The sequence below is a fragment of the Adiantum capillus-veneris genome, chromosome 5 (assembly GCF_014529385.1).
Source record: "Adiantum capillus-veneris isolate H3 chromosome 5, ASM1452938v2, whole genome shotgun sequence".
Lineage (NCBI taxonomy): Eukaryota > Viridiplantae > Streptophyta > Polypodiopsida > Polypodiales > Pteridaceae > Adiantum > Adiantum capillus-veneris.
Genome location: NC_140935.1, coordinates 166,545,573 through 166,666,881, shown reverse-complemented (window position 1 = coordinate 166,666,881; position 121,309 = coordinate 166,545,573). Strand labels below are relative to the sequence as shown.

At 43.4% G+C, this 121,309-nt stretch overlaps 2 protein-coding genes across 3 annotated transcripts; both read left to right on the top strand.

Moving 5' to 3' along the window:
* Nucleotides 1-1,628: 1,628 nt before the first annotated feature.
* Nucleotides 1,629-4,406, top strand: LOC147458508 (uncharacterized). The gene has a single exon (XM_086513435.1). The coding sequence runs from the start codon at nt 1,629-1,631 to the stop codon at nt 4,404-4,406; it is 2,778 nt and encodes a 925-aa protein (XP_086369561.1).
* A 2,550-nt stretch (nt 4,407-6,956) lies between these two features.
* Nucleotides 6,957-61,203, top strand: LOC147458507 (protein TIC 100-like). Of its 2 annotated transcripts, none has more exons than XM_086513157.1 (11): nt 6,957-7,670; nt 9,052-9,123; nt 9,215-9,304; nt 9,386-9,556; nt 10,750-10,840; nt 10,962-11,024; nt 11,118-11,184; nt 11,276-11,379; nt 11,469-11,595; nt 11,693-12,519; nt 60,294-60,519. In XM_086513157.1, exons 1-11 carry the CDS (start codon nt 7,081-7,083, stop codon nt 60,387-60,389), a joined length of 2,298 nt encoding a protein of 765 aa, XP_086369283.1. In that variant the 5' UTR covers nt 6,957-7,080; the 3' UTR covers nt 60,390-60,519. The 2 variants fall into 2 exon arrangements, with proteins under 2 accessions (XP_086369283.1, XP_086369282.1); XM_086513156.1 differs by lacking the exon at nt 60,294-60,519 and adding an exon at nt 60,604-61,203 and having other exon boundaries at nt 6,959-7,670.
* The last annotated feature ends 60,106 nt before the right edge of the window (nt 61,204-121,309 follow it).

The window sequence follows — 121,309 nt, the reverse complement described above, 5'->3', positions numbered from 1 at the left end:
GGGTTTATATTGATAAAGTACATATTTTGTACTCGAGTGACAATAAGTCTCAAAAACTTTGAGAGAAGCACTGGAGAGTGGATTGCTGAATCATATTTTAGGTGCAACATCTAATAGAGGTAGGCTTTAACAACTTTGGGCCCGTGTGTTGGCCATGGTAGCCATATCAAGAGCATTACTGGTGCTACCGGGCTTTGATTAGAATGTGATGGCAAAGATTATCATTAAATTTTGGCTTGCAATTGGTCTCTCTGTCTCTCTGTCTCTCTCCCCCAATACGTTATAATAGCTAATTCTATAGAGAGCAATAAAGTAAAATTTCAAGGCCCAAATAAATAAATAAATAATGCTCTCTACATCCCTTCATTGTTGCTCTGAGTGAAATATTAGAAAAAAGGAGGTACTCTTTAGAAGAGAACTCTCTCTCTCTCTCTCTCTCTCAGCACTAGTCACCTAGGTAATTGCTTCTTGCCCATTTGATTGCACCATTACCTGAGATTCTTATGAGGACGTTTGTGGCATGCGATTCATGAGAAACCATGCAAAAGGTGACACGTAAGATGGAAAATTGCAACTTGGTAGCTTGCGGTTGATGAAGACACTTAGAAAAATCACTTGATGCTCATATTTATATATATATATATATAGATAGAGAGAGAGAGAGAGAGAGAGAGAGAGCCCTTGCATGATTCTTTGGTGGTCTACTTCATTGTTGGCATTGTTGAGGAGCAACTATGCAATATCACTACACCCATTGGACCTTGTGGTTCAAGCTATGCAATATCACTACACCCATTGGACCTTGTGGTTCCCAAGGTGGCTACGAGGGTGGCCCTCATCGTTGGCAGGTCTCGTCATTTGTTCATTGTAATGCATGCCCGCCCATCACCAAAAGCGACGGGCTATAAGGGAAGTATGTGCCACTTCCCCCAACTTTCCAGCCCCGTTTTCAAGTGATTACTTGCGTCCCTTGTATTCGGCACTTTCTTATGAAATTGATCATGCGTTCGCGTCCCTCATTCTCGTGTCCCTCTTGCGTTCAGTTTTCAAGTTGAGTTCTTGTACGTGCGTTTGCTTGCCTGCAGGTCCCGTTTGCATCGCAAGTGAGCCGGCGCGGCCCCGTTTCCGCGACGCCCCGAACGAGGGCGTCACACTTGGTATCAGAGCTTCGGCTCGAGTCCCCGCCGACCCGACGTCGGCCCGCGGCCCGTGGTTGTCACCACGTTTTCGGCCCGTTTGCCTCGTTTTGTTCACGTTTCCTCCGCGTTTTCGGCCCGTTTTGCCCCGTTTTACCACGTTCCTTGCGTAATTGCCCCGTTTTGCCCCTTTCCGTGCGTTTTCTCCACGTTCCTCAAAGTTTTTCACTGTTTTGCCTCGTTTGACCCGCGTTTTGCCCCGTTTTGACGCGTTTCTCCACGTTTTTCAGCGTTTTACCTCGTTTTGCCCCGTCTTACACCGTTTGGGACCGGTTTTTCACCGTTTTGAGCATTGTTTCGCAGTTTCGTCGTTTTGGACCCGTTTTCCTCACTGTTTCATAGTTTTCAAAGTTTTTCAAGTTGTTTCTCGCAGTTTCCCAATTTTTCGGTATTTTCTGATTTTCTCCTCGGCTTCGGCCACAAGAACACCCAATGGCGGGAAATCAAGAAGATGAAGAAGGATACAGGACGGAACCGGAGCTTCATAGAGCCCCGAAGAAGAACAAAGAGAAAAAGTCGCGACAAGACCACCAAGAGTCAATGGAAGAAAGACTAGAGGCACGCATCATGGCCTCTGTAGAACACCAAATAAACATGATGTCTGCCAACCTGAGCGACCTACTGCAAACGCAGCTAGGCCAGCGACATGAAGACCGCCCGGGGCCAAGCAATGTCAACACGCGGCGAAACACGCAAAGACGACCGCGGCCCGGGAGATTAGAGACAGTGGACGAAGATGAAGACGAACCGGATGACCGAAGTGAAGGGCGCTACTACAGCCCCGAGAGAAATCTAGAAGACGAAAACAGACTGGGAAAATTCAAACCCCTGCCCCCAGAGAAATACCGAGGCCACCGCACCTCACTGGCACTCAACAAGTGGTTCAGTGAGGTCGAAGACTACATGCAGTGGAACAACATAGGCAAACGCCGATGGGTGCAAGTGGCCAAAACCTTCCTGGCTGACGACGCCTATGTGTGGTTCTTCAATGAACAACCTTCAAAGCACTGGGAGGACTGGGAGGACTTACAAAGAGACATGCTTAACTATTTTGTGCTAGAGAATGAAGGAAACAAAGTCAGAGATTCGTGGCGCGATCTGCGCCAAGACGGCCCTATATCAGAGTACGTGGTCAAGTACCGCCGCCTGATGCTGCAACTCCCACTCATGCACACAACAGACAGGCTACATGGATTGCTGTACGGCCTTAAGCCTTGGGCCCGTCGCGAGGTAGAGAAGCAGAATCCCAACACCTGGGAAGTAGCCGCCAACATGGCCGAGAAGCTACGGGATACAAACTCAACCCAGGGTATCATTCCACACAACCCTCGCCCCAACAATTTTGCCCCCAATAATGGGCCTAACCCACCTGCCGGGCGAGGCCGCGAGTTTCGACCCAGTTACAGAAGCAATGGACCCCGCTCACCACCACGGAGCTTTTTGGCAAGCAATTCTCACAGCCCCACATCGAGCAGCTTCTCCTCCAATACTTACAAAAGCAACAACAACTACCCGCGCACCGATCGTGTCTGGTGCCGTGACTGCAAGCTTGAGCATGGTCCCTACTTCCCGTGTGTACGCCAACGCAACCAAGCAGCATCCTCATCTAGCAGGGTCAACACCCTCCAGATAGAAGAACCACCTTCCCCCCCCCGAATAAGCGTCGAAGAACTGGCTAGTCCTGGGGCTAACCAGCAACCCCGAATTGGAGCAGTGTCCCTCCGCCCGAAGTGTATGGCCGCAGCAATAACAGACATTCAGAACTTGTATGTTCAAGCAACAATCGGATCCCAGAAGCAATGGATCATGGTAGACTCGGGCGCCACACACAACTTTCTGTCGCCACAATGTGCCGAGCGTCTGGGCCTACGCCTCACCACCGTCAACGAAACGACAGTAAAGTTTGCCCAAGGAAAGGATAACAATGTCAAGGCAGCTCGTCAGGTCAGGATCGAGTTGGGTGAATTCACATGTCGGCTGGATTTCATAGTGGTTCCAATGGACGATTTTGAGGCAATCATTGGTCTCTCCTTCAACGACAAGTACCTCATTGCTCTACTAGGCATGAAGGTGGACCAATTACTGCTAAATAATCAGGGCAAAGCAGTGACAGTACAAGGCGCCAGACTCACAACAAGTCAAGCTTTCACCCGCCAGGCGCGTATGCAAACCAACTCGCCTCCCATCAACCGACAAGACCCGGCACAGTTAGCAGCGATGAAAGGCAAACAAAAAGTTCCGGAACACTCCTCACCAAGACTCAATCTCATGAGTGCAAAGCAAGCAGAGCGGGCCCTCAAGAAAGGAGCTCAAGTTCACCTCTGCATCATGCAGGCAAAGGAACAGCCCACAGCTAGGCTCAACACCATCAGCATCGAGCAGGCCAAAGTGGGTGACCCCTCTCTGACCCCCATCCTTCAAAAATACAAGGATGTCATGCCTCCAGAACTCCCCCCCGGCTTACCCCCTCCCCGTCAAATTCAACATGAAATTGACCTCATCCCAGGTAGCACTCCCCCGGCAAAGGCCCCCTACCGCATGAACGACACCGAGCTCAAAGAGCTCAAGAAGCAACTACAGGAATTGGAGGATCAAGGTTTCATCCGGCCCAGCAGCTCTCCCTTTGGGGCCCCAGTGTTGTTCGTCAAGAAGAAAGATGGCTCGATGCGGCTCTGTGTGGATTATCGGGCCTTAAACAAAATAACCATCAAAAACAAGTACCCAGTTCCGCTGATGGAAGACCTCCTAGACAGATTACAGGGCGCCAAGTACTTCACGCGCATCGATCTACGCTCAGGCTATCACCAAGTCCGCATCGCACTCAAAGACATTGCGAAGACCGCCTTCCGCACACGCTACGGCTCGTGGGAATGGCTTGTCCTGGGTTTTGGTCTCACTGGCGGCCCTGGCACATTCTGCAGAATCATACATGACAGTTTCAGGGACATGATAGATGATTTCCTCATCACATACATTGATGACCTTCTGATTTACAGCAAGACCCTGGAAGAGCACCAGAAGCATGTGGCCGCAGTACTCCAACGTCTCCGCGAACACCAACTATATGCCAAGCTGGAGAAGTGTGAGTTTGCTGTGCAGCAAATCGAGTTCTTGGGCTTCATCGTCACATCCGAAGGCATTATGGTGGACCCTAAGAAAGTTGACGCTGTCATCAAGTGGGCCCCACCAACATCCATCAAAGAAGTCTGAGAATTTGTGGGTTTCTGCCAGTACACCCGCCGATTCATCCGCGACTTCAGCAAGATTGCGGCCCCACTTACAGAAATCACAAAAGGCCACAAACCTTTCCAATGGACAACCAGAGAAGAAGAAGCTTTTGAGAACCTGAAGATTGCCATGTGCAGTACACCTGTCCTCCGACTGCCCGACTTCACAAAATCCTTTGAAGTCCACACAGATGCATCAGATGGTGCCATTGGCGGCGTCCTCATGCAGGAACAGCAACCCATCGCCTATGAATCTCACAAGTTCACCGATGTAGAGACAAGATGGACTACACATGAGAAGGAAATGCTCGCTGTCGTCCACTGCCTCCGAAAGTGGCGACACTATGTCCAAGACAAGCACACAAAGGTCTACACAGACAACATCTCACTCAAGTACTTCCAGACCCAACCGAAACTCACCCCCAAGCAAGCCAGGTGGCAAGATACACTGGCCGAATATGACATCGAGATCATCCATAAACCGGGCTCCACAAATGTCATGCCCGATGCACTCAGCAGAATGCCTACTCTCAATGCTATCTCATCAGCAACCAGCACGCTACGCCAGCGCATCCTCGACGCTCAGAAAGCGGACCCGGCTGTTCTCCGCATGCTCCACGACCACGTTTCTGGTAAAGCAGCAGTGGGTCTCTTTGAAGTCAGAGACAACCTATTCTATGCGCATGGAAAAATCTACATTCCCAATGACCCAGAGCTCAAGAAAGATCTCATGTGGGAGGCTCATGACTGCAAATTAGCTGGACATGGGGGCCAGAAAAGATCTTATGACAAACTCCACCAACATTACATGTGGCCCAAAATGAAGGACGACGTAATCGACTACGTGCGTACCTGCCCAACCTGTCAACTGGTCAAAGCTCAACGAGTAAAGCCTGCTGGCCTCCTCCATCCCATGCCCACACCCTCCCGGCCTTGGGACATGGTAAGTATGGACTTCATCGTCGACCTCCCACCCTCCCACGGCCACACTACCATCATGGTGGTCGTCGACTACTTCACCAAGCAGGCTCACTTCATCCCGGCAAAGCCTCCTGTCACAGCATACCAAGTAGCCAAACACTTCTTCGCCAAAGTCTTCAAATACCACGGCCTCCCCTTAGCCATAGTTTCTGATCGCGACACCCGCTTCCTCAGCGACCTCTGGCGCGAGCTGTTCAAGCTGCTAGGAACCCAGCTCCGCTTCTCCTCCGCCTACCACCCAGAAACCGATGGCCAAACAGAACGAGTCAACCAAGGCATTGAAGACTACATCCGCAGCTATGTCAAAGCAGATCAGAAAGACTGGTCCGAATACATGGATGTCCTGGAATTCCACTACAACAACTCCATCCACAGCAGCACGGGCTACACCCCCTTCGAGCACTCCACAGGTAAAGAAGTAATCACACCCCTGGCACTGGCAACCGGCGACGTGCATGCCCAGGATCTGGAATGTGAAGAATTTCTGCAACAATGGCAAACCCGCATGCAAAAGGCCAAGCAAAGTCGCGAGCAAAGCAAGGTACGCATCGCCAAATACGCCAACCAAAAGCGTCGGCCTGCCGAACTCCTCCAAGAAGGTGACTTAGTCCTCGTCAGCTCACAGAATATCACCCTCCCTCCAGGCCTCTCCCCCAAATTCAACCACCGCTACTATGGGCCATACAAAGTGCTGAAGTCATACAACGACATCACCTACAAGCTGGACCTCCCATCACACATCAACATCCACAACGCCTTCCATGTAAGTCTACTCAAAAGGTTCGTGCCGGATCACACCTATGGAAGAAGCCTCCCCGAATATGTAAAGGATGGCCCGCCAAATGAGCCGGAGGCCATCCTAAAGTCGCGCTTCGGGCGCCGGGGACAATTGTTCTATGTCAAATGGCGAAATCGCCCGATGACGGAATGCACTTGGGTACCTGAAGAAATCATGCTCCGACTTGGGAGACCCCTTGTGCTGCGCTTCTACAACATGCCAACTGAAGAGGAGGACAACCCACTAATGACAACCACATAGAGTAGTCCTCCCTCCCACTTTGTAACTAGCATTACCCTAGGTAGCTAGACAATTTGGTGGCAACAGCTCACTCCCCTCCTTGTAAATATCCGCCCCAAAACCTCGGCATCAATCTTTGTATCAGCACTCCTCAAAACCCCGGCTTGACGTGGGCGTCAAGCTCTCTCAACCCGGGGGTGTATATAAGGGAAGTATGTGCCACTTCCCCCAACTTTCCAGCCCCGTTTTCAAGTGATTACTTGTGTCCCTTGTATTCGGCACTTTCTTATGAAATTGATCATGCGTTCGCGTCCCTCATTCTCGTGTCCCTCTTGCGTTCAGTTTTCAAGTTGAGTTCTTGTACGTGCGTTTGCTTGCCTGCAGGTCCCGTTTGCATCGCAGGTGAGCCGGCGCGGCCCCGTTTCCGCGATGCCCCGAACGAGGGCGTCACACGGGCCGGCGCACAGGCAGTGTGCATCCAGCCTCATTCTCTCTCTCTTCCCCCCCCCCCCTCCCCCGAAGCACACGAGTTTAATTAACGATTTTGACGATAGACCAAGGCTAAGCAGAGGGTTAAGGGGACGAAGGGAATGAGGATAAGGGGCTCGACGAGCTGCATGTCTCGTGCAGCATAGTGCTCTTTGCATCTTCTCGAAACATGGGTATGGAGGACGGAGAGAAGGCTCCGGAAGTAGAAGAGCTTAAGTCCGGCAGTGACGCCATGGAGAATCCAGGCCAAGAAGAAGAAGAAGACTCCAGCAGCGAGGACGATTACTCCTCTTACACAGATTCAGAAGATGATGACTTGGACGAGAAAGTAGATGCAGAGAAGCAAGGAGAGGAAGAAGCAGAAGAGAATTTCGAAGAAGAATTCAAGAGAAAACTCGAGAAGAGAACCGAAGAAGAGAAAGCAGAGGAGGAGGAAATATGGAACTTTCCACCTGACAAGGAGCACTGGACAGAAGAAGATCTTGGGGAACACTGGGAAGACTATTGGGGTGATACTCGTGCTGTGGGTTGGGACCCCAATTTTGTATCTGAAAGCTCCTGGGAAAGGTATGAGAAGCTCTGGGAGGAGGGCAAGCCTGGCCCCCCTGGCACTCCGTACTATGTTCCCTACCGCAAATTCTACCCTCCCATTCCAGACAACCATTTTGATATCCAGACCCCTGAAGATGTGGTTGAAGAGCTGGAGCGCACAGAGGAGTTCCTTCTCTGGTATAGCTATCTCTTCAAGGATGGCTCCAGGTATCTTCTTATCCCCCTGTTCAATGTGCATTATACCTACCGAGAACCTCACGGACGGTGCAAGAGCGGTTGCTGCTTTTAAGAGTTAATGGGCTGTGCAACTTTGGCTCATGGTAGGGTGACACCGACTATTTGTGCGCGTTAGAATCCCAGGATCGAGTCTAACAATCAATCTTCATTCTTGGGAAACCATCTAGTTTTGCAATGATTCTCATATGACTGTGTTGGAGGTTGAACATCTATGCCATGTACTTTGATGATATTGGAGCTCTTTCAAGGTCTATGAACCATTTGAAAATCTATGCAACCAATTGTGTCCACCTATTTTTGACTAAGAAAAGGTGGTGGGTAATCGACAAAAAGTACCTATCTGAAGCATTTGGCATTTAGGCTCATGGTCCAATCTATTCTGCTATGGAAGTTCAATCTTAGAGTGGGTTTGAGCAAAGTTAATTTATTCTCCACTTTTCATGCATACACACACACTTTGCTTGATGTGGTTTCATACATACACGCACAGCCAGCACAATGTGGTTTCCAAAGATTGGCTTAATCTTATTCAGAAGCTGCAAACAAGAAAACTATTAGAAAATTAAGCGCTTGTGCCCACTTTGGCCTGAGAAGAACTCCGTGAATGTCTACAACCTGCTGTTTCCATTCTTTTTATTGTTCTAGTGTCATGTTTCGGCTGGACAGCTGTCTGCCAGCTGAGTGGTTGTTTTGATGACGTGGACTTCTTTGAGGCTCTCAAGGGCCCTGCTCTTAGAGGAGAGCCGCTCTGCTCGTGGCTATTTTACTCCATATGCTACTGCATTTGGACTCGTAAATTCTCAAGCATATTGTGGTGCAAAGTTTCTATACCTGACTGTGTCTCATTTGTGCCTTTTTACTTGTAACATGTGGTTCAGTAGCTCTAGTATCCTCCATTCCATATGAAGTTACTTTTGTCTCTCGGTTTTCTTCAGCAGATACTTTTCCTCATCTAGGCTCCATCTCTGTCACACAAATCTCAAGATAATGGATGGTTAATTTGTGTGTAACTGTTCGTGACTATACTTGCTTTTGAAAAGCTATCATGTGTGTAACTGTTCGTGACTATACTTGCTTTTGAAAAGCTATCATGTAAAACACAATCTGATGTCATTTCAACAGTAAGCAGTTTGCACAAAAGCATCATCTTGAACCTTCTAGCACTGCTTGGGCTATTGGTCCTGTTACCGTTGAAGTGATGGAATGTGGAATTACTGCTTTCGTTGCTCCAGCTTTAGGAAATGCCGGAGTGAAGTTTGTTTCAATGCTTATATTGTCCCTTTCGGGATCAGGAACATTGTTGATGCAGGAGTCCTAACAGGGTGCCAAACTCATTTGCTTCTTGATGCAGTTATGAAGGGACTGTGTGGGATGACCTTGCACATGGAAAGGGAGTTTACACAACAGCACTTGATCTGATTAAGTGAGCTATCTTTATCTCGGAATATGCACTTTTTTTGGTGTGAAATGCGACTATGTTTGCTGAGTTTGTGTGTCCTCATGTTATCTTTTAGATATGAAGGCGATTGGTTCCAAAACATGATGCAAGGGCATGGAGTAATTGAAGCTGATATTCCAGTGGATGAGCCTATACCAGATACTGAGTATGATGTCATTATATTCATGAGAAAAAGTTCATTAGCCAATTGTATTTTAAAATATATTGCATTTATTTATTTGCCCAGAGAAGCAGCACAGGCCAAGGCCGAGGGTCAGCTTTTGAGGTCAGATTACATGGATCCTTTTGACCGGGAATGGCTGAAAATGGATGCCGAAGAGCAGTTTGAGGAACATGGTAGAGTTTTTACGCCTTGGGAAGAAAAAGAAGGGTGGATTGAGGAGTTTGGTGAGCTCCCGTAAGTACTGTTACTCTGAACATGTCATTATATTTCTCTGAACTGCCCATGTTTCCTGGGTACCCACATATTCTGGCACAGGTCTAGACACACATCCAGATATGCATGCACATTCATTTGCTCTTGTTGAGGTATAGTAGGACTTTGAAACAGTTGTTTCTCCCATTAGATATATTCTTGTCTCTTCAAATTATTTTACCTCCTGGTTTGTGTAGCTTTATTGACTGCTGTAAGTTGTGGGGAGTTTTTGTAAAATTTTAAGTTGTGCATGGATGAAATGGAGTATTCAGCAGGCAAGGGTGCATAATTTATACCGAAAATTAAAACTACAGCAAAATAAGTTATACATTCTGTTATCAACACTGATTAAGTGGTAACGTACATAAGGTAGGGTACGTTTTCTGTACGACCTAAACGTAGTACCGAGTGGATAGAGTTGTTAGGTACGTAAAATTCATAGTTGAAAAAAAAAAAGCCAAAAACCTACAATACGGTCTGTACTTGATAAAAAATTCATAAGTATCACTCCAAGGATGTTAGTTCACTATTCTACAAACTAAGGCAAAGCTTTCATACAAGTTCCTGAACGTGCTTGCCCTTCTATATTCACCACTGCAATGACATTCGTGTGTGCTCTACAGATGCAAGTTGTGTCGAAATGTCTACAAAATTAGGCGTTGGGATAAGGCTAAAGAAAGGCAAACCAAAAATTGCCGACACAATAGGGTTTTTTTTGCACACATTACCCACAACACCGCTCAAAAAAAAAAAGAAGAAAAAAAGGAAAAAAACCTCGTACAGTACGAATCTGTACGGTATGTACCGTATGGACGTACGGTACCGTACAGATCCGTACGTATGTACGGATCTTGCACTGAAGTTTAAAGATAGGTAGGTTGTTACACTACCCCTAGAGACTTTTCTATTTTGTTAGCTTTTAGCAGAGCAAAGAAAGGTTATTCTAACCTTAGATACAATTTCAAGCGTTTGAGACTTAAAGAAAACACTTTCTCTTGGTATAGTTTTGTATATAAGCTTGAATTAGGAAGGGGGGGGGGGGAGATTCTTTGTTTACTGGGTTTGTTTGCTTGGTCACTTTATGACAAGTTAATGTTGTTGGATCTTGTCGCAAGTGTTCTTGTCTAATAATAGTCGAGCTTTATATTTGATAATAATTTACTGCTTTTGTGTAGGGAAAAGGGGCACTATAAATACGCTGGGCAATGGAAGCATAGTCGCTTCCATGGCTGTGGAGTGTATGAAGTAAATGGCCGTGCTATCTGGGTATTAACACTCCTATTTAGCAACCTAACTCTCATTTTTGTCAGCAAGGGGTTTTATTATTAGAAGATTGTTTTTTGTAACCCCTGTGAGAATTAATGAGGATTCTTTTGTCTCATTGAAGGGTAAATTTTACTTTGGAGAGTTGCTACCTGATCCTGATGAGTGCACTATTGATTACACTGCTGTAGGTCCCTTTTCAATGTAATTGACATTGAAGATGTACTGGGTATTTCAGTTTCTTATTTTAATCATTCTAATAATTATTCTTTCAAGGCAGTTACATGCTGGTCTTGCAGAAGTGGCAGCTGCAAAAGCCAGAATGTTTGCAAACAAGCCAGATGGAAGTATGCGATGTCTTTCTTAGATTTCTGTTGATCGATATCTAATGATAAATCAGCTCATTTTTTTGATCCTGTTTCTGTTCTCTACCTGCAGTGGTGCGGCAAGTTAAAGGTCCATTTACGGACCCCTCACATCCCTACATGTATGAAGAGGAGGACTTGTGGATGGCCCCTGGTTTTATAAACGCTTATTACGAGGTTGCTGTTTTGACTGGAAATTGATTCAGTCGTGGTTGCTTTTTTAAAATGGCTTCTTTGCTTGAAGCTTTTAGTGTCGTATGGGACAGGTGCCTGAAGATTGGAAAGTGTATGTGGAGGAACTAGATGGTGAAAGAGAAATGTGGTTGAATTCCTTCTACAAGGCACCCTTTGTTGTTCCAATGCCACCAGAGTTGGAATATTTATGGTCACAAGGTAATGATGGGTTTATTCATGCTTCACACGATCATAACTCGCCAAGCAGTTGAGGACTTCTTCTGACTATCTCATGCCTTCTATAAAATCAATGCAGAGGATGAATATGTTGTCTTAGGAAACACTCCTTCAGCAATGGGTGATCTAAACCCAGAGAATGTGGAAAGGGCATCAGAAGACCTTCAAGGAGAAGTTCTTCTTCATGTTCCCACAGGGAGGATCATAAATTGGTACACAGATAAGGAAGGGCAGCTTCGTTTTTTTTATCAACCTATAACTGAAAATGGGGAGGTTATTCCAGAAGCTATCATACCAATACCAACGGGTTTTGATGAAGCTTTAAAAGATGAAGAAAACGTGAGTGAAGAGGAGAAGAATACAAAGAAAAACTTTTTTCAGAGGCTGAAAGAAGGATGGATGAAAACAAGCGAAGATTATCAAAAGGATCGCAAGAGGAGAATTGAGGAGCTAAAAAAGAAGTGGAAACAAGAGGATGAGGCTGCGGAATACCAACGGAAGCTGAAAAAGGCAGAATGGCGTCTAGCCTTTCAAATAGAATTAGAGAAGCGCCGTGCAAAAAAGATGAGCAAATCTTCTCTTGAAGGGGAGCTGATTGAGGCAGGTGACTCATTGCAAGGGCAGCCAGAACCAGTTGAGGAGGCGAAGAGTCTAGAGGCAGATGTCAATGGAAGCAACGCAGAAGAAGAGAGCAAGGAAAGTGAGGAGAATGATTCTCAGGGTAACCAAGAGGAGGACATGCAGGAGGATAATGAGGATGACAAGAAGCCGAAAAGTTTTGGGAAAGTTGCAATGTTTGCTATCGAACATGAGCGAGCTGGGTGTAGAGATGTAAAGCATGAGCAGCAAGAACGAGGCTTTATTTCTCCAACAGCCTTCGCATCCCTGACCTTAGTGGCATCAAAGGTGCACTTTCTAATTCTCTACATGTCTAAGAAATTTCCTTGAGCATGCACTCACAAAGGCACACCCAGTTGCAATGTTAATGGAATATAGCAGTGAGTCTCTTTTCTATTCACAGAATTATGCATCTCAATGGTCGTAGTCAGGTTGTACTGGTGTGACGTGACGTTTCTACGGTGGTAGGGTGGTTTGTGCTTTTAAGCTGCGTGCTTGCTGCATCATTCTACGATCAGGAGGATCGTGCATTTGTATCATCTGAGAGAGAGAGAGAGAGAGAGAGAGAGAGAGAGAGAGAGAGAGAGAGCTCTACTGCTTCCCAGCCTGCTTCGCGCGAACTCTACTGCTTCATCAGCGTGTCGCGAATTCTGACGCAAAGCCCATGTGTTATGGTGTGTTGTGACCTGTTATGCTAGGGTTTTCTGGTGCTGACGTTGCCTCCTTCAAGCCTGCACGCGTCGCGTTCTGCCTCTGCAAACCCTAATTGGCGGCCTGCAACCATCTGCAAGCGCACAGAGCTGCTGATCAGTGATCACCTCCACCTGTTTTGCGCATCATAGCTGCCCGCCTGTGCACTGCTGTCCTGCCAGTCTGCGAGCTGCTGCCCTGTCCGTCTGTGCCAAGCTGTCTTGCTGACTGCAGGGAAGTACTCAGGTGTTTGAGCGCTGTCCCTGTTGATGTAGCTGAATGTGATTTTCTGTGTGACGGGGGTGTTGGAGTCCGAATCTCTGCTTGAGCTACTTGATGAACTACCAACATCCTTGACCGGCCCAGGCTTCGAGGTAAGTACTTGTAGGACCAACTCTTGCATGCGTTGGTCTCTCTGCACCTGACGCTCTAACTCCAAGGCCGCTCGTCTGTCTTCGAGCTCGTGATCCAATTCTGCCTTTCTTTCTGCGGCCGCCAAGCGCACTTGCTCGCACTGATGCTCTAAGCCTGCCGTTCTTTCTTTGGCTGACAAGCGTGCTTGCTCACACTCACGCTCCAAGGCTGCTGTTCTTTCTTCGCGCTCGCGATCCAAAGCGGCGCGTTGCGACTCTTGTCGTAGCATCATGTCTATAACCGGCCTATACAACGTAGAGGGCGGTACTATTTCAATTACCTGTTAACTTTACACAGAGCACCGAGAAGGGAAGAGAACACAGTTGCGTCCAGCGACTAGAATGTCACTGCGCACACGAGACCGACACCCTGTAGGCCCCATAGACTGGCGCCCCTTTCAGTATTTCTTTATTCAAATTAAGGTAGACGATCCGACCACTTAGCACAAGCTTTCACAAAGCTGTCCAAACCTGGCGAGGGCTGAAAACGCAGGTTTTCGACTGGATTTCGACAGCATAACGGCGCAAAAACCCCTGTAGGTCAAAAACACCTGTCTAGGACGGATTCCCTCGATATCTGGAAGCTTTCTGGTGAGCTGTCACAGAAATTCAGTGGGCTGTAATTTTCTGTTTTTCACTGCCGATGTTCCCTTGTAGTTTAGGTGCGAAACCCTAAACCTGCAGAAAAACACAGCAGGCTGTAATTCCCTATTTCGGATCGTTTTTAGCGGAGCGAACACGTCTACGCGTGTCCCAAGGGCTCCTGCACGCAATGGGACAGTTCCCCTGTGAATTGGACGAGTTTTCACGCGAGAAAACTCTCCAAACTCGCAATCTTTCGTGATGGAACTGTGCGTACCTGTGGGGGATTAGCAATTAGCTAATCCGGTTCCTATTTAGAAGGCTCTTGCCTTGGCAAACGCGCATAAATCCCCCGAGCTGTACATAGGTCAAATGAGAAGCTCACTAGTGGGGCATAACATACTGTACGTAGGGGAGAAAGAGAGTAGTATGTAGCGTGCGGTGCATCACTCCCGTCACCATACTGTGCATAGAGGGCAAGGTAAGCATTCCATAGCTTCAGTACCTGCTACAATCCACCTGAGGCTGAAAATGGCGCCCCGTTTGTTGATATGCAGCTCGTTTTTGCCTCCCAGAGTGGCAGAATCGCTCACAAGTTGACACGTCGCCCAGTTTCCGAGTTTGGGCTTTCCCTGCTAAAAATATCTCAATTGGTGTGTCAGTTGACTTGGCAGCAGAGCAATAAAATGTTCCCCTTGTCATTCCAGAGCTAATGACGCGAACACATTTTCCGGTCAAAAATAGCAGTTCCCTAAATTTTAGGAGATGCTTCCATGGTGTCCCTATCGGTCTCCTGACCATCATTGAAGACTACCATTTGACCACCATCTACAATGTGGGTTAATTTACTGGCCCTTTTCAACTTATAAAGTTGCAGTGACTTGACGAGTGGCCCAAATTCCAGTTTGGCGCACACGAGCTTCCATACTCATCAGAATTCAGTGCTATTTGGCCCGGGCAGTCCCTGTCTGACCGACCTAGATCCCCGATGTGAGAAACCCATTTGGCTGCAGCCGTTTCACACTGGCTATGCAATGTCCACTTGCACCTTTTCAAGGGTTTTGGGACAAACAAGTAAAAATAAAATAAATATATCTAATACTTATTTACGGAAGGCAACAAGAAAAATACACCTCCTGGTGACACACCCCACCCTTGAAATACTGCAAGCGACCTCGCTTGCATGCCAATAATACATGCGGATATCTCCTGATATCATATATATTCTATGATGGGAATCCAAGATATACATGCTTCCGGAAATGTAGCGTTGGACGATTAAACAATCCCACCAACCTGGCTACGACACATATATCAAGCATAGAAGTCTTCTAGTGTACTCTTGAGCACAAACTTCTCTAGCTAAATTCTGTATAGAAAGAGTAGATACAATTGCTTAACTACTCTCTTGAGCATCATGAACCATGCTCTTGCCTTGCTCCAAAAAGGTTGCATCAAGTCATTGTGGGTTCCATTTAAAAGGCTTCAAGATACAATTGCAATAGCTGAGGTGAATCAAGCAATTGAGACTCTTCCATCCATTTGGCATCTAATGATGGATAGTTCTTGAACTTCACCAAATAGCGTCTTGCAACTTTTCCTCTAACCTTTCTTTCTTTATGTGCCAATATCTGTTCAGGAACAAGGATTTCATCCAATTCTTCCACTTCGGGTTGTTCCTCATCAAGCATATTCTCTGGCACATCACCAACAAAGGGCCTTAGAAGGCTGACATGAAAAGCATTATGTATTTTCCAGCCTTCTGGTAGCTTTAACCTGTAATCTACATCGCTGATCTTTTCTGAAATCTGAAAAGGACCATAATATCGCATACTGAGCTTAGGAAACAAGCGTTCCTTGCCTTTCCTTTTCCTTAACCTGGCCTTTTCAAAGCGCAAAAGTACCCAATCACCAAGGGAAAATACAAGTTCACGACGGTGACGATCAACAGCTTTCTTTTGCTTAGCTTGAGTCTTCTCAAGAGCAATCTTTATCTTCCTGTATGTTTCATCCATATCTTGCACATACTTGTCTGCCTCAAATATCTTGTCCTTAGTCTGCAAAATGGGCGGGACTTTCTTTCCTACTTCCATTATCTCAAATGGTGCCTTACCTGTTGACGTATGCACAGTGTTATTGTAAGCATATTCAACCAATGGGAGATGGTGTTCCCAAGTTGCCTTGTGCTCTGAGACATAACATTTGAGCAGGTCCAAGACAGTAGAATTTGCCTCCTTTGACTGTCCATCAGTTTGCGGATGAAACGAAGAAGAGAACTTGAGTGTAGTGCCCATGTTCTCAAACAATGCCTTCCAGAAAAGACTCGTCATACGTGGATCCCTGTCACTGACAATTGACTGAGGCATCCCATGATATTTAAAGATATTGCTCATGAATATCTTGACCATGTGTTGTGGCTTTATCTTCTTCCTAACAGGAATGAAATGGGCTTGCTTACTGAACCTACAAATGATAGTCCAAATCCCATCATTTCCTGTTTGCGTCCTTGGAAGATCAAAGATAAAGTCCATTGCTATACTTTCCCATGGCCTATCAGGGATCGGCAATGGCTGCAATTATCCCAGTTGCTTTTGTCTGTCAAATTTGACTTTTTGACATACTAAGCATGATCTTACAAATGTGTCAACATCTTGACGCAAAGCTGGCAAATAGAAGAATGCCTCAACCCCTTTCACTGTCGCATCAATTCCACGATGCCCAGCATAAGGTGGAGCATGACTTTCCATCAAAATCTTTGGCCGTAACTGTTTAGTAACGCATAACTTTCCATGCATCATGAGAAAGTCATTCTTAAGCATATAGTGTTCATGATGTTGCCCATCAACAAGCTGGTCATAGATCCTTGCAAAATCTGAATCTTCAGCATATTGTGTCTTTATTTCGTCTAGTTCACAATGGTACGGAATTGACACTGCTGAAATTTAGGGCTTGACCTTGGTTCAACAATGTGGTCCACCATTGAAGCGCATTCCGTTTCAAGAAAGTGGCAGCCTTGCGTATCTTTGAAGATTCCGTGAAGTTGCCTCCAGCATAAGCTGCATCGAACTGCTGTATAAAGGTCAAAGCCTTTAATTGGTCCTCAGTTCCTTTGAAAGTTTCAAACTTCACTCCCTGCCCACCTTCCTTGTAATCCTGAGGCTGACTCAAAGGAGCCACATTATCATAAACAGGTGCCTGTAACAGTGTTGCTCCATGAGTGTTCATTCAAGCACTCGCATCAACTGTTTTCCCTGTCATATCTGCATTTTGTACGTATGGTTGCGAAAAACCAGCCATACCAAATTGTGTTCCAGGCACTTGAAACTGGCCATAGGCACCCTGAAAACCTGGTTGGACACCCATGTTCGCGCACATAGGGTTACCCATGCCTGTTTGCATTGTCCCGAACACATTCCCTGGCATATAACCTGTGGAAGGTCCAACCATAGCTTGAAACACTGAACCACCTCCAAAATAACCAGGATAAGTATTAGGTAATGGAAGGATCTGACGCATAGCCTGTTCATCGCTCCCTTGACCATTCACAAACGGTTCCTGTCTAGCTAAAGCAAGTTGCTTTGGATCATTGGACACCGCTAGTTGCTCAACCACATGGGCTTTCCCTCGAGCATCATGAGTCCTCTGCGCATTGGAAATCTCCTTTTCCTGCAACGGCTCAGTCATGCCCTGTGTAGGAGGCTGAAAACCCTGTGTCGGAGCTTGTAAGAATTCCTGCATCCTTGGGTTGTTAGCCAACTGCCGAAACATGTCCATGCAACAACGCAGTTGAGTTCTAAACAACCTGTCCTCTTCTTGAAGAGTTGAAGGAATTTTCTCTGTGCCATGTGAGGAAGATCCCTCTTCAGGTACTTGGTCTCTCTTCTCTGCCATATCGACAAGCTCTGTGTTGCTTTCACCCACAACAATCCACGCTGCACTTTTTGAAGAAAAAGTGACTATCCCGTCGATGGAACCATATAACCGGCCTATACAACGTAGAGGGCGATACTATTTCAATTACCTATTAACTTTACACAGAGCACTGAGAAGGGAAGAGAACACTTTGCGTCCAGCGACTAGAATGTCACTGCGCACACGAGACCGACACCCTGTAGGCCCCAAAGACTGGCGCCCCTTTTGGTATTTCTTTATTCAAATTAAGGTAGACGATCCGACCACTTAGCACAAGCTTTCACAAAGCTGTCCAAACTTGGCGAGGGCTGAAAACGCAGGTTTTCGACTGGATTTCGACAGCATAACGGCGCAAAAACCCCTGTAGGTCAAAAACACCTGTCTAGGACGGATTCCCTCGATATCTGGAAGCTTTCTGGTGAGCTGTCACTGAAATTCAGCGGGCTGTAATTCTCTGTTTTTCACTGCCGGGAACCCAAAAGCCTGTACACGCATCCCAAGGCTCTCACGAGGCTCCCCCGATGTTCCCTTGCAGTTTAGGTGCGAAACCCTAAACCTGCAGAAAAACACAGCAGGCTGTAATTCCCTGTTTCGGATCGTTTTTAGCGGAGCGAACACGCCTACGCGTGTCCCAAGGGCTCCCGCACGCAATGGGACAGTTCCCCTGTGAATTGGACGAGTTTTCACGCGAGAAAACTCTCCAAACTCGCAATCTTTCGTGATGGAACTGTGCGTACCTGTGGGGGATTAGCAATTAGCTAATCCGGTTCCTGTTCAGAAGGCTCTTGCCTTGGCAAACGCGCATAAACCCCCGAGCTGTACATAGGTCAAATGAGAAGCCCACTAGTGGGGCATAACATACTGTACGTAGGGGAGAAAGAGAGAAATATGTAGCGTGCGGGGCATCACTCCCGTCACCATACTGTGCATAGAGGGCAAGGTAAGCATTCCATAGCTTCAGTACCTGCTACAATCCACCTGAGGCTGAAAATGGCGCCCCCTTTGTTGATATGTAGCTCGTTTTTTGCCTCCCAGAGTGGCAGAATCGCTCACAGGATGACACGTCGCCCAGTTTCCGAGTTTTGGCTTTCCCTGCTAAAAATATCTCAACTGGTGCGTCAGTTGACTTGGCAGCAGAGTAATAAAATGTTCCCCTTGTCATTCCAGAGCTAATGACGCGAACACATTTTCCGGTCAAAAATAGCAGTTCCCTAAATTTTAGGAGATGCTTCCATGGTGTCCCTATCGGTCTCCTGACCATCATTGAAGACTACCATTTGACCACCATCTACAATGTGGGTTAATTTACTGGCCCCTTTCAACTTATAAAGTTGCAGTGACTTGACGAGTGGCCCAAATTCCAGTTTGGCGCACACAAGCTTCTATACTCATCAGAATTCAGTGCTAACTGGCCCGGGCAATCCCTGTCTGACCGACCTAGATCCCCGATGTGAGAAACCCATTTGGCTGCAGCCATTTCACACTGGCCATGCAATGTCCACTTGCACCTTTTCAAGGGTTTTGGGACAAACAAGTAAAAATAAAATAAATATATCTAATACTTATTTACGAAAGGCAACAGAAAAAATACACCTCCTGGTGACAATGTCCATGATCGACTTGACCAAAGCCTCCATTGGATTTGGTGCAAACCGTGGCATAGATGAGGAAGGGGGAGGGTCGGAAAAACCTTTTGGTGGGGAAAATTCTTCTTTACCACCTCCATGCTCATCACCTTCACGTGAAGTATCCTTTTTGCTTCGGGTGATGACCATACACTGAGATCTTGGGTACTTAAGTTCACGAGGAACTTGGGTTCTTGTGGTTCTTGGGTTCTTGAGTCCTTGAGTTCTTGAGGTCTTTCTTTAGCTTGCAATGTGTGTTAGAGAAGTATCTTCTCTTACGCGAGCTCTACTCTTCCCTGCAAGCGCACCCTTTGGCAGCCTTGCGTTCACACCAGTGACCAAGGTTGCTTTTTCCCACCTCACGTCGATTGGCCGGCAGCTAAGTGCACGGTCCGCTCTTGATGAGTGAAAAAAGGCACAAGGGGAGGCCGAACAAGCCCTTCTTTCTTGGGTTACCCGTCACTCTTCAAAAACACGATTAGGAATCGACACGCCCAAGTGGACTTGGGTTACGTGCGACCGCAACAAGCAAAAAAAATTCTTGTGGTTTTTTCCTTGAGTGATATAAAAACATTGCCAAAGTTGTGATACCAATGTAAGGTGTAGTGGAAGTGAATGTTGAACTTTGCTCAAGATGAGTGCTCTGAACTGTGCTCATGGGTTCCTTTTACTTACGGAATTATGGGAGGGAGAGCCTTCCGTTCCTTTAGTGATAGAGTGCAAGCGATCACAAACAAAGTGAATGACACTGTGAATGAAGGTACTATGACTGAGAGATAGAGAGAGAGGAGAACAGGATACCAGAATGTTGTCAAACCCTCCCCCAAGGGCCCACTCTCTATGACGAGAGAGGTCTATGCTATTGATTGCACAAATTTGGTATAATGGTGTAGATGCAATGGACTTGCCGACGATGTCGACGACATTGATGACGACGACGAGACGGGCTGAAATCTGAAAATCTGTTGTTATGGCTAGTTTTGTCGCCAGGAATGTGCAAAACACTGATGTTGATCTGCAATTGCAAAAACGCAAGGCTTGTTCCTGTGATCTGCTAATGCCATGGCTGATCTGCAATCTGCAAAACGCGAGGGCTGATCTGCTACTACTGAAAACGCTAGGCTAAAAACTGAGCCAAAACGCTGGTCTTGATCCGCTGTTGGCTGGAAACGCTAGGCCTCTTGCCGGTCTTGCTGAGAAGGTGCACTGTGAGTTGGACTCTTGTTGCCTCTTCTGCTAGAAAGTGCTAGCGCTAGGTTTCTTCTATAGAGCTTAGCAAATTTGCCATGCTCACTTTCCCAACAAAGTCAATTATTAATAATAAGTGAAAAATGGCTAAAATAGGGAAAATGGGTTCTGTGCACTGTAAAATGCTCATGATGGCTACTGATTGTAATGCTGATGATCACGCTGTATGCAACCAGAGGATATGCACTACTCTTAAGTGCCTGGACATGCACGGTCTGCTCACAGGCTCACAAAGGTGCCACAACACTTCCTAAGCTGATCTTAACCCTAGACCTGAAGTAGCTTGTCCACATGCACATAGGGTTAGATGTGCACGTGACACTTGGACCCACATACACACAGAGAAAGAATAGCGTAAAAATTGATGATGTGGTAGCTAGTATGGATCTTCGGATTTTCCGTTGATTAATGACGTGGCAACTTGTATGGATTTTCGCTTTTTGCACTGGCTTGGTGACGTGGCAATCTGCACGGATTTTTGCTTTTTGCGCTGAACAATTTCTGTGATTTACTCTGACAGCTTTTGAGCACCTGCTTCTGGACCAGAGGCTTTTGAGTTTACTGCTTTTCATGTAACTGTTTTTGAGGCCAAGGGCCTTTAAATATGTGCAGAGGGCTTATTCTCTGGCACCCTTCATTGGGAAGGTGCAGAGCGCGAGTACCGACATTGTACTAAGTTCAAGTAATATAAAAAGTATCAAAAGGGGCTCCAAGGTTTGGGGCCAATACTCTCTGGGGTGGAATTCCGCCACTCCGTGTTGCGTGTGCTCTCTTTCTTTCAGTTCGGTTGTTATTGAAGTGCTAAAAGTCTGTTCAATCTGTTCTTTTCTATTGTCACGTGCTTTCCGTCTCGTGAGAGTGTTATCAGAGCATCAGGCGTGTGCTTTTCTAAAAGCATACCGGTCCTACAAAAGAGCAGACAAAGCAAACCCACGCTTCCAAAGGCTACTGGAATTTTATTTGAAGAATCTTCGTGCTCCGATCACTGACTTATCGTTGGGTATTCAAGCCCAAATTTCGTATGATGTCAACTTGTGGGAACAGGCCCTTGAGGCATGCATGTAAGATCCAGTTATATTTATAAATTTGCATGGCTACGAGGCTCTAAATGTGCAAAGTCTATTGAATAGAAATATACATAGCGTTACTTTGTTTTTCTGTGTCGAAGCTGCTCTCTCTCTCTCTCCAGCTCGTTCATCCCCTCTCTGCTCTGCACGCTCAAGGAGCCATGGACCCTCACCGTCGCCATCCACCATAGCCGCTGCACCTAACACTGGTATCAGAGCCCAGGCGGGCCAAAGCAAGAAGGCGTTGGCAAAGGAGCGTTCTAAAATGATGCAGGAAAACCAGGTGGTTGTCTTCCAGGCAGCATATCAAAACGCCTACAAAATGAAGGCAAAGAAGACCTCTGCGACTTGCATCTCAAAACGCTGCTGTTCCTAGGCAGTGAAACCCTATAGTGGTCTTCCAGCTTGCCTCTCAAAACGCCCTTAAAACTCCAATAGGCAGTTGTCAACACCTGTCACAAAAATACAGAAGCGTAAACTGACGATTAATTGCACTTCAAATACTCAAGAGAATTAGAGAGAGAGAGAAAGCTCGACACTTCATTGGGGACGAGAAGATGGGCTGGTCCCCCCCCATAAAGAGAATATCTTTGTTACTAAGGGAGAATCTTTACAAGCACAGGAAGGGGGCGAAAGCCCGTCCTCTATTCTTTCTTGGCCTTTTTCTGCTTCTGACTGAGAGAGTAGAAGAACTCCTCTCCGACTACTGAGAGGATCTATCCTCTTCTTCGAGATTTTGGGAAGCTCTCGTAGGGGAGAGTCTACCTTCCACAAAATTCATCGGAAGCTCTCACGAATGAGAGTCTACCTTCCGCTAACTGTGCCACTTTGGACGTAATCCTTCCTACAATTAACCAACCACAGAAACATGCAAAACACACACACACGCTTGCTGTAATTTTTTGCACATAACCAGAAATTGTTACCTGAGCGCGTTCCAATACCAAAATGGAGGTCCTATTCGCGATGGAAATGCTCCAAACGTGGTGCATGTGTAGAGTAGGTAGTGGGGAATGAGATTCTAATAAGACTTTGTTGAAATTCACCCTAATACAAGTGATAAGGGGTTGAAAACAAGGAATTTGCAGTAGCTAGACAAGGGAGGAAGAGAGTATTCTACTACTTTACGCGATGGAACTTCTCCCAGAGCTGCAAGCAACCATGAGAGGCCTTGTTCTAGGTGATGGGTGCTCAGAGGCTCCACATACACCACAAGGTGCTGCTCTCAAGCTTCAATGGAGAGCTTCATTGCATAGAGGATGGTCAACTTGGGGGGGTAGTGCACTGCCAACCTGGCAAGAGGGGGAGGGGCTGCTCTCTTATAGCCTCCCAGAAGAGGGGGCGCTAGCATGAAGAGAGGGAGTGAGAGAGAGAGAGATTGCATGGGAAAGTGTGCCAAGTGGCACACTTACTTTAAAATTTAAAAACCATTCAACTTTTGACCTTTAAAATCCTATGCTAGTTAATGAAATGTGCAATTAAGTGCACAACTGCACACATAGATGCAACAAATGAAAACTTTATCTGCTCCCTAGCGCATTGCCGTACCAACAATGCTCTGGCATTACTTGTTCGCACTTGTCTTGCCATTTGGTCCAGTGCAAAATCATTTAAGAATACTTTTAACTAACTTATCCTAAGGCCGTAAAATAATCAGGCCTTAGGGTTATTATTCTAAGGACCCCATCTCATTCCTGTGCTTGCACTAGCGCGCGTAATTTTTTGAGCCTGAAGTCTGAGGCTACTATCTATCCCTTCATTGAAGACCCGATTTCCCAATCGCTAGGGCTTCAGGGTATTTTCTGCTAGGGTCTCCCTGAGGGGCACTAGCCCAAACTTGGGCGCACGTGAGGCCCGAGAACTGCTAAATCTATTTGGATGTGCACACAACTAATTAGATAATTCTTCTCTCGTAAATAAATTAATTATTTACAAAGTCTGACTTAGTTACATCCCTCTTGGTTCTAAACAGTTGACCTCAACTGTAGAGCGTCAACATAACTATGCAAGATGTCTGGGTAGTCCTTAAGATCAGACTCGGTCTGTCACGTGACACATCCCAACCCTATGTGTCCGTGGACAAGCTACACCACAGCAGGGTTCAGTCAGTTTAGATTAGCAGTGATCTGGCACTTTTGTGAGTCTATTCGTAGACCGTGCATGCCTAGTCACTTAGCATAGATGCATATCCTCCGGTTGCACACAGCATGATCATCGGAATTCCCATCAGAATCCATTAGCATCAGTTAGGGGAATTTTCCAGTGCATTTAGCCTATTTTCCTATTTATTGGGATTTTCACTTATTATTTTTAAGTGACTTTCCATCAAAAGTAGGTAGGGCAATTTTGCTAAGTTTGTATATAAGCAAACTAGAGCTAGCACTATTTGGCAGAAGAGGCAGCTAGAGCACCTTGCTCAACAGGCAACTTCTCAGCAAGACCAACCCCCGCGACTACTCTGGCGTTTTCTCCACAGAAGACCTAGCGTTTTTGCATCAGATCAGCCTTGGTGATTTGTGCACAGCAGATCAGCCCCGGCGTCATCACGACACGGCTTATGAGCCTAGCGTTTTTGCATTTGCAGAACCCCGGCGACAGAAGGACCAATTTCAGTCCTTGGCGTTTTTGGATTTCAGCAGCAAATTAAGACCGGCAATATTCACCTAAAGTGTAGCAGATTCGACCCGTAAAGACCATCAGTTTTCAGCTCTAAGAAACCTCTTTTTTCAGCCAAGAAAGCACAGCCAAAACAGTCATTTTCAGCCACCGAAACAGTCCCGAAATTCAGCGATCAGAAGATCTCAGATTTCAGCCATCGTCGTCATCCTCGTCGTCGTCATCGTCATCATCGTCGTCGTCATCGGCATAGACCAAGTTGCATATGCATTGTACACCTCTGTGCAATCAAAGAATAGACCACTCTCGCTGACGAGAGTGGGGCCTTCGGAGGAGGGTTTTACAAACCTCTCGGTGTCGTATCTCTTCTCTCTCCTTCTCTCAGTCTCATTCACTTGCACGCAACATCCACTCACTTTGTTCGTGATCATAGCACTCTCCATAAGACGGAAAGCTCTCTCTTTCCCTAAGAACTAAAAGGAACCTTGAGCAATAAAGATCACTAATCTTGAGAAAATACAACATTCATTCTGCCGCACCTAACATTGGTATCAGAGCTTTGGAAGTGTTCTGCATTACTCAAGGAAAGAACCACAAGAGTCACAAGATTTTTTTTTGCTTGTTGCGATCGCACGAACCCAAGTTTACTTGGGCGTGGCGATTCCTAATCGTGTTTTGTTGAAGAGTGACAAGAATCCTAAGAAAGAAAGGCTTGTCCAGCCTCCCCTTGTGTCTCTTTTCACTCATTGAGAGCGGACGTGAGGTGGGAAAAAGCAACCTTGGTGTGAGTGCAAGGCCGCCAAGGGGTGCGCCTGCAGAAAAGGGTAGAACTCGGGTGAAGAGAAGATCCTTCTCCAATGCGATTTGCAAGCGAAAGAAAATCTCAAGAACCTCAAAAACCCCAAGAACCCAAGAACCAAGACCCGCAAGAACCCAAGTTCCTCGTGAACTTAAGAACCCAAGACCGACAAGAACCCAAGTTCCTCGTGGACTTAGGAACCCAAGACCCCAAGAACCCACAAGAACCCACGATTGCAGAATGGTCGTTACTCGAAGCGGAGTGCATACTTCGCTTGGAGGTGATGAGCATGAGAGAGGCGAAGAAGAATTTTCCCCACCAGGAGGTTTTTCTGACCCTTCCCCATGTACGACAAAGATTGCACTAACTCCTATGGAGGAGTTGGACCAAGAAAGAGAAGCAAAAAGAAAAGCCTACGAAGAAGATATGGCAGCCATTGAGCGTAAGTACCAAGAACGAAGGGTAGCCATAGAAGCAGAATTTTATCGCGAGAACAAAGCTCAAATGCAAGAGTTATTGCGACTCTTTTCTCAAGCTCAGGCACAGATGCAACAGAATCGGAAAAAGGAGACTCTCTCAATCTCTTCTTCTCCACAGCATGACACACAGGAATTGCATGATGAGAAGCATGATGAATTGAATGATAATGATTTGCATGATGATTTGAAGCACAATGATAAGCATGATGATTTGGATGCCAATGATTTGCATAATGATTTGGATGACAATGACAAGCATGATGATTTGGATGATCAAGATGTGATTTCTCACAAGGATGATGAGTTGCATGAAGAAGATGTGATTGTTCACAAGGATGATGTGTTAGTTGATGCTTTTCCTAGCGAAGCTAACCTCGTTGTAGATTCGATCAATCACGAAGATCCGATCTTGGCTTCCGAGTCGAGGTCCAAAGAACCCTCACAATACGATTCGATCATTCAAGACGAAGCAATCTTGGCTCTCGAGCCTTGGTCCAAAGAACCCTCACAGGAAGTATTATGTGTTCGCATGATTGATACGCACGCATTGTTCGAGTGTTTCATTCGTGAAGGTTTCCTGTATTTTAGTCAGCATCGTTATGTGATCCCTTTTCCTAGGCATGACATATTGTATGTTGAGCACGTTTCTCTCATGGATGAGCACGAATGTATGCGGATTGTTCATGAAAAGCTGCAAAGTTTGTATGTAAGGAAGTTGCATTCCATGTCTCTTCCTTGGCATGACACAATTTCCGAAAGATCACATGATAGTATGAGCACCAAGCATGGGCATTTCCATTGGGATTTGCCACAGTTGATTGATTTCGATCAAACAGAAAAGATTCGACCTCATTGTTTGCATGTGTTGGATGAACGGGTTGTCACTCCGTCTCTATGTTCATCTACATTGCATGCACAGATTTTAGCAAATACAAGATTTTTTTCCTTCACTTTACATAGAATGGGTATGTTCATGGTTTTGTGTTGGAGATGGTTTCAGGAATTTTCAGCCATGGAGATTCTTGAAGACAAAGGAAGCAGGTCTCTAGACGAAGTTGGCGCAAGAAAGGAGATTCAGAAGACTTTGTGTCGCTTTCTGCTTGGCCCAAAGAAGCAAGCATTGTAGACCTTTATGAAGTTCAAGTACCGCACGACCCACACATCAGAGTGGGCCGACGAAGAGTCTATTCCAGGATTCCGGATGCTGTTGGCGATCTCCCTCGACGCCATACAGTTCGGTACCAGTACCTCACTTTGAAAAGGAGGGGATGTCACGTGACACATCCCAACCCTATGTGTCCTTGGACAAGCTACACCACAACAGGGTTCAGTCAGTTTAGATTAGCAGTGATCTGGCACTTTTGTGAGTCTATTCGCAGACCGTGTATGCCCAATCACTTAGTATAGATGCATATCCTCCGGTTGCACGCAGCATGATCATCGAAATTCCCATCAGAATCCATTAGCATCAGTTAGGGGAATTTTCCAGTGTATTTAGCCTATTTTCCTATTTATTGGGATTTTCACTTATTATTTTTAAGCGACTTTCCAACAAAAGTAGGTAGGGCAATTTTGCTAAGTTTGTATATAAGCAAACTAGAGCTAGCACTATTTGGCAGAAGAGGCAGCAGGAGCACCTTGCTCAACATGCAACTTCTCAGCAAGACCAACCCCCGCGACTACTCTGGCGTTTTCTCCACAGAAGACCTAGCGTTTTTGCATCAGATCAGCCTTGGCGATTTGTGCACAGCAGATCAGCCCCGGCGTCATCACGACACAGCAGATGAGCCTAGCGTTTTTGCATTTGCAGAACCCCGGCGACAGAAGGACCAATTTCAGCCCCTGGCGTTTTTGGATTTCAGCAGCAAATTAAGACCGACAATATTCACCTAAAGTGTAGTAGATTCTGCCCGTAAAGACTATCAGTTTTCAGCCCTAAGAAACCTCATTTTTCAGCCAAGAAAACACAGCCAAAACAGTCATTTTCAGCCACCGAAACAGTCCCGAAATTCAGCAATCAGAAGATCTCAGATTTCAGCCATCGTCGTCATCGTCGTCGTCGTCATCGTCATCGGCATAGACCAAGTTGCATAGTCCATTGCATACGCATTGTACACCTTTGTGCAATCAAAGAATAGACCACTCTCGCCGACGAGAGTGGGGCCTTCAGAGGAGGGTTTTACAAACCTCTCGGTGTCGTATCTCTTCTCTCTACTTCTCTCTGTCTCATTCACTTGCACGCACAATCCACTCACTTTGTTCGTGACCACAACACTCTACAAGACGGAAAGCTCTCTCTTTCCCTAAATACCTAAAAGGAACCTTGAGCAATAAAGATCACTAATCTTGAGAAAATACAATATTCATTCCGTTGCACCTAACACGGTCATCCACTTTGCATCTAAAGGAGTGTAATTCTTGAACTTGACTAAATACTTTCGATGTAGACTCCTCGACTTGAGTTGTCTCTCCGAGTGGTGTATTATCTGTTGAGGTTGAAGGATTTCCTCAGTCTCTTCGACTTCTGGAGGATCTTCTTGTACTGGCGCCACTGGAGGAAGTCGAACATATGGTCGGAGGAGACTGACATGAAAAGCATTATGGATGCACTAGTTAGAAGGCAAATCCAATCTGAAAGACACGTCATTAACTTTATCTGTAATTTTGAAAGGGCCGTAAAATCTATGGGAAAGTTTGACAACTTTCCCTTTGCCGACCCGCTTTTTCAATCTAGCTTTCTCAAACCGAAGCAGGACATATTGTCCTTTTTCAAGATTGAGATTCCTTCTGTGCTGCGTTTCTCTTTTGTTGCTCTTGAGTTTGACGAATCGCTTGCTTTACTTGTTGATGGGCAATATCAATATTGCGCACAAATTCATCTGCGGCGAAGATGTTTTCTTTGGTCACCATAATAGGAAGTAAGAGTGGCTTTCCATAAATAATTTCGAAGGGAGCTTTACCAGTTGAGGAATGTATGGTATTATTATACGCAAACTCAACTATTGGTAAGTACGGTTGCCATTCGGATTGTCGTTCCGAAACATAGCACTTGAGGGCATTAGCGATTTCGCTTTGACCATCTGTTTGAGGATGATAAGCTGATGAAAAATCAAGCTTAGTTCCCAAGTTTTCGAACAATGCCTGCCAAAATAGACAGTCATGCGGGGATCTCTATCGCTGACAATAGTCTTTGGCAATCCATGGTGTTTAAAAATCTGAGCTAGAAATATTCTAGCCATGTGATCAGCTTTGATCGTCTTCTTTACTGGAAGAAAATGTGCTTGTTTACTAGATCTGTCTACTATAGTCCAAATTGCATCATTTCCATTCTTGGATCTAGGAAGATCCGTAATAAAATCCATGGCAATACTTTCCCATGGCGTGTTAGGCACAGGGAGCGGCTGAAGCTTGCCATAAACTTTATGTCTATCATATTTTACTTTTTGGCAGACTAAACACTCACGTACATGTTTTTCAATGTCCGCATGGAGTGTTTGCGTAATTCTTCAAACACTAAGGCGAGATGCTTATAGTGTTCGTCTTTCGTCTCTGAGAAGATTAAGACATCATCAAAGAAAACGCCTGTGAAGCTTCTATATGAGTGGAAGATTCTATCCATCATTTTGTTGAATGTGGCTGGTGCATTAGTGAGTACAAAAGGCATCACTAAGTATTCATACAACCTGAAGGTTGTTCTAAAAAAAGTCTTATGCACATCCTGAGGAGCTATGCGGATTTGATGATAACCGCTCTTCAAGTCTATACGACTAAAAACACTTGCTCCTTGTAACTTGTCAAGAATGTCGTCAATGCGAGGGAGATTCTTGATTGTGATCTTGTTTAGAGATCTATAGTCTATGCACATACGGAATGTGCTATCCTTTTTCTGTACTAGCAAGACAGGTGAACAATATGGAGAAGTACTAGGCCTTATTAAACCCTTCTCCAAAAGTTCGTTAACCTGCTTGAGAATTTCCTCTTGCTGCATTAGACTAACTCGATAAGGGGGCTGATTTGGAGGAGAACTTCCTGGGATCAAATCAATTGTATGATCCTCAGGTCGCGAAGGTGGGAGTTTATTTGGAAGTTCATTTGCAAAACAATCTTTATAACTTTCTAATAACTTAAGTCTTTTTTCTTCTAAAGAGGAAGAAAGTTGTGAAACACACATCTCTCTCTCTTGCAAAAATCAAGTACGCTGAAACACACTTTTTCATTACTTTCTTGATGGCAATGTGATTGGCGATAGGGATACGCCAATCACCTGCATCTGCAAGTACAAGATACTCCTTTTCTTTATGAGCAAAGGATAAGGTTTATGAACATAGTCAGGAATGGGATGCATCTTGTAGTGCCAAGGCATTCCCAAGATAACATCGTATCCTTCAAGTGAAGCTAGTAAGAAAGACTCTTGATCCTTGTAGTCGTCGACCTTTAGATTCAACTTCCCTATGGTTGGAGTAGAGTTTGAGTTCTGCCCTTTGAAAGCAGATTGTGCTTGAATAGAAACTCCAAAATGATTGGGCTGCAAGTTCAGGTCATCAGCTAGCTTGGTAGAGATAAAGTTGTCTGTACTGCCAGGGTCAAACAAAATGAGAGCCCGTTGGTTGTTGATGCTACCCCATGCTTTAAGAAGAGCTCTTTCTTTTCCATCCTTGGTTGTATTTCCGTGTACATCTGGGACTGCATTGGAAGAGGGTGGTTGTGAAGGTTTGGTAGGACAATCACCCTTCATATGACGAACTTGTCCACACTTTAAGCATCTTCCTTCACTAATGTAAGTTCGCAACTCAGCAGGAGAGAGATATCTCACTTTCTTGGGCTGATTTGGCTTTGCTTGTGCTTCGGAGGGGGTTCTTTTCTTCTTTTGCGAAGAAGAAGTAGAGGTAGGCTGCTCATGGAGAGCCTTCTGCTTGGCATGGTAAGTGCTTTGCTCCATGTTCCTGGGAGTACCCTTGTCATGTATTCCATCAGCTATGCGGGTTGATTCCATAAGTATCTGCAAGTTACCTCGAGAGTAAAGCTTCAAAGCCTTTTGCAAGGCTTCATGCAATCCTGCTTTAAACTTGCGCATCTTTTCCGAATCGTCAATCTTCTTGAATGGAGTGACTTTCAAGAGAACGTCCCAAAACCTATCCACATAGCGTGGAACAGTTTCGTTCTCTGACTGTGAAAGTCGATCCCATTCTTTCTTTACCTCTTCCTCATAGTGTGGAGGAAGGAACTGTGCGTAGAACTCCTTCTTGAAAGCAGCCCAATCTTGGGGTTACGATCTTCCACGATAAGGGTTAACCACCAACTGCTGGCGGTGCCTTTCAGGTACATACTAACATGGTGAAGCTTGGATCTTTCTTTAAAATTCCCTTCAGCAAATGCAACTTCGAATTGGCGGATGAAAGCCAAAGCTTTGTCATTATCACGCTGTCCATTGTAGGTGTCGAATTTCACATCTTTGTCTCCCGACTTGAATGTTTTCTGCCTGTGGTGCTTCCTCTTATGGTGCTCCTTCTTTCTATGCTTAGACTCCTTATGGACAGGAGTCTTTTTCCTTGAATGCACTTCTTGCTGTGACGGATCGCCAAGAAACATGTCTTCTGGAGCAACGATGTCATCCAGATCCTTCATGAAAGAGAACTGAGGGGAATCAGGGGGATCCTGCTCTTGAACCTTTGGTTAAACCGCACATGACGTCCTGGAGGTTTCCTGTGCCTCTCGTGCATGCGGGAGGTTCCAATCAGAATATCTTTCCTTGGTTCTTGCGCCTTTGGGTTCTGCGGGATTTCTTCGACCCCATCGGCATTTTCTCCTTCCCTTTCTCAAGAGTATGGAGAATCTTTTGGACTTCTGGATGAGAGAGAGCTTTTTGTAACTCTTTCACCTGTTATTGAAGGAGAGAGAACTCTATCTCGCATCCTCCCATTTCTGCAGTCTGCCAAGAGTCGTCAATCCCTTAAGGAAGAGAGAGATTACCTTGCTCTGATACCACTGTCACAAAAATACGGAAGTGTAAATTGACGTTTAATTGCACTTCAAATACTCAAGAGAATTAGAGAGAGAGAGAAAGCTCGACACTTCATTGGGGACCAGAAGATGGGTTGGTCCCCCCCCCATAAAGAGAATATCTTTATTACTAAGGGAGAATCTTTACAAGTACAGGAACGGGGCGAAAGGCCGTCTTCTATTCTTTCTTGGCCTTTTTCTGCTTCTGACTGAGAGAGTAGAAGAACTGCCCTCTAACTACTGAGAGGATTTATCCTCTTTTGCGAGATTTTGGGAAGCTCTCGTAGGAGAGTCTACCTTCCACAAAATTCATCGGAAGCTCTCACGAATGAGGGTCTATCTTCCGCTAATTGTGCCACTTTGGACGTAATCATTCCTGCAATTAACCAACCATAGAAACATGCAAAACACACACACACACACACGCTTGCTGTAATTTTTTGCACATAACCAGAAATTGTTACCTGAGCGCGTTCCAATGCCAAAATGGAGGTCCTTTTCGCGATGGAAATGCTCCAAACTTTGTGTATGTGTAGAGTAGGTAGTGGGGAATGAGATTCTAATAAGACTTTGTTGAAATTCACCCTAATACAAGTGATTAGGGGCTGAAAACAAGGAATTTGCAGCAGCTAGACAAGGGAGAAAGAGAGTTTTCTACTACTTTACGCGATGAAACTTCTCCCAAAGCTGCAAGCAACCATGAGAGGCCTTGTTCTAGGTGATGGGTGCTCAGAGGCTCCACATACACCACAAGGTGTTGCTCTCAAGCTTCAATGGAGAGCTTCACTGCATAGAGGATGGTCAACTTGGGGGGGGGGGGTAGTGCACTGCCAACCTGGCAAGAGGGGGAGGGGCTGCTCTCTTATAGCCTCCCAGAAGTGAGGGCGCTAGCATGAAGAGAGAGAGAGAGAGAGAGAGAGAGAGAGAGAGAGAGAGAGAGAGAGATTGCATGGGAAAGTGTGCCAAGGGGCACACTTACTTTAAAATTTAAAAACCATTCAACTTTTGACCTTTAAAATGCTATGCTAGTTAATGAAATGTGTAATTAAGTGCACAACTGCATACATAGATGCAACAAATGAAAACTTTATCTGCTCCCTAGCGCATTGCCGTACCAGCAATGCTCTGGTATTACCTGTTCGCACTTGTCCGGCCATTTGGACGCAAAATCATTTAAGAATACTTTTAACTAACTTATCCTAAGGCCGTAAAATAATCAGGCCTTAGGGTTATTATTCTAAGGACCCCATCTCATTCCTGTGCTTGCACTAACGCGCGTAATTTTCCGAGCCTGAAACTAAGGCTACTATCTACCCCTTCATTGAAGACCCGATTTCTCAATCGCTAGGGCTTCAGGGTATTTTCTGCTAGGGTCTCGCTGAGGGGCACTAGCCCAAACTTGTGCGCACCTGAGGCCCCAGAATTGCTAAATCTATTTTGATGTGCACACAACTAATTAAATAATTCTTCTCTCGTAAATAAATTAATTATTTACAAAGTCTGACTTAGTTACAACACCTTGACAACATCTCAAAAGGCATTGAGGGATTGTGGGCAGTTTTTTGAGCATATCAAGATGCTGTCTGTCCAGCTGTAGTAGAGGTGGTCTCTCTTTTACTAGCATATCAAAATGCTGTTGCAAATCATTGAGCCACCGAGAATGCATTTCAAAATGCTACTATAAGTTGGTAGTTTGTATTGCAATCCAACATAGTTTTGGTCAAACTTTTTGGCAGTTTTGCGAGCATATCAAAAGGCTGTTAGCCACAAGGGCCCTTTTCCTTTTGGAGTAATCGTTCACAAGATCGTTCAAGCTTATCACCAGAAAGGAGGATCACACGGTTTAGTTACAAGCAGCTACAAAGAGTGACAAAGAACTTCACAACGTTAATCGGTAAAGGTGGTTTTGGACCTGTTTATAAGGCCATGTTGCCAAACACGGCTGTAGTTGCGGTGAAGGTTCTTGTTACCAATTCCAAGCAAGGCGAGAGAATTTCAGAACGAGATTCATAATGACATCAAAGATCGACAACTTCTCCAGAACTTGCTCAAGCAACAATATGTTGAGTTCAAAATTAGTTTTACCTATTGAGTCTCCTAAGTCTAGCAGGATTTTGTTTATATCATCATCTATATTTTATCAAAGCTTTGTTTTATTTTGTCAATTGTCAATCATGGTCATGTCCCTTTTGTACGGGTTATAGACACTGCCACATAACAAGTGGTAAGACCGCCCTTTGATCGAGTTCTGGTATGTCTCATACTGATGGTTGTTTGAGGGAAGTACACACACACCCCTATGCTATAGTCAAGGGGGAGACTTCCACTCATGGTTTCAGGTGATTGAACTCTACCATGGTATGTCTCGAGTCCATTGTCAGTAGTCTGAGCTTGAGGGGGGGGGGGGGTTGGTGCTTATTAGCCATTCCCACCCTTACTTCATCGTGCATCGGGGGCGCTCCTGTCTTCACCGCTCTATCTTACAAGACATAAGCCATAAAAAAACCCAAGACATGGCGTTCATGGATTTAGTAGAATTTTTGCAATTCGGTCAAGTAAATCCACATGGGGAGCGCCAGTGTTACTTTCTCGAAAGAAGGATAACACCATGCGCTTTTGCGTGGATTACAAGGGCTTGAATATGCTGAGTGTCAAGAATAAGTATCCGCTCTAACGTATGGACAATTTCATAGATCGACTCCATGGGACGTAAGATTAGACCTGCGATTTGGCTATCATCAATTACGAATAAAAATGGTAGATGTTGTAACAATGTCAGTCTTTGTAAATAATTAATTTACTTATGAGAAAATAGTTATTTAATTACTTGTGCACAACTAGTAGTTCTAGGGTCTCAAGTGCGTCCAAACGTGGCCCAAAGTGCAGACTTGGACACTCCAAGTCAAGAATCAATCACGACAGCATCAAGAATCAATCACGACGGCACCAAATAGATTTGCACTGGCCTGGTGGAGTTTCGAAGCCCTGGTGATTGGAAAATTGGGCCTTCAATAAGGGGTAGATAGTAGCCTCAACTTTCAGGCTCAGAAAAATTATATCAAGGCCGGAATCATTTTTATTAAGGCCCTAGGTTAAGCTAATGAAATTAAGTTAAATTATTTGTGCCTGGCCCGAATGTTCAACAAGTGCCAATAGGTGGTGTAGGAGTAGTGCTGGTACGACATTGCGTTGGGGAGCAGCTAATGTTTTTCATAAGTAGCATTCATGTCACATGTGTGCAGTTGTGAGTTAAATTGCACATTTTATTATTAGCCTAGGAACTTTTAAAAGTTGAAAGTTGGTATTTAGTAAGTGTGCCACTTGGCACACTTACCCATGCAAAAGTGACTCTCTCTTGCTCTCTCACCCTCCCTCATCCTCAAGCGTTGTAACAAACTGTTGACGTGTCAAAGCCTAAAGAATGAAAACCCTAATTTTTGCCAAAAACCCTAACTGTTGAAACCCTAATTCTGGAAACCCTAACCCTAAAAACTACAAACCTTAATTTTGGAAACCCTAACCCTTAAAACTGCAGAAACCCTAACCCTAAGGGTAACGTGGCAGATTTCCAAAAATTGCGCTGGCATGATGACGTGGCAGGTTGTACGGATTTCCGCGTTTTGCGTTGGTTGATGACGTGACGGGTTGTATGGATTTCCGTGATTTACGCTGGCACCTTTTTGGCTTTGCTTTTGGACCAGAAGCTTTTAAGTTTAAAGGCTTTTTACTGTAAACTGCTTCTTTAGGCCAAGAGCCTTTAAATATGAGGTTAGGGCTCATTCTCTGGCATGCTTTAGTACGAAGGTGCAGAGTCTCGATTACCGGCTTGTACTGTGTTGATGCAATATAAAGAAATACCGAAAGGGGCGCCAAGGTTTGGGGCAATACTCTCTGGGGTAGAATTCCGCCACTCCGTGTCGCGTGTCGTCTCTCTCTCTCTCTCTCTCTCTCTCTTAGTTCTGTTGTTATTGAAGTGCTAAAAGTCTGTTCAGTCAGTTCTTTTCTATTGGCACGTGGTGCCTGTATTGTGACAATGGTATTAGAGCATCAGGCGTGTGCTTTTCTGAAAGCATACCGGTCCCACAAGAGAGCATACAGAGCTATTGATGGAATTTTATCTGAGGTATCCTCGCCTGCCCTCCAACCCGGATTTATTAGTCACTCCCACCCTTACTTCATCGCGCATCTGACGCGCTCCCGTCTTCACCGCAGTGTCTTACAGGGCATAAGCCAATTAAGAACCCAATACTTGGAATTCATGGATTCAGCAGAATATTTGCAGTCTCTGCTCAACGAGCTTCACGACATTCTTTCGCGGCATCCTCAGTAGAATCTTTCGATGCTACAAAGTTTCAACAATTTTTGAATATGTTACCCCCTTTGATGCCCCAGGTGGTACCTCCTTCTTCGGCACTAGAAAGTACGAGAGCTTCCAATCGGCAACCTTCTCAGCCGTCTGTTCCGATCGGGGGAGTCTTTAGGAATATGGTGCAGCCATTTGACCCTGATCCAGTGCAACCTCCTTTGCCACCGCCATTGCCCCCACCTCCACAACCACCGCCACCAGGCTACAATGTTTGGAGCCCATATGGATACCCTTATTATCCATACCCGGGACATGCGCCTAACTAACCCAAAGATTTCAAAGATGGTGACACGACAATCAAAATTTTCACTTTTTCCGGGGTGAAAGATCGCAAGAAAGCATTGCAGTTCCTACAACAATTCGACAACATCTATGCTTTGGGGAACTATTCAAAAGAATCCAAGATTTCTCGAGCAGCGGGATTTCTTAAAGATAATGCTATGCAATGGTGGAGTTCAATCGTGACACAACTGCATGCTCTAAGGACCTGGCAAGCTTTCAAGACAGTTTTTGCGCGTAGTTACATGACTTCAATGTTTGAAGTCCGGAATTTGGCAGAGTGGGGCAACTTGAAAATGCTTGCCACCGAAACCTTGGACAACTATAACCAAAGTTTCTCGACGTGTACCTTCCGGTGTCCTTCTTTAAGTTCATTCCCTTGGAGGACCAGTGCGAGCTCTACACCATTGGACTACCATCACCATTGCAGGAATATTGTCTCTCCAGGCAAGTCTCTACCATGCAAGAGCTTATGGACCATGCCGCGGTCGGCTACAAGCTCATGAAAGGAAAGTTGGAGTTTACCATAGAAGAACCTTCGGCCACTAACCAGAACTCCTGGCAACAACGAACGAATTCTCGAGAGTCCCGTGAAAACCAACCTCAACGGCCTCGTTTGACACAACTTCAACGAGACGCCTTGTTACAAGAAGGCCGATGCTTCGAATGTTTCCAAACATGGCATACGTTCAATACATGTCCTGAGCGACCCTCAATGTCCTTAGTGCAACCTTCTGCTCCCACGACAGACAGATCCCCGTGGCCACTGTCACCAGCGTGTGACTACTATCTATCCTTTTTGTTGATTTCTTTCTTATTATCTATTTACTTTCACTTTTTGGAAACACCCCTCGGGAAATCTAACTGCCCTGCATTGCATAGCTAGTGTGGAACTGTTCAGAGGGAGTCCAGGCCTGAGGGCAAGAGAGCACTAAGGTTGGACAAGGACTATGGTTAGTAAAGTGGGGTCATTGACTAGCCAAAGTGGAATCCTTTGCTACAGAGGCTACATTTCAGTTCTAGATGTGGCCATAGTGTACAAAGAGGGTCGGATGACCTAGAAAGATACAATGGCAGCATCTCCTAAAATTTAGGCAACTGCTATTTTGAAATTCAGCCAAGTTTGTGCGGGCCAGCTTGTAGGGATTCACAACGTTTATTCCCTCTTTTGAAGAATAAAGAAATACGGAAAGGGGCGCCTAAGTAAGGGGCCAATTTGGTGTCGGTCTACTCCTACAGGTGCAATCTAGCAGCCTGTATCCCTTTCCCCCGTGTTGTGTCTTGAAAGTACAGGTAAAATAGACGACTAATAATGGGTGAAAGCTAAATCAAGGTTTGAAGTAAAGTCTACCGCCCTTTTTGGATTGAACAGGCCAGTTACAGCCACCTCCGGCCAAGAAGCCTAGACCTGCTATTGGACTAGTACCCGATATTTATGGTATACACCTTGAGAGTTTTAATGAATTATGCAGAGCTTATGGAAAAGTCAACGGCTTGAAAGCCCTTATTTTCTTTGACCCCGGAGCTATGGAGAACTTCATCCATCTAGAATTCTTGAAGCAGATGCACTTTGATTATGATGCAGAGGGTGGAGAAATTGAAGCTGAGCTAGCCACGGGGCAAACTCAGAAAGTGGTACTGCTCATTGGTGCACTTCCAGTGAGTATACAAGATTATCATGGAAAAGCCGATTTCCACATTATGAAGCTGGGCAATTTCGACGTTCTCTTTGGCATGCCTTGGCGCGACAAGAATGATTTAACTCTCCAGGCTCGGAACCGAACCATCACCGTGATGCAGAAGGGCAAGCCCGTTGTCCTCAAAGTTCGATTGTCCGAACAAAACCCCGAATGACCTCTCTAGTTGTTTTCTACTCAGACACTTTTGAACATTGTTTGAGAAAGTATTGTTTGAACTTTTTTTGAAATGGATGCTATCTGTTTTAAACCTGTCTTGGTGCCGATTTGAAATGTTTGACTCTGGTTTCAATACTGATTTCATTGATTGGTGATTTTTACTCGCGGGTGGAGGAGTGAGAAATACTGTCTTGATATTGTTTGAACCTCGGAACGACGCAGACCGATGCCTGGGGAGCGTTTTGTTGTATGCTAGAAAACCTCCGAATGACGCAGGCCGATGCCTGGGGAGCGTTTGGTTGTATGCTTGAACCTCTGAGCGACGCAGATTGCGGTCTGGGGAGCGTTTGGTTGTACAGTCCTCTGAGCTCATGGCCCGGACCTTTTTAGGTTATTTGCGGGGGGAGTGACGAGGTAGTCGTTGAGTAGCTTCATACCGCAGACCGTTTGTTTTGTGGGAGTGCTCAACATCGTTGTTTGTTGTGTCTTGTAACATGCATATGTGAGCATTTGTGTTGCATTGTAATTACTGAATATTCCTAATTAGATGAGATTGCCTGGGTATGTAATTTTAGTGCATCAAGACACCCGTGGAAGATCAGTACGGTCTGGGTGTGATGGCTAATTTTACTACGCCGGAATATCAAGAGTTCCGATCTGGACGAATGGAGAAGCTAACTCCTTGATCAAAACAGCCGAAAGGAGAAGCTAACTCCTTGATCAAAAGAGCAAAAAGGAGAAGCTAACTCCTTGATCAAAACAGCCGAGAGGAGAAGCTAACTCCTTAATAAAAAAAGAGCAAATTGATTGTCCCTTGGAATGTCCCTCGGAAATTTTTGAGCTAACTTGAGTTGTTTTGGAGATATGCTGTAACCGCGGACGATTACTCTCTTTCAAGAAGGGGAGATGTAACAAACTGTTGATGTGTCAAAGCCTAAAGAATGGAAACCCTAATTTTGTAAGGAACCCTAATTGCTGAAACCTTAATTCTGGAAACCCTAACTCTAAAACCTGCAAGCCCTAATTGTGGAAACCCTAACCCTAAAAACTACAGAAACCCTAACCCTAACCCTAAGGGCAGCGTGGTAGATTTCCGAAAATTGCGTTGGCATGATGACGTAGTAGGTTGTACGGATTTTCGCGTTTTGCGTTGGCTGATGCCGTGGCAGATTGTACGGATTTCCGTGATTTCTTTTGGCAGCTTTTTGGCTTTGCTTTTCGACTAGAAGCTTTTAAGTTTGAAGGCTTTTTACCGTAAACTGCTTTTTAGGCCAAGGGCCTTTAAATATGAGGTTAGGGCTCATTCTCTGGCATGCTTCAGTACGAAGGTGCAGAGTCTCGAGTACCAGCTTGTACTGTGTTGATGCAATATAAAAAAATACCGAAAAGAACGCCAAGGTTTGGGGCCAATACTCTCTGGGGTGGAATTCCGCCACTCCGTGTCGCGTGTCGTCTCTCTCTCTCTCTCTCTCTCACAGTTCTGTTGTTATTGAAGTGCTAAAAGTCTGTTCAGTCAATTCTTTTCTATTGGCACGTGGTGCCTGTATTGTGACAAGCGTCCCCTCTCTGGCTGCCTTTATGAGAGCAGCCTCTCCCCCTCTTCTGTGGTTGGCAATACCCCCCCCCCCCAACAAACCACCCCACCCCACCAATGTGAGCGTGCTCTATGTGATGGAGCTCTCCATTGAATCTTGAGAACAGTCCCTTGCGACATATGTGGTAGTCTCTGTCACAAAGTGATGACTTGGCGGACAACAAAAACCCTAATTTTTGCCAAAAACCCTAATTTCTAAAAATCGCGGAGGTTGATTTTTTTTTTTTGGGTGAAAATAATGAGCGACGCAAATTTCGCTTTTTCTCTACTTTCGCTTTTTCGCTTTTGCTTTCAAGTTTTGAGTCTCTGTGAGAGCGAGAGAGTAATTGCTTTTGATTTCAAGCTTTTGGGGCTTTGCTTTTGGGCATCCCTTGTAACCTTTAAATAAGTGGTGAGGGCCTCACTTCTCAGAGCATCTGGACGCAGAGTCTTAGAGTGAAACCCTAGCCACTTTTGTACTTTGGTCAATATCTCTAGGCACGGAACTCCGCCTGGCCAGTGTACATCTATTGTGATCTGTGACTTGTTTTGAAGTGGTTATTTGGTGCTATCGCGGTTGATTCCTGACTTGGAGTGTCCAAGTCTGTTACAGTGGTATCAGAGCACGGCCGATTTCTCTTTTACAGGAAATCCGACCCCCAATTCTTTTTTCCGCGGCACCTATGGCTATACGCAAGGATCAGTCGACTCCCTCTGCATTTGGAGATGCGGGCAGGGGTCACAACGAAGATTCCGGCACGCAGTATGGCTCGCCTAGGCCTACTCCAGCGGAGCAGCAAGAGATGGAACGTCGAAAATTGATTGATGATGCAACAAAGATATGATGCTCAATTTTGCCAAGGACCCGAAGATTGCAAAATATATGAACTAGACCTCTTTGGAAGAGGTAAAAATGGAGTGGCAAAGAACCACAACACCACTTCCGAAACCCGCTCTCAAGAAACCTTCTGCCTCCAAGAAATATACGAAGACGAAATTGGAGAACGTGGTTGATGGACGGATTGCTCAGCTTTTCGACGTGCAAAAGAAAGACAAAAAGCACGACAAAAAGCAGAACAAAGGCACTGACTTCCCGGGATATTTGGGTTATCGGTCGACATTTGACAAGGCAAAGAAACAAAAGAAGCGTGTCAAGTTTGAAGGCTTACCCAATTCTTCTTCTTCTTTTGACAGTTCGTCTAGCTCTTCAGACTCGAGCGAAGAAGACAGAAAAAGCAAAAAGCGAAGCAAGAAACAAAGCTTTGGAAAAGGCAAGAAAAAGGCAAAGAAGGCTACATCTCGCCCAGAGACTGACAGTTCTACTGAGGACTCGTCTACAGACAGCTCAGATTCCGACGACGGAAACTTTTATGCGAACAAGAAGAATTTTTTTTACATAGCTAACGAGTATGAATTTCTCGAAGATAAAAGCAAGAAAGTCCGAGAGTTTAAGGAAGGCGGCCACTCGATCAAGTTTGATACTTTTTCAGGATACTCAGATGCTTCGAAGGCTTTGTCTTTTATACAGCAGTTTGACATCGCTTTCGTGGGAGGACGCTATTCAGAGCACTCCAAGATTCGGAGAGCTGCCTCTTACTCTAAGAGGAATGCTCGTACTTGGTGGTCCATGCTTCTTTTAAACAAGACTGCGCGAATTAAATGGCTGAAATTTAAGAAGCTTTTTATTTCTTCTTGGTTGATGCAAGAATATGAACGAGATATACGAGCTGCTTGGAACCATCTTCGGATGACCAAGAAAGATACAATCAATGCTTATTGTGAAAGATTCTGGAGCTCTTTTTTACCCGCCTCTTCATTCAAGAAGATCTCATTCAGAGAACAGATTGAGCGGTTTACCTTGGGTCTACCTACAGGGATCCGAGATCACTGCTTGGAACAGAAGTCAGCTTCTATTAAGGAGTTGATGAGTCATGCGAAGCGGGGCTTTGCCATTCACTCTGGCAGTCTACCTACCCCACAGATGAGGCCATGACACAACGAGCCGAACAGACTTCTGGGAATGAAAGTAGAAAGAAAAAGAGAAACCCAGAGAAAAAGGATGCACGACCCAACCTTACTCCTAAGGAGAGAGCTCGCTTCATTAGAGAGGGGAAGTGCTTTGGATGCGGGGAACATGGACATATCTCCGCGAAGTGCTCTAAAAAGGCACAGAAAGAACAAAATGATAAAGACGACGACAGGCCTGAGAGAAGGATGATTGGGTGCTCTTACGTTTTGAGAAGGCACGCCTACGAAAGAAAAAGAGAAAGGAGAGGCTTTTTCCGAAGCTTAGTATGCGATACTACGGACCTTTCCAGATCACTGACAAGATAAATGATGTCTCCTTCCGATTGAAACTGCCAGATACGTGGAGGATTCACAATGCGTTGCATGTGAGTCTCTTGAAACCTGTTAAGGGTGATGTGCCTGATGATGGGGAGCCTGATGAGCAACCCGAAGTGGAAGAAAACGAGGAGATCCTTGTTCATGAACAGATTTTGGCACATAACGATTCGAAGAAAGGTAAAGTCCGTAGGCCGTTCTTGGTTAAGTTCAAGAACTTTCCTGCATTTGATGCAAAGTGGATGGAGGAGAAAGACCTAGCAGATACTCCTCGAATTGTGAAACTTTACCTAGATGTTTTGGTTTAGCATAGTCTACTCCAAACGGAACCCAAAATTCAGCTTGACCGGAGATCTGGTGTAGTGGGATGCACAAGAGGGGAGTCACTCTGCTCCCTTGTCAACAGATGCCTCGATTTTGATACTAACGTCATTGATGTCTCTTTGAGCTTCAGGGATAGTGAGAGCTGACAATATTCTGCTGGATGATTTTATGAAATGGAATTCCTGATTATGATACTGATTTGTTCTTGACTTCTTGTGAGTGCAGGAACTGATAGACAAAATGACTGCAGCATTTTGGTTTACTTGATCTCGAATAGACATGGTTGCAATAGAGGTTAGTCAATCGGAGATCAATGAGGTCGCGATTGGACCTAGATGGGATTGCTAGCTACATTGCCGATAAATCATGGTCTAAGATCCGAATGAATGTTGAATGGCATGTGATGTCGTGTGATGTGATTGTCGATTTTGTACATGTGCTAGATGTGTGTTCCTAGTACGTAGGTACTAACAGTCAGTGTTTGCTGAGACGGTTTATGGCTTTTGTCGGTTTTGCAGGCGTATCGCGGTCGATTACAATGCTATTAAGAGGGGGGTATGCCACAAAGTGATGACGTGGCGGACAACAAAAACCCTAATTTCTGCCAAAAACCCTAATTTTCGGAAATTGCGGAGGCTGATTCTTTTTTTTTTTTGGTTGAAAATGGTGAGCGACGCAAATTTCGCTTTTTCTCTACTTAATGAGAAAGAGAGAGAGAATGCTTTTGCTTTCAAGTTTTGACTCTCTGTGAGAGAGAGAGAGAGCAATTGCTTTTGATTTCAAGCTATTGGGGCTCTGCTTTTGGGCATCCCTTGTAACCTTTAAATGAGTGGTGAGGGCCTCACTTCTCAGAGCATCTGGACGCAGAGTCTGAGAGTGAAACCCTAGCCACTCTTGTACTTTCGTCCGATTAATATAAAAAGAAATACCGAAAGAGGCGCCAGTCTTTGGGGCCAATATCTCTAGGCACGGAACTCCGCCGGGCTAGTCTACATCTATTGTGATCTGTGACTTGTTTTGAAGTGGTTATTTGGTGCTGTCGCGGTTGATTCTTGACTTCGAGTGTCCAAGTCTGGTACAGCCTCATGCTCCCATTGTCTAGAACAAGGGCTCTCACAGTCATAGCCACCTATTGGTGAAGATTCGTTGCGAGAAGTTGCAGCAAGCACTCTCTCCGTAAAGTGCGGTGGTTGTAGATTTAGCCCCTAATCACCTCGATTAGGGCTGTTTTCTGCGGAGCCCTCATAGAATTTCACTCCTCTGTACTTATCCTACGCCTACGCAAGGTTTGGTGCGTTTCTTTTGGGAAGAAGGTCTCCGTTTCGGCATAGGAGCGCTCACAGGTAAGAATTTCAGGTTATGTGCAGAAAATTGCAGCAGCAAGCATATGTGCGTGCATCTTGCTTGTTTCTCTCTTGAGTTCGATGCATAAATGATTGCGCGTGAAGGGCAACACGTAGCGGAAGATAGACTCTCTGTTGTGAGAGCTTCCGACAAGCTGAATGGAAGATAGACTCTCTTGATGAAGCTTCCAACAAGACTTGCAAAAGAGGGGATGTCCTTTTCGCAGAAGGAGAGAGGAAACACTCTCTTAGTCAGTAGTCAGAACAAACCAAAGAAGAATCTAGGAGGGGCGATGCCTCGTTCTTGTGCTTGTAAAGAATCTCCCTTAGTAATAAATATATTCTCTTTATGGGGGGGGGAGGGGGGGCCATGTCACAAAATGATGACGTGGCAATACTGCCGGACAAATGTAGCGATAGTGTGAGAAATCGAGATAGTACGGATGTATGACATGACAGGCTGTACGGGGCGTTGACATGTCAGCTGTACGAACGCTCTTGAAACGTGCCACTGTTGAAGTGGCAGCCTGTACGGAATCCGGCTTTTTGCATTGACTGTTGACGTTGCAAAACTGTACAGAATTCCGAAAATTGCGTTGATGCTTTTTGGGGAAAGATTTTGGAGTCGATTGCTTTCTTGACTCCTTGCTTTTGAGTTTATTGCTTTTGGGGCTTTGCTTTTGGCATTTCTTGTATCAATAAATAAGCCCCAAGGGCCTCACTCTATAGAGCATATGGACGCAGAGTCTGATCCTCGGAGTTGTACTTCGCAATGATTAATGACAAATAAATACCGAAAGGGGTGCCAGACTTTGGGGCCAATATCTTTGGGCACGGAACTACGTCGAGCCGTGTCGACTCTCTCTCTCTCTCTCTTTTTAAGTTCAGTGATTATGAAGTTTTCGTTCGTGTGTTGCTATTGATTTCTTGCCTCGAGTGTCGAAGCGTGTGACAGACCAACCCATCTTCTGGTCCCCAATGATGTGTCAAGCGCTCTCTCTCTCTCTCTCTCTCTCTCTCTCTCTCTCTCTCTCTCTCACCAAATTCTCTTGAGTATATGAATTGCAATTTAAAAGTTAGTTTACGCTTCCGTATTTTGTGACAGATGCTCTCAAAACAAGTTCCCATTCGTGTTATGGTCATTATGGAATTTTGGTCTTTTCTTTTGGTTTGACCAACGCTCTAGCTACGTTTCAGCACATAATGAATGATTTGCTCAGAGCGTTTCTAGGTAACTTCGTTGTTGTGTTTCATGATGACATCTTGATGTGCAGCCGAAGTTTGTCTGAGTATTTAGCGCATATACATGCTGTTCTCAAAGTACTGAGAACTGAGAAGCTTTATGCTAAGGCTGGTAAGTGTGAATTCTTCAAGAAAGAGCTTCTGTATTTGGTTCATATTATTACTTGGGATGGAATTCGCGTCGACTATGGAAAATTGGATAAAGTGCGAAGTTGACCCATTCTAAAGAATGTGCACCAAGTAAAGTCTTTTTTAAGCTATATAGGATTTTATCAAGGATTACTCTAAAGTTGCTACTCTTCTTACGCAACTTTTAAAAGGAGGGGTGAAAGAACCGAAGACTTCGGGTCCTCACCGTAAAGGTAATCCCCCCTATTGTTTGGAATGAGGGTCTCGATGAGAGCTTTCAGACGCAAACGGAACGACGTAGTTCCGTGCCCAGAGATATTGCATATCGTGGATCCTAGCAAGCCATTTGTAGTTGAAATAGATGCTAGTGTTTATGCGATTGGTGCAACGTTGTATCAGGATGGGTGTCCTGTTGCATTCGAAAGTAAGAAACTTTTTGACACTGAGATGCGTTATCCAACGTATGAGAAAGGAGCTTCACGTCGTAGTTTACGCCTCGAGGAAATGGCAACACGTTTGTTGCATGGACAAACCATCACTCTTTGCGCTGTGTTTGTGATCAGGGTGATCTCAGAGGCCGGAAGGCCAGATGGGTTGAGCTTATGCAAGAGTTTGACTTTGAGATCCGTTACAGAAAAGGATTTAGCAATCGACTTACCGATGCGCTCAACATGATTCTGGAAGTTAATGTCTTGTCTATGGTTGAAATCTCGACGGATTTCTATCTCTCTCTCCGAGGGCTATGTCGTTTTGTGTCACGTGACACATCCAACCCTATGTGTCCGTGGACAAGCTACAACATGATCAGGGTTCAGTCAGTTCAGTCAGTCTAGATTAGAAGTGATCTGGCACTTTTGTGAGTCTATTCGTAGACCGTGCATGCCCAATCACTTAGCATAGATGCATATCCTCTGGTTACGCACAGCATGATCATCGGTATTCCCATTAGAATCAGATAGGGGAATTTTCCAGTGCATTTAGCCTATTTCCCTATTTTTGACATTTTCACTTATTAATTTAAGTGACTTTCCAATCAAAAGAAGGTAGGGCAATTTTTCTAAGTTTGTATATAAGCAAACTAGAGCTAGCACTAAATGGCAGAAGAGGCAACAGGAGCCAAGCTCAACAGGCAACTTCTCAAGCAAGACCTTGGTGGATTTTCCCTTCAAGTCATCCCTAGCGTTTTCTAGAACCACAGATCGCCTCCCTTTCTGGCTGGCGTTTTTCAGCATGCAGCGATTTTCAGCCACAAGAAAACCTGCAAATTCAGCCCTAAAAGAGTTCAAAGATCATCGGTTATCAGCCCTACAGTAGACGCAGTTTTTCAGCCTTAAAGACAGCAGGAACCAGCTTTTTCCCAATCGTTTTCAAGCTGGCCAGATTTCAGCCCATAGCGTTTTTGGACAGCAGATAAAAGATTGCAGATTTCAGCCCTAGTGTCGTTGTCGTCATCACCTTCGTCATCGCCGACATAGCCTAGACTTGCATCAGTCTCATGCATACCATTTGTACCAGATTGTGCAATCATAAGTAGACCACTCTCGTCGACGATAGTGGGGCCTTCGGAGGAGGGTTTTACAACATCTCTAGTGTCGTATCTCTCTTCTCTCTCTATCTCTCAGTCTCATTCACTTTCACGCACAGTGTCCATTCACTTTGTTTGTGATCATAGCATTCTCTCATTAAGAACGGAAGGCTCTACCCTCCATAAGAACTAAAAGGAACCTTGAGCACAGTTCGGAGCACTCATCTTGAGCAAAGCGCAAGCAATCATTCCTCTGCACCTAACATTTTGATAGCTGTTTTGGCAAGATATGGAACGAGGTCGAAGCGGGGCATGATTCTTGTACAGGCTTGGGTGGTCCAGAGACCCAAGCGAGTCGTGCTGGAGAGACAAGACAACAACAATATTCCAATAGAGGTGCACTATTGTTCAGAAATGGAAAGGTCTGCGTGCCGAAAATCGATGAGGTTCGACAAAGGATTTTACTCGAATGCCATGTTGTTTCTAGCGGTGGGCACCCTGGCATCAGAAGAACTTTGGCTTTGGTCAAGCGATAGTTCTATTGGCCAAGGATGCGCTCTTACATAGAGAGCTATGTGAAGAGATGCATTTAGTGTCAAGTCAATAAGCAGAGCGTCTTAAGAAAGCTGGCCTGCTACATCGATTGGAAATCTCAGATGCTAAGTGGCAGAGTGTTTTCATGGGCTTCATCGTTGGTTTGCCAAATACTAGTCGAGACAATGACGCCCTTTGGGTTGTGGTTGATAGTCTCACAAAAACGGTGAAGTTAATTCCAACAAGTCGACAGTAAAAAGCCATGAGTTGGCAATTTTATTTGTCGATCAGCTTTACAGGCTATATGCCAGAGAGGATATCGTAAATGATCCAGAAACTAAGTTCACCGGACGATTCTAGCGAGATGTGCTTGCTCATCTTTAGACGAAGTTGAGTATGTTGTCTTCTGACCATCCTGAGTCCGGGGGACAAATTAAGAGGATGAATCAGACGTTAGAGAACATGTTGAGGGCTTATGTCTTTCACAGGGAGTTTGATTGGGAAAGGTATCTTCCACAATTAGAGTTTGCCTACAATAGTAGCAAGCATTCTCGTACTGGATTTAGCCCATTTATGCTGATGTATGGATTTGAGCTTAAATCCCACAGTAACACGGAATGGGCGCAACAGGGGCATTTCGTTCCATAACGGCGTTCCGAGCAAGGCCGACCGGGGAAACGGCTACAGGAACGGGCGGACGTTCCGGTTCCGGAACGTAACAGGGGAACGGCGTTCCAGCCGCGGGCGGAACGGGATGGAACGGCCGGGCGGAACCTTTGGCGGCAGTTTTTAAAATTCGAATTTGGGCGGCAGCTTTTAAATTTCAAAAACAGGCGGCAATTTTTGGAGCGCCGATTTTTGGGATGGTTCTCACTAGAGGTGTGTATGTGTTGGGGGGGGGGGGGGGGGGGGGGGGGGGGGGGGGGTCTTCACTATTTTCTCCTATAAAAGCTAATCCACACCCCTCACAATTTCATAGCCCTTACTCTCCCGCATTGCTACTTGAGTCTTGAAGCGCCACTCTCTCCCTCTCACCCTCCCTCTTAAGCTTGAAGCTTGAAGCCACTCTGTCACAAAATAGGAGCGTACACGAGCACTTAGAAAATCTGAAAATTATAATTCTCATCTCAATCCGAGGGATCGGAAAGCGATTCTTGATTGTGATCTTGTTTAAAGACCGATAGTCTATGCACATTCGAAACGTGCCATCTTTCTTCTGCACCAATAGAATTGGAGAGCAGTAGGGTGAAGCACTTGGCCGTACTAACCCTTTCTCTAGAAGCTCGTTGACTTGCTTCAAAATTTCCTCTTGCTGAACAAGACTACCGGATAAGGGGGTTGATTGGGAGGCGAGCTACCCGGTATGAGATCTATGCGGTGATCTTCCGGGCGTACCGTAGGGAGTTCATCAGGAAGTGTTTCCATGAAACAATCCTTGTACTTTTCAATAAATTGAAGACGCTTAATTTCCAGACTAGAGAGAGAGTCCCTACTAGTTTTATCCTTTGCAAAAATCAAGTAAGCAGAAACACACTTCTTCATTTCTTTCTTAATGGAGATATGGCTTACAATTGGGAACTGCCAATCTCTTGCATCAGCTTGAATCTTTATTTTCTTACCCCCAGGATCAAAAGTGAGGGTCTTTTCCACATAATCGGGAATAGGTGTCATGTGAGAGTGCCATGCCATACCCAAGATGATATCACATCCCTCGATAGGTGCCATCAAAAATGATTCGCGGTCCTTGTACTCGCCAATCCGAAGATTGAGCTGTCCTTGCACGGGAGTTGCATTGGTTGTCAACCCCTCGAATGCCGATCCGGATGTAATTGGTGTGCCAAGCTGAGCCGGTGTGAGGCACAATCGTTCTGCAGTATCCAGGGAGATGAAGTTATCCGTGGATCCTGGATCATAAAGAATCAGTACTCGTTGGTTGTTCAGAGACCCTAGCCCTTCAGAAGTTGACGCTTCCCTTTCTCCGTTTGTGTGTTTCCTTGAACATCTGGGATTGAGTTCGAGCTTGGTGGTGCAGGTTCCTTCCTTGCTTTCTCTTGCCTCGTAGAGGCTTGTTCTTGCCGTTGCTGCTTTAGCGGGCAATCCAGTTTCATATGTCCTTTCTCGCCACAGTAGAAGCATCTTCCTTCCTCTCTGAAAGTTTGAAGTTGAGTAGGAGAAAGATACTTAGTTCGCTTGCCAGTGTCCTCTGGCTTCTTAGAATGATCATCGTCTCTAGATGGAGGACGTTTTCTTCCTTGGCCCCCTTGGTCATCGTAGACCCCTCTTTGTCTTGCACGGTAAGTGCTATGCTCCATCTTTCTGGGCGTCCCAGTTGAGTGCAAATCCTCAACAATGATTGCTGACTCCATCATCCTTTAAAGAGTATCATGCGGATACACCTTCATACTCTTTGGAAGCTGCGGTTCGAGACCCGCTTCGAATTTTCTTTTCTTTTCCTCGTCGGCAATCTTCATGAAGGGAGTGACCTTCAGAAGAACCGACCAATACTTGTCCACATAAGTCGTTACTCTTTCATGTTCCTTTTGGGCAAGCCAGTCCCATTCCTTCCGTATGTCCCGTTGGAAGTCAGGCGGAAGAAATTGTTCATAAAATTCAGATTTGAAGCTCTCCCAAGTTTTGGCCTGAGAACCTTCCAGAATCTTGGCTAACCACCAATTACTTGCCGTTTCCTTGAGGTGCATCCCCACATGGCGTAATTTGGATTTTTCTGTGAAGTGCCCATTGGTGAAGGCGACTTCAAACCGTTTGATGAAGGACAGTGCTTTGGAGATGTCTCTCCATTCGTTGTAGGTTTCGAACTTGATGTCCTTGTCGCCTAATTTGAAGACTCTCATGCGATGTTGAGACTTGCGACCTTGCTTCTTGAATCGAGGCTTATCTTTAGGTCGATGTATGGTAGTGGCAGTAGTAGCTGCTTCCTTCTTCTGACGAGATGATCGAGAAGTAGAAGTACAATCAGGAGAGTAAGATGGAGATGAGATAGAGATGTCCTTGCTCTCGTCTAGCAGAGAGAGCGCTTTATCCTGGCCTTTCCTTGAAGTAGGCCGTTCATTCCGATCCGAAGATCCTTTGTGCACCTCGGCACGTTCTTCTTCTCTTGCCTCCTGTGGTCTCACGCCAACAGTGTTGTCTGGATGCTTCGCTGCATCAGTTCCATTTGTTTTCTTCATTCCGTCCAAAAGCTTTTGGACGTCTGGCAACAGTAAGATTTGTTGCAACTCCGCAATATGAGCTTGCACTTGTTGAAGCTCCTCTTCAATGCTTCTCCCTTGGCTCGACATGGTTCTTCCCGTTCTTCCCGGAATCGTCCTTCTTTGCAGAGAAAGAGAGGAGTCCGAGCTCTGATACCACTGTCACAAAACGGGAGCGTATACGAGCACTTAGAAAATCTGAAAATTATAATTCTTTGAAAACATGAGAGAAGGGAGAAGATCGACACAGTATTGGGGACCAGAAGATGGGCTGGTCCCCCCCCCGTTAAGAGTATTCTTTTATTCAGGGAGAATTCTTATACAAGCACGAGAACCCGAGGAAACCCCTCCGTTCTGTGGTCTTAGACCCAAAGGTCGTGCTTTCCCGTAAAGGCCTTGGGCATAAGGCCGTTCCTTCCCGTGAGAGACTTAGGCGCGAAGCCGTACTTTCCCGTAAGGGACTTAGGCGTGAAGCCGTACTTCCCGTGAAGGGCCTTCCCGTGAGACGGGAGATTCGTGCAAAACAAACCACACAAAGCAGCAATTCTCAATGCGTATCAACACCTTATACCTGTCGCTCCTTGCTCGGAGAATCAACCTCCGTACTCAGTCGTCACGCGAGCACTTGCAAATTCCGTCGCCAGTCTCTGCTCCAGAATCCTAGCGCTTGCACTTCCTGCTGCTTCCGGTTCTTGCAAACTGAAATGTTGGCTACCCTTTTATAGGGTCTGACACCCGACAGGAATAGGGGTCCAAAAGCAGAGCTTGGCGCTCCTAGAGAGAGGAGAGAGAAAATCGTGTTTTCTAGAGAGAGGAGAGAGAGAGAGAGAGAGATCGCAATTCAGCCCCCCCCCCTGCGTTGGTTTTAGCGTTGGCTTTTTCTATAAGAGCCTTGTCTGCTTTATTTTTTTATAAAGGGGCCGGTCACTTTATAAAATAAAGTGTGAACCTGTTCAAACTTTAAAAACTCACTCAGTTAGTGAAAACAATGCTACACGGACACATTCCAGGCGTCCCCGGGTGCAGGACACGACACAGATGCAATGCAGACACAGACGCCTCGCGGGAAAACATCTGTCCTCCCGCGACTGTTCCTGCTTTTCGTAAAAAGCGTCATTGAACCCATCTTTATTCTTGTGCTTGGGTTCTTACGCGTATTTTCTTACTCAGTTCGGATTTCCTCCTTAGCCTACGGGATGCCCCCTTACTGATGCACCCATCACCCATCATGTGACGCATCAGAGGCACTCGTAACCCGGCCCTTTCCACCGAACTTACGGAAACTCCTTCGCGATGTTTACCGTCACCCATCAAATGACACATCAGAGTTGTCCGTTCCTGATGACAGTTCCTGTAGCTACAATCTTTTTAACAGTTCTTAGTGCACATAATAAAATATCCTAAAAAAAGAGATTTAATCATTAAAAATAAGAAAATAGTCCAATTAGCAGCACACTCTCTCACACCCTCTCTCAAGCTTTAAGCTTCAAGCCTCGCTCACCCTCTCTCTCAAGCTCGAAGCCACAAGCTCTCAAGGTTGAAGCTTCATCCCTCTCGCAACTTGCAAGCTCCATTCCAATTTTCTTCATCGCATCCCTCTCTCAAGCTCCATCCCTCTCTCAACTTTCAAGCTCCATCCCTCCATCCCTCTCTTAAGTTTCAAGCCTCAAGCCTCGAGTCTCAAGCGCCATCAATATGGCACAAGCTTCCGCATCAAACGAAGGTCCCTCGGTTGGTAAGAGAGGAAAGAAGGATGAGCCTTCATGGTGGGATGAGGTGCACTCCGAAGTCTTGGGCAAAGAAGGCGGTGCAAGATCATGGACGTGCAAACTATGTGGATTTCAACGCAAATCTGGGACAAGCAAGGTTCGAGCACATCTCCTTCACATAGTCGTGGAGCAAGTGAAGCTTTGCAGTAATGTGACGGCCGAGAAGAAGAAGGAGCTTGAGATCAAGGATGCCATCATAAGAGCCAAAGCAAATGATCGACCCAAGCGAAAAGCCATTGACCCCAATCACTTGGATTTTCCTTCTTCTTCCACTCATTCGCACGCTTCCGTTAGAGGTAGTAGTGCGGCGGCTCAATCATCATTTCAAACGAGCACTCCATCTCATCCCACCCATCGTTAACGAACTCTAGATTCGTCATGGGGTCCCAAAAAGAAGGAGGATGTGGATGCCGCCGTTGTCCGCTTTTTTTATCACGATCATATCCCTTTCATAAAGGCTCAGTAAGTTCCAAGTTCTCAATGCTTTTTCATATCATGACCATAACTAGTATGTTTGTTTTCCAATTTACATTGTCTTCTCTTTTGACCTTTGTGACATGTACATTGCATAGGTCGGACTACTTCAAGGCAATGTGCACAAGGATTGGGGATTACGGGCCACGCTACGTGCCACCCACTTCAGAGACCCTCAGTACTACTCTTCTTGAGAGAGAGAAGGCCGTTGTGGAGATGGCAGCCGTAAACATGAAGCGACAATGGGCCAAGTATGGAGTGACACTCATTGCAGATGGATAGAGCGACACAAGGAGGAGATCCATTCATGGGCTTGTGGCTTATTGCAAGGGAGAGATGTACTTTGCCCACTCACATGACGCCACAGAAACAGGGAAATCCGCCGATGTGCTTGTTGGAGAGTGGACGTGTGCCATAGAGATCATTGGCCCAGAGGTGGTGTTGCAGCTTGTCACGGATGGGGAGGCATCAAACAGGGCAGTCGGCGCCATTTTGGAGGGCATGTATCCCTGCATCAAAGTGTCATTTTGTATGGCACATTGTCTCAACAACCTTTTAAAGGATATAGGGTGCCTACCTTGGATTGAGCCTCTCATTACAAGTGCGTCCAAGCTAGTGTCCTTCATCAACAATGACAATCTCCTTCGTGTTACATTCTTGAAGCGGTCAGGGGGCAAGGTTCTCTTGAAGTATTGTGAGACCTGCTTTGCCTACAACTACCTAATGGTTCATCGCCTATGCGAATGTCAGAGTGCAGTGCGGCAGACCCTCATCAGTACGGAGTACACTTCCTCATCCTACGCAGGTTCAGTCGCAAGGATATTATGTGCAAGCAAGTCAGAGGATCCCCAGTTTTGGGAGTCACTGAAGACTATAGACCAAATGGTACAGCCAGTACTCCACTTGCTTCGAGTAGTTGATGGCATGCAACCTTGCATTGGCAAGGTTTATGAGGCCATGGATCGCATGGTGGAGACTCTCCAAACACTTGAGCCAGATGCAGATAGGTTTGAAGAGATTAGCTTGCTTTGTCAGAGCAGATGGGACGCCTATGCTTCCCCTTTCCATGGTGCGGCTTTTGTGGTGGATTCAGAGTTTCAAGGTGCAGGACAGGAGCATGATGGGGAGGTGACCAAGCAATGGAACGAGATCTTGACCATGTTTCACCCTCATCGAGAAGAGCGTCGCAAAATCAAGGATCAACTTGCTATGTACAGGGATATGCAAGGATCATTTGGGCTTGCCGATGCCCAAGTTGATCGCACCAAGATCTCCTCAGTTTTGTGGTGGCAGGTCTATGGCTCAGATGGGCCAGAGCTTCAGCGACTAGCTATCCGCATTCTCAGCCAAGCGGTTAGCTCTTCTTGCTTGGAGCAATTGTGGAGTGTTTATAGCCACGTTGCATCCTGGAAGAGAAACCGACTCGCAGTGGAGAAAGCAAATGATCTTGTATTTGTGAGTGCAAACTTGCGTATGCTTTGCAAGTCGGCATCCAAAGTATCAGATCCCTTTCTACAGTGGGAGATGGAGGCAGAGGCGGAGATACTTGGGGAGGGTGGATCTACAGAGGTTTTACATGAAGTGGATGATGCGGCGAGCCTGTTGGGGATGAGGATTGGGATGACTTCCATGATCTCCATGACACCACTATAGATTGGCAGGCTGGCTCTTCTGCCACTGGTCCTTGAGCCTTGGCCCTTGACATGTTTCCATTATGGCATTTTGACATCTATGTATTGAGCTCTTGAGTCCATAGTGGCTAGTCTTTACTCTTGAGCCTCGACTCTTATCTTTTCTTAGTGCTTACCTTTTTGTAGCGCCTTGGCTGGCCTTATAAGCCACACTTGAATTTATAGTCATAGTCTTTTAAGTTTTTACTCCGTCTTTATGTCTATTGAGCTCTTCAATCTTTGCACTTCCTAGATAATGTTATTTGTGATGCGGTTAATATGTTATGAGGTGTCTAGAACCCCGGTAAATTGAATTTACATCCGCAACCACTAACGCGCGTCGCGCACAAGCGACATGTTGAAACTTAAAAACATGCTTGAACATGATTCTAATTGTCCAAGTAGGTGTTAGAAGCTTGGCTTATAGTTGTTTCCTAACTTATAGGCTGTTTTGAGGCTAATTTCAGCGTTTTTTGGTGGACCGTTCTGGCGTTCCCGTTCCGGTCCCCGCCTATACATTCCGGTACCATTCCGGAGCCCCCCCGTTCCCGTTCCAAGTAACTTTGTTAAATCCCTGATTGCTATTGGCTTAGAGAAAGGCAAGGATCGCCAAGCTCGTGATTTCTCGAATTGGCTAAGAACAACATAAGGACAATTCGTCATGGAGTTACTACTTATGCTAATCAAAAGAGATCTCCGAGGTTTTCTAGAAGTGGGACAATGGGTCTATCTGAAGGTACCCAAGGATTTTGTTGCTAAATTGGCTTTATCTGATATAAAAATAATTTCTAAATGTTGGATCTTTAAGTGAGAGGGTTTTCTCGCTTTGGACACCAAGAAAAATAATTCTAAGTGAATTATTGGAAAGATAGGTGAGTGGGTTTTTCTCATTGGAGACAATTGTGCTCAAGGTTCCTTTTGTTCTTATGGAAGAGAGAGCCTTCCGTTCTTAATGAGAGAATGCTATGATCACAAACAAAGTGAATGGACACTGTGCGTGCAAGTGTATGAGACTGAGAGAGAGAGAGAAGAGAGATACGACACCAGAGACGTTGTAAAACCCTCCTCCGAAGGCCCCACTCTTGTCGGCGAGAGTGGTCTACTTATTGATTGCACAAAGTGGTACCATGCGGATGCAATGGACTGATGCAACTTGGGACTATGCCGATGACGATGACGACTCTAGGGCTGAAATCTGTGGTCTTCTAACTACTGAAAATCTGCAAATCTTTGGGCTGTTTTGGGTGGCTGAAAATGACTGTTTTGGCTGCGTTTTTATGACTGAAAATGGGGATTCTTCTGCATCCAACTAGGGCTGAGTTGTCTGCTTCTAATGCCTGCTGAAAACGCTGTACATCTGCTGTCGCTAAGGCTGAAAACCAAAAACGCTGAGGCTGATGTGTGGTTGCGGATGAAATCCAAAAACGCTAATGGCTGGAATTAGAAACGCTGGCTAAATCTGGGACTTGCTGGCGATCATGGGGAATCTGCAAACGCTAGGGGGTAGGGGTCGTCTGCGGGTAGGAAATGATGAAAACGCCAGGTTGTGGTGGAGGCTGGCGATGGCAAACCACAAGGTTGGGGCTGAAGTCTATGGCGAAGGTGGGGGAACCAAAAACGCCAAGGTTATTGCTAGGGTTCTGCTGAGAAGGTGTCTGTTGAGCATGTGCTCCTGCTGCCTCTTCTGCCAGAAAGTGCTAACTTGGGTTTGCTTTTATTTTAACTTAGCAAAATTGCCCTACCTACTCTTGTTGGGAAGTCACTTAAATTAACAAGTGAAAAATACCAAAAATAGGGAAAATAGGTTAAATGCGCTGGAAAATTCCCCTGAAGGAATCTGATGGATTCTGATGGGAATATTGATGATCATGCTGTGTGCAACCAGAGGATATGCATCTACACCAAGTGACTGGTCATGCACGGTCTACGAATAGTCTCACAAAAGTTCCAGATCACTTATAATCAAGACTTTACTGGACTCACTGAACCTTGATCATGCTGTAGCTTGTCCACGGACACATAGGGTTGGATGTGTCACGTGACATCCCCTCCTTTTCAAAGTGAGGTACTGGTACCGAACTGTATGGTGTCGAGGGAGATCGCCAATAGCTTTCGGAATCCTGGAAGGGACTCTTTACCGGCTCACTTAGATGTGTGGGTCGTGCAGTACTTGAACTTCATAAAGGTCTGCAACGCTTGCTTCTTTGGGCCGCGCCGAAAGCGACACAAAGTCTTCTGTGGCTCCTTCGATGCTTCAACTTCGTCTAGAGTCATGCTTCTTTCTTCTTCAAGAATCTCCATGGCTGAAAATTCCTAAAACCATGTCTAACACAAAACCATTAACATACCCATTCCATGTAAAGTGAATGGAAAAAATCTTGTCTTTCCTAAAGACTGTGTATGTAATGTAGATGAACATAGAAACGGAGTGACAACCCATTCATCAAACACATGCAAACAATGAGATGGGATCTTTCTCGTATGATCTAGAGCAATCAACTGTGGCAAAACACAACGGAAATGCCCATGCTTGGTGCTTCTTTCATGTGCGCTTTCTACAAATGTGTCATGCTAAGTAAGAGACATGGAATGTGACTTCCGTGAATGCATACTTTGTAGCTTTTCATGAAAAATCCGCATACATTTGTGCTCATTCATGAGAGAATCGTGCTCAACGACCAATATGTCATGCCTAGGAAAAGGGATCACATAAAGATGTTGACTAAAATACAGGAAACGATCACCAATGAAACGTTCGAACAATGCGTGCGTATCAATCATGCGAACACATAATACTTCCTGTGAGGGTTCCTTGGACCTAGGCTCGAGAGCCAAGATCGGTTCTTCCTGAATGATCGAATCGTCCTGTGGGGGTTCTTTTGGCCTCGACTCAGAAGCCAAGATCGGTTCTTCGGGATTGATCGAATCTACAACGAGGTTAGCTTCGCTAGAAAAAGCATCCACTAACACATCATCCTTGTGAGTAATCACATCTTCTCTATGCAACTCATCAATACTTGTGAGAAATCACATCTTGATCATCATGCAAATCATCATGCTTATCATTGTCATTCAAATCATCATGCAAATCATTGTCATGCTTCACACAATCATGCAAATCCTGTGTGTCATGCTTTGGAGAAGAAGAGACTGAGAGAGTCTTCTTTTCCCGAATCTCTTGCATCGGTGCCTGAACTTGAGAATAGAGTCCCAACATCTCTTGCATTCGTGCTTTGTTCTCGCGATAAAATCTTGCTTCTCTTTCTTTGGCTTCCAAGCATGCTCGCTCGCTCTCACGCGCTATGGCTGCCATTCTTTCTTGGTACTTACGCTCGATGGCTGCGATTCTTTCTTCGCTTTCTAACTTTCTGTCCATCATCCTCTTGTCGAAAGCCTCCATAGGAGTTAGTGCAATCCTTGTCGTAGATGGGAAAGGGGGAGGGTCGGAATAACTGCCCCAAAACTTGCGCGAAACCAATTCCCCTACTAGAACTCACTTCCACTGGCATAAACCCTCTGATTCCTGCCCCAAAACAGTAAATTCAGCACGCTGTATTTACTGATTTGTTCCCTGTTTTCAGCCCCAAACAGCCCCCGAACTGTCCTCTGCCAATGGGGCACTATTCCCAATGGTTCTGGCGTACGTATGGCTGAAAAACAGTAAATTTACAGCGCATACGCAGCGCTGAAAATGCGCCTGTACGGTGAGGTTATGACCCTCACCGGTGCCTGCTTCGGAGTAGCAGCTAGCTACCCCTATTCCTGCTCAAGGAGGCTCTTGCCTCAACACAAAAGCATGAACCCACACAGCTGTACATCAGTCAAATGAAGAGCACTCTTGTGGGGCATCACATAACTGCACGTAGGGGAGAGAGAGAGTGTGACGCCCTCGTTCGGGGCGTCGCTGAAACGGGGCCGCGTCGGCTCACCTGCGATGCAAACGGGACCTGCAGGCAAGCAAACGCACATACGAGAACGCAACTTGAAAACCGAACGCAAGAGGGACACGAGAATGAGGGACGCGAACGAATGATCAATATCATAAGAAAGTGCCGAATACAAGGGACGCGAGCAATCACTGGAAAACGGGGCTGGAAAGTTGGCACATACTTCCCTTATAGAGAGCAGTGTGTAGTGTGCAGGGCATCACTCCTAGCACCACACTGCACATGAGGGGGAAAGAAAGCACTCTATAGCTCTTAAACTGTAACAGGTTCTCAATGAAGCATCCCCCCAACATAAATCGAGCGCCCCCTCTGCTGCCCTTGACCTGTAATGCATCTGTGAACAAATAGATGCAAAAAGGGAAAGATTTCCATGGCTTCCAAAACCTGTGTATCGCTGAAAACGCAGCAAAACAGCCCTGTAAACACGCATCTGACGCCTTCCAATGCTGAAAATGAGCTCCTTGGTCCTAGATAAAGTCATGGGAAGCTCAAAAATGGAGAGAAATGGCTGAAATTTAGTGTTATTAACCTCCAAAACTGCTCCAAAAAGTAAGTTACGAGTTCTGTTCTCCTAGACTTGGTAAATTGACCAAAAAGTGCCACTTGGCGCTCATACATGCAATTTTTCCGCATTCGGCTTCTTGCTTAAAAATCTCTCAACTGGTGCATTGGTTGACTTTGCAGCAGAGTAATAAAATGTTCCCCTGGCCATACTGAAGATAATGACGCGAACACATTTCATAGCCCAAAATAGCAGTTCCCTAAATTTTAGGAGATGCTTCCGTTGGGCTCCCTTTGGTCATTTGACCATCTATCCTCATTAGGGCCGCATCCAAAAGTGCAATGTGGCCCAATTGTCGGATACTTTCTGTTGGTGATCCCACCTTGGCTTTGTGCCTTTGAAGAGTTCACTTCCTAGTATCCACCAACTTGCTAAGTGCGACGGGGGGACCTACATGACCTTGAACTGAGCCTAGACATCCTTTTACTTTACGAATTCCAGTGCCGACCAACTTCTTGTCTGCGGGTGAAACTACCGTTCACATTGGCCATACGATGTCCGACCATTTGCAACTTCAAAAAGAGGGTCTCAAAAATAAAACAAAAATCATTGGAAAGAAACCAACAACTAAGGTTAGCTGTTGCCACGTCCTCGTGACTGATAGTGGCTACAGTCAGGTGGTTCGTCCGACGCGTGTCTTTAGGCGGTCTGTGTGGTTGGAAGATCCACTCTGCGTGTTCGTTTCATGAGGTGTGCACACGGTCCTTCCCGCAGCCAAGCTGGCTATGATACCATGAAACGAACTTGCGAAGTGGATCTCCCAGTTACACGGACGGCCTAGAGACACGTGTCGGACAAACCACCTGACTGTAGCCATCATCCAATAGCTCCCCCGTGCTGGGGCCAGCGTCCGAGGACGTAGGCGTGCACTTGTAAGACCGAGCGTCCCATACCACCCGGTCTCACCTCCTCGAGATGACCTTGCGCACTCCTAACCTCATGGGCTAACCACTGGCACTCTGTTGGTTGGGGTCGATAACTACAAATGAGGCCTTGGCCTCCCTCTTATAATAATGGTCGGCCACACTGGCCGGGTTCAGGCTACATCTGCCCGGACACTAGACGCCCAGCTTGACGGCGTCTAGGCTAGATCCCCTCCTGTGAGCGGGACATAACAGCTACTTTGGTCTTTGCTCGCTCTATTGGGCTTCTACATCGGTTTCCAAGGGTGGTAGTCATCGGAGCCTCCTTTGCTATCTTCTTGGAGTTTCTGTCCTGAACTCTGGTCTTTAGGAGCCACCTTCAGCAAGCGGACTGGTTACCAACCTGACTGATAGCTCCTTGTCAGCTCAAATGCAGTGCTGTGTTTCTCATCTTGTGGCATCCTCCTAATGTTAGTTGCCTCTTCTCCCTCATCTTCGTTTTCGACTGTTCTCTATCTTCTCTTTATTCATTGCCTGTGCTGTCAGATTATTCCTGGTTGGCTGGCAATGCCCAATGCTTGACCTCTTTCCATTGACGATGTTCCTTGTCCTTTTCACTGTAGGTTGCTTTTGGTGGTTCAGGCGTTCGATATACAGGAGCAGAGGCTACTTTTGATGGAATACAGTTTGCCATGTGGCTAGTTGTATCCAGGTTTTAGGGTCTCCAGAATGATGCCTTCGGGCCTGCTTTGTAATCAGTGATGTACTTGCCCTCAGAATCGGTGTTCTGAGGGATATTTCAAGAGAGAGAAATCAGCATCTTTTCACTGTGTGCGTGCACGTGCGCGCGTGCACATACAGAGAGAGAGAGAGAGAGAGAGAGAGAGAGAGAGAGAGAGAGAGAGAGTCTAAGAGCTGTTTGCATTTATACAGATACATGTTGGTGAATTGCTCAAGACAAAGGTTAATGGATTAATGGCTGGTTTATTTTTCCGGGGCCAGCCCAGTATTCCGCCAGTGAGCATTCACAGATTGTCAAGTTACTACAGTGGGAGACACGGGAGTAATTTACATCTTAGGTCATGCTTTGTGAAAGGTCTTAGAATAAGAACGTCTTGCTTATCTCAGAAGCCTGCATACAAAGCTCTTCATGGTGCTCCTTGGAAAACAATCTGTGGTGGCAATGAACTTTTGGGCAAGTACAACAAGAGACGACAGCACCATTTCAAAGTGGATCACATCTGGATGAGGCCAGACTATGAGTTTCTTTCAATGGCACTACCATTGGGGTCATTCTCTGATTCTTTTTAAGATCCTATTCCATTTTTGTATACTGATAGAAGAGGTGTAATTGAGATCACACGGGTCGAGGTCCTTTCCAAGAAATGATGGCTGCTTACATAGGTAGCTATCACGGCTTTTTTCCGAGTTAGTGTACCCCTATTACAAATATTTGTGCCTTCAACCGGATAACAGCATGTCTTTGAGAGGCTTGTTTTTTCCTTTGGTTTGGAAGGATCTGTGCTTTCTCCATTTTCTGAGGTACATGAACTAGAAGCTACACGTCTAGGCTTTAGATGTTTGGGTCTAACAACGGAAGCTACTAGGTGGCTCCTGGGAAAACTACTATTTTGCTCTGAATCTAAACTGATTGCTTTGTTTGCTAGCTGCGTGCTTCTTGCATTGAGGGGAATAGTCAAGCCTCAAGGAGGAAGCTTGTATTCTACGCAGATCAGTGAGTGCCAAAATCTCCGGATTAAAAATGCCTTTTGATTGAGCCGTTTGGGTTTTAGTGATGTCAGATCGAGCTCCCTGTGGCAGCCGCCTTTTCTTTTTAGTGATGGAAGATCGAGCTCCCTGTGGCAGCCGCTATTAGCTTGTGGACATCACCTAAGATTAAGTTTGGCTTCATAATGTCATCACACGAAGAAAAGGGCCATGCCTATAACATTGAGAGAAGTTGAAAATGGCCACTTAAAAAGAATGAAGAATTTTTTTTCATTTTTCCAGCGTTGGCTTCAATTATCTTATCAAATCTATTCGAATTTGAAGAAACCTTCAATGTTCATAATCCCTTTTGTCATTACAGGCATGCAAGAAATCATCTAGTGATGCAAGGATTGTTGGGAATCAATTCATTTAAAAGTGTACGGAAATTTACTAAGTTAGTTTGAAAGGATATGATGAAACTTCAAATAACAATTCTCTACATCTTTACTTACAACCTACTCATTATTATCTTATGTAATTTTGACATGTTGAGAACTCGTTATGGTTACATAAAATACTATCTAGCCTTTGCTTATTGTCTAGTGAAATGCTTCTGATTGAAGTTCAATAGAAAATATCGTCATTGTGTCTCTACATACTGTGTTATTGTCTCAGTGGAAATGTAAATCACCTTTGTTAAATCAAAGTGTTGTATTAGAAACTTCATTGTTATAAAAATAGTGTCGATGCCCAGATAGTTCTTGAAGAAAGAACCAAGAAAATCACATTTCCATGAAAGGCAATTAGATGTCGGTTTTGCCTTTTAAGGAGCCAACACGAAAATGCAAGGCTCTATGCCATGTGGTGTCAGGAACTAACCTAAAAATGTTATATAGTAAACAAGTCCGACATCCTAAGTATTGCACACGTTAAATGGTTTCTTGAACTCTTGTCAATACTTTTAATCAATGGAAATGTATGGTGGACAAAACTATTTAACTCTTTGCTATAAAGAAGAAAAGAAGTGTTCTCTAGGATTATGGCTTCTAATACAAGATTTTGTTAGTGCTCAAGAAATTGAAAAAGCAAACTCTCTTCAGAATTTTAGGCTCGGGCCTCTGATGTTGAATATTTTCTTTACGATAAGCAAAATAATAGAGTTCGTGGATAGTCCATAGCTAGTGCTCCCTTTTATAGCCATCTCTTCAAAAGAGCAAGAAAAATTGTCGAGGAGCAAAAATTGTAAAGTTGAAGCAAGCCAAAGACTTACTAGCTGCTCTAGATTTGGTACAAGATGAACTCAAGAAGAAAGGCCTAAGAAGTATCTCACAAGAATATCAAATAAAGAGAGAATTGAGTTGGGACTTTGTCTTGTACCGGTGACTCATACAAATACGCACTGTGGTTTTGTTTTTGAACTATGACCTGTTGCTTTGATCATAGAGAAATTTGGAAATGGTTTTTGGCTTTGACATGGTTGGGACATACTTTTCAACGTGTCTTGGAAACTTAGTGTTTTTCTGACCCTTTGCTACTAGGAATCTCGACTAGTTCTCTAATCTACATTCTAGTTATCATGGATTGAGCTTATGCTTCATAAGAATGAAATCTTCAACTATTTGAATAAATGACTTTATCTATATAGTTTACTAGCCTTTTTGTGGTCGTACAACCGATAAGATGCTAAGTGAGAACTAGATGATTGATCCCTGGAATGACCTTTACATAAAAAGCATCTTTCCCACTCTCACTTTATGTGACTTTTTGCTTCTAACTGGCATGGCGAGTAGTGATGACCTACCCTTGAGTAGCTCCGGCTTTGTTGGTGTAATACCTGAGAAAGTGTGCCAATATCTCGGCTAGTTCTCAAATTTACATTTTAGTTACTATGGGATAACTTGTGCTTCATGTGACACCAATCTTGAATGATTGTTGGGGTTTCTGCCGAAAGGCAAGGTATTGTTGCAATAGATGCCATAACCAAAAACATGGGATCACTACATTAGTTATACTAACGTTTGCTCATCTAAAGTGAATGGGATAATTTTTGACCGTGGCTATTGCTGGTCTTTTGTCTATTAGAAGTCCTAGTATTACTTCATTAAAAAATGGTGATAGGCCTTCAAGGCTTATAAAATTTTGCTTGATCCTTTGGAAATCAAGTGTCGATGCTTAGCTTTGAATAATTTGAATTGTAGATGACTATTATTCACCGGCGTTTAGAAGCATGGTCTTTTGATACTTGGATTAAAAGTGGTGGTGGCCTTCTGATCACAATGAAAACATGTGGAAAAATACTTCTTTATGTTTTGGGGTCTATAAATTTCAAAAAATTACATCATATCTTGAATACTTTAATTTTTCATTAAATATTTAAGGGATCTTTTGACACTTGGATTGGAAGGGTTCGTGGCCTTTTGATTCTGAGGATGTAGGTGATGTTGAGGACGTTGCAGGTCTTGCTGCAAGGATTGCTGCTGTTAGAGTTATTTTGCCTACGGTAGAACAAGCTCGTTGGGATGTTAAGGGTGCGCACGCTCATGAATTGATTGCGTTGTCTGTGAAGCGCACCATTTTTCCTCACATCCGTTCAGCAAAATCTGCAAAACAGGCTTGGGATATTTTGGCTGGTCTTTATGCAAGCCGCAATGAGGCTAAAATTTCTTTGCTGCGTAAAGAGCTGGAGTCGAAGATTATGTATGAGGAAGATGATATGCACACTTTCCTTGCTAGTGTCAAGAATATGAATGAGCAACCGATTTCTGCAGGTGAAGTTATTTCAGACAGTTCCCTTGTGCAGACTGTTCTTGATGCCTTACCGGATTCTTACCAAACTTTTGCTAGTACTTGGGGACTTATGACCCAAGGAAATCCAGAAATTGTTAAGTTTGATGCATTATGCACATTGCTGTTACAACAATGCAGCCACTTCTTATGGTTCTGCTGCGAGTGGCAAAAATTCTGTTCCTAATGCTTTTGTTGGCAGCAATTTGTCTAGAAATTCTGGTGATAAGGGCAAAAAAAAGATGTGTTGCCATTATTGTAAAGCCAATGATCACTTGATCAAGTCGTGTCCTAAGTTGAAGGCCAAAGAGGCTAAGAAGAAAGAGGGTGGTTCCACTACAAATGCTGGTTCCACTACAAATGCAGCCATTTTTGAGTCTTCTGTGAAAGGAGACTGTGTTGCTCATGTTGATGCAGAATGGGCTTTTAGCGCAGAGTGCACTTACAAACCTGCCGTCCCTGATGCATGCTTGTCAGTTGCTGCAAATTCACATGTGTGGTATTTCGATAGTGGTGCTACAAAGCACATTACCTCACATCGTGAATTGTTTACCTCTCTCGAGTCTATCCCTCATGGAAATTTAGTCACTTGTGCCAACAATGCCTCTTATCCAGTTTAGGGAGTTGGAAAGATTGTGCTCGCTGCTACTAATGGCAGTTCCTTCACACTTGTTGATGCACTTTATGTACCTGGGATAAAAAAGAATCTCTTGTCTATATCCGCACTTGCTAGACTTGGACTTGTAGTCAAATTTGTGGATGACAAATGTACAGTTCATGATCTCAGTTTTGGTGATGAAATTGTTGCATCTGGCCTTTTGTGTCGTGGGCTGTATAAGCTCACTTTGTATGACAAGTGTGGACAAAATTTTGCAAATGCTGTTGTAGATTCAAGGGCTATTTCAGATGCAAAACTTTGGCATGCACGTTTTGGTCATCTGAATTTTGCCAGTTTGCTGCGTTTGCAGAAATCTGATATGGTTTCTTCTTTGCCGCCTCTTGAAGCACCTGTCAAACAAGTTTGTGAAGGCTGTATTTTGGGTAAGATGCAGTGTTCTAAGTTTCCAAATGATGGTTCAGTTCGGGCCACATGCAGGTTGCAGCTTGTGCATAGTGATGTTTGTGGGCCCATGCAAACTCCGTCCTTGGGCAATTACCTGTACTACGTGACTTGCATTGATGATTACTCCAGGCATGCATGGGTATTCCCGCTTAAAGCGAAGTCCAAAGTTTTTATGTGCTTCAGAAAATTTCTGGTTATGACTGAAAATGTCTTGAAATGTACTATGGGCACCCTCCGTTCCGATCGAGGGGGGGAGTATATGTCTCATGAATTTAATGCATTTCTGGCTAGTCTTGGGATAAAACACCAATGTACAGTGCCTTATACACCTCAGCAAAATGGTGTTACTAAGAGGAAAAATAGGTCATTGACGGAAATGGCACGATGTATGGTCAAAAGTCAAGTTTTGCCGCATTCTTTTTGGCTTGAGGCCATCATGTGTGCAACTTATGTACTTAACAAGTGTCCTACGAAAGCTTTGCAGTCTATTACTCCATATGAAGCATGGCATGATAGAAAGCCTTCTATTGAGCACATGCATGTTTTTGGCTGTTTGGCATATGCTTTGGTGCCACAAACACAACGCAGAAAATTGGATGATAAGGCTGTCAAATGTATTTTTGTTGGTTATAGTGAAAGCAAAGGTTACAGGTTATATCATCCACACACAAAAGGTATTCTGGTTTCACGGGATGTAGTGTTTGTGGAAGATTCTGTTCAGCCCTTGCTGTCATGTACTAGAGACAGTAATGTAAGCTCACAGGACATTTATGACACTTTGTTGCCTCTTTTTAGTGGTGGAAATACGCATGTAAGTTCCAATGAAGCAAATGTACAACCTATGGGGGTTTTTGAAAATGTTATAGATCAGCCTATTACTGATGCACATGTACATGATGTACTTGATGATGAAAGGGTTGAAAATGAGCAGGCTAGAGGTATGCCAAAATGGCTGGTGCACACTTTGCATGACAGTAAATTGGATGCACCTTTGTCTAGCCGTACTCGTTCAGGCTCTCGCCATGCATCAGATTGTTATGCTTTGGCTGTGTCTAGCTTACATGATGTTGAGGAGCCTCTGTCTTTTGATGAAGCACAGAAGTCAGAAAATTGGATGGCTGCCATGCAATCAGAATATGATGCACTTATAGAAAATGACACATGGACTTTATGATTTTCCTCCTGGCGCCATTGGTACGAAGTGGGTTTACCAGTTTAAATGCAAGCTGGATGGTGAGATCGATCTTCATAAGGCTCGACTTGTTGCAAAGGGTTATGCACAGCAAAAAGGCATTGATTGTGAAGAGACTTTTGCTCCCACTTGTCGTATCACTACTGTGCGTTTTCTATGTGCATTGGCAGCTCATTTTGGTTGGGATGTACATCAATCAGACATTGTTACTGCTTTCTTGAATGGTGACATATTTGAGGAAGTTTATGTAACGCAGCCTCGCGGTTTTGTCATAAAAGGACAAGAGGACAAAGTGTGCAGATGTAAGAAGGCTTTGTATGGGTTGAAGTAATCTCCTCATGCTTGGTATGAGAAAGCTGACACTCATTTGGTTAAACGAGGTTTTTGTAACAGTCCAACAGAAAGCACATTGTATGTAAAGCGTGAGGGTGATGTACTTCTCATTGTGGTTCTTCATGTCGATGATTTGCTGATCACTGGACCAAATGAGAGACATATTGTTGAATTTAAGGCTGATTTGAATGCCACTTTCAAGATGAAAGATTTGGGGCTGTTGCATCATTACTTGGGTATACAGTTTAAGCAGTGTGATGGTGGTATTGCCTCGTGTCAAAAAAGCTACATAGAGACATTGCTATGTAAGTTTGGACTTGAGGATTGCAAACCTATTGCCACTGCCATGGAAACAGGTTTGAAGTCGAGTCTACATGATGCTGACGATCCTGCTAATGTCACTTTTTACCAAACTGCTGTTGGCTGCCTCATTTATGTATGCAACACGAGGCCAGATATTCAGTTTGCAGTCTCACAGGTCAGCAGATTTATGCATAGCCCAGGGTGTAAGCATTGGCAGGCTGTCAAGAGGATTTTCTGCTACCTCAGTGGAACTCTACATCTTGGCTTGTTTTATCCCTAGGGGGGATCATTGCCGCCAGACTTACATGCTTTTCCGGACTCAGATTGGGCTGGTCGTTTTGACACGTGAGTGTCCACAAGTGGTTTTTGTTTCATGCTTGGCAGTTCATGTATATTATGGTTGAGCAAGAAGCAACCTACTGTGGCCACTTCGAGTTGTGAGGCTAAGTACATGGCAGTCTTGACAGCTGCGGCTGAGTGTGTGTGGCTCAGACGCCTTATGGCTGATTTGGGTGTTGGACAGGACATTGCCAATAGTATCTACATTGACAGTTAGAGCGCATTGGCAGTTGCGAGGAACCCAGTTTTTCATGCTCGCACAAAGCACATTGAGGTGCATTACCACTATGTCAGGGAGAGGCTCTCAGCAGGAGAGATCAGCTTGGCTTATGTACCAACACAGGACAACCTTGCAGATCTTTTCACAAAGGCATTGTCTCATGTGAAGCTTGAAGCTTTCCGCAAAGCTTTGGGTTTACTCCTCTTTGTGGACTAATCATGTCCTCAGGGCATGGCACTTCCCTTTACTCATGTGCCAGCTCTCGTTCACCGCATAACTCCAGGGGGGTTTTGTTACCATATACATGTGTTAGTGATGTGTGTGAACACACTAGGACCGCCCGGGCATTTTTTTTCCTCTTTAGGAGGGTTTTTTCCCCCGAGCATTGTATATACGCCCATCACTCTAGGGCTATCTATCTTTCCATTGCACACTAAGTAACACTCTCTCTATTGTGTGCCTTGAGCTTCCTTCGTCTTCTCCAAGTTGTGTGCGTTTCTTTGCAACCCTAATTCCAACAGCAGTAAGCTTCCGCTTCCAGCTCAACAATTGGTATCAGAGCTTTGGCAATATCCCCTTGCTTCCTCGCGTGTGCAATGGTCTTAAGCTTGAATAAGGCTCAAGCCTAAGGTGCAGAGAAGCAAGAAATCAAAAGCCTTACAAAGAAAATCAGATTAGCTTTTTCAAATGCAAGCAAGGAATCATTGCAAGGGAGCTTGTTGTAGTGTTGGTAAGCAAAGTAATGGCATATTCAAATAGATCCAGAGAGTTAATCAAAGTAAGTTTGTAGAAATTAAAATTCCCTCTTAAGGTTGAGATTCATGACGTAGCGATGCAGAATTAGTTCAATCGAGCAACATAAAAAAGCTTTGCAAGCGAGCAACATTCTTAAAAGAGAGTGTGCAACACTGGTCAAAAACTAAGGGAAAGAGTGTGTATCCAAGAGACACAGTACAATACACAGAGGCAAGCGCAGTCGCGGTAGGTCTGATTGCCGCGAGTTGTGGGCCCAGGGTGCCAGTTGTGCATCCGGCACTCCTTGCCCTTGTGCTACAGGCTGTCGGTGTGGTGAGTTCGAGGGTGGCCCTTTGTTGATTGCATACTGCAAGTGCGGAGATAGGTGCACTTGCCATAATCTCTCTCTCTCTCTCTCTCTCTCTCTCTCACACACACACACACACACACACACACACACACACACACAGGGGCTCACCCCAGTGACCCCGTCAGAATGCACCCATGATGGGTCAATTGTATGCACTGCCGAATCAATGCCACCTCATCACCTACATGCCACACCATCAGTCGGAGCTCATCACATCAGCTACGTGTATTGAAGGAATTGCCAGCAACAGTGGTTAACTAAGCCTTTACCAACACCAATCATCTCGCTTTATTTTTCTTTTTCATTAAAAGTGGCCTTTTGTAATTCACACATCTCATGGCAAGCAACAAACCTTCTAGACATCTTTTTATTTCTTCAATGACACTCCAATCAACGAATCCTTTTATGATTATGATGGGATAAGACACTGATGTGGCTAGAGGTAAGAACTTCCCATATGTGAATCCCCATGTCTTTGTGTCCCACTCTTATGAGGTTAATGGGTAAACCTAAACGTGAGGTTTGGGCGTAAGGCAAAAACCCCGCATGATGGTAGCTCATTAGTAGCACCAGGTTGTGAGAAAACCTAAAACTCACAATTGGCAAGTACACAACAAACTCATGTTCTCGTGAGCGTGTACAACTTAGTTTAAGTGGGCGTATGATGATGATGATGATCGTGCCAAGTTTGATTGAAGGGGGAGATTGTTAGGGTCAGCCAAAACTTGGACAACCAAGATTGTGTGAACATAGTGTAAAGCCTATAAAGGCCTAAGAAAATTTAATGATAACTCTCTTTTTCCCTTCTAGAGTTTATGTGTATCTTATCTTCTCCTCTCCTCTCTGTTCTCTGCATACTCCAAAGCCCATGTCTATTCGAGAGGTAGTAAGCTTCCGCTTTGTGCTAAAAACTATTTTGGGTACCATTCGGTAAGCAATTGAATAGGCCAACGAATGAATTTTGCCCAATTTCACATGTAGTATCTAATTATCTTCTACTGTAGCTTGGATGACAATTAGTATTACAACATGTACATAGCGTCTTCAAATTTGTGAGCATTGTGAAAGGAGTTTGGATGGAATCGACTTTCCCATGCTGCAATAACAAAGAAATAAGAAAATAAGGTTTTGGGAGACATGTGAAGCAATGAATGGATGTAAGAATTTCTATTTTGAGTTACCTTGACAACGTCGATTTTATATTAAAATTGAGTTAGACATAAGCTGAAAGAAATGAGTAAAGAGAGGATTGGTATAGGCTTGAACATTTTTGGTGCTAGAGTACCAAGAATGCAAAGTATGCATCCTTTTGTCACTCTAGATAGCATAACATAGCCTAAGCCCATCTCAAACACATTTTTGAAAATGAGAATTGCTTTAGATATACTGTTTCTCCTTGGGAATTATGTCCAGTGATGGCAAAGGAGAGAATCTAAGGAACATTGATTTATAGTACCAACATCCATTAAGAGAGCAACGTGGATGTCTCGTGCGACTTATTGTGAGGATTGCTCTTGTGGATGTAATTTGAATAGCTATAGCTTGTAACCTTGGATCCTGTGAGTCCTCATAGTCAATTATGGTACAAGATTCCCCATTTGCAGCCCAAATAGCAAGATCGGTATTCTTTGCAATCATTGCCTTAGAACCAATTGGAATTTAGTGTAACTCATGGAATTTTGTGTCGTTTTTTGAAGATTGGAGTGCTTGAGTGTCACCCCCATTGCTCTCAATCGGAGGTCATCTTTGTGGGTACATATATTGGTGGTTGTGTCATTGATAAAGTTGTGAACGTCATTATTAGAGAGTATACATGCAATCAAGAAATCCCTTATTTTGTATTTGGTTGGCATTTGAGTTCAAATTGTTTGCAAAAATTTGACAAATGAAGCATCTTTGGCATGACAAACTGAGTATGACATGTTGTGAATGGCTGCATGAAGCCATTATGTGACAATGAAGTGATGTATCAATTAGTATATAATTATGTCTTATGTTTACAAATTGGGGGTAATTTGGCAACGTCCCCAAATGGAAGGATGAGTTTGTTATGGGTCAAGTAATGTGCCACCTGTGATGTTGGTTTTTTTGTTGAATGACCATGTTAAATTTCATTGATGTTAGCATTGGGACCTAAACTATTATTGCATTCGATTCTTTCTTTTGGAAAAGTTGTTGTAGGATATTTGTGATCTTTGAGGGGGATATTGGATGTGTAACGATTTGTTGAAGTGATGCTTGTCAAGCGTCATGGCAGTGCTTGTGTTGGCTATGATGAGAATTATTTTGTTATTGAAAATTATTTTATAAGCTATGTGCCATATTAAGAAGCTCATTCCAATTCCAAGGGTGCTTAATATGACAAGCAAGCTCAAGCTTCATGATGATATCTCCTTGAAAATGCGGTTTTGTTTAAGAGTCACCACTATATTTTGCATGACTACAGTCTTGTGCAACATTCCTAATCTTAAAACGAGTGCCTTTCGATGAGTCCATGGTTTTGTCTTTGAAATTGGGGAATGTTTTGTGTCATGCAAAAGGTACTTCTAGAGGACTACATTAATCATTTGGTGCTTCTATTAGTCTCAACAAGTGTCTTTGAGTGTACTCTATATGTACATCTCAAGGTCCCGTTCATTGTTGACTATATTGCATAGTTGGCATTTCACAAAATATGATTTTTTAGTGTTTACATTGAAAGGAGTTCAGCCTCTGCTTGAAATAGTATTTTATTAAGAAGCATGTTAAAGAAGAAAGTATTTGTGTAACATTTATGGCCTAGTAACTTGTGTGTAGCGGAAAATAGCATGAACATAGTGAGCATTTCATTAGAATAGATTCCTAATGAGATTAACAAGAGTGCTTGGGTGGAGAGAGCAACAAAAAAGATAACACCTAGTTAGATAGCATGAACAATACTTCAAAAGAGAGAGAAATTAAGCAATTGACAATAGTTGAGGACCGGATTTGCATGGAGCCGGTCCCCCCTCCAAAAGGCTTTGTATTATGGTTTCTCCCATCAAGAGAGACATTTTACAATACAATTTCTTGTGTTCCTTCAATACTAGCTAGTGCAATGAAGATGGAAGCTTCATGCACTACGCAAAACACTTATCAAACACAACATCAATTCCCTCACGATCTCAGACCCAAGACCTCACACACCTTCAAAGATGGTGAGAGCTACGGGGTATGAGAGTAGATTGAGAGGAAGAAGGAGTATTCTTACGAGAAAGATGTACATCTCCTCACATAATCACTCATATTAGCATAGCTTAGCTTAGTAATTAGTATGGTAGAGAAGATGAGCATGCATTGAATCTTGGCTCTTGGTTGGATTTGCATCACAAAGCCAAGAGTTGTTGGTGTAGGCCTTCCTTCTCACAAGCTTGGAGTAGGTGATAAGCTTTCCATTAAAGCTTGAGAAGGAGAGAGAGTCTTCTTTACTTCACACATGAGATAGTGTGAGTGTATGTGTCAATAATGCCTTGCAAAAATCAGCCCCCCCTCTCTCTTGGTCGACCCCCCTTGCTAATTACTCATGCTAGCATTCTATTGGACCTCCCTAGGCCTAGCCAATGACAATTAAGCAGCATAAGTGATAGCCTTCTGACATGTGTCCCCCTTTCCCCTTTTGTGAGAGCTTTAGGTGATTTAATAATTCAACTAAACTCTCATTGGACCCCTTTGCCTCCTAGCCAATAGGAATCAGGCAAGCCATTGGGCTGGTGAATGCTCATTGGTCCCCTTGGGAGATTGTCCAATAGTCTTCTAGAGAGCTTAATTCTTATTGGTTCTTTTATCAAGTGTTTTTTTAAATTAATTAAACTAGATTTACTCTAGCCTAATTCTCATTGGTCCACCTCCAAGGCCATCCAATAGGATTTGAGTACACCTTGTGGGCATCTGGGCTAGGGAGCTGACATGTGTCCCTCTTTCCCCTTGTGTACAAAGGGAGCTTGTGTGTGTGTATATGAGTTTCTCTCTCATCCCCTACTTCTTGGGCTTGCCCCCTCCTATGTAGGGCTTGACAAAGACTTTTGGGACACACACAAATCATCCAATTTTCCCTAAAGTTGACCTTTGGACACAACCTTTGAATTTTGAAACCTTAGCATTTTGGAAGTCTTAATGGGTTGAACCTTAAGGTCTTTTAAGCCCATTGTTGTACATAGCTCTTTTGCAGATGGCCCCCCCTTTGGATCCCTATTGTGGCCGGTCTGCTAACTTAATCAATATTCTAGCTTTTTCTCCCCTAGCACTTCCCCATATTAAATGATCAGTTTAACATGAGAAAATTATTTAGGAGGATTAGATATTGATTATAATGACATTACCTCTCTCTTGAAATCATAGTCATCCTTGACTATGGTGTAGAGAAGATAAAGCATATTCATGAGTTCTTTTTCTTAGCGGGTAGAGGATCCCTATGTTACCCTACGACATCGTTCCAGAATGGATGACTAGTCCATTTGGCGCTTGAGAGCCTGAGGCTTCCGCAAGCATGTCTGCACAGTAGTCCTATCAATCTTCCATAGTAGAGTGACAATCTCTACTTGGTGTTCGGGAGACGTCGTCTCCGCAAACTTGATCTAAGCATGCATACTACTTCATGTTTGTGCACAATATAGAAAAAGAGAGCCTTATAAGACAAAAACTTTGTTCATTTTTAAAATTTGTACATTTTCTTACTCTTGGGAAGCATTGTAAGCATTGACAAGGTTTAGGTTATTCTTTAATTGTATGCCTTGCATCCATCTAGCATCTTCAAAAGGATAATTCTTAAACTTAATAAGATATCGTCGGATAGTCTTACCATCTTTTAGTACCTCGTCTTCATGTTGGAGAATGGACTCGGGCTGCAACACCTCTTCTTGGTCCTCGATCTCCGGTGGGTCTTTAATAGTTGGTTCTTGAGGTGGCTCTCATTTGTAAGTGTTTAGTAGGCTCACATGGAAAGCATTGTGTATGAGCCAATGGTTGGGCAACTTGAGTTGATAGGCCATCTCATTGATTGGCCTAAGAATCTAGAAGGGACCATAGTACCTTTTTGCTAACTTCGCATAGTACTTTTGGTGTCCCGTAGGATTCTTGCCCGTCGTGTGCCTTAATCGAGCCTTGGGAAATTTGAGTAAGACCCAATCATTTTCTTTAAAGGCTTGGGCTCTTCTGTGCTTGTCATCAGCAGCCTTTTGCCTTTGCTGTGAGATAGAGATAGCATCCTTTATCTTTTGGAAAGATTCTTGTAGGTCTTGGCTATACTCATCGGCAACGAAGATCTTCCCGTGTACCTTAAGTAGCAAGGGGATTTTTGATCTTCCCTCAATTACCTCAAAAGGTGCTTTTCCCGTGGAAGTATGTACAATGTTATTGTAGGCATAATCCACTAAGGGTAAGTACTTCTCCCATTGGGATCTTTGATCTACTTTCATTACATAGGCTTTTAGTAGATCGAGAATTGTTAGGTTAGCTATTTCACTTTGGCCATCCGTTTGCGAGTGATAGGCCCAAGAGAAATTTAGCCTTGTTCCTAAATTCTCAAAGAGACCCTTCCAGAAATTACTGGTCATTCTAGGATCTCTATCCGACACTATGGACATTGGCAAGCTATGGTACTTGAAGATTTGTGAAATGAAGAGGGTTTCCATTTGATGGGCTTTGATAGTATTTTTGACAGGTATAAAATGAGCTTGTTTACTAAACCTGTCTACTATCGTCCATATTCCCGTATTCCCATGTATAGACTTAGGCAATCCAAAGATAAAATCCCTCTCCCATGGTGAATTAGGGATTGACAAAGGTTGAAGCAATCCAAGTTGCTTCCCTCTATCAAACTTCGTCTTTTGGCATACCACACATTTAGAAACATACTCTTGTATGTTTGCTTTCATGGTAGGCCAATAGAAATATGTTTCAATCCCCTTTAGGGTACACTGAATCCCTCTATGCCCTGCATAAGGAGGAGAATGAGATTCATACATTACTTTCTCACGTAGTGAGCTAGTAACACATAGTCTATTGCCATAGAGAAGATAACCATCTTGTAAAGTAAATGGTTCCTCTTTCTTCCCTAGTGCAAGGGCTGAAATCACATCTCTAAAATCGGGATCAATAGCATACTCATCTATCATAGAAGATAGATCATTGTGAGTTGCTATGGAAACCGCATTCACTCTCGGCCGTCTTGAGAGTGCATCAGCTACTTGATTATGCTTGCCAACAATGTGAGCATTATGAAAATGAAATTGCGAAAGAAAATTTTCCCACCTCATTTGTTTGTCGAAGAGCTTGGTCTGCCTCATGATTTACTTAAGACTTTGGTGATTCGTTCGCAGAATGAAAGGAGTCCCCAATAAATAGTGCTTCCCATGAGTCTAAGGCATGTAGAACTGCAAGGAGTTCCTTTTCATATATGCCTAGATCTTGCTCAACAGGGTCGAGCCTTCGACTTTCATAGCCTATGGCGTGTCCTTCTTGAAGAAGGCAATCACCACAAGCATCACATTGGACCTCAAATGGCTTTGAGAGATCCGGTAGTGTAAGCATAGGTTGAGAGATAAGCTTTTCGAAAGCATTGTTCTCCTTGGCAGACCATGTGTACCTAACATTTTTCTTTGTTAGGTCATGTAATGGTCCTGCTATTAGTGATAACTTTTCTATGAAGCGTCGATAGTATGCGCACATACCTATAAAGCTTCTTAACTCATGAAGAGTCCTTGGTTTAGGCCATCCTTTTATTACCTCTAACTTTGATGGATCCATTTGGATGCCATCTTGAGAGATTGTTTTAGGGCATAACTACTCCCCTGTTCATGCTTGCAAGCACAACACAGACAACATACTTATCATCCGATGACACGACTAACCCGTAGGTGCACGTAGGCAATCTCGTTAGCTTGTCAGGCTGAGACCAATCTACACATATGCACTTTCATGATGCATCAATCACTAACCCTGGTAGAATGCAACCCACTCTATCCCTAAACGCTCACAACACCGTTTACTACCGCGATGATGTGGTCATGTCGTGAATCCGGTGAGGGAGAAACGCGTAGCGAAGAGGATAAGACATACTCAATCTCTCTCTCTCAGACTCGTATGACACAGGATTAATAATAAAAAAATGTTATTCTCCAAATGGTTCTAAGGTAACCTTTATACTTGAGTCACCTTAGCTCAAAAATGTACATGGGTTCTCTTCCTCATAATTACAAAGTGGGAACAAATATGGGTCCTGACTGACTGATTAATCTTTACATAACCCAGACAAGTGGATCAAAATGATAAGACGTCTTTGACATAAAAATGGGAATTTGATATGCTTTACAAGATGGGCTCATTACAACAGTTGGACAAATGGGGCTCCAACACTCCCCCCCTCCTAATTCATGTCTACCACGACATGATCGTCTTTGTCTTCAGTGTCGTTGTCGTCCTTCTTGGTTGATTTGATGTAGAAACGCATCATATCGCATAGACTCGCTTGCCATTAATGGGCCAAAATTTTTGGAAATGTACATGAAGAAGCCTGTGTAAAATGCTTCTTCGAAGGTTTGGAGATGGTAGCTTGGCAGAAACATTAGCCGTCTGAAATAGGCATACAATACTGGCTCTGTAGGTGGCCCACTTAGATCGTATGACAACTCTGAGATGCTTCTTTCGGTATTCATATACTCTGAAGTCCAGCTTTCTAAGAAGACTGTGAGACAAGCCAAAAAGGTTCGAGCTATTTTACATAGCATCTTGCAGGATAGGTTGGGAGAGCCTCCGAATTTTGCGTTGGCGCCCTGAAGGGTTTTCACCATGTAAAACCGGATATTCTCTCTCCCTCTGTAGGCCCTGGCAATACTGGATAATTTAGCCATGTCGGATTTCTGCTTTGTAGTGCTTTATGTTGGCTGTAGGTGTATGTTCGGGGAGTTGGGCAAAAAGTTCTGTCATTCCTTAGCTCAGGCGGTGCGTTGACTAAGTGGATCAGGTTATTAGGGTGATCCAAAAGCAATTGACGCCTCCACTTTGGTTGGCTGTCTACTATCCTGTTTTGCTGTTCCCGATCCTGTAATTCTCCTTCAAACACTGGCACTTGTTCTTCTTTTGCGAGCTGCCGTTGATGTGTCAGAGTTTCGTATTTCAGCAGAGCATAGGGTAACATAGGGGCATTCCATTCCTCCCATAGCTCTGCTGCTGTTTTGCCTGATCTGGAGAGCCCTTGTAGCATCTCCTTTTCTAGTTGCATTGCCTTGTACCATATCATCTCTGATTGTTTTTCCATTTGCTCGGCCAGCCTCTGGTCTTCCAATCTCGTGACTAAATCTTCCTCTATTTTTTGGTCTTTGGAGCCAGTTTGATCAGTCTGTGTATCTGGGGCCTCCTGATCATTTGATTCTTCCTTGTAGTCATCCTGACCCCCATATACTTCGGCGAGTCCAACCAAATCCATGGCTGCTTGCTCCAGGTGCACTCGTACCTGTCCTTGGTGTTGCCTTGCAGTTTGTAGACTTGCGATTTGCGCAGCCATTGTTCTATTATTGATTTGGAGAGCTTGAAATTCCATTTCTTTTTGAGTTGCAGAGTCCTCTAACTCTTTTACCCTGATGTGCAAATTTTCATTTTCTTCCCTGAGTGATTTGGAAAAAATGCTTTCTATTTCATTGTCAGGAGCTGGTCCTTGTTGCTGTTCACTTTGTAAGTCCGAAATTTGCCTTTGTAGTTGATCCTCTGCTCTAAGCGCACTTTCGGCTATCATTAAGCGCTGTTTTCTTTCCAACTCCAGCTCCCTCTTCAGTGCAGCCACTTCTTCTTGCGGGTGGACTACCGGTGTTGTTGGTAGCGACGTTTTTTATTTCTTAGCTCGTTCTATTTCCCTTGCTTGTATATCTGTTACTGCTCTCAAATCTTTGACTTCTATTTGTAAGTCATCAATGACGACTTGCAAACTTTTGACTGTCTCCAGCGCATCTTGCTTTTCTTTTTCCAACTTATGGATGTGTTCATCTCTGTCACTGACATCTTCAAGGAATACGTTGATTGTATCTTCACAAATGGCATTGAAATCTTCAGACTCCTGTAAATAGTCTTTGAGGAGATTTACCGTGCTTTTGAGCCCCAAGATCTCAGCATCTCTGATGCTGATCAGTTTTAGAGTGTCATCTCTTTGCTCCTGCAGTCTCATAACTTCTTGATGGGTTTTTTCTAACTTCGTTTTGTTGGACCTGTTCTGATTAGCTAACCATTGATTGTGCAGTTTTGTTCGGTTTAGTAGTGTCTCCATTGACTGTAAATCTTTATCTATAGTAGCTTCCAGCTCAATTTCTTGAGAGGAGGAAGCTTTATCTTTTGTCTGATCCACCTCCTTTTGCTTGCCTTTATCAATTTGTGATATGGTTCCAGTGTTTGGGTGACCATCTGTTCTTTCTTCTTCTTCTTCTTCACTGGGTGGTGTATGAACTCTCTCATCACGATGTGAGCTTTCTGAATGCGAAGGAGAGTCAGCAGGTGGGGTTGATTGCCTCTCACTTGTCTGTGGCCTTGGAGATGGCGGTGGTGTTTCCTGATCTCGTGAAGTTGGCCTCAACTGATCTCTCAAAGTTTGGAGATCCTCCTCTTCTAGTAGCAATTCTGGTTCGTCCCTAGCATTTCTTTCTTGGATGTACCTCTCGAACCAGTCCAACTCAAAAGCTGGGTTGTTTTTATTCTTCTTTCTCAGTGTGAAAGTGCTACTAGAAGGTTTCCAAGTGGCGCCTACATCAACTTGTAGAGATCTCTCGAGAACAAATCCTTCTAGCATTCTTTCCATTTTTGCTACCTTCTGCAACCTGGGTTGTTTTCCATTTCCGCTTTCTGCTTCTTTAGTCGGACATCTTCCTCTTCAGTTCTTCTTTCTTCTTCCATCTTTTCTTGTGTACTTCTTGTTACTCTTTCCAGCCTGTGTCCTCCAATGGTGTTAATAAAGGCCGGTACTTTCCTTTGTGACCTGTCTTCGATATTCTCTCTTAATACCAGCCAATCGTTCTGATGAGGAGCAGGTGGCAACTGATCTGCCGTGCCTATGGCCTGGTATATTACTCTGGTTAGGACTTCTCCTCCTGCAATGTAATTTGGTATGTCCTGCCGTAGCTTTGTCACTTTTTCAAATAGATATGATGCGTGATCTATATAGAACTCATGTGTCATTCCCATAGCCCATGTCAGTGTGGTTGAGATGCTCCCGTGTGGTGTAGTGTATCTTGGCGGTCTTTTGCTGTAGCTCAACAAACACTGACTGTAGATATGTGTCAGTTCTCTTACTTCCGGGTTTGCTATGAGTTCGAAAGAAGGTAGTTTGGACTTTTGCAAGTAGACTGTGAGGTTTTTCCTTCTTTCTCTTATGTTGGCTCCTTGATCAGACAATTTCAATGCCTCCTTGATGATCTCTTTGGTGATCTGGATCTCCATCACTTCATTATCCATGCCTGCCACTCTGCAAGTTCCATCTTCTTGGATAGTCTCAATTAGGTGTTGTACCCTCTTGAAATCTATCCCTAATGGTGGTAGTGAGACAAAGTTCCACAAGCCAACTTTTTTGAGCCATGACCTTTGCGGTGATCTTTTCAAGTAATTTTCTACCTCCTTGGGGATCATCACTGTATCCACTAAATTTCTTTTGTCATCCACATATGAACCTTGATAGATCTGAAAGGCTGCTGCCTGTTGCACGTCTGCAGGTATCCAGGTGTCCACTGGCTTTAGTGAATTGGGTAGAAGTGCATAGGGTATTGCACCTTCCGTTGCCAGGTTCTTGCCTTTTCTTTAACCCGGAGAAGCATCCATGGATCCTGTATTCACAATTAACATTTAATGTACAAACATAGTACTTCTCTTCTAAATTGATTACCACTTAATCATGCATCTAGATGAGCCTTTTTAATCCCAAGATGAGTTAAGGTAAAATGTTAGCAGATAGACAAGCTCTTCCATTGTGCGACTCTGACGGCTTCAAATTAATGTTGTTGGTGAAGGAGAACAAGTCCAAATGCCTTGAAATTTTGTGTGGTGTATATTCACAGGGTATGTAAGGTCACTCTATAATCCCAAACTGAAAATCAGTTCATTTGCAACTTTTGCCCAGTCTATCGCGATAGACTGGCCATCTTTTGACAAGGGTCCTATTTTGCAGTTGTGCCTCCACCAATTGGTTTCTCATACCTTGCACATGATCTGATTCCAATTCCACCTCAAATGAATGTCAAGTGACCCCTTTTTGGATCAACTCCCATTTTTCCCGATTCCTTCCAAGAGATGTTGGTCTATCTCCTTCATTTTGTGTTGTTTTGGGCTCAAACTTAGTGGGTAGTCTTCTTGCATCATGCTGAAGCCAACTGTTAATTCAAATTTTTGGTTAGATGGCCTAGTATCACTCTGCTTAGTCTATTGCGATAGACTGTAACTTAGTGTCATTTTGTCATCTTTTGGATCTGTGATCCTCTGTCTGCCTTCTCCTAGTTGATATAAGGTTGCCTGACCTCTCACATGTGAATTTTAACTGTCTGCCCTTGAGATGTCCTGTTCTGACTCTGAGTTGTCGTCATGTCTTTCTCGGCTTGCCATATGAGTCCATCCTGTCACCAAATTTGGTGTACTGCCTTCATGTGCTTCCCCAAGTCTATCTTGTGAAAATTTTGAAAAGTCTTTCCCCCAAATATTGTAGTAGCAAGTCTATCGCGATAGACTAGGTTATTTGGCCAAAAGAGATCCCTTTTGCACTTTGATTTGATAATGGTGGTCAATATTCCTTGTTAGCACCCCTCATGAAGCCAAAATCAAAATTTTACTTGTCTAATTGTAATAGCAAGTCTATCGCGATAGACTAAGTACTTAGTCATTTTTACAAGTTTTTTTGATGTTAGTTGACCACAATGGTGTTAATAGGCTCTCCTAGACACACACATCAAGTTTTAATCAATTTAGAAGAGTGTACTCCCTGTTTGCAGCACTTAGCTGGTCTTGGAGTCGAAGTAGACCACTTAGGTGATGGTCGCCGTTCCTTTTGGTCATTGTATGACTCCGGCTGTCTTTTATTTTCTTTTGACCTTCCATCAAAGCAGTCAGTTGTTGTTTTGGTGTTTACATCACCAAGAACGACCATTTGGACATCTTTCTGGCCTGTTGCTGGCATTTGCCCTAGTGGAAGAGCTTTTTCTTGAGTGGACACATTCCATCTCGTAGTTGACCTCTTTTGGATGTACCTTGTTAAATTTGGTGTCAATTTGTCACTTGGTCGGCCCGTTAGAGTATCGTGACGCTTTGTGCAGTTTTCATCAAATAGGGACTTTAGGCTCCGTTTTGACGAACTTTTTCATGGTCTAACCCTTCAGTTGGTTTGTCGAGGTTATTGGCTTGCTGTCTATGAGTTTTGGCTCATTTTCGATCACCTTGATTCAATTGCCCATTTGTAGGTCCTGTGAAATTAGGGTTTTTTGGGCGGCTTCCTTCGCGCTTTCCGAGGTCATTGGCTTGATCCCTAAGCTATAGGCATTGTGCCTTTCAATTTTGGTTCCATTTGGTGGCCTCTAGGTCTCCCTAACAACCGGTCTACCGTATGTGTGCACAGGTTGTGATTGTGATGCTGGCGAGGTTTTGCGACTAACTGAAGTAAACAACACTTAGAGTCAGTGTTGACGAGCGTACCTCTCATATCTGATGTCGATCTGGTGACCGTGCGCGATGGATGAGCTTCTGCAAGTCTCAACTGCTGTAGGGAGCTCTCTCTCTCTCACAAAGGAAAATGACTCAAATGAGAGATTTCTAGCCTAGCCTCTTTATATGTAATCGAGACTCCGACACAAAATTTTCCCATCTTTTACCTGTGGCCATAACTTTTTGTGAGATGCGGTTTAGGCTCGCAAATTTCCTGATTTGGACCTCGGTTGCTCCAGTTCTACAATTTTTATAGATTTCTCCTGTTGGAGGTCCCTTCTTGACGGTGGTCATATTGCCCTGTCACGTTTGCAGTCCCTATTTTTTCTGTGTCTTCTTTACCTTGCTCCGATCATGCGTCTCTTCTTTTGTGTTTCCATCTGGATTACGGATTTTTTTCTATAATTTTTGCTAGAAAATGGCTAAAATAAAGCAAATAAATCCCAAAATAACCCGAAAATAGCAATTCTAACCTATAAAAATACCAATGAAAAGCAAAACACTTTGTAGCTCACTTTTCTATCGTCTATGTACATTCTCGCTCATAATCGTCAACCTTGTCCTATTTTTTGTTGTTTTTAGACATTTTTTGGCCATATTTGACTCTCTTTATAGTCTATACACATCCCTAGGGGCTCATGTATGATGATTTGGTCCCCAATTCTGATTAATTACGAGGGCATATTCTTTTTCCCAAAATGACACAATAAAACGCAAAAATGGTTGAAAAAGTGCTCACAAACATTGCCCTCTAATATATGACATGAGTTCGCATTTGGAATGCCTCCCCCCCTCCTAGTTGGAGTCCTCCCGGACGACAGGGTATCGTCAAGGGTATGTGATGTGCATGGGTGTGAACTCGTGCTAATGCAGGCCTTGTAATATAGCCCTATATGCATGTGCAGTCAATGCATGTAGAAAGAATTTATGCGATGTAAGAGGAAGGTATAAACGATTCGCTTATTGGCATTTGTCGTTGAGGTTTCCTGTGGTAGCTTGAGTTGGTTGGCAGATTTTCTTTGCAAGGAGAAGTTGTAAATCTGCCGCTCTTTGTTTGATTGTTTTCCACTGGTTTTGAATTGGCGTATGTGGATCCTTTGAAGTCGATATTGTCGTATATTTTGTTGCATTTTCTGGTGGAACATTCTTTCTTTCCCCTTTGATGACTTGGGTCTTATAGATCCTTGTAGTTTTTGTTGTTGATTCTGCTTGTTTCATCGTGCTGTTTGCATGATGTGGCTTGACATTGACAATTGTAGATAACTGCTCGATGGTCATCTTTGGCCTCCCTACTTGTGTTGTTGGCCCGTTCTGAATTGGTAATTTTGGCCGCCATACCAATATAGTCCGTTGCGTATTCGACCGATTGACTATGGTTCTTTGAAGTTTTGCTGGCTTTTGGTGTTTTGTCTGTTCTTCTGTCCCCTTTTTTATAGGAATTAGGCTGTCTTGCCTTATCCAAACTTTGTATTTCCTCTTTTGATGTAATTGTGCCTCGGTTAGATCTGTACGCCGTACCCAAACTTGCCTGGTTCCCTGCATGGTTGTTGATTTTTGATAAGACGTTGCTGGACTTGTAAACTCTGTTTGTTGTTGGTCATATCCTTGCGGTTGTATTGACTCCTGTTTCCTCCTTGACATGTATTGGTTATATGATAAGAAGGGTTCTGAAAAGTTTTCATTTCGGAACAGTGCTTCATTAGTATCCAAATCAATGAATACCCTGTTAGCTTTCATCCATGACACTGCTAAGATACACGGCGTTGCTGATCTACTTGGTGGCAATACATGGAATTTTGTAGTGTACGGGTGTGCCTGCACTGTGATTGGTAATATAATAGACCACAACGTGGTCACCTCCTCACCCGATGCTACTTTCAACCGGTGTGTCTCTGGGATCGTCCTCATTGGCCCAAGTTTTTGAAAGAGCTCAAAGTTGATGATGCTCATTTTTGCTCCAGTGTCAAGCAATGCATAGACTTCAACTTGTTTTGTGCCTGCATAAGCTTTTATGTAAGGACTACACCACGTATCTTCCAAGTCGTCAATGATGCTATCGTCCTGAGCCCTAAAGTCTGTCATGGTCTTTTCTTATTCGTCATTTTGTATATCCGTTTCTATTGTTCGGAATGTCGGAAGAGGATATTCGTCAGTCATCATTGGGGTGACCATGTTTATTGTCCTCAGAAACTGCTTTCATTTAGCAATGCGTTGCTTGGCTTCTTGTTGTGCCTGGTCCTGAATTTTTTGCTGTTCCTGTCTATAGGCCTTTCCATAATGCAATTGAAACAACATTTCCGGTGTTAAAGGTAGATGATATTTTTTTAAACGACATCCACTAATCCAGTTTGGCATTTCTTTTCCATCTAGAGTCGACAGTTTAATTGCTCCGCTGGACAATATTTCCTGGACTAAATAAGGCCCCATTCCCCGTTTTTTTAGCTTTTTGGCATGCTGTTTAAGTGTGTATACTAAGACATAGTCGCCCGTTTTAAAGTCCTTGTTCTTGACATGTTTGTCAAAAAACTCTTTCTGTTGTCTTTTTTTTGCATATATGGTTGTTATAGCATTGAGTCGTAACTCATCTAATTTTTCAAGGTCCTCTAACCGTTCTGACAGTTCATGCCCTGTCCAGTCCAATTGTGTGGCTACCCTTAGTGTGGGAATCAAAAAGTGAATAGGCAATATTGCATTTAACCCATATACCATATTAAATGGTGTAGCATTGAGTGTTGTTTATATGCAACTCGATAAGCCCACAATCTCGAATAGAGCATCTGATCCCAATCTGTTCTTGTTTCACTAACCAGTTTCATAAGAACTGTGCACAATATTTTGTTGGTCGCTTCCGCTTGGCCATTGGCTTGTGGATGATAGGGTGCAGATTTGCAATGAATTACCATAAACTCATTTAAGAGATGTTGGATAACTTCATTTACAAAGTGTGTCCCTCTATCACTCACCAGCTCAATTGGAAGGCCATAACGTGTAAACACATATTCATATAAGAATTGTGCCGTGGTTCTAGCGTCTGCTTTCGTTGTGGCTTTTGCTTCCACCCATTTGGTCATGTAATCCGTGGCCACTATGATATATTGTGTTTTTGAATGATACGTTGGTGGAGTGATAGGACCAACAAAGTCCAATCCCCATTTAGCGAATGCTCGAGCACTCATCATTGGTCTTAAAGGCATTTCGTCTCTTTTAACTGGTACCTTAGTGCATTGACATTCATCACACCTTTTTACGAATTTTGTTGCATCTTGAATCATGGTCGACCACCATATACTTGCAACTATAATGATTTTTACGGTTCTCTCTGCTGAAAAATGACCTCCTGCTATGCCTGCATGAGCTTGTTCCAATAATGGAAAGTAGTCATTTTCATGAGGAACTAACCTCAGCTGGTCATCAGTTCCTCTTTTATACAATCGGTCACTAATGAGGGTATAACTATTCGCTTCGATTTGTAAAGCCTTTTGTCTGGCTTTAGACCAGTCTCCTGGCAGCTCCTTATTAGTCAAATATTCCACAATAGCATGACTCCATGCGGGTGTTACTGTCACTTGGTATAATGTGGCATAATCCACAGTAGTATTGGATGTGCAAAAGTTGCATTTCTTGATGTAATTAGCTACATCGCCTGCCATTCCTGGCCAATACACTCCAAGTCTTCTTAATTGTTCATACATCATTTGATTTCCTCTATGGAATCCCCCTGTTTGTGTATGGGCCTCCTCTAGATACGCTTCATACTCCTCTGGGCCTATACACAACCTTAGAATCGCATCGTTTCCATGATGGAATATTCTTCCCGTAAGGATTGTGTAATTTCGTGCTTGTCTAACGTCTTCCACCGTGTTTTTGTCGTCAAGATTCATTCCATATGTCAGCAACGGAATAATTTTCTCTGACCATTTCGGTACCATCTCTATATTAAACAGGTATGCGTCTGGGAGATCATCATCTACCCCAGTAGCTTTTTCGCCATGTAGTAATCGAGAAAGGTGGTCTGCTCTTTGATGAGTTTTTCCTTTCTTAACTACTACCGTAAAATCAAACTCCAGCAACACAATGAACCATCTTACAATTCGTCCCGTGTTACAAAGTTTGTTTACTAAGTACAAGAGTGCCTGATGATCCACAAAGAATGTGAATTTGTTCGCGAGTAAGTAATGCCGAAATTTCTTTACTGCATATATCATACCCAATCCTTCTCTTTCAGTGGTAGTATAATTCTTTTCTGCACTGTTGAGTTGTCTACTAGCATAACTAACTGGAAAGTCCGTATTACCCTCCCCTGGTTGTGCTAATATACAGCCTATTGCAAATGCCGAAGCATCTACATGTACATGGAAGATCTTTGACCAATCTAGTGCTTTTAGAATTGGTACAGATACCAGTGCATCTTTTAGTTTCTGGAATGACTCCTCACATTCATTGGTCCAAATGAAGAGCGTGATTAGACTATACAAGGGTTTTGCTATTACAATGTACATGTAGATAAAACGTCGGTAGTATCCACAATGTCCCATAAATGATTGTACCTCTCGTACAGTGTTTGGTCTTGGCAATTCTATGATCACCTTTACCTTGTCTTCATCAGTGGTAATTCCATTAGCCGATACTATGTGGCCTAAGATTTTACCTTGTCGTACCATGAATACACACTTTTCTGGGTTGAGGCAAATCCTATACGTTCTGCATTTTTTGAATACCTTTCTAAGATGATCTATATGGTCTTGTCTCAATAGAGAATAGACACACAAGTCATCCATGTAAATATCCAAGAATATTCGCAAGTATTCTTTAAAAGCATGTGTCATTAATGTTTGAAATGTGGCTGGAGCATTGGTCAAGCCAAATGGCATTACCCTAAACGCATATATGCCCCATTCTGTTGCAAATGCTGTTTTGTATCGATCTTCTAGTTTGACCCCCAATTGGTCATAACCAGAGAATTCGTCCATAAAGCTATAGGCTTGCTTGCCTGCTACTCGTTCCAGGACGTGTTCAGTGATAGGAAGAGGGTAGTTGTCCCTTATTGTTGCCGCGTTTACCTTCTTGAGATTTACACACACTCGTAATTTCCCGTTTTTCTTGGGTACCACCACTATCGGGGACACCCAGTCCGTGTGCTCTATCTCATAAATAAATTCAGCTTCCATAAGTTTGTCTATCTCTTCTTTTATCCTTTTGGCGAATGTCTCATTATACGTGTATGGACGTTGTTTGCTTAATTTTGCATCAGACTTCAGAGGGATTGAATGTTCACAAATGTTAGGATCCACCCCCTTCAAATCTTTGTACGACCATGAAAATACATCTCGAAATTCCTTAAGTGTTTTGATCAGTAAGTCCTCTTCTTCCCGACCTAGATCTGTGGCAATGTAAGCAGGTCGAGGACTTTCTCCTGGCTTTGCTAAGTCTATTTTCTTGGCGTTCTCTGGCCCATCGTAGGACTCGTTTGATTTAGGCTCCCTCATTGGTTGCTAAACCACCAATCTTATTTCCTGAATGGTGTACTTACAATAGTGAGGAGGTACATCTATCTTTTTACTCCCATCACTAGCATTCGTTCCATCGCTACTTTCCATTTCAGTTGTCCATACATTTTTAATTTTTTGTTTCAACTATTTGTATCTCGTTTTTCGTTCAATTCTCGTCATAATTGGACCACCAGAGACATTCAGTTTTTCTGTTGCAACTCTTTTTTTTGCTTTGTTGGTTTTCTTAGGTTTCAACAGTCTGGACTTAAATCCTGAGTCTTCAACAACCTTAAGAAATCTTCCTGACACTTTATCCTTAGCACAATCAACAGCATGAATGTTCATAAGGAAATGTGTCTTACCCCTAAACTCCGGCATGGGTCTCAGCCTGGTTGGTAGACTGATATGGTGTCGTTTACTCTTGTGTCTTTTTTGGCGTCTCTCACTTTGGTTTGGGAAATTGTAGAAGACGTCATTGTCTTGATCTTGATTGTCGTCTCCCTCTGTATTTTTCGACTTCTCGTCATCCGCATTATCCTTGTTTTCACTTTGATCAGAAGAATCATAAAATTCTTCTCCCTCCTGCTTGATTTCTTTAGTGGGGATGTCCACATAGCCCACTATCTTAATCTCAAGTTTCGTTTCTGTTTTATTGATCCTCATAATCTCAGTATCTCCATCGTTCTTTTCCTCCTCCACAATTTTTCTCAACATGTAGTATGGTATGATATCGTAGCCATTCTCATCACAAAATTTGGTGGGAGTGACTTCATTGACGTATACATCCAATGTAGCCAAAATTTGAGACCATTCTAGGGGTTCGAGCTTCTCTTCAGGAAAAGGTTCTCGTATATATGCATCGTCTTCCAAGACCCTCTCTAGTGTCCTTTCATTGTGGTCAAATTCACTACATTGAGATGCCCCGCACATCCATATCTCCTTTTTCTTACAGAGCCACGCTGGGACTTCTGATCCACTAATGGTGGCTGAGTCAAATTCTTCCACAGGGGTTCTCGTGACATCATGGTAGCTATGATTTTTCATGTTTACTCGTGTAGTAGTTTCAGCATGTCTTAGATACAAATAATCATACCCCCAGTCTTGCACCATTTTGAGGTTCCTCATGAACGGCCTACCAAGGATAATTTCATAGTTGTTCTTCTTGCCGAAAATCTATTATGGCAACGGTATGTTCGTACTCTATGCCATAGGAAGATACCACAATTGACTCAAGCAATCCTATAGGCCTTTCTATGTGCCCATCGGCCAGTTGCAATTTCATTCTAGTTGTTCGTATTGCTGGTTTTCCCCATTTTTCCCATAGCATTTTGGTCGCAATGGCAATGCCAGCTCCGCTATCAAGTATTGCCTTAGTCTCTATGCCGTTATACTCAACTGGTAGGATTGTGTTGCCGTCTTCACCCTCACAATACTCTCCTACCTTGTTGAGTGGCACTGGTCTAGTGTTGACTTTCTTCGATTCTGTGTCATTAAGCTCGGTTTCGAAGAACTTAAGAGGCGTCCTTATACCAAATTTTTCAAGACATTTGCCCACTTCCGTCCACATGCTTGGCCTAATTTTTAACAATTCTGCTAATGTGATTGTACACTTGACCGGAGTGGTCAACAAGTCTGTCAGGATTTTAGTGTCCAATTGATTTGACCCGCCTATTCTTTGAGAAGGTACTCTTCGAATTTCTGACCTTGCCTCATAGTTCCCCATATATGATGGAAAAGTTCTGAGTGATGCTGGTCTGCTATCTTCGGATGCAACTGAACCATTATCCCCTTGAAATGATTTAACGTCTAAATCCCAGGGAGGCTTATTCAAGTTCAACTCCGAGAAAGGCGTCAACTCGACTGTTTTTGTCTCATATTTTTCTTGAACTTTTCTCACCGTTTCCCATAGCTCTTCAGGTCAATTTTCTTCCACAATAGGGATATATGGTGGAAAATCTTTCAGTGATTCATCAGTGCTATTAGGCACGTCTCTTGCATCCTCTACATCTGGCAAGGATTTAACGTTTTCTATCTTGTCAGGTATCCTTTGTTCGGTTTTGTGAGGTGTTTCATTGTTTGGTGGTTTGATTACTCTATCTCCCACTGCCATAGGTGGAGGCTCCAGTAAAGCTTGTGCAGTTTCAATCAGCTGTTTGCACATCTGTAGTCTCTGTTTTTCTATCTCTGGATATGGATATGTCATCCACCTTTGCTCTAGAGTCTGTCTATTCTTCAATCTTGCTTCATATGCTTGCAAGATTGCATCTAAGGGTTCATTGATCTTATCTACCAATACCGACCCTCCTAAGCTTGCACTTCTTGGTCCCTTCGTTGATTTTAGAGAGTCAGACTCTCTTTGCTGTTTAAGTTGCTCTCGAGCTATCGTTAGCTCAGCTTCTACATCTTTTTGTTTTCGCTCACGTCTAGCTTTCATTTTCGCTCTTCGTTCTTTCCAAGGATTATCACGACTGACGCTAGACTTGTCAGTCTTGATTTCTTCTTGATTTTCATCGTTACTCTTGGGCTGATTGTCATTTTTCCTTGCTTGGACTCTCGTCAAGACCTTAACAAGAATCGGAGTTTCGTTTTCTGACCCTCCACTGGAAGGCAGCGCTCCCAGCATATTCAAGGTAGTTTTTTCTCCTTTGCTCGGGTTTTTAGGGCAATCAGGGATAAAGTGAGTAATTCCACACTCGGTGCAATATGCGTTGACCCTAATGATTTCGTCATGAGGGCAGTCCCTCAGCCAATGGTCTCCACCACACTTGTAGCATGGTCCTTTAGGCTATTGAGGTTCTCCTGGAGCTCCTCTTTGTTGGTGTGCAATTCTTTGCCCGCTCATGCCTCCGTTGGCTATGAACAACAATGTTCTTTCATCCAAGCTATATCTTCCTTCCCCCGCTGCCTGTGCAGCATTTGGTGGTCCTGTATTTCCTATCATGCTCCATGGTTCTGGTGTAGAGAGTTCTTCCGGTGGATAATAGACAGAGTTCGCCGCATATCCATTGGGCTCGTCGTAGTATGCATGCATACGTACCAAAGCCTTCTCATCCGACTCAGTTACTGTGGGTGTGTATCTTATGCCGACTGGTCGTAATCTTGGTAGGGGTGGTTGTTGTCCCAACATTGGTTGTGGTCTTTCTACACCTACAGGTCCTGGTAGGTTGCCTGTCTGGTATCTAGGCATCGGTGGGACTTGAGGGGATGTCTCCTGAGCTTGCAGAGCATATGGTCGTTCTCTCACCTATCCCTTGTTATAATAACACTCCTCCGGCCCATGGTTTGTCCATTTTTGTTCAATCGCACACCATTTTGGTTGTTTAGCTTGTGGTTTGGAATATGAGTTAATCTTTTTAAGCACTTCCTCTACAAGCTGCTCTTGGCTTACCGCTACTTCTCCTTTCGGTGTTGTCTTAGCAGACTTGCTTCCGCTTTGTTGCGAGGAAGAATCATCGTCAAGATCCTTGAACTCGCCCTCTTTGTAGACCACACAATCTTCCACAACGTATAGAGCCTCCTTGGTTAAATCATTCAACGTCGTGCTCCTTTTCATATGTAAGTCCTTCTGGAGATCTGCATTCCTTAATCCTTGGATAAATATAAGCATAAGTCTGGACTAAGTTGGCAGTTCTTCCACGGGGCAGAACTTAACATATCTTTTTAATCAGAGGGCTGCCTTTCGCACAGACTCTCCATCTTTCTATTTGAATTTATGGATTTGTGAGACTGTATTATGAGCTATTCCCCTTTGTGAGAATTCTTCGATAAACTCGTCAAACACTTCCTCCATAGACTCAAAGTCTCTTCGCTCCACTGAGTCAAACCATGTAGCAGCATCATCCTCTAAGGTTAAACCAAATCCTGCAAATTGGGTAGAAAATTCTAACACCTCTTCAGCTCTAATTACACGCACAAAGGCTGCTACATGATCTCTCGGATCCCTGCTTCCTGTATATTTTTTGTTTAGCCATTTTTGCACTTGAGAATGTCTAATTCTACGATGGTCTATAAATCTCATCATGGGATCTCCCCGTCCTAGTCGATATACCTCCTCTGGTCTTCTGTAGTGGCCAGGTTCCTCTCCCAATGGTGCTCCTAAGCCATAATTTCTAACAGTTCTCGCGAGAGATGGTTCATCTCTCCGAACTCATTCTAGGGGTGGTCTTCCAGGCTCAGTTGACCCCTGAGTCTTTGGCTTACTCTCTCCTTGATATTGTGCATAGAGTGGTGGTTCTTGTAAATCCCGTAGCCCTCGTGCGGTTTGATAACCCTCTCGGGTTCGGTCTTGTTCTAATGTAGCACTCTGTCGAAGCCATGCCTGCAATGATGGCTGAGTAGCTGGTTGGTCCTGGTAGTTGGACGTCGGTTGTCGGGTAGAATGTGAGGTAGCATCATACTCTTCTGAAAAGGGATTTGTCGACTTGCTAGGGGTGTAGTTGGCTCTTGGTACTTCGTCGAGGCCATAGGTTGATGCTCTCGGAACTGTTGCCATTTCAACCTCCTCTGGGAGAATACGTTTGTATTCTCTCCCATACCTGTCAACAAAAACAATATCCTTCCCCATAGTAGTTGGCTCTTGGTACTTCGTCGGGGCCATAGGTTGATACTCCCGGAACTGTTGCCATTTCAACCTCCTCTGGGAGAATACCTTTGTATTCTCGCCCGTACCTGTCAACAAAAACAATATCCTTCCCCATAGCAGTTTCATAAGAGAATAAGTAAAGAACCTTGTCTTTGCTTAATTCATTTGGGTAGGGTTCCTTGCATCAAAAGTAAGAGATTATTCCCTCGCTTTCATGCTTAAAAATCCATGCATTCTCATTATAGGTTGGGACCCTGGTTGTTTTCTTATCATACATAAAGAGCGCTCCAGGTCGATCAATGTTAGGAGGCGGTTCTTGGGTTTCTGAAACCATTTTTCCTTTTGCCACGTTATCTCCATATCTGTTGTAATCCTCAGGGTTACTAACTATCAGATAGTGGTTCCCCTTTTCGTCTCGGAATCTGTCTCCATCATCATAGACTCGAATTATCTCTAGTCTCTGAGCCGGTCTCTCTTCAATACAAATACACTTGCGTCCTCGATAGTCAGAATAAACTAAGGCTCCCCTCGAGTTAGTTCCTTCCAAGAAGATTATAGTGAACTTGGTTTCGTTTAAAGGATGTAGGGAGGTGCTCCCCCTTGGCATTGGTCCTTCACCGTTGAACCCTCCTAGTTGTTGACTCCCTATCATGAAGAAGGACTTTTCCAACGAAGTGTCAGTATCACTACCCTCTTCAATGATCGGTGCTAATGGGTCTAGTCTCGTCTGAGTTACACTCTCTTCGGTGGACGTGGTGCTTACTTGACTTTTGACACTTTTAGCTCCCGGCTTAACAAAGGCTCTTGACCTTAAATACATAAGAATGAAAGTTGGGTTGCAAACTTAAATCCTACCTAGACTCCTTCTTGTGCGGCTTTGTGATGATCTCCTTCTGGGATCTACACAAGTATGGTTAGTCTGTTCACAAGGGTTTTCCTTGAATCACCAAAAAATCTTTCAAGCATGTACAGCAACCACTTAGTCAGCCTTCTGGTGGTCCAATTTCAAATATGAAATGATGGTTGGGATCTATATGGAGAGTATGTCCTAGTAGTATAGTCACAAATTGCAAAATATGTCTGAATCACTACTTTCTTAGTCTATTGCAATAGATTGACAATTTGCTCAGCACAAGTCAATTCAAAATTGTGACTTCACCCTTGAGTTCCAGTTACCCTCTATAGCCTATCCCTCAAGTTTTATGAAGTTTGGACACTTGGGTTGGGTTTTGGTCCCATTTTAGTATTTTAGTTAGAGCTTGATTCTCTATCTGAACCTCAGATTGACCTTCAGTGATCGAAATGCCTTGAATTTTGGTGTGTATGCTATATAGGCTCTGATAAAGCTCTCCCTCTGGAAAATTTGAAAGAAAAGGTCCCCAACAGCAGTTTCCCTTGTCTATCGCGATAGACTTGGCATTTTCTCCATTGTTAGCATTCTTCTCAAGTTTTCTCCACAGCTGGTTCAGCCTACCCTTGTGTTGATGTGTTAAACCTGTGGTATAAAGGTTTTTTTGTTGTTGTTTTTGTTAGTCAATCACCAACTTCATCAGTCTATCGCGATAGACTAGGCAGAGAGCAATGGGGATTTCATTTTTGTCTGTTTTTGGATAGTTGTGTTCCCTGTGCCCATATAAGTCTATCCCCCAAGTTTTATGAATTTTGGACTTATTTTGACCTTAGACTCAAGCACTCACAAATTTCACTTTTCTCTGGCAATTCACAACTCAATTGCACTTGAAGTGATGCAAATTTGATGACACTTCATCTTAAACTTGTGAACATCAGTCGTACCTCATGACAGAGTCAGTTTACCCTATGCTAATGGTTATATCTCTTCTTGGCCTTGTTAGGGTCACTTAGTGTTTTCTTATGAGAATCATCTGTTTCTTTTTGTTGGTTTTGGTAGCAATTTTTATGTTTTCTCGAGTGTTGGATCATAAATTTCAATGTCTACTCTTTTCACCCCCTTCAAGGGTATATGGTGTGGGTTTTGCTTTCAAGGCAAGCAAACAGCCTTATTGTTTCTTCTTTTTGTTTGTTTTTGCGTTTTTACGGCGTTTTTCTACTCTATTTCTACACAAGTATAACAAGCACTCAAAACCAAAAACCATTACTCCACATTATCCTACTTAAATAAATCTAATTAGTCATAGACCCTCGGCAAGACACAGGTTGGCTTCCTGGCTATTCACTAGACCTCGGGATACTCTATCCTGGATCTTGTTCTAAAAGTTTAAGCTCTCTCTAGTCGAAACTAAAGTAAGCTAACCATCACACGAGTGACGTAGATCTCCCTACTTAAGGTCTTGTGTCCCCGGCAACGGCGCCAATGTTTTAGGGCATAACTACTCCCCTGTTCATGCTCGCAAGCACAACACAAACAACATACTTATCATCCGATGACACGACTAACCCGTAGGTGCACGTAGGCAATCTCGTTAGCTTGTCAGGCTGAGACCAATCTACACATACGCACTTTCATGATGCATCAATCACTAACCCTGGTAGAATGCAACCCACTCTATCCCAAAACGCTCACAACACCGTTTACACTTCCAATGAACTCTGAATCGCATCAGACTTACTAGGCACCATCCTCTCCATAGGATATACTTACCTATAAGTCTAATCTCACCAGATTTGAACCCGAGTTATCTCCATTATAGTCGCGATACACTCACAGGTCATAATCCAAATGTGGGCGAAACCTAAGTTTATGAATATCTATATGTAGCTAATCTCTTTCTCTTTCCATAGAGCACTTGATTGTTGAAAATAGACACTGTTTGTGTTACTTACAAGCAAAACAAGCTCGATGAAGGATCGATCGCGAACAGCTTGCGTGGCGTGGGCGTGTAGCTCTCAAAGAGACTACCGCGATGATGTGGTCACGTCGTGAATCCGGTGAGGGAGAAACGCGTAGCGAAGAGGATAAGACATACTCACTCTCTCTCTCTCTCTCTCTCAGACTCGTACGACACAGGATTAATAATCAAAAAATGTTATTCTCCAAATGGTTCTAAGGTGACCTTTATACTTGAGTCACCTTAGCTCAAAAATGTACATGGGTTCTCTTCCTCATAATTACAAAGTGGGAACAAATATGGGTCCTGACTGACTGATTAATCTTTACATAACCCAGACAAGTGGATCAAAATGATAAGACGTCTTTGACATAAAAATGGGAATTTGATATGCTTTACAAGATGGGCTCATTACAACAGTTGAACAAATGGGGCTCCAACAGAGATAATGTGACCTAAATTCTGAATGTCTTGTAACAAAAATTCACTTTTCTTTCGATTAACGTAAAGTTTATTTTCTCTTAGAACTTGAAATATTACCTGGAGGTGTCGCTTGTGTTCGTCTAATGAATTAGAGTAGATGATGATATCATCAAAGAACACTCTAGTAAAAGTTCTGTGAGGCTTGAATAGTTTCTCCATCAAGCGGTTGAATGTGGCTGGTGCATTGGTCAAGCCAAAAGGCATGACAATGTATTCATAAAGACCAAACATAGTGCGGAATGCGGTCTTTACAATGTCTTGATCAACTATCCTTATTTGATGATAGCCACTTTTTAGGTCAATCCTACTGAAGTAGGAGGAGCCTTGTAGCCTATCAAATAGGTCTTCTACCCATAGAATGGGAAACCTATTTTTGATAGTGATCCTATTTAGTGCTCTATAGTCGACACACATACAATATGTGCCGTCTTTCCTTTGCACTAGTAGCATAGAAGAACAAAATGGAGATGATCTAGGCCTAACCATGCCCTTCTCAATTAACTCATGCACTTCCCGCATAATCTCCTATTGTTGAGCTTGAGAAACTCTTAAGGAGGTTTGTTAGGCGTGAACTTTTTGGAAGAAGTTCAACTGCATGGTCATCATTACCTCGTTTAGGAGGTACCTCACAAGGGATGTCGTCAATAAAGACATCTTGAAACCCCTTGAGAAAATTGGATAACTCTAATTCCTTTTTGTTGCGTATTTTTTCTTTTGCTAAAACATTAGGTTCATTTTGAGAATCTTTAACAAAAATCATGTACACAAAAATAGAGCTCTTTATTGACTTGTTGAAAGCTTGTGTATGTACAATGGGTATAGTGCTACCCATTTCCTTAGCATCTATATATATATCTTTTTCTCTGAACTTAAAGGAGATTCTCCTTTCAAGGAATTTAACATTGGCAGCCATACGATCAAACCATGGTGCCCCTAGGATTACATCCTCATGCTTGAGAGGAGAGATAAAGAAGTCCTCTTTGTCCACATAGCTTTGGACATGGAGCCTCAATTTCCCACTTAAGGGAGTGACTGAAGCTTCTTGCCTCTTGAAAGCTTCTTCTCCCATCTCGTAGGTTTGTATGCCTAGCTTGGTGGCCAACTCTATAGATATAAAATTGTGAGTAGAATCGGGGTCAAAGAGAATAAAAGCATCATGTTCTCTTACCTTTCCCCAAGCATGGCATAGAGGAGATCCTTTGTGGTGAGTTTCCTCCTCTTGGATTTCGGCCAAGGTAGCTCTAGGAGGATCATGGCGGTTGTTCTTTTAGGGACAAGCGCGTTACGCATGCCCTTGTTCGCTGCACTTGAAACACCGGTTATCCTTGCGATAACGCTCAAGCTCTTCAGGAGAGAGTTTATTTTTGCCTTTATAAACTCCCTTCTCTTTAGCTTTGTTGGAGTTTCCCTTAGGAGACTTTTGGACATTTTCCTTCCCCTTAGGCTGATTGGAACCCTTGTTTTCAGGGGGCTTAGAATTCCTCTTAGCCCTTGTTTGGAAATTGATTCGAGAGGCCACCATAGTATGCTGTATTACCGTCGATATGGTCCGTGGCGTTCGGGAGTTGACATACTCCGCCATTTCTTTGGTTAAGCCCACACAAAATTGTTGCTTTTGCTCTCTAAAATCCAACTTTTTGAAAACAGTGGCTTTGAGTTGTAGGTCCCAAAACTTGTCTACTTATTTGTGGATGGATTCATAGGGAGAGAGCTTCAAGCTTCGCCATTCGGTGAGTACTTTGTCTTCGGCATCGGTGGCCAAAAACTGCTTCATAATGGAAGCTCTTAAAGCTTTCCATGTTCGTGGAGCTTCACAGCCCGTAGGCTAGACCACCATCGTCTGGAGGACTTTTGAAAGTGCATAGCTACATGGTGTAGCTTAGAGGACTCCGTGAAGCCCTCATCTCCAAACGCCACATCGAATTGTTGGATAAAGGCCAAGACTTTGTCCGTAGCACCAAAAGTGCCATCGTAGGTAAGGAAAGAGATGCTCTTCCCTCCCTCTTTGAACTTCTTGAGCTTGGATGACCTCTTCCACGCGGCATAGGATTTCCTATGGCCTCTTCTTTTTTATGGTTCAAAGGTTGCACCATCACTTTCTTCAAAAGATGAAGAATTTGAGGAGGATGGAGAAGAGGGTGACCTCTTTCTCGCCTTTTTCTTGCCTTGATCTTTGTTGTCTTGACCATCACTTTCATAAGAGGAAGCGGTTGCAGAAGATGGAGAAGAGGGTCATCCCTCTTTGAAGTATGGTGTGGAGAAGTATGCGATAGTCTTCTCCGTTTTGGAGGTGATGGAGAGTGTTTAGCCCGCCATCTTCGTGGAGCCATCTCCGCCGAGGTGGCAGGAAACTCACTTCTTTCTCGTTCCTTCAGTGGGGGATCTTGAGTTCTCCTTTGAGAAGGAGATGCGTCATCAAGGAGCAAATTCCTGAGCCCTTCATAGGGATTCTCTTCTCCTTCCCAAATCGGAGAGAGACCTCTTTTGGAAGTCTCGCAAGGAGGCTTCCTAAGTGTTCTCTCGTCATGGTGGGGAGCTTGGAGAATCCCATGAGCACAAATCTGCCATTGCACTTCACTTTGGAGGGATGGATTGCCCATGGCTTGTTGAAGCCTAGAAACAAGATAGTTAACAAGCATCGGGGCATCAATAGTAGCTTGTTGAAGCCTAGAAACAAGATAGTTAACAAGCATCGGGGCATCAATAGTAGCTTGCTCATTAGCAAAATCAAAGTTATCAACATTAATTTCACTCTCTTTGCTATTGTCAGCCATTCTAACAACTTTTAGGTGTAAACTTTTTAGGTGTACTTTGGTACTTCAAGCCCTAGTTGCTACTCCTCTTTACCCCTTTAGAAAAAGCACTCAAGCTACTGTACCCGTGGCTCGAATACCATTAATTGCAAGGAATAGAAGAGAGGGTCGTTCAACACCAAAACAGCACCGGCTCCTGTCAAGCTTCTAATAGCTCAATAGTGGTTAAGCCGTAGGTAAGCCCCATAGAACTCCACTATTAAGACCATAGCTCTCGACGGTGATGCCCCGTTAACTGCACAAAGGTAGGCACACTGCAAGGCTAAAAAATCCCTATTCTACTTACTCACATGCAATTAATAGTACCAGCCATTTATAGCAAGCTTGAGGACCTCCCTTCTTGAACAAGAAAAGAGAAACCTTGTGCTCTGATACCAATGTAACATTTAATGGCCTAGTAACTTGTGTGTAGCGGAAAATAGCATGAACATAGTGAGCATTTCATTAGAATAGATTCCTAATGAGATTAGCAAGAGTGCTTGGGTGGAGAGAGCAACAAAAATCTTAACACCTAGTTAGATAGCAATTGACAAGAGTTGAGGACTGGATTTGCATGGAGCCGGTCCCCCCTCCAAAAGGCTTTGTATTATGGTTTCTCCCATCAAGAGAGACATTTTACAATACAATTTCTTGTGTTCCTTCAATTCTAGCTAGTGCAATGAAGATGGAAGCTTCATGCACTATGCAAAACACTTATCAAACACAACATCCATTCCCTCACGGTCTCATACCCAAGACCTCACACACCTTCAAAGATGGTGAGAGCTAGCGGGGTATGAGAGTAGATTGAGAGGAAGAAGGAGTATTCTTACGAGAAAGATGTACATCTCCTCACATAATCACTCATATTAGCATAACTTAGCTTAGTAATTAGCATGGTAGATGAGATGAGCATGCATTGAATCTTGGCTCTTGGTTGGATTTGCATCACAAAGCCAAGAGTTGTTGGTGTAGGCCTTCCTTCTCACAAGCTTGGAGTAGGTGATAAGCTTTCCATTAAAGCTTGAGAAGGAGAGAGAGTCTTCTTTACTTCACACATGAGATAGTGTGAGTGTGTGTGTCAATAATGCCTTGCAAAAATCAGCCCCCTCTCTCTCTTGGTCGACCCCCCTTGCTAATTACTCATGCTAGCATTCTATTGGACCTCCCCAGGCTTAGCCAATGACAATTAAGCAGCATAAGTGATAGCCTTCTGACATGTGTCCCCCTTTCCCCTTTTGTGAGAGATTTAGGTAATTTAATAATTCAACTAAACTCTCATTGGACCCCTTTGCCTCCTGGCCAATAGGAATCAGGCAAGCCATTGGGCTGGTGAATGCTCATTGGTCCCCTTGGGAGATTATCCAATAGTCTTCTAGAGAGCTTAATTCTTATTGGTTCTTTTATCAAGTGTTTTTTTAAATTAATTAAACTAGATTTACTCTAGCCTAATTCTCATTGGTCCACCTCCAAGGCCATCCAATAGGATTTGAGTACACCTTATGGGCATCTGGGCTAGGGAGCTGATATGTGTCCCTCTTTCCCCTTGTGTACAAAGGGAGCTTGTGTGTGTGTATATGAGTTTCTCTCTCATCCACTACTTCTTGGGCTCGCCCCCTCCTATGTAGGGCTTGACAAAGACTTTTAAGACACACACAAAGCATCCAAGTTTCCCTAAAGTTGACCTTTGGACACAACCTTTGAATTTTGGAACCTTAGCATTTTGGAAGTCTTAATGGGCTGAACCTTAAGGTCTTTTAATCCCATTGTTGCACATGGCTCTTTTGCAGATGGCCCCCCTTTGGATCCCTATTTTTCCTCCTTTGGATCCCTACTATGGCCGGTCTGCTAACTTAACCAATATTCTAGCTTTTTCTCCCCTGGCACTTCCCCATATTCAATGATCAGTTTAACATGAGAAAATCATTTAGGCGAATTAGATATTGATTATTATGACATTTTGTGTAGTGATTGGGGTGGTAATAAGTGAATCATATTAGCCTTATGTGTCTCTAAATGGTATATCCAAACATGTCATCTCCAATAATGGAGGAGTCATCACAATTTTTATTTTCAACATGATTTAGTAAATTTTATATCTTCTACATGATTTAGTAATGTAGAGGTTGATTGGGTGTAAGACGATGTGGCTGGACCTAGTTATTAAGCATTGCCGCAGTAGTGGCAGGGAGGAGTTCACATAATGGACTATGCTACTTCAAGTGATGACTGGTATTTGTAAGCAGTTTAGAGTAGCCTCTATTGTGGAGATTTGGTATTGATAACAAAATTACTAAGATGAGCTCAATTTTGTAGATTCAAGGTCCGTGAAGCCTAGTTGTGCTACATCGTAGAATTTCTGATTCAAGCGTCTAGTGAGTTTCGATTTTATTGCACTTAGTAAGTAACATATGAGGATGAATGTGTCACTTGTTAGATGTTCATGTGTGCTCCCAACAAGAAGCATCACTAGATGAAAGGTGATAACGTTTATGTGTGTAGAGTTTGGTCCATAGTAGAGCCATCTGTGAGTTTTTAGGCACAAAACTGAAGTTTAGCTTAATTTTGTGTTGAAGTCAAAGCCGCATTTGCAAATTCCCTCAAGTCCTTTCTTTAATGTGCTTTTTTTTTTTGCATTTATGGATTTTCTTTTCAAGAACAAGTTCTCAAAGATGAGATGTGTTAGAGTACGCAAGATCAACATCAGGGATGTATGCTAAAATTTTGTTGGAAATTCAAGTAATGTCTGCTTTGTTAATCCAAATAATGGTATATGCATGCATGGACCCCCTTCTTTGTATTTCATATTAAATCACATGGTGTGTAACATGACCATAGAGTCCATTGTCACAAAGGATAAGCTAATTCATGAACGTATGCAATGTTTTATGGAAAATGGTAGCACGCTTGATTGGATATGAAGTCCAATTGGACTCTACATTGAAGTGTTGCACAATACTTTCTAGCTAGTTTATTTCTACCTACCTTGATAAAACCTTGTCTGTTGTCAATGTCAAGAAGAAGTTTGGCAAACCCTACTCCTCCACCATAGTGATTAAGTCCTTTAAATTTCAATGATGCCATGATTGAGATCCTGAAATGCTTGAGGATGTCTCATGACACAGAATGTTTTGGAAGGCATCCTTGTCTGTGGAATTTTTGTGGCTACATTTGAATCTATCAATATCTTTTTGAAGATAATTTTTATTGAAATTGTCTCCTAACGAGATAGCTTGCTTCAATTGGTGCATAATAATCAAGTAAGGGACATAAACAGTGAAGATTGAGAAGAACATGTCAAGTCTCACCTTAATCTAGTCATCGAAATTTTGTGTGATGTCATAGCTGCCATTGCCAAAAAGAAACAAATAGGGAAAGATCGCTTTCTCAATGGTCAAGTCTTGATAGGTTGAAGTCACACGTAGAAGGCCATTGGTTTAAAATAAGGGTGCCCCTTCAATGAGGGATTTTTGGTGAAGATTGCAATTGAATTGATGCAAACTCGTGTGTGTCATTGATCCTATATGCTTTGCATCGTGCAGGCTCTAAGGCATGCTACAATATAGAAAAGCCTGTATCGAATACACTACTTTCAAACTCTGTGATCATGAAAGTTGAGCTCTCATGGTGCGAGAGCTCAAAATGCAAGGTGGGTGAAGTTTTTGTTGGCATTCAAAGTTTTTCATGTACGTTTGTTTCTCAACAAGTTGAAGGCAAGGATATCTGCAATCTCTACAAATTCAACCTTGTGCTGAAATCTCTTAAGAGCTACTTTGTCCAACCATGTGAGCAAAGGGTTGTCCAAAAATGAGCGTTGATCAAAGACTCCACGAGCTATTGCACTCGCAACTCTTCTCACTAAGAAACAAATGTCGATGATGGCAAACATTTGCATATGTAAGATGCTTGATTTCAATATCTCTCATACATACTCAAGTAGTAAAGGACACCTTTTATTTGTATATTTTCATGATGAATGTAGCTTGTGAATTGCCCATTGATGACTTGTATGTTCAGATGCCCACGAGCATCTATAAGAGTTGCATTGCTTAGTCTTGTAGGTTCAGCTGCATCCTTGACATTGCATTGCTATTTTCATTGGAATATATAATCAAAGTCACTCCACATGATATGTGCATTGTGATGGAGTCCAATATGTGTGAACAACATTCCCACCATTGTTGTTAATGTGTGCTTAGAAATGGCCAATATGTGATGGATCGCCTTAAAGATGTCTTAACTTTACCAAGGGATTTTGTTGCTATGTTGGCTTGTTTGCATGATAATGGTGTCAATCTTTGAGTACATAGCCATCATCTCCCTTGAATTGTGCTCTTGTTGAGTATGGCTTGCATGTGAGGACCTGCACAATTGTTGATTGATCGGGCAAACTGTTTTATCTTTGCCATGATTTCTATTTTACTAGAGTCCTTTTTTATCCATATTGTAACATGAAGAACTTCTTTTTTTTTTTTTGCAAAACTCACAATTGTGAGTGGATAGTATCAAGAACATCAGAAATATACACCAACCTCGAGCTCAGATCGAGCCTTGAGGGTCAAAGGATTACAAGTTCTCTGCTTGATAGAGAAACCACAACTACTCCTAGGCTTTACTTATAACAAGATGTCATCATGATATGTATTGTTCTAGACCAGTCCTCTGAGGCTTGTTTACCTCCGATCGTGTGGATTTTCACTCTGCTCTCTTGTATGATTTCACAAAAGCTTGCCACAGCCAGATCCCCCTCAAACACCTGGCGGTTCCTTGCTTGCCAAATATGGTGAAAGAAGTAGTACCTGATTATTTGAGTGCAGACAAGCAGAGCAGCACTTCCCAACCTGTTACCACCGAAGAACAAATCAGCCTTGAAGAACTTAATTTGCCATGTCCTTTGAATCCACTTGCATATTTTCCTAGCCATGCCACTGATTGTCTGGCATCCCATGAAAAAGTGGACTAGGTCTTCACTAGCTATTCTGCACCCCGAGCACCGATCGGACCCGATTCCTCTTTCTTGTATTTTTACGCCCGTCAACAGAGCACCCCACATCACTTTCCACAGAAATATCTTTATATAATGAGGCCACCTTGGCTTCCATTTGTTCTCCATGATTCCCTCCCACCATTTTTCCGTCCAGTGCCTCTTCCATAATTTGTTGAGGGGGCTACACCAATTAGCCTCGTGCATCAATGCATGGTAAATGCCTTTAGAATGTGGTTTCCAAAAGAGGCTACTCCCGGGCCATCTCCAAGTGTCTCATTCAAAGTTGGATTCACAAATTGGCATCACCACTTTCTCAAGCTTTTTCATCACCCTGTAGACTAGTAAGATCTCAAAGCCATTCACTTGAAATTGGATGCTAAAGAGTCAGCAACTTTCCTACACTTCTTGTTGCCATCCCATAATTGCTCTAGTCGACCGAGCCCCTTATTATTCACATTTTTGGTCATTTTTATCCAAAAAGGGCTTTGCAACGGCCCCAATATTCTAGAAAGCCATGGGGACCAGTGCAAAATGGAGTTCTTAAAGTATCTGGTTGCTTCCCCCCATTCCAAAACCTTAGCTGCTCTTTTGCACTTCCTCATTAGCTCCCCTGAGAGTCCACCAGATCTAAGATAAGACCATTTTGGGGCAAGAAGTTTGTCGTGCATCACAACCCCCTTCCACTTTCCCCCTTTCGATCCCAGTTTTACTGCATCAAGCATTTCCTTGGTCATGATAGCCCAAGCTTGGTCATGTTTAGCCAATAAGACCATAAATTTGGCACAAAGGGCCTCAGCATGGGATATAGGGTTAAGAATGCCGAGCCCTCCTTGGTCTACCGGCCGAGCAACTAACTCCCATCTGCCCAGTGCCATGGCCGGGAGGTTTTCATTTTGTTCTTCCAAAGAAACCTTTTCACTGGTTTTAAGAATTCTCTCTAGTTATACTTAGCCATCTTGAGCACGGCGCTGAGGAAAGCACTATACAGGATCATAAAAGCATTAATCACTCTAATCCGGCTTTGGAAGGGGAGGAGAACAAACTCCCATCTTCTCATTTTTGAGCTTATTTTTTCAAGGACCCATTGAAATCTTTGCCTGTTGGTTACGTCCACTCCTACGGGGGCTCCCAGGTGTCTGAATACACTCCCTTTTGAGATAATCTCTCCTGTCCAGACTGCAGGGTCAAAAGAGTCGTTCTTCGATAGGGAGATAAGACTTGACTTCTCTATATTGCAGTTGGATCCCAAGGCCACAACAAATGTTTGCACAATCTCCAGAGCTCTCCTGACAACTTGAGGGCACGCCTTCAAGAATAGGAGCGAATCATCTGCGAACATTTTGGCCAGTAGCTAGTTGTTGCCCGGTAATGCCAAACCTTGAATCGCTCCCCGCGTAGCACTGGCTTCAAGCATCGTAATGAGAGGATGCGACCCAATGGCAAAAAGCAAGGAGGCCAGGGGATGTCCTTGCTTTATAGACCTTTTAACCTCAAAAGAGCCCACAATTCTATCATTAAACAGGAGCTCTCTCTGATTGGCTGCCAACACCTAGTGTGCGTATGAGGCGACAAAGGCGAGGCCCAAAGCCCAGAGCTCCCATGACTTCTTCTATATAGGACCATTCTATTCTATCATAGGCTTTGTCGAGGTCCAACTGCAGCAAGATGCACTCTTGCTTGGAGAAGGATGCATACTCTATTCCTACCATTGCTGCCAAGATATTGTCATATATAGATCTCCCTTTAATGAACCCGTGTTGATGGGGAGAGATGCGACCCAATGGCAAAAAGCAAGGAGGCCAGGGGATGTCCTTGCTTTATAGACCTTTTAACCTCAAAAGAGCCCACAATTCTATCATTAAACAGGAGCTCTGATTGGCTGCCAACACCTAGTGTGCGTATGAGGCGACAAAGGCGAGGCCCAAAGCCCAGAGCTCCCATGACTTCTTCTATATAGGACCATTCTATTCTATCATAGGCTTTGTCGAGGTCCAACTGCAGCAAGATGCACTCTTGCTTGGAGAAGGATGCATACTCTATTCCTACCATTGCTGCCAAGATATTGTCATATATAGATCTCCCTTTAATGAACCCGTGTTGATGGGGAGAGATGATCCTACTCAGGAGGGGGGCAAGTCTAAGAGCTATCGCCTTGGCAATAATTTTGTATGCTACTGACATCATCGTAATGGGATGCCAATGTTTAAGTTGAGAGAAGCATATTTGTTTGGGGATGGGCTTGATAAGCCCTCTCTTAACACTTGCATCCAATGACTCTTTGAAAACAACTTGATTGGCCATCCATGTGATTGGGCCCTTAACATCATCCCAAAATTCCCTGAAGAATTCAGCCTTCAGTCCATCCCAACCGGGGGAGTTTTCATTGTCAAGAGCTTTTAGTGCCACTGAACATTCCTCCTCAAAGAAGGCCTTTTCCATGTGGTTGGCTTCCTCATGGGGAACCTTCTTTTCAACACTCCCAAGTAAAGATGCTCGGGCTTCTTCCACTTCCTGAGATTGGGTCTCTGGTTGTCGATAATCTGGCTGAGATAATTGAGCATAAGTCCAGCCATCTCATCTTGGTTTTGAATTGTATTCCCTTTCTCATCATCGAGCACTTGCACGCGGTCTCGACTCTTCCTCACTTTCAGAGCCCTTAAAAAATGTGCTTGGTTAGAAGGCTCTGGTTGAAGGAAAGTTTCCCTAGAGAGTAATCTTGCCTTCTTGATTTCCTCCAATTGTTCGTTGGGGCCAGGTGAGATTTAGCTTCAAGCCATTGCTTGTGCTCATCCTCGGTAGCCAATCCGGCAACCTTCCTAAAGGCTAATTGCGCTACCTCCTCTGTGAGATGTTTGATATGTGCCTCATTGGCTTTTTTAACCCGAGGACCCAAAGTTTTGATAGCTTTTTGTACACTCCGAACAAATATATTCCAAGCACTAGGTTTATTCATCCCCACATCTTTCTTTAGCTTTCCCAATGCTTTCTTGGTGATGCTTCTGAAGACAGGGTCTTTGAACAGGTGTGTCCCTGTAACCAGAAGCTTTTTCTCCCCTCTTGGGGATTGCCCTCCCCCTTTATCTTTCTTGAGTTGTAAGTGTAATGGCATGTGATCGGAGAGGCTTTTTGTTGAGATTACCTTCATCTCTAGTGTCGATGAGATCCAGTCGGCTTGATGAGAGCAATAGCATCTGTCCAGCCGAGAGGCAGTGTGGGCATACTTAAGGCTTGTATAGGTGAATCCAGGCATGTTGTTCCATGGGCCCACTCCCCACAAGTCAATCATAGCCCACTTCTCACATAAGCTCAGCCATTTAGACTTTTCTAAGTCAGCCAGTATACTGGCAGAGCCTGTTTTGTCCTTGCTTTTCTCGACCATAATGAAAATCCAACCATCACCACTCCCCTTCGATTGGAGTATCCCTGAGCTGCATCCACAATTTAGCTCTATCCTTTGCGTTGCAAGGGCCGTAAACATTTACTATGGTGATAGGTTGATTGTCCCATTTGATTCTAACCCCAAGGACTCGTCCGGAGGAGGGGTGGTTTAGCACTATCTTTGGCTCCAAATCTCTGGCAGCAATGAACAAGACACCACTGAAACCATCACTTCCTTCCTCTTGAGAGCTTACATAAAGGCACCTCTTCCTTCTACTTGAGAAGAAGATGCTAAGCATGTGAAGCTTTATTGTAGAAAAGCTTATAATAGAGCTTCACAAGGAGCTAAAGGCTGCATCCACATGTAGAAAATGCTTAAAAATGAAGTATTGGGTGTGAACAAAAGTAAAAGGAAGATGAAGAAATGAAAGACTTGAGATTTTTGACTAAACTTGAGAAAAATGGAATGAAAATGTGAGGATGAGCACCCACCGTCCGTTAATGAAGTAGAGGATTTGTGCAAAATGAAGTAAGCATCAAGAGCGCCTTGCTTTGTAGGTCACATCCATGTTTTCTAAATTGAGAGATATGAAGTGTGATGTCCCATTTTAGCCAATAAGGGGGTTGATTTGCAAGCTTAATTGAACTCTAATTACATGTATGATCGGTGAAATGTATACAAATTGGGACTCAATCTAAGTTTTAGAGCATTGTTAAGCTAGTTGTAGGCTCAAGTGGCTCTGATACCAATTGTAGGGATTGCTTGGCAACCCAGGTATGGAGGCTCAAAGAGGGAAGACTCCATAGCTAAAGTTCACACACACAAGAGAGAGGAGAGAGAATATGTGCATGACTTCATAGCAAATAAAAAGATTCAATTATTCTTACATAAGGTTGATAGTCATATATTTTTGTACAAGGCTTGTGCTCTTTATATAAAAGTCACACACACACACACACACATGAGATAGGTGTCGGCAGGATTATTTAGATATTTGCCAACAAGATTGTTCACATGGCTTATCCGTCTGAATGGCTTACACATCACACACTAGGTGTACACACACATGTAGAGGTTGTTCGCACACACATACACAAAGTAGAGAAGATATGGTTCACATGTTGGGTGCAACAAGACCCGCACTCCCCACACTCTCTTTCTCTCATAGATTGTATTGGAAAAAGGGTTGTTGTCCTTTATAATGTAGTCTATCATAGCTACCTCAACTTTTTCAAAGTTCTTTTCATGCCTTCCTTGTCATCATGAACATGGAGATGATAATTTTTGCAATGATACTTGAGGTGGAAGAAAATACGAGTCTTATTTGGATATGGTGAACTTTGGCTTTTTTCAAGACTTCAAACCTTGTTTTTCACTTTAAACAACACTTAAAACAGTTTCAGGGCCAAGGGCCAAGAAACAGGAGCTTGCTTTGCTTGTAACTTGGTCTCTAGTGCATATTTTTGGCCCAAGCTTGAAATATGGGATGTATCCAAGTATGTCACTATAAGCTTGGCAAGTCAAATACCCCACTATGAAAGAAAGTTTAGTATTGTGAGACTTAATTTTCTTTGCTAAGTTCTTCATGTTACAGACAAAAAAGTTTCATATTCAATGTACATGCTCATCTTTATGGGTGTAAGATGGTGACGACAGTAGAAGGAAGGATTAGGGCTGAGTGCAAGGTTATGCAAGGTCGCAGGGTGTGGGCAAAGGCAATGAGGGTGCCTTTGGTTATATTGTGAGCCTCTGATGATTGAGGAGTTTTCGGTGGAAGCTGAGTTAGATCCGGGTTGTGGCTTGCTCGCCATTGGTCTCAAGCAGTGCACCGACCCAGCTGAGAGATGATCTACTGTCGGCAAACATACAGTTTATCATTGTTTTTTTCTCCGCTTAGTATCTAAGCCTTGCAAAGGACAATCGCCATCGCTATCTTCATGTGCTGCACACTCACAGTTAATAATTGCTTAGAAGAGTAGCCCAGTTAACAATCACTTTAGTTGCAAAATCTAAAGTAAATAATCGTTTTTTTTAGCCCTTCTTCTCAGGCTTCCCATTTTATTTACTTTTTGGCAAAGCAAAAGTGTTGCTTGCGTGAGCAACCTACTTTTTGTAATTTGAGTTAAGTTTTGAATAGAAGGGGGGGGTGTCGGTGAGGCCTTTCACTGCGCCATGGTGAGCTCCTCTAAGCCGTCCTACGCCGAAGTAGTGGCAGGCAAAGAGCCACTCTGAAGGCTATCGACTTTGCGAAACCGAGCGCCGATGATAGCGGTCATAGCTCCCTTACTAATCTGAGTAAGGAGGAACTGAAACAAAGAAAGACGCAGGTGGAAAAAGACCTAGCGTCAATCCTCTGTGCACTATCATTGAACAAAAGGTGGCACGAAGACCTGACAACGCAGGAGGATGTTGTTGAAGTGGCCAAAGGGGACAGAGCTTTCCAAGCACTCAAGAAGGCGCTCCCACAGCGTGTCGAGGTGGAAGATGCCGTTACGGTGGTTGTTCCCCCTGCCATTGTGAAAAGACAACTTGCGGAGGTTGCAAATTCTACTCTGGTCTTCGGCTTTATGGGGAGAGTTCCCAATAGAATTGAGCTCAGTAATAACTGGCTCTGCACTCCACTGGTTTTGAATCAGCATGGCTGGGTAATGTTTACCCAATATATAGCAAAAGGATTTGTGTCAGTTTACTTCAACGACAGTGCAATGGTTGAGAGGGTTTTGGAAAAAATCCCTCTCTCCTTCAATCGTGCGCCGGTACACGTGCTCCCTTGGGACCCTCTGTTTGAATCTAACAAGGCATTCAAGGATCTTTGCCCAGTATGGGTGGAGTTTGTCAACCTCCTGGTATGGCTTAGAAAGAAGTTGAAGGACCTCGCAGCTTTGCTTGGTGATCCACTTTTTGTCCCATCTGCCAGAGCTTTGGGTTTAGCAGCAAACAAGGTCTCTATCTGGTGGGATTTGCGGAATCCACAGCCAAAGAACCTGGTGGTGAATGTTGGGGCAGGACTAAAGATCATTCTTCTGAACTTTAACACCTTCTTTGGGGCATGATTTCAATGCAACAAATTTGGGTATTATGCGAGGGCGTGTCCCGCTGAGGTGCTAAAGCCTACAGACCAAGTGATGGAGAGAAGCAAATTACAGGCTACCCCACATGGTGGCACAAATACAATAGATCCAACAAAGAAGCCTACTAAAAATCTTGGAAGGCCAGAGGGGGATCAAAATAAGGTCAACTCGAAAAGATGTGGAGAAACAAGATCATGGCAACCAGGGTAAAGGCAAGACCACTCAAAGCTACCACTTTTCATCCACTGCTCAGCAAAGAACAACCACCCTAGTAATCCAGAAGATCGTGATGTCTCCAACTCTTAGGTCAAAAGATGAGGGCTGGCAACACGTATCTCATATTTCATGTAATCGATTCAAAGCGCAGGCTAGGGCCTTGGGACAAATCAAAGGTCTCCCACCGGATTTCCCAAAGCCTCCTTTCCTATATGACAACATATTTGAAGTTTTGGGGAAAATGAATCAAGAGGACCTTTTCACTTCCAAGCTGGATACCATGCAAGTTTCGGCAAAAAAGGAACCAATGGAAGAGGACAACCTGAATGGGAACTTTGTTGAAGAGTTCCTGGAGGCAAAAGAATTTGTCTCCCTTTTCCAATGATGGATACTCTCTCTATTCCATCTTGGAATGTGAAGGGATTAAAAACCCGGGAGAAGGGCAGTCTCTTCTAGGAAGAAGTGAAGAAAGAGAAGGCGGTCAATTGTTGGGCCATCCAAGAGGTTTCCAAAAATGGGACCTTAAATACTTTTTCAAAATAGATAAAATAATTTTTATTGATAAATCTTGGATATGTCACAATCTCCCCAACTTAGGGCTTCAAGATGTCTTTATCTTGAGAAAAATTGAGGGTAGTCCCACTCTCGTCACCAGCTCATCCACCATTATACTCAAAGGGCGTTGTCTATAGTCTGCTTCAATTGCTACTGCTACTCTATTACTTATACGTGGGCAATTGTTTTGATAATGTCCCAACTCTCCCCATTTAAGCAGCGAACATCCAAATGTGGAGGATTTTGCACATTAGCAGCATAAGCTCTTTGTGGTTGTCTATCATTGAAGCTCTGATTCTGTTTAACTCTTCTTCTCTTAAACCTTGGCAGAAATGGACTACCTACTGCTCTATAGTCATTGGCGGTGCGTAACATCTAAGCCTTACAAACTTTGAGTAGTACTCTTCCAAGGATAAGTTGTATTGTAACAAGCTAAACAACTCATTCATCTTTATCGCTTCATAGGCAGGGGGTCAGTATCTTTCCTTCACTGCTTGTGAGTTCTCCAATACTCCCATGTCACGACAATGTTGTTTCCACTACATATTTGCTTCACCTGAGAGATGAAACATCGCTAGCATCGCTTGATTTGCCAGTTTGGACCTTGCAGCAAAGAAATAATCATACATAGTTTCAATCCATACTTTCACATCCTTTTCAATATCAACACCTTCTCCTTTAAAAGAAGGTGGCTGCATTTGTTTGAGTAACAATTTCTTCATGAATTTCCATACAAATAGCATCATTCTGAGGGGTTTCCAATGTAGGAGTGATTTGAGGATTCCTATAAGTGTACCCATATATTAACATTAATGTTTATAATGACTCAAAACAATAAGATATTTTCCATACCTAGACTTATCCATTCCACTAAAAGCTGAATCACGTGACTTAACCAATCATGGCTTATCCAGTCCATTAAAACTCAATCACATGACTTGACCGTTCATAACTTATATCGATCACATGACTTATCGAATCCACAAAAAACTTATTCACATGACTTAACCAATCATGACTTATCCAATCCACTAAAACTCAATCACATGACTTAACCAGTCAAACAAATTTTTTGAAGAAAAACAACTTGATCTCATATTCATAAAGTCATCAAAATGTTATGTGAGAGTTTACAAAAGATCTCTAAACGAGAAAACATAATAGAGCTTTCGATCATAACTGTGATACGCATCGGCTAGCATGTCGTGATATTCAATGGCTTATGATATGGGTTTAAAAAACGATACACACGAGGAAGTTCGGGATAGCCAATGAAAACTTTTATCCTAAGGCTCTGACACCAATTGTGAGGTCCCTAACCACGAAAGATTGGGGCGACTTGATAGTCATCCTTCCTTTATTCTCAAGTTCCATTGGCGACACCCTACTTTGTTTCCAAGAAGCAAGGATACGAGCAACAAAAGAGAGAAAGACCTCTATATATCACGACCGTGGTTGTAAGGGTGATACACCACATGCCACGTCAATAAATCAAAGGACTCTAATGGAAGCTAATTCCTATATCATAAGGATAAAATTCCATTGACATACTTACGATCGATAAACAAATGCCTTTTTTCCACGTTTAAGATGCACGATCGCCATTCATAAATCTTAAATATGATATGAGACTTATGCTTAACCAACGAATAGTCTTGTAAAAAGTACGCCATTAATCAGGTTCATCCGTCCGTGGACACAGTTCCCTTTGGATACTAGTGTCCCCTTTCCACACCGCACTCACCCGTTCATCTTGTTTTTTAATTACTAATACATTGTTTACATATATAAACAGAGTTCTTTGATTAATTTCGGGTACATATTCTTTCATACAGCCCTTCAAACATCACCAAAATAATTCTTTTTCAAACAAAGCCTAATGAAGATAATTTTATATTTTAATACAAAGAATTATTCAATCTTTTTATGAGTTTGCTGCTATCTGTGGACTTTCTCTGTCAAACCAATAGAGCCTTTGCAAAGGATTTACTTATTTGCTAACCGCGAATTGTGTATATTTCTCCAATTGCTAACCGGTGGAGGTATCTGCTAATCGTAAGAGAGCTAATAACCTCAACTTATTCTCTGCTAACTGCGAGATCATCTTCCTAACCGTGAGGTATCTTGCTAGCCGCAAGGAACAAAAGATAATCCTTCTACAATTATTCTCTTCAAGTGATTCTTCAGACATGATCAATCAACTCTTAATATCAAACTGTAACAAGTTATCAAACAATAATAATTTATCAGCAGGCAAAATAATTTATCAAACAGTGACAACTTATCAAACAAATTTTTCACTATTCTACAAAATCACATGCTTGTTTTTTGTGATACGATCACCTTTCTTGGATTGTTTAAGGAGAATTCCTAGACTTGACTTACCATGTCAGTATGTATAACCATGCAGAATTATAAATTTGTCTTACCAGATTAGCGATGTGTTTGACTACCTTCCGTGTTGGAGGTTAGGTGGGGCAACTTCTTCTACAATTGATACCTCCCCTTGAGTTATGATTGGAGTAGATAATATCTTCCTTTGTACTTTCATTGGAGGTGGAAGGATAGAAGCATCCTTGGAGCTTTGAATCACTCCGCTTGAGTTACGATTGGAGTAGATAATACCTTTCTTTGTAGCTTTCTTGAGGTGGAACAACAGAAGCATCCTTCGAGCATCAAATCACTCGCTTCGAGACCATCGTATCGTGATAGAGAATAGGAAAATCTTTGCCGTGAAAAGTAGAGTTATGGATTCTTTGCTTGCCAAGAAGATGGCGAGAGAGAGAGAGAGAGAGAGAGATAGAGAGAGAGAACTCAACAATCTGAGAGACAACACGATGGTGATAAAGATAGAGATGAATTGAGGCTGAAAGCTAGAGGGAGAGAAAGTAGCTTCGGCATCAAGGCAAGAAAGCTTCCACTTCAGAGAACTTCTGTGTGTATCTTGAAATTGAATGAAGAGGTGCCTTTATATAAGTTCTCAAGAGCCAAAAGAGAAAGCTAAGAATAGCAAAAAGCAAAAAAAAAGGTTGACGATTTTAAGACTCTAATTTTAGGAAAAGCTTGTTTAATTTGAGAAGGAAAAATAAAAAACCTATAATCTTAACTTTTGTAAAAAAAACTCTTTCATTCTAAAAGTACTCTTTCTTTTCTACAAACACTTTTTTCTTCTCCAAAAATACTCTTTCTTTCCTAAAAATTAGCCAAAAGTTTCCCTTTCTTTCTGAAGGATCAACTCTTATCTTTGAACACTGTCTTAACGCTTATTTCTTATGTACAAAAGAACGATGTCTTTGGTTTGCTTCAATTGCTACTACTACTCTAATACTTACACGTGGGCAACTGTGCAGACAATGTTCTAACTCTCCACATTCAAAGCATCGAACATCCAAACGTGGAGGATTTTGCGCATTAGCGGCATAAGCTCTTTGTGGTTGTCTATCATTGAAGCTCTGGTTTTGTTTAACTCTTCTTCTAATCCCTTCCTCCTTCATTGAAGGTTTAGCTCGTAGTAAATCATCTTGTACAATGGTACGTTTCAGGGCTTCCAATTCCAAGCTAATTGATTCTCTTAAACCTCGGCAGAAATGCACTACATGCGGCTCTATAGTCATTGGCGGTGCGTTATGTCTAAGCCTTACAAACTTTGAGTAGTACTCTTCCAAGGATAAGCCGTATTATTTCAAGCTAAAGAACTCATTCATCTTTATCGCTTCATAGGCAGGGGATAAGTATATTTCCTTCACTACTTGTTTAATTTTTCTCCAACTCTGAGAGTTCTACAGTACTCCCATGTCACGACAATGTTGTTTCCACTATAGATTTGCTTTACCCTGAGAGGCAAAACATCACTAGCGTCGCTTGATTTACAAGTATGGACCTTGCAGCAGAGAAATAATCATCCAGAGCTTCAATCCATACTTTCGCATCCTTTTCAATATCATCACCTTCTCCTTTCAAATAAGGTGGGTGCATTTGTTTGAGAAATAATTTATTCTCCTGAATTTTCATACAAAAAGCTTCGTTCTAAGGGTTTTGCAACGTAGGAGTGATTTGAGGATTCCTTTGAGTGTACGCATATATTAACATCAATGTTTATAGTGACTCAAAACAATAAGGTATTTCCTAGACCTAAACTTATTTAGTCTACTAAAAGCTAATCACATGACTTAACCAATCATGGTGTATCTAAGCCATTGTAGAAGAGAAATTGGTCATGCTCTAATACCACTGTAACAAACTTGGACACTCCAAGTCAAGATTCTACCGCGACACACCAGAGATTCACTTCAAAACAGTTCACAGTTCACAATTGATTTGACACGGCCCGGCGGAGTTTCGTGCCTAGAGATATTGGCCCCAAAGATTGGCACTCCTTTCGGTATTTCTTTTTGTATTAATCTGTGTTCAAAGTACAAGAGAGTGGGAGGGTTCTCACTCTTAAACTCTACGTCCAGATGCTCTAAGAAGTGAGGCCCTGCCCACTAATTTATAGGTTACAAGGGATGCCCAAAAAGCAGAGCCCCAAAAGCTTCTCTTTTGAAAGCTTGTAAAAATAAAGCAATTAGTCAAAAAGCTTCTCAAATCAGCCAAAAATTTTGTTGGAATTAGGGTTGCAGAGAAACGCACACAGCTTGGAGAAGATGAAGGAAGCTCAAGGCACACAAGAGAGAGTTTATTACTTAGTGTGCAATGGAAAGATGGATAGCCCTAGAGTGATGGGTGTATATACAATGCACGGGGGAAAAACCTCCTAAAGAGGGAAAAAATGCCCCGACAGTCCTAGTGTGTTCACACACATCACTACCACATGTATATGGTAACAAATCCTCCCTGGAGTGATGCGGTGAACGAGAGCTGGCACATGAATAAAGGGAAGTTCCATGCCCTGAGGGCATGATCAGTCACAAAGGGGAGCAAGCCCAAAGCTTTGTGAAAAGCTTCGAACTTCTCACGAGATAATGCCTTTGTGAAAAAATCTGCAATGTTGTCTTGTGTTGGCACATAAGCCAAGCTGATCTCTCCTGCTGATAGCCTCTCCCTGACATAGTGGTAATGCACCTCAATGTGCTTTGTGCGAGCATGAAAAACTAAGTTCCTCGCAACTACCAATGCACTCTGACTGTCAGTGTAGATAGCGTTGGCAGTGTCTTGTCCAACACCCAAATCAGCCATAAGGTGTCTAAGCCATACACACTCAACCGTAGCTGTGAAGACTGCCATGTACTTAGCCTCACAACTCGAAGTGGCCACAGTAGGTTGCTTCTTGCTCAACCATGATATACATGAACTATCAAGCATGAAACAAAAACCACTTCTGGACACTCGCGTGTCAAAACAACCAACCCAATCTGAGTCCGAAAAAGCATGTAAGTCTTCTGGTGGCAATGATCCCCCCTTGGGATAAAAGCGAAAGCAAGATGTAAAGTGCCACTAAAGTAGCTTTGCATAAATCTGTTGACCTATGAGACTGCAAACTAAATATCCGGCCTCGTGTTGCATACATTAATGAGGCAGCCAACAGCAGTTTGGTAAAGAGTGACATCAGCAACATCACCAACATCATGTAAACTCAACTCAAACCTGTTTCCATGGGAGTGGCAATAGGTTTGCAATCCTCAAGTCCAAACTTACATAGTAATGTCTCTATGTAACTTTTCTGACACAAGGCAATACCACCATCACACTACTTAAACTGTATACCCAAGTAGTGATGCAATAGTCCCAAATCTTTCATCTTGAAAGTAGCATTCAAATCAGCCTTAAATTCAGCAATATGTCTTTCATTTGGTCCAATGATCAGCAAATCATCGACATAAAGAACCACAATGAGAAGTACATCACCCTCACGCTTTACATACAATGTGCTTTCTGTTGGACTGTTACGAAATCCTTGTTTGACCAAATGAGTGTCAGCTTTCTCATACCAAGCACGAGGAGATTGCTTCAACCCATACAAAGCCTTCTTACATCTGCACACTTTGTCCTCTTGTCCTTTCTTGACAAAACCGCAAGGCTGCGTTACATAAACTTCCTCAAATATGTCACCATTCAAGAAAGCAGTAACAATTTCTGATTGATGTACATCCCAACCAAAATGAGCTACCAATGCACGTAGAAAACGCACAGTAGTCACACAACAAGTGAGAGCAAAAGTCTCTTCATAATCTATGCCTTTTTGTTGTGCATAACCCTTTGCAACAAGTCGAGCCTTATGGCGGTCAATCTCACCATCCGGCTTGCGTTTGCATTTGTAAACCCACTTCATACCAATGGCCTTTTTGCCAGGACGCAAAACACATAAAGTCCATGTGCCATCCAATTTTTTGAATTATGTGCTTCATCAAAAGACAGAGGTTCCTCAACGTCATGTAAGCTAGACGCGGCCAAAGCATAACAATCTGATGCATAAGATGCATGACAAGAGCCTGAACGAGTACGACTAGACAAAGGTGCATCCAATTTACTGTCACGCAATGTATGCACCAGTCATTTCACATAACTCTAGCCTGATCATTTTCAGCCCTTTTCTCATCAAGAACATTTGCATCAGTAATAGGCTGATTTGTAACATTTTCAGAAACCCCCATAGGCTATACATTTACCTCATTGGAATTAACATTCGTATTTTCACCACTAAAAAGAGATAAAGTGTCATAAATGTCACGTGAGCTTACAGTACTATCTCTAGTACATGACAGCAAGGGCTTAACAGAATCTTCCACAAACACTACATCCCTTGAAACCAAAATACGCTTTGTTTGTGGATGATACAACCTGTAACCTTTGCCTTCAGCATTATAACCAACAAAAATACATTTGACAGTCTCATCATCCAATTTTTTACGTCGTGTTTGTGGCACCAAAGCATATGCCAAACAACCAAAAACACGCATGTGCTCAATAGAAGGCTTTCTATCATGCCATGCTTCATATGGAGTAATAGACTGGAAAGCTTTCGTAGGACACCTGCTTAGTACATAAGTGGCACACATGATGACCTCAAGCCAAAAAGAATGCGGCAAAGCTTGACTTTTGACCATACATCGTGCCATTTCCGTAAGTGACCTGTTTTTCCTCTCACAACAACACCATTTTGCTGAGGTGTATAAGGCACTGTACATTGGTGTTTTATCCCATGACTAGCCAGAAATGTATTAAATTCATGAGACATATACTCCCCCCCTCGATCGGAATGGAAGGTGCCCATAGTACATTTCGAGACATTTTCAGCCATAGCCAAAAATTGTTTGAAGCACATAAAAACTTCGGACTTCGCTTTAAGCAGAAATACCCATGCATGCCTGGAGTAATCATCAATGAAATTCACGAAGTATAGGTAACTGCCCAAGGATGGAGTTTGCATGGGCCCACAAACATCACTATGCACAAGCTGCAACTTGCATGTGGCCCTAACTGAACCATCCTTTGAAAACTTAGAACGCTGCATTTTACCCAAAATACAGCCTTCACAAACATGTTTCACAGGTGCTTCAAGAGGTGACAAAGAAGCAACCATATTTGATTTTTGCAAACGAAGCAAACTGGCAAAATTTAGATGATCAAAACGTGTACGCAAAGTTTTGCATTTGAAATAGCCCTTGAATCTGCAACTGCATTTGCAAAATTTTGTCCACACTTGTCATACAAAGTGAGCTTATACAACCCACGGCACAAAAGCCCAGATGCAACAATTTCATAAACAAAAATGAGATCATGAACTGTACATCTGTCATCCACAAATTTGACTACAAGTCCAAGTCTAGCAAGTGCAGATACAGACAAAAGATTCTTCTTGATCCCAAGTACATAAAGTGCATCAACAAGTGTGAAAGAACTGCCATTTGCAGTAGTAAGCACAATCTTTCCAACTCCCTGAACCGGATAAGAGACATTGTTGGCACAAGTGACTGAATTCCCATGAGGGACAGACTCGAGAGAGGTGAACAATTCACGATGTGAGGTAATGTGCTTTGTAGCACCACTGTCGAAATACCACACATGTCAATCTGCAGCAAGTGACATGCATGCATCATGGACAACAGGATTATAAGTGCACTCTGCACAAAAAGCCTATTCTGCATCAACATCAGCATTATAGTCTCCTTTCATAGAAGACTCAACAATGGCTGCATTTGTAGTGGAACCAGCATTGCAGTGGACCACCCTCTTTCTTCTTAGCCTCTTTGGCCTTCAACTTAGGACATTGCTTGATCAAGTGATCATTAGCTTTACAATAATGCCAACGTAGCTTCTTTGTGCCCTTACCACCAGAATTGCCAGACGAAGTGCTGCCAGCAGAAGCATTGGGAACATAAGTTTTGCCACTCACAGCAGAACCATAAGAAGTGGCTGCATTGTTGTTACCACCCTTTCTTTGAGAAGCAATAAAAGCCTATTCAACTGCACGCTTTCTAGTCTTGTTTTTTCTGGAAAGTGACTCTTGCAACTGCAATTGCATAATGCATCAAACTTGACAACTTCTGGATTTCCTTGGGTCATAAGTCTCCAAGTACTAGCAAAAGTTTGGTAAGAATCTGGTAAGGCATCAAGAACAATCTGCACAAGGGAAGTGTCTGAAATGACATCACCTGCAGAAATAAGTTGCTCATTAATATCCTTGACGCTAGCAAGGAAAGTGTCCATATCATCTTCCTCATGCATAATCTTCGACTCCAGCTCTTTACGCAGCAAAGCAATTTTAGCCTCATTGCGACTTGCATAAAGACTAGCAAAAATATCCCAAGCTTGTTTTGCAGATTTTGTTGAACGAATGTGAGAAACAATGATGCGCTTCACAGACAACGCAATCAATGCATGAGCTTATGCATCCTTTACATCCCAACGAGATTGTTCTGTCGTAGGCAAAACAACTCTAATAGCAGTAATCCTTGCAGCAAAACCTGCTACATCCTCAACATCGCCTGCATCCTTAGAACCCCACATAGGGTAATTGTCTCCATAACGCCCTTTACGACAAGAACATGTTGCATCATGTAAGCCCACATAGGGTAATTGTCTCCATCCAATCTGTCCTCAGCAACAAACATCTTGAAGACATCTGTGTTGTTGTCAGCCATGGTAAATGATGCACCTGATGTGAAAACTGCCCAAAAGAGGAGAAACGAAGCGGGAACAACATGTGCTATATAGCACAAACCGTAGAAGACTGTAAGGCACCTGTTATACAGAAAACGGCACTGACAAAAATTTTGCACAAAATGACGAAATAGCATGTGCAGTATTGCCTGTAGTGGAAACCGAGGCCGAAATGAGCCGGAATTAGAAATCTGAGCAGATTGTGCTCTACAAGCTCGCCCAAAATGTTTGTCGACTTGCGAACGTTCGCCAAAGCTCACTGAAATCGAAGAAAATGAGCAGGGGTGTGCTGGAGCTGCTGGCGACTGAGCCCGGGAGGACGCAACCTGCTTTGATACCAAGTTGGAATTAGGGTTGCTGAGGTTTTAAACGCACACAGCTTGGAGGAGACGAAGAAAGCTCAAGGCACACAATAGAGAGTGTATTACTTAGTGTGCAATGGAAAGATGGATAGTCCTAGAGTGAGGGGCGTATATAAAATGCACGGGGAAAAAACCTCCAAAAGAGGAAAAAAATGTCCCGGCGGTCCTAGTGTGTTCACACACATCACTACCACGTGTCTATGGTAACAAATTTCAGCCAACGCGCTAAAGCTGATTTTCGTACAGCAGCAGCGTAAAGAGCGGAAATCCGTATGCTCTGCCATGTTAGCAAGTCAGCATGAAAAGCGATGCATTTTCAGGGCCTGCCGTACTGCTGCCATGTGTCACTTTCGCCAGGTCTGCTGCCTCGCTTAGTGACGTGTATCCGGACATACCACATCTTTTGGTTTGTGACACATACACCACAAGCCAAGTCGATAAATCAAAAGATTCTAATGGAAACTAATTCCTATATCATAAAGATAAAATTCTATTGATATACGTAGATCTATAACCGACGCCTTTTCTCACGTTTTAGAGGCATTGTCGCCATTCATATATCTTAAATGTGATATGAGATTTATGTTTAACTAACTAATAGTTTTGTGAAAAGTACCCCGACTAATCAGGTCTACTGATCCGTAGACATAATTCCGGTTGGATACTAGTCTCTCACTTTCCACACCGCACTCATCTATTTCTCTTGTGTTTTAATTACTACCACATTGTTTTACATGTACAAACAGAGTTCTTTTATTAATTCCGAGCAAAGGTTCTTTCATACAATCCATCAACATCACCAAAATAATTCGTTTTCAAACAAGGCCTAATGAAGACAACCTATATTTCAATAAAAAGAATTATTCAATTTTCTTTAGGTTTATCGCTACCCGCTGACTTTCTCTGTCTAACCAACAATGTTTTTGCAAAAGATTTACTTATTCGCTAACTATAAATTACGCATACTTTTTCAATTGCTAACCACATGGGACATCTCACTAATCGCAAGACATCTTGCTAACCGCAAAAGAGCTAATAACTTCAGCTTATTCTCCATTAATCGCAGGATCATTTCGATAATTGTGAAGCATCTCACTAACCGTAAAGAACAAAAAATATTCTTTCTACAATTATTCTCTGAGTGATTCTTCAGATGGTCAATAACCTCTTAATATCAAACAGTAACAAGTTAACGAACAATAACAATTTATCAAGTAATGTCAATTTATCAAACAGAAACAATTTACCAAACAAATCTTTCACTATTCTACGAAAACGTATGCTTGTTTCTTGTGATATAGTCACATTTCTTTGACGGTTTAAGAAAACTTCATAAACTTGACTTACCAAATCGGCATGTATAACGATACAGAATTATAAATTTGTCTTACTGAATTAGCGACGAGTTCGACTACCTTTCGTGTTGGAGGTTGGGTGGCTTCAACTTCTTTCATAATTGATACCTCAACTTGAGTTACGGTTGGAGTAGATGATACCTTCTTTAGAGGTGGAAGGACAAAAATATCATTTGAGCTTCGAATCACTTGCTTCTAAGCCATCGTATCATGATAGAGAAAAGGAAAAGCTTTGTCGAGGTGAAAAGTAAAGTTATGGCTTTCTTACTTGCCGAGAGCAAGAGAGAGAGACAAAGAGAACTCAACAATCCGAAAGACAACATGATGATCATAAAGATGAAGTTAGAGATGGAAATGGATTGAGGATGAGAGCTAGAGAAAGAGAGGTTGAGGGAGAGAAGGTAACTCCGACGTCAAGGCAAGAGAACTTCCATTTCTAAGAACTTTTGTGTATGTTTTGAAACTTAAGGAAGAAGAACCTTTATATAGGCTCTCAAGAGACAAAAGAGAAAGCTAAGAATAGCAACAAACAAGAAGAAAAGTTTCCGCACGTTCATGTGTCTTGCGCAATTTTGAAACTTATATTTTAGGAGAAGCTTGTCTAATCCGGGGGAAAAAAACTTTAATCTTGACTTTCCTAAAAACACTCTTTTTTTCTTAAAATATTGTTTCTTTTTTAAAAACGCTCTTTCTTTTCTTTCTTTCCTCAAAATTAACCCATTCTCTTTCTTTCTTAAG

Bases quoted from the DNA above. Each gene is read 5' to 3' on its own strand.
- LOC147458508 (XM_086513435.1), top strand. From the start codon at position 1,629: ATGGCGGGAAATCAAGAAGATGAAGAAGGATACAGGACGGAACCGGAG.
- LOC147458507 (XM_086513156.1), top strand. From the start codon at position 7,081: ATGGGTATGGAGGACGGAGAGAAGGCTCCGGAAGTAGAAGAGCTTAAG. The intron at 9,305-9,385 runs GTATGATGTCAT...TTATTTGCCCAG, and splicing joins GAGCCTATACCAGATACTGA to AGAAGCAGCACAGGCCAAGG. The intron at 11,596-11,692 runs GTAATGATGGGT...AAATCAATGCAG, and splicing joins GGAATATTTATGGTCACAAG to AGGATGAATATGTTGTCTTA.